At 41.5% G+C, this 144,179-nt stretch overlaps 2 protein-coding genes and 1 long non-coding RNA gene across 3 annotated transcripts; 1 reads left to right on the forward strand and 2 right to left on the reverse strand.

Moving 5' to 3' along the window:
* Positions 1 to 23: 23 nt before the first annotated feature.
* On the reverse strand, positions 24 to 1,926 carry LOC114221539 (F-box/WD repeat-containing protein 11-like). Its single transcript, XM_088017571.1, is given in 4 exon segments — positions 24 to 773; positions 776 to 1,155; positions 1,157 to 1,736; positions 1,800 to 1,926. Coding segments are annotated over 4 exon segments (1,674 nt in total). The 3' UTR covers positions 24 to 186.
* Positions 1,927 to 23,930: 22,004 nt separating this feature from the next.
* Positions 23,931 to 98,745, reverse strand: SESN3 (sestrin 3). Its single transcript, XM_028119603.2, has 10 exons — positions 98,401 to 98,745; positions 53,697 to 53,762; positions 50,880 to 51,077; positions 49,190 to 49,372; positions 44,381 to 44,617; positions 43,507 to 43,681; positions 37,502 to 37,620; positions 36,450 to 36,640; positions 33,621 to 33,765; positions 23,931 to 31,829 (listed from the first exon to the last, which is right to left on the reverse strand). The coding sequence occupies exons 1-10, from the start codon at positions 98,476 to 98,478 to the stop codon at positions 31,743 to 31,745; spliced, it is 1,479 nt and encodes a 492-aa protein (XP_027975404.1). The 5' UTR covers positions 98,479 to 98,745; the 3' UTR covers positions 23,931 to 31,742.
* Positions 98,746 to 99,610: 865 nt separating this feature from the next.
* On the forward strand, positions 99,611 to 118,030 carry LOC114221506 (uncharacterized). Its single transcript, XR_015766655.1, has 4 exons — positions 99,611 to 99,821; positions 112,048 to 113,015; positions 113,576 to 113,712; positions 113,816 to 118,030. It is a non-coding gene; the product is annotated as an uncharacterized LOC114221506 (long non-coding RNA).
* Positions 118,031 to 144,179: the final 26,149 nt, after the last annotated feature.

The raw sequence follows: 144,179 nt of genomic DNA on the forward strand, positions 1-144,179 counted from the left end.
TAGAGGCCGGAATTGGAGGTGAGAAATGTTGGTACTTGGAAGAGTTAGGCTGCTTTGCATCTACCCAGCGTCTAGAACCAATTCCAGCTTCATAACTCAGCTGTGAAGAACTCCCTTAGGCATTTGGTAGCCATGTAGCCAGTAGTTCAAGACTAGGAAACCCTGAAATGGGTAAAGTGCAGACTGTTACCTGGAGATGTAAGTGTATGTTCTGGAAGGAGAACAGGTCTCGTTCTGGGCACTGGGAGGCACATTTAAGAAATCCCAAATCAAAATAGTGTCATCGTGGGAGCTGCTGATGATCTGAAATTCATCAAACTGTAGCCAAAACGCACATCCAGAATGTTCCACCAAAGTGCACAAACACAAAGTGCTTGCTGGGGCTTGAGGGTCCAGAGCAGCTTGCAAGTCCCAAACTTTAATTTTCCCATCATAGGACCCACTGACAATCCTCTTGTTATCAAACCGGATGCATTGGACCAATTCTTCATGTCCCTCTAGGACTCTTAAACAGGCACCACATTCGATATCCCATAGCCTTATGGTATTATCTGATGATCCACTAACAACCAGCCAATCCCTGTACTGGAGACAGGCAATGCCTCGCTTCAGAGAACGAACAAATTCACAGGTACTCGTGCTCCAGACTTTGATGGTTCTGTCACCAGAGGCAGACACGATGTATTTATCATCAAAGTCTACTACATTGACAGCAGCGCAGTGGCCAACGAGGACACAGCGTAAAGTGATATCGGTGGCAGAAGCCATGTCCCCACAGCGATGGAGCGGTCCTTGGAACAGGTCACCATCAGTCCATTGCTGAAGCGTAAGTGCAGTACGGTCTCGTTGTGGTGGATCAATGTATTCAGAACTTCACCCGTGTTCATGTCCCAGACTCTCACTGTAGAGTCTGAAGAACTAGTCACAATGACACGTTCATCATACTGGAGACAAAGGACAGAGCCAGTGTGTCCTGTTAACACTTTCAAACATTCCAAGCTGGTTTTATCCCAAATCTTAATAGAATTATCTCGTAGGCCACTGGTAATTTTTTCATCATCATACTGTAAACAGTAGACACCTTTACTATTTTCAGAGCGGCACTGAATCTTCTGCAAGTTGTGTCGTCCACACTGCCAGTTAGATTCTATAGTCTATATCCTGGATAATCTTTGGGTATAATGACCTATAAAATGAATTGGGAGGGCCATCTGTAGGTCTGTTCTTAAACAGGTACTGATCCCACCCTCTTCTTTCTGAAAGCCCCTTCCATAGAGGGTCAGTGCACACCATTCCTTCAATCAGCTTCTTCCAAAGCATTCCTTCAGAGATCACTCGCTGCCATTCTTTACATACCAGCTCTGCTGCACACAGAGACCTGGCGTCCAGGTAAGAAAGAATGTTTTCTGCTATGTGGTCTAAGCCTTGCTCTGGTAAATCAGTAATAAAGTCCTGCTGCAACATGGGCTTCAGGTAAGAGTTACTATGTCCATGCTGATAATGACACATTCGTGAAATAAGGTGTTCCACAAATTCCACTTGATCTGATTCAGACCACTGGTCAAAATATTTAATACACAAGTCTTTTTCTTTTTGATAGTTTTCTTCTGAGGTCCTCTTTCTGGAGATGATCACAGATGATGGTCCATTACTTATCTGCCAAAGAGTATTTTTCTTGGGGGACTCATCTTCATTTTGATCCTCCATAACTGAAGTGTTCTGGACAATATTTTGTACTTCAGATCCACCAATCCAGAATGAATGGGGGTATTCCCTTTCAGACTAGTCTGAGAAAAGACAGCAGTCAAGCAGCTTCCAAGATTCTTTCCATTTACTGTATCCAGCTTTCTTCAATAAAATCCCAAACATGCACTTTGGTAACATGAGCTCTATGGTCTTGTCCTCAATCATCGAATCGGGCTCCATGGAGGCCCCGGCGGCCCTGCCTCACTCTTCCCGCGCAGCAGCAAATGGCCCGGGCGGAGGAGGCGATGGCGGAGGCAACAGAAACCGAGGTGGCTCTCCTACCCACTCCAGCTGCCAGCCTGCCCGGGCTGCTGGCAGCTCCCGTACCCCCATCTTCTATCTCCCCATATAAACCAGCTTATCCTTTTCTCCAAGTGTAGTAATCATTGACAAAGCACTTCAACTTGTCTCATCTCGCAAGAGCCCTAGGAGGTAGAGTCTGGGTTTCTACTGCTGCGTAACAAACCAGCCCATAACTTAGTGGTTTGAAACAACAGTTTATTATTACCTGTCCTGGTTTGTGGTTTGACTGAGCTCAGTGGGGCCAATCTTTTTGGGGCCTCATGGAGTCACAGTCAGACGTTGGCTGAGGCCATGGGCGTCTGAGGGCCCAGTGGGGCAGGACATCCAACATGGCTCACTCTGTTAGCTGGTAGTTGAGGCTGGCTGTTGGTTGGGGCCGTTAAGCAGATACATACACCACAACTTCCCCAAGTGCTTGGGCTTCTCACAGCATGGCGATGTTACAAGAAACCCAGACAAAATGACCTGGCCTCATGTAATCTAACCTCGAGGTCCAGAACATTGTTTCTGCAACATTCTGTGGTCATGCCAGTCACTGAGGCCAGCCTGGATGCAAGGGGGAATTAGAGGTCATCTGTTGATGGAGGAATGGCAAGGTCATTTTATTTATTTATTTTTAATTTATTTTTTAAAAGATTTTATTTATTTATTTGAGAGAGAGAGCATGAGCAGAGAGAGGGAGAAGCAGACTCCCTGCTGCACAGGGAGCCCGATACAGAGCTTGATCCTAGGACCCTGAGATCATGACCCGAGCCGAAGACAGACACTTAACGACTGAGCCAACCAGGCACTCCAAAAAGACAAGGTCATTTTAGAAGAGCAGCTGGGATGAGAAATATTACTGTAGGCAGTCAAGGAAAATACCATCTGTCATAAGTATATACTGTTAATATCCCATTCTATAGGTGAGGACATTTTGCAGTGACTTGCTAGGTCATATGGTTAGCTTGCTCATTTATGGGCAACCAAATCCACACTCCCTCTGATCTCTTAACCACTATGCTTCACTGAAGACAGTGTTCTAAAACTTTAATGAGTCACCCCTTTCAAAGATGCAGGATTATTTTCAAGAACATAAAAATATAAATTCTAGTAAAATGTATAAACTTGAAATGTAAGTTCTAGTAGGATTTGGGATGCCCTGTCTGACAAAGAGTAAATAAAGAACTAACATTTTTGAGTTGCTTCAGTGATCCAGGTACTTACACACTCTATATAAACTCATGTAATCTTTACTAAAATGTTTTCCCCCCAGATGAAAAATGAAATTTTGAGAGGTTAAATAACTCGCCCCAAATCACACAGCCACTAAGTGATAGAGCCAGGATTTAAACCCAGGTCGGTCAGTCCATCTTCCAGGCAGCTCCACGTTGAGCTTGGGCTCCCAGGAATCAGATGCTGAGATGAGGTCAGCATGAAGAAAGGTCACTGATGAGATCAGGGACATCACCTGAAAGGGGACATAAGGGCACAGGGTCAAACAAAGGAAAAGGTAGGCTGTTGCTGTCATAGCAAAGGACTTAGCAGGCCCTTGGGGAGCCCTGAAGCTGGGATAGCCCTTCAGAGTTGTCCTCAGCAAGGTGTCTGGCCTTTATTAGCGCCCTCCCCCCACTGCAGGCATCACAGTAAATGGTTGCTAAATAAACCAATGCATCAAGCAGATCCAGATTGAACTATAAAGGGAGGCAGCATCACGGGGGTGGCGGGGGGGGGGTGTTCCCTGACATGTCAGGCCAGCCAGCCCTGGCCCTGGACCAGGACAGCCTTTCCTGTAGGACACTAGAACATTTGGGCCCTAACTTCAGGCCCTAACTTCCTCAAAAGGAGAAGCCAGCTCGCTAAGCCCAAACAAAGCACTAAGGTGAACACTGTAGGTCCCTTTATCTAACCTGCCCAAGGAGTCCTCAGCACAGGCGGGTACATTTTTAATGTTGTTGAGTGTAGGCATGGCCCCAAAATGAATCAACTTACAGTATTGAGTTTATTTACTCTAGGATTCCACATTGTGGCCACACACCCAGTGAAAAGTTTCTACAAGTAAATAATTCAGGAGCTATTTACTCCTAGATGCTGGTGGTAGGAGCTTGTTAGGTGGTAAGATATGAATAGCCCATCATAGTGACTGTCATCATCCAAACAGGATGGAATGATATGAACACATTTCCCAGACCTACCCTTTGTCTCTGTGCCTGATCCAGTCTCACTTTCCATCTCCGTGGAGCATGGGAAGGGGGAGAAGTGGGGAGAAGTAGAAGTCAACAGGGAAGAGGAAAATAAGAAACCACTTCAGGGAGATAGGGCTGATTTACTGAATGTGTGTTATCCCTTAGGCCCTCTTGCGACCCCATGAATTATTCTGACTGCCAGGTTTCAGGCGAGGAAATTGAGACTCAAACGGACTAATTAAGATCCCTGGGGGTGGGGAGAAAGAGGGAAGAGAAGGAAAAAGGGGTGAAGGGAGGAAGGAAGGGGGGAGACTGGAGTTGGGCCCATTTATAGAAAAGGGGGGTGATTTTTTAAATGCCCAAACATACTCATGCCCCCAGAAAACCATGCTTCTTCCCTGTGCACCCAAACTGAGAAAACAAGAAGGAGGTAAGTCCCGGAACCCCCAGTCCTCATTCCACCTTCACTTTCTCCTTTCTAAATATCTCCAGGTCCTGCTTGAAGCGCCTCAAGACCATCTTTCCAGAGGTTTTTAGACATATGATGACTTAAATCCTTTTGGGCTTCATTTCTAATAGAATTTCCAACAACGAAACGAACACTTACTGAGCACTTATTGTACATCGGAAACTTTCAAATATGTTATTTCATTTACTCTTCACAAAAACCCTGATAAGATAAAGAATTATTAATTCTATTTTTGAGGAAGATGAATTTGAAGCTCAGAGAGGTTGGATGGTCCAAGATCACACAGGTAGTGTCAGAACCAGGATTCTAAGCCAGATTAGAGCCTGCACACTTTTCCCTTGATCCTCCTGCCTCAAGGTTACAGAGGTCCATGAGTCCCACATGGATTATCCTGGTCTTGCTTTTGGTTGATGCAAACATTCAGTGTCCATCAAGGATTGCAAATTTCACAGGGATCAGTTACTTGGAACTGGGCATTTTATTTTTATTTATTTAATTCAATTTTGGGTGGTGTGTGTGTATGTGTGTGTGTGTGTGTGTGTGACTCTTGCTACCTGTAGAGTATGCCGGCCTCCCTCAGATAAGCAAAACTTCCCACTGTACTGAGTCATTTGGCAAGAAGAAAGTGGTCCACAGCCAATGCAAACAGAGGAGGAGCGCAGGCAGGGGAAGGGAGGGGTGGGAGGAGAATTTGGTAATGTATGGAGCTGTGAGTTCAAGCACCTCATTTTTGCCTCCTGCAAAATAACCAACACCCCTATGTGAATATTTTTCCAAGGAGTCACCCGGTCTGTACTTTTGGTCTGTGGTCCCTTAGTGACCCCATACCCGGCAGCCCCTGCTTTGTGCTTTGGCAATCATCTTTGGTCTGGGACTGGCTCTAGCTTGTGTGAACACCCGTGAATGCTGCCAACAGTTGCCCAAGTGGCGGGGGTAACCATTATTCACAACACGCCTGCGGCTCTGCCCTTTTGCAGAACGGATGGGAGGGACCAGGTCCTCCCAGGTCTTGGCAGTGGACTGAGACACTGGCAGGAGTATTGAGGGAGGGCTGACAAGCCAGAGCCTGAAGGGAGAGGACCATTTGGGAGGCACACCCAAGTAGAAGTCCCTGCCTTTCAGATTTAAATGAGGAGGCAGGGGGCCAATGCCAGGGAGGTGGGGCAGGTAAAAGAGGGAGATGGGCAAAGGAGGGAGTGGGGAGGTGTTATTTCCTGGGGCACATGGAAGAACTGTCAAGCAAATGCCAGCCACAGTTCTGGAGGCTCTAGATGGAAAGAAGACAACATCAAAATGGCATTAACTCTCAACCCCGGATGCTGGAAAGAAAAAACGATGTACATGTATAAATGCATATATTAATTTATGAGCGTGTAAAAATGTATGTGTGTATAAGTTCATATATGTATACGTGTGTGTACGTATGTATACATAATTTCTCTACAACAGTGCTGGGTTTGCGACCCTCTCTACCATTTCCCAACTGTGGACCTTGCACCAGATACAGAAGGTGAGAATAGGAATTCCCCTGGACAAGACTGGCAGGGAGAGGTCAGGTGCGGGCCCACGCTCCAAGCGCAGGAAATGTTCCCTTCCCTTCCACTGTCCCCAGCGATTAGGAAGGTTGCTTTGTTTTCTTCCCAGGCAGGGGCCTGGAAGAACCGTGAAGCTCATGGCTGTCTTTGGAGTCCTCGAAGGGAGGGAGCCCCGGGCGTGGAGGGGCGGCCTCAGGCCCCGGGAGGGCGGGCCACAAAGGGGCATTGTTCCCGGGAGGGCGGGCTGGGGCGGGCTGGGGCGGGCGCCCACTCCGCCGCGGGCCTGGGGGTGGGCAGGTTTGCTCCGCCGGAGGGGAAGTCCTCCATCCCGGCCCACGGTGGCCAACCTCCCAACAATAGTTTGTTAAAAATCAGGAATGCAGGAAAATGCCAGAGACTCTCTTTTCCCCTGGGGTGTGTGGGGGAGAAAGCCACTCCTTTTCTTGGGCTGGATCCAGGCTGTTTCCCCCACCACCACCCCAACCTTTCCACTGTGTGTGGCTGCACCAACTTCCGAAGTCCTCGGGGAGGCGGCCAGGGGACAACACTGTCCCTTCCTCTGGGCGACTGTGCGTCCTTTCGAGCCCGCTCGGCCTGTTTCCTCCGGCGCTTCTAGAAAGGACAGGCCGATGCTTAGGGCAGCAGGGCCCAAACCGGGATGAAACCCCTTCCGCTGTCCCAGTCCAGCACAGGGAGCCTGAGCCGGGGCTCCGTTCCGAAAGCGGGCAGGCCGGCAGCTGCGATCGGGGGACAAATGTGTATACAGCGCTTCCTCCGACAGCCCGGGTCCCACAAGGGCGGCGGCGGGGGGGCACCCTCGCGGGGGAGGAGGGCGGCGGGGCGCTAGGGGCAGTCCACCATCTCGGGGGTCCGGGGGCGACGCGGCGAAAACCGTGCTTCTCGAGGGTCCCGGGGGTCCGGTCCGCTCTCAGCTGTCCCGCCCCGCGACGTCAGCGGGCAGAGTCCGACGGCGGCGGCCGCAAGTGGGGTCCTTTGCGCGGAGCGGGGGTCAGCGTGTCCGAGGGCGGCGACCCCACCCCGCTCCCGCCCTCCCAACCCCGCTCCCTGCATCTCTGGTGACCCTCGCCGCCGCGGGGAAGACGATCCAAGGAAATGGACTGCGACGGGCGGGACAGCCAGCGCTCCTCGCCCCCGGGACCTCGCGTCCATCCTCCCGGCGCGGGTTCTCCCCTGGCCTCGGGCTGGGAGCCTGGGAGGCCGAGGGAAGCCTTAGACTCCCAGGACCGGCCGCTCTCATCCACCCAATTCCGCATTGTCCCCGGGGCCTCCCTGGGCCCGCTGAAGACCCCGGCGGGGCCCAATCCCTCAGACCCGCGGGAGGCCAGCGCTCGGTTCCGGGTGGGGGCCCCGGCTCGCCCCCTGGTGACCCCACCCGGCCAGACCGCGGGGCGCATCCGCCAACGGCCTCACCCTGGTGAGGTGACCCGACTGGTAAGGACTGGGCGGTGGTGACCGGGGCCGAGGGTCACTTAGGTCCTTTCACCGAGCGCTGCCCGGGGCCCACACGTGCGAAGCCCCAGGCGAAGTTGCTGGAAGACGGTGAACTCAAAGCAGGGGAGGTAGATAAATCAAAAGTACAGTTGCATCCTGCTCGGACAGTCTGTTGGCCCATCTCAGTGCGACCCGTAGGGTCCGCCCTTCCCTAGACCTGTGTCCCCCTTTTTTGCGATGCGCCCCATCTGAGAGGTGTTAACACGGGCGTCGGCTTACCGCGGGGCGGGGGGCTGTGTTGGGCGCCCCTTACCCCCCCGCACTCTTCGGCGGTGCGCTGATTTCACAGGCTGGCCGGCAGAGGGCAGCCTGATTCCAGGTTCTCGCCCCAGCTCACCGGGGAGGCGGGACCTGGGTATCTTCTTCCTTAGCCAGCCATCTCGTTCACCTGCAGGAAGGCTCAGCGGGGAGGGCCCCGGCGCATCTTGTCTCCAGGGAAGCCAGCGTGAGCCCAGTTGACTGTCCTTTTACTCCTCTTGAGAGCTGTTTACATTTTCAGGAGCCACGAAGTCTCTGCACACAAAGAAAGCGGGCCAGGGAAGGCAGAGTGTGTGTGTCCATGCCTCCCTCCGACCGAGGCTGAGGGGAGCCCTTCCCTGTTTTCGGAAATCACCTCAGATTCCAGTTCGGGTAGCATACCACTGCACATTGTCTTGGTGGAAGAAGCTCTGGGTTCAGAGCTATGAAATCCAGCTGGACTTCTGGCTCCCTCCCTATGAGTTGCCTCCTATTAGGCTGCATCATCTTATAGCACTTACCACTATGGTCATTTTATCTGTTCAACACATATTCATAGAGTGCCCACCATGTGCCAGGAAACTATTATTTGCTGGGCTTGGAGTCAGACAATAAGCAATACATATAAAAATGAAATCATATCTGTTGGAAGGGGGCCTGTTATACAGGGCTTTGCAGATATTTTACGGACTGTGGTGTTCATGTGAAAGAAATGGGGAACCATTCGTGGGTTACGAGCAGCAGGTGGGCGTTTGCTTTTCACAAGCATCACCTTGGTTGCTGTGTTGAGACGAGACAGTAAGAGATCATGAAGCAACATGGAGGCCACAGCAGGGACCCAGGTGAGAAGGGTGTTGTCTCGGCCCGGTGGGGCGTGCTGGAGGTGGGGAGAAGTGGTCATGTTGTGGGTATGCATTTCAAACTAGAATAAAGAAGATTCCTGTCTGCTGTGGGGTGTGATCGAAAGGAATCGAAGATGGCTCCAAACAGCTGGAACTGGAAGGCTTGTGGGGGAAAGGCACGGAAGAGCTGAGTTTTGGTCATACTAAGTTGGAGATGTCTAACAGAAGAAGTGGTGGAGAGGTTGTCTAGAGAGGGCTGGGCTGAGATAGAGACGTGGGGCTGTGAGGATACATGGAGGCGGCACTGGAAGGCCTGCGGCTGGAGAGATCTCGAAAGAGTGAGTGGGATATGGGATTGCAAGCACGGAGCCCGGGACCGCCAGTACGCACATCACGGCTGGTCCCTTTGCTCAGCTGTGGTCCCCGTGATCCTGTCTTGTTCACAGCTCCATCCCAGTGCCTGCTCACAGAACATCTGATTCTTACGTGTAAGGCAAGCAAAACGAGATGCCTACCTTCTAAGATTGTTGTTGGGAAAAGCTAAAAGGGGCGATGAAAGTGAAAATGCCTTCCGAATAGTAGGCACTCAGTATATTCTTAAGATATATTCTTGATGATCTCATTCTTATTTATAACTCAGGTTTATGAGAACTTTACCGCCTCTATTACTCGATGGCATCTTCCCAATTAATTCCTGATGCATGCGGGCAAACACTGCTCTTCTCATCTCCTAGAGGAGGAAAGTAGGCTTGGCGAGGTAGAAGAACTTTCTGAAGGTGAACATCTAGTGGTAACACCAGCCCACTCATATAAATATGAGCATGTCTGTGTCAGGCACTGTGTTAACAATGTTGCTTGTATCTTGGCAACAATACTCGGAGCGGAGAAAGGATGGTTAATGTAGCCAAGGTCACAGGCTGAGTGGGTGGCAGAGCCTGGGGCATGGAGCAGACCCACCCCCTCCTGATACTGACCAGAATGTTCTTTTCCCAAACCTGAGGCTCCTCCTCCACGTGCTAGACTCCCCGCAGGGCTGGGCCCCACCAAGGGTCAAGTGAGTGGCTACCTCTTTGCTTTGAAGGTAGCAAAATTCTCCCTCCTTCCACTTCTCTCCTACCAATACTGCTGCAGGATCTGAAGGTTCATTCACTCCTTGGGAGTTTCTAGAGCGAGCAAGGTCAAAACATTTTGGTTCATTGCTCCCTCTCTCTGGAATGTCTTTTCCCTTGTTTTCTATCTGGTGAACAACTCCTATGTGTTCTTCCAAATTCTGGTGAATTCCTATATGTTTTCCCAAAGCCAACTCGTATGTTTCTTCCAGGGTGAGGCCTTCCCTGCTTGCACCCACTGGAGTTAGTCGCTACTCAGTTCACGGGACATTTTGGTCATACCTCTTTTGTAGCAAGTGTCACAACAAATGGACAGTTTCCTGTGGATTTGACGGATGCCACTGTAAGATGGTGATTTCCTCTAGGAAAGATTTTTGTTTCCCGTGTCTTTCTATCAACATGGTGTTTGCTTCATGGATATATAAGTGAATGAATGAACCATCAATAATCACTGTCAAAGCAATTGTGTGGGTGTCAAATACTGTTTTAGAGACGAGGAAATAGGCTCAAAGAGGTGACTTGCCCAAAGTCACTCAGCTAATTAAATATTGGAGCCCGAGCTCCAGAGAGATGCCTCATGAGGTCTCTGACCGCTGGGAAGCCCAAAGACTTCAGGCTGCTTCTGCTTTCTCTCTCCAGGGCCATGCAGGGTCGCTGAACTCTCCCCCAAATGATCCAGCAGGTGGCAACAGAGACCAAGGAAAGGTGTCGACCCGGAGGGAGCCCAGATCTGGGGGGGGGGGTGAGGGGGAGGTGAGGAAGGCAGAGCCACCGAGCGCAAAGGCAAGGTGATATGAAGAAATCCAGGCAAGGGAGAGCAACTTTTGCCTCCATCATTTGTAACTCAGAAGGAAATTGTTTAGACTCCTGCAATTGACATGAAGAAAGAAAAAAACAATTAAAGGACATCAAAAGGCGAAAATGAAACTTCACCCCTGGATGGAAAAGCCATATGATCTGTCCCAAGTCACAGAGGGAGAAAGGGGCTGAGGGGAGGGTCAGTGTCCCAACTCATCGCCTACGTCATCTGCAGAGCAGGCAGCTGCCTGGTGGCTGAGCACAGAGAAACCCGGTGCGGCTACAGGCGCATGAGATGGGCCCTAGAGGGTGTTTGGTCATGGACTGAGAGCCCCCTGGAGGGCCAGGGTTTATGGCTTGTGGGGCTCTGTCCCCAACTCTGCCCTCAGAAACATTTTTACCAACAGCTTAAAAAGCAGAGGGAAGGTCCTCAAGTTTGCCAAGGATAGGAAGCTGAGCACTTGCGAGTGCCCCTGGGGAAGAGCGGGGAACTGTACAGCTCCAAGCAGCACGGGCCCATGGGGAAATGGAACACGGGCACATGTCACCCTCGTGTTCTGAATCAGCGGCCAAGGACAGAATAGAAGAGACATGACTTTAGCAGTAGCGTATGTGGCTAAGAACAGGGCTGGGGCCTTGTTTCTGCAGCACCTGTAAGACATTCCCACCGTCTCTACCCCTCACGACACGCCAAGAGGCGCTAATGGGGAAACTGAGGCTGGAAAGTCTCGCCTCATTGAGCGGTGAAGCTACATTGTAGATAGTGTTTCTGTAAGTCTTGGGCAACTTCTGGGCCTTTGCCGCACATCTCTAACCAGGCTGTGGGTTCTGCCGTTCTTTCCTCAGAGCCTCTCCCCTCCCGTCCAGCCCCCTGCCGTGTCAGAGGACTGAGTGACCCGTCTCTCTGGCGGCATCTTGTACAACCTCCACAGTTGATCTCATCCTCTCTTTCCTCCCAATAATCTGATCCATGCCACATGGGTAGGCTTGCTGGATTTGGCCAAAGCCAAAAACCAGAGGCTCGGTTAGTTTGAGTTTTAGAAAAACAATGACAAATGTTCACTGTCTGAGACGTACTCGTATTAAAAATATTTTTGTTGTTTACCTGAAATGCGGATTTCATGGGGCATCTGTATTTATAGGCCAACGGTATCTATGAGTGTGAGTTCTGAAAGGCCACTTCCATCATTCTGGAAGTGTCCAGTTTTCCTGTTACCTATCCGTAACCACAAGCTCAAGTCCCTACCTGCCTGGGCAGGTAACATAAATGCATGAACTGGGTGATCAACAGGAGGAAGGGGGCCTGCAGCTGGATCAAAAATTGAAGAGCGAAATGTTTCCTGACCCCAGACATTCAGATTCAGATGTTGAAAATATATACTAAATCCCTGTTAAAGCAAAGAGTGAACAAATACACACACATATCCATAGCTGTCAGAGTTCGGCTTCCCATCTGGAACCCAGGCTCAGCCGAACCCCTTGGTCTGAGCAGCCTGCTCTCCTCTCCCACCCCCCCTCGTCCGTTAGTTCACGCTCGCTCACCACGGCCCACCTCACCCCCGGCGAGTCCCACGGGCCACTCGGGCCCACAGCGATCTTTCCCTTTCCACGGTCAAAGCGCTCCCCTCTGCCCACGGACACCTCTCGTGCTCACATCACTTCCCCTCTGGCAGCCCCAAAGAGCAGACAGCAAGTGACTTTGAGAGGTCCCTACCATGTGCCAAGTCCTTTATATACAGACCTTGGCTTATTTCTGGCCCCCTCTCCTCGGCAAGGTGATGAATCACTCATAGGGTGGCACCCTGGGTCAGACAACCTTCAAATTCCCCCCTGACTTTTAGTATAAAGACGCGCTCAGCACAGACCTCCCAATGGGGCCAGGAGTGTGCGAACTCACGAACTCAGTCACTGTGGGCAGGGAGCCCCGCTGTCCCCCAGTGCTTCCCCCACCCCCACATTTCCTTACCGCCTCCCAGGCCGCCTTCCCAATTCTAGTCGCAAACAGTTTTCAAATCTGAAGCTTCAGCATGAGTTTGAGCTTTGGCTTCAAAATCCACTTTTTACAGAGCTGATTAGGACCTGGATTTGAAAGATGTCTGTTCTGTTTTGGCCTCCGTCCCGCCGGGTGGTTTTGCTTTATTAGAAAATTAGCCAGAGCACCTTCAAAGGCCTCCTCTTGTGCATGGTGAACTGAGCCAGACTTGGAGTTTTGAAAGGAATGCCATTGAGTCTTGGCAAAGCTGTACCTTTTGTTTGTAAGTGTGTGTGTGTGTGTGTGTGTGTGTGTGTGTGTGTGTGTGTGTGGAGGGGGAGGGCAAGGAACACGGATGACTCAGGGCAAAGGACCAGTTGGCCCCAGACCTGATCCACTTCTGGTGGGAAAGGCAAGAATCCTGGAAACAACCCAATTAGACACCAAACTGGGGGGCTCAAGAAGGGGCAGGCACCAGCCGGGCAACCTTTCCGTCTTGCTAATTCCGAAGATTTTTCCAGTATCCTCCTCGTCTCGGGATTGCTAGCCTCCCCAGCTCCCAGCTCCATTGGGGCTGCGAGGTGTGAGCACGGGGCTGGGCTCCACTCCGGGGTGGGGGGGGGCACTGCTCGCCTTCACTGAGCCCCCCGCCCCCCCCCCACAGGCTTCCTCTGACTCAACAGCTGCCTCCTGGAGCTCCTTTTGAGTTCTGCTGTTACTCTTTTCTTTAAAAACAGAATCCCCTCCTTTCAATGGGAAAAGGTGTCATGACCAATACTACGTCTCTGTTTAGAGTTAGGCTCCAGACTTCTCCAAGGGGGGGGAAATGGCTTTAAAAAAATTGGATGAACTAGAAGGAGTTCTTTATTATACATCAACTTCAAAGAGACTGTACTTGGCCCCTTGGACAGGACTCAGAGCAGAATTTCCCAATCAGAAATCAGGGACAGAAAGAAAAGACCAGGACACATGGGCGAATTTTCCTGGATTAGTGGTTTTTCCTGTAATAATCTATTTAGTGTCTCGGGGGAAGGAGGTTGCATGTGCTTGTTTGCCAGGTACCGGGAGGGAGGTGGAGGGGGTGCGGGGTGGGGACACAGAATGAAACAGCCCTCCACCCCGCGTTCTCCCCACCTCACCCGGAGGAGGAGAGGGGCTTAGGCATCCTGAACCCAGTGTGGTGCTTATGACACCAGCTCTGCAGTCAAAATGCCCCGGGGGTTTGGGCACTGGCTCTGCTGCTTATGGGCTGTGTGGCATTGGGCAAGTTACTTAACTTCTCTGTGGCTTCATTTTAGATGCTAAAACAGAGTTAGTTACAAAACCTACACTATAGGGTTCTCGTGGAGATTTGATGAGTTTAAAAAGTTAAGAGACTTCAGCGCCACGCTTGGCACTTGTGTTTACCGCTCTCATTCAAGTGTGGAGGAAGTATGTGGGAGTGCAGAGGAGGGTGCCCGCCTGCAGCAGGGGAAGGCTTCAAAGAGCCGGGGATATTTGATTTGCACCTGAAAGGTGAGTGGGAGTTGGGTAGACCAAGGTAGTGGGAGGGAACCCAGTTGGAGAGTGCCTCGGGAGACTGGAGAGAAGGTGGGGGTTGGTAAGAAGGAGCAGGGCCAGTGTGGCTGAAGTGAAGGACTGGTATCTGGCTTGGGGAGGGAGTGAGGGCATAGGGGGGGCCGGACTAGAAAGGCCTTGAGTGCCATGTCATAGGTCATTCATTCATGTCAGCCACGTTGACCGTATCTGGGGTACTGGAAGTATTCAATCAATATTAGCATCATTATTATTACTATTAATATCAAATCCTTTCCAGGCATTATGTCCCTGAATTCTCAAAACATCCCTGGGAAGTAAGTTCTGTAAGACAAGAAGGAAGGTGGGCCTTGCATCGTTTGCCCAAGGGCACGGAACCATTGGGCCAGAGCCGGCAGGTGGTGGAGCTGGACTTTGAATCTCGGTCTGAGTCCAGAGCCTAAGTACTCTCTTCCCCGAGACTTAGTGCTGTCTCACAGTGTTTAAGGCTTCTGCCCTAAAACAGTGCTTCCCATTTGCCTTGTTAAATGGGATGGTATATGAACAATGCCATACTGTTTACAGGGCAAAGAATTAGATTAAAGGAATCCAGTAAAGCAGTCTGACGGGGACCTTCCATGAAAGAGTGTACCTTGAGTCTGGGGTGTATTTCAGGCAGCCTGGGAGGGGGATCTCCTGGGCTGTATCCCCAAGGTCATCTGACTCCCTGGTGCCCTCACCACAAAAATCACCACGACAACCCCAGTCGGCACTTCTTTGCAGACAGCCTGGCAAGGCTGAGTGGTACCTGACACCCTCTGGGCCACTTCGCTTGGAACAAGGGCTTGACTCCCTTGGGGGTCAGTGCAGGCCAGGCTGTCCCTGTCCCCAGGCTGTGACCAAGAGCCCAGACATCTTCTCATCGGCCTGGGGCATGAGGTACCCTCTCCTCCACTCATTCACCGCTGGCCGAGCATTTGGATCCTGGGTCAATTCTGCCGGTCCTCTCCCCTTCTTTTGGGAGACATTCACTGGTCAAAGACACTTAGTTCTTAAGTCCCCGTGGGTCCTCAGCACCTCCCGGCAAGTTGCTGGGGAGGGAAGAATGGGCTCCCGTGGGGAAGCAGACAGTGGGCACCAGGGAGCCCCCCTCTCCAAGCACTTCCCCGTTCACTGGGCCCTGGTATCTTCAATCCAGAGCTTGAAGAAATCAACGTGGACCTAATTGGCATTGGATCAGCTGCCTCTCCTTAGCATCCCAGTGCTGAGGAGCCGATCTGCAAACATGTCGCCTCCTCCAACAACCCTTCCCTGCCCCCCTTCCCCCCGATAGTTCAGGCATTTTGTGGACTGGAAACTCCACATGGGCAGGGCGTGTGTCTCCTCATCCCTTGTTGTGTAGCCGGCCCTGAGCGCATGTGGGGAGCGTGGCCTTTCGGCCTGCATCTCTGGGCATTGCTTTGCTACCCCCTTTCCTGGCTTAGTGCCTTCGCCACATCCTGGCCTTCACTGCTGAGTCCTGGAGGCTGGCTCTCAGGTCACCCTCATCCCACCTAGGCACAAAGTTTCAGGGCCCCTACACAACGTCTTTGTATGTCTTAAAGGCACCCCGAATTCCCAGTGAACAAGGCAAAGACCCATGGTCTCTTCCCTACAACTTGGCCCCTTCCTGGTGTTCTCTGAGTAAGTGGCTCCATCAGGCAGCCGTTTGGGTCAGGCAGGAAGCTGGGAGTCATCCTGACTCCTCTTTATTGTCTACCCCTGTCCCCCCTCCCCTGTCTGATCCCTGCTACTCCTCACATGTCCCCGAATTCCTCTCCTCCCCATCTCTGCTGCATCCGCCCCAGTCCATGCTCCCTGCTCCTCTCATGTCCCTGCCTGCCTCCTTCACCAGCCTTCACACTTCTATTCTGGTCCCTTACATTCTCCATGCTCCCGCCAGAATGTTCTTGAAATGCAAATCCGATCATGTCACTATCATTCCTCCCTCCTCCACACACACAATTTAAAACTCTGCTGTCGCTTTTGTGGCTCTTACAATAAAAGCCAACAGCCCAGACCTTGGGAGGTGGACTCAGAAGATGTATTCTGGGTGCTGTCTCTTGTGGACACCCCAGTCTGCCCTTCGTGCGGGCGGTGGGACAGGGCCCCCTCTTAGACTGTGTCCCTTCAAGATGTCCCAGCCTGGTTACCCCTCATGGTCTTCTCTTGGCCTGCAAGGGGATCAGAACTCCTGGCCATGCCAGATGCTGGAGGGGCACTTGTGTTTGCCCCTTGGCCTCCCTTCTTGACTGGCCCGCCAATGAGGGATGCTTGGGCCACAGTTTAGCTGTGTGCTTTCCTTTAGATTGGAGTTGCAGAGCAGTCTGTACGTTTCCCTAAACTCCACACGACATGTATAAATTCCTTAGAGTGGAGCGGGGACTCAAACCCAGTTCTTTCTGAAGAAATCTTCTCCTCCTGCCTCCCCTCTCTCGGCTCTTCCGTAGCCAGGAGTGGGGCTGGAGGAAGGGTCACAAAGAGGATTGGGGTCACCTCTGTTGCCAGTCCTCAATACACGGGGCATCATTTCACATTGGAATCTAGGGGCGCTTTACCTTCTCCTGAATCCTTCTGGGGGCCACAGGCAGAACTGAGTACAAAGAGTTCTAGCTACAGAATGCTGTTTAAATAGAAGGTGCTCAGTGGAAGGAGTTGGTTAGAATCTTCTATTATGAGATGAAAAGGGGCATGTTCCTTTTGGAAAAGTCGAGTGGATACAGCTCTGAACAGCTAGAGACCCCAGAAGAGCCCAGGAAGCAGAGGGGGCTGTACCCGCTAACTTGCCTCCGTCACCACCACACCTGGGGCCTGAAGTCAGGGTGCAGGGTCTTCTGAAGCCTCAACCTCTCCCTCCCAGGCTCTCAGTCAGCCCCCGGACGCCATCTGGTGTCCCAGTCATATACTGAACACAGAGAGGGTATAGACAGTCAAGGTGGATCTAAGGCCACGTAACTATGGATAATGTTGTCCAAGGGCACTTGCTCTCAAAACATACAGGGTTCTCCAAAGGAGACTTTTGAAGTATGGTGCTGAGTGCGTACAAAAAAGTGTGTGTGTGTAGCTTACCAATAGGGAAATCATGTGAGCCCTTACTTTCCAATCTAATCCAGTATGTCTGGGTGTTTCTGGGAATGTTTATTTTAAAGATCCTTCCCTATAGATCTTGATGCTCAGAGAGAAGGTCTGAGAACCACAATTTAGACTGCAATCTAGCATAGTCCATTTAATTTTTAAAGATTTCCCCCATGTCTTATTTTCATGGCTGTATTTCCTTCTTACCACAGAGTTATAGGGAGAAGAGCAATGACAGAAGACACTATGTAGCTTGTGGACCATACTTGTAAGTGCACATACAGATACATAGAAATTTAGGTACATAGGAATATGGATATAAACATGTAGAGAAATCTAGAATGACTTCAATCTGCAAAAGCATTCTGCTCACAAGCAAGAGTGGGCACTTACCTTCTTTTCCTTGGGGTCCTGGGAAATGGGTGTGTGTTTCCATGTTCACCTTCCTAGCACTGCTGAGATTCCACCTAAGGATGTGGTCTTAGAAGCAGTGGGGAGTCCCTTTTCATCTCTGCTAATCCGTCTTCACATTGTCGGCAGGTCAGTGCAATAGATCAGGGCTGCAATTTTTTTCTACTGTTAGGAAGATATCCATTCAGTGGAATGTGTTTTTAATTCTGCCCACTGGTTCTCAAAACGTGCTGGACATTGGAATCACCAGGAGAGATTTCAAGACCAAATATCCTGGGGCCCCTGGGTGGTTCAATGGGTTAAGCGTCTGCCTTTGGCTCAGGTCATGATCCGAGGGTCCTGGGATCGAGCCCCACGTTGGGCTCCTTGCTCAGCAGGGAGCCTGTTTCTCCCTCTGCCTGCTGTTCCCCCTGCTTGTGCTCTCTCCCTCTGACAAATAAATAAATAAAATCTTAAAGAACAAAACAAAACAAACAAACAAAAAACCCCAACCAAATGTCTGGGGTGTAACTCAGACTAATTCCATCAGAATCTCAGGGTGGGTGATTGGTTCTCAGGTTATTAGTATCTTTAAAGTCCCCAGTGATTCTGGGGGCATCATGTTCAAGAACAATTAATTTGACCTACACTTCACCTGAGGAAGAAATAAAACTATAGCAGGAACCTTCACTGAAAAGCCAGGAGAAAAATACTCCTTTCCCTTGTACCCTACCCCTAGTCATGATCTCATGATTACTTTCTGTACCCACTTGTCCTTCTGTGGTTTGATTTGCCTTTTTTTTTTTTTTTTTCTTTTTGCAGACTTCAAATATTATCCTGTGGTATGCACCTGTCTTGTAGTTTTGGTACATTCAGAACTGGAAAGTTCTTTTTTATGACCCAGCTATTTTCCTTCAAGGTCCGACCATGTGGCTGCCAGTTATAGGGATGCTTTTTAAAAATGGAGGTTCCTGGTCTTTGGCCCATACTCACTAAATCAGAATTGCTAGGGGTGGTTCCATGAATCTGGATTTTTAACAAGCTCCTCAGTGGTTCTTATACTTCAAAGTTTGGGTATTTCTGCCCTGAACTCACCAGTCCAGTTAAGGTGCAGTCATGTTTAGGGTCTAAAATATTGAGGTTGAAGACCCAAGAACAAGCTTAATAGGAATGTGATATATTTTAACCCCAGGAAGATGAACATTCTGGGAACAGGGATGAGCAGAGGGGCTGATTTTTAAGTTACTAACTACATTAACTCTAGAGATATAAATGAAAATCCCTAAGACGCTTCCCCAAGGCTATCCTTAATAAACTGAGATAGGAGAAAGAAATTTCCTAATCCAGGTTCTATATGGGATGTAGTATTGACCACCTCAATAGTGCACAACCAGAAATAATGAGTTTTGAGGCGCCTGAGTGGCTCGGTCTGTTAAGCATCTGGCTTTGGTTCAGGTTATGACCTTGGGGTCCTGGGATTGAGCCCCGTGGGAGGCTTCACCATCAGCAGAGAGTCTGCTTCTCCCCCTCCTTCTGTCCCTCCCCCTTCTTGTGCACGTGCACGCACTCGGTCTCTCATAAAAAACCAAAAATCTTAAAAAAAAAAAAAGAATGAGTTTTGCTCATGTGTCTGGGTTGCCTGGGAGATGCTGCTGATCTGGACTGGGCTTGGCAAGTCGGCAGGCAGTGGTACGTAGGCTAATGACTTTACTGACCTTGGGTGGGTTTCTCCACCCAAGGCCACGGCCAGAGCATCTGGAACAACTCTGCTTGCTGCCGGTGTCTCATCCTCCGGCAGCTGGCCCCAGACATGGCAGGACTCTGAGAGAGAGCAGAAGCACGCAAGGTTTCTTGGAACCTAGGTCTGCAACTCGTACAATGTCACTGCTGCTACATTGTTGGCGAAGTCAAGTCACCAGATGAACCCAGATTCAAGAGGAATAGACTCTACCCCTTGATGAGAGAAGTTGTCGAGTCATATTCCAAAGGTTGTGGCTGCTGGAAGGACATTAAGTGTTGCACTTTTGCAAACAATCTACCCCATCCATTACTTAAACTTTGCCTGTTTGGGTAACGCCTAGCTAGAAGGTTCGAGATTTTAACAGCTCTCAGATTGGTCTTGGGCATTGGAAGGGTCTTGCGTGGGAAGGGAAGGGCTTGTGTGTCCACCGTGTGCTCCCAGGATCTTAGACTTTACCGATGAGAGCCTGGCGGACATCATCAGAGGGGATGTGAAAAAGTATTCAGGAAATTAATCAAGATAGGCAGAAAACCTCCCAAAGACAGCATTGTACTTGCCTTGCACATCCTGTCTGCACGAGGCCCTGAGATTCTAGTCAGGCTCTGGTTGTCAAGGAGATGTTGTGGTTCCAAAGTGGGACACATCCATTCCTGTGCTCGAGGCCTATTGAAAATGGCTTTCATCTCCTTTTCGGATGAATAAATACAAGTGTTTTAGTCTAACCTTGACGACCCTGCACGGTCTGAGCAAATGACACTTGCCAAATGCATCTTCTAATGCAAAGCCCTACGCGCCCGGCCTGAATATTGCACTCTGGGTTTTTGCTCACTCTGTCTGTCCTCTCTGCCCAAGTGTGCGGTTCTTCAGTCTCTGTGAATCCAAGTCTTAGAAGAAACAGAGTAGCAACTGAAGTGAAACAGACCTGAGAACTGTTCTACCATCCACCTGTTTGACCTTAGACAAGTTACTTAATTTTGTTTGACCTGTTGTTTTTTTTTAACTCTTTGAATGGGGGAAACACCCATTTGTGGAGTGACTCTAATAAAAATAATGTATGTAAAGCTCCTAACATTTAGAAGGTTCTTGATAATTGATGGCTGGTTTTATGACCCCCTGCTATACAAACTATTCCCTTATTCTTTCCTCTGTTGTCTGATGTCCCTATGCTAGCCTCTTCCTACCCATACTTCCCTTTCTTAAGGACAGGGGGTATGCCCTCCTTCATACTGTTATCTACATTTTACAGATGAGGAACCCAAGAAACCACAGGATTAGGTAACTTGTTCAAGGCCAGAGAGCTAGCAATGCTTGGCGTTGAGATTTGAATTTATTCTGGGATGTGTTTTCTAAATTCCTATCTTGTACTGCTTTATCTTGGCCTGCGGTGTCCTGAAAGCAAAGCCAGAAACCATGGTTTAGGAGACCAGAGAAAGTGGAGGACAGGGGAGGGAGAAGGGAAAGGGGGAAAGGCGATAGAGTTGGACCAGTCCTTGATTCTCCGGGCTCTCCAAGTCTCCAGACCGAAAGAAGGAAGCATCCATCCTGTTAAGTCACTGGCCAGGGGTTAACTGTTAACTCCCAGCATTTCACATGCCTTGTGCAAAGGCAGTTCCCTCTGGCACCCACCTACAAGCACTCAGAGCAGCCCCGGGGGCCAGAAGCCAGAAGTCCGCAGTCCAGGGCCACAAGAGATGCTCCCCCACCGAACCTGGCCAAGGCTTACGCGGAGCTGGCCACTGCAGCGGGGCGGGAGGGAGTTAGCAAGGGGCTACCGTGATTGTGCAATAGTGTGCACTAATGCCTCTGGGCAAGTGAAGGAGAGCCAATGGATGGTGGACAGTTCTGTAACCAGGTCCATTTTCCTAAATTTCACCTTGATATGTTCGTTTTAGGAGCAGGTTCGTGCCAGAGGGAGAATGAAGTCTTGCCTAAGCTGCTTCGAAAGGGTTCTATGGAAAGGTTTGGCTCACCTGTGTTTTGAAACATGTCAAAGATGTGAGATTAGGGAGAAGAGACATTCTCTGCCACTGACTCTGTTCTCAACCCAAAGTGAGAAAGTGATGTGATGTGCATTAGCAACTATGACTTTTTTTAAAAAAAACTTTTTTAAATTAACATATAACGTGTTATTTGTTTCAGGGGTACAGGTCTGTGATTCATCAGTCTTACACAATTCACAGCGCTCACCATAGCACATACCCTCCCCAATGTCCATCACCCAGCGACCCCATCCCTCCCACCCCCTTCCACTCCAGCAACCCTCAGTTTGTTTCCTGAGATTAAGAGTCTCTTATGGTTTGTCTCCTTCTCTGGTTTCATCTTTTTCATTTTCCCCTCCCTTCCCCTATGATCCTCTGTCTTATTTCTCAAATTCCTCGTATCAGTGAGATCATATACTTGTCTTTCTCTGATTGACTTATTTCGCTCAGCATAATACTCTCTAGTTCCATCCACGTCATTGCAAATGGCAAGATTTCATTTTTTTGATGGCTGCATAATATTCCATTGTGTATATATACCACCTCTTCTTTATCCATTCATCTGTCGATGGACATCTTGGCTCTTTCCACAGTTTGGCTATTGTGGACATTGCTGCTATAAACACTGGGGTCCACGTACCCCTTCGGATCCCTACATTTCCATCTTTGGGGTAAATACCCAGTGCAACTATGACTTTGAATTGGTAACTTCCACCATATAGTGGAATGGTGCTGAAAACAGAAATGTAATATAGTTTTAAGCTTTCTTGAGTCTTCTTTAGATCAGGCTTGTTGTTCTCTTGGGAGAAATTCTTAGCCATTAAATTTACAGGTACTGATTTGATATAATTGGTCTGGGAACCTTCCCCTCGGGGACCATCTTTTAAATCAAAGTGCCCCTACATGACTGGAGGAAAAAAAAACCCGATTTTTTAAAATTAAAACAGTTGCAAGTTAGCTGGATTGGAAAGTTATCTAACCTCTTGTTTGGAGCATAGACTATCCTTAACTTTCTAAGTAAAATGTCATGTTGATAGTATTTACACTATCATGCAAGAAACTTAGGCTGAATTAAGGTAGGGAAGTTCAGTATAGGAAGTGGTATTAGAAAGACGAGTTCAAACCCTCACTGGGCAAATCTTTCTGAGACTCAACTTCCTCACCTGTAAGATGGAGGTGTGATTCTTCCCCAAGTTATCCTGAGGAGTAAATAAGATCATGTATGTGAGAGGACCAAGCTCACACATAAACCTGGACTTTTATTTCACTTTTAAAAATGGTTCAGAGTTGTTAATAAATTCCCAGGGAGCCAGTGTCAAAAAGGGGGATTCTGAATTGGGGGAGGTCCTGAGGAAGGGCTGGGCTGCTGCGTTGGCCGGATGTGTCCCCTTCTTCTCCCCCAGACGTTGCATATTATTGAAAGAGACAGACTCTCATCAGCAAGGAGCTGGTTTCTGCCGATCGTCCGTGGACGGCTGGACACGCGGCACAAAGGGAGAGCTCTCGCCTTTGACACGAATTTTTATGTAATCAGCATAAATCAAAATTAGGACTTGCCTTGGAAAACCTTGCATAAAAGTCTTTACACATGCTCTGTAGCTTTCCAAAAGCCTGTCTTCACATATCTACTTGAGACCTTACCATCACTGCCCATTACACGTGTATAACCTCTCCTTCCCGTCTGTTGTCCTTCCCACCTCTTTATTTCAATTGGCAACAACACTGTGGAAGGCTTTCTCATTTAGCCTTTGAAACCTGCCACCGTATATTTCAAATACATGATTACATTTCACCTCATTCTCAACCACGTCCAGAAGGTATTCTTCCCCTCAGATTGTGGTGTGGAAATCACGGTTCCCAGAGATCAAATCACTTCTAAGGTCACAAAGCTAGGATTAGAATGTGAAGAAAAAGTTTTTGAAGCCAGGCTCTGACCCCAGGTTCAATGCCCCTTTCCCATTCTACATTCCCGGTTTGGCTAACAAGAGACAATAGTGAAATGAACGTGCCTCTTGCTGCGATCACAATGGACATTTTATTTTTTATTTATTTATTTTTTTTTTTAAAAGATTTTATTTATTTGAGAGAGAGAGAGAATGAGAGAGAGCACGAGAGGGAAGAGGGTCAGAGGGAGAAGCGGACCCCCCGCCGAGCAGGGAGCCCGATATGGGACCCGATCCCGGGACTCCAGGATCATGACCCGAGCCGAAGGCAGTCGCTCAACCAACTGAGCCACCCAGGGGCCCTCACAATGGACATTTTAAAAGGTAGCAATAATTATAGATTTTGCACCACTTATGCTATTGCAATATTCCATTAATGCAGTATCAAGTGATTATAAGAAATGTCACCAAAAAACTGTGGGTTGGGAATAAAGGGGAAAAAAAAGACATAGTTCTGATGTCTTTCTGAAAGCATGTCTCAATCATCGAGCAGAAATGAACCTAGGCAAGAATGCTTCTCCAATGTAAATATAAATATATATAAAAGAAAACAGTCAGGGTTCAGTTTTGCCAATTTTATTGAACCAATAAAATTCCTACTAATAACAATGAAATAAATTTCTGCAAGTATAAATGTGATACAGTTTAACAAAACCCATTGTTCTGTACCTATAAATAGATTTTCAAAATGTCATAAAAAGTGCAGTTATGAATTGTTGTTAACATGTTTAATACACAGTTCCTTTATTTCAAATGTGTTTGTCTTGACCCACCAACAGTTCCTTCTGCATCTGTTCAAATAATATTACCCATCCCTCCAAAAAAAAAAAAGCCATTAAAGCACTAGAATATTACACATAAACTGATCCATTCAGGTCAGCTTTAGTCAGAATTGTAAAATCAGCAACATAAGAAAAATAAAACCTACTTATACATACAAAAAGCTTTCATGGGTTCTATAATCTCCTTAACTGCTGACTCCCGTGGAGGGCATAATAGTTGAAAAGGCTTATATGGTTAACTACCTTAGACTACTACATCTAGAGCAGGGTCTGGTTTGCCAGAATGAGTTTAAAGTGGCTGTTTATCAAGTCTGCTATTTTCAGAATTGAAACTATAAATATAGGACCGCCGTTTGACGCTGAAAACTGTGTGAAACCTAAATTGCATCAATGATCTATTTGATAAAAGCTTATTCTAATTGAAAAACCTTATATAGTAAGACTGATATATATAGCAGTCTTAAAGATCATGTCATCTGCCTCACATTAGTCCAAAGTCACGTGCTTCGTAAAAAAAAAAATTACAGTAACAAAGCACAGGACTACAAAGGCAAAACATCACAGCTTCTGATTACATTGAATAAAAAGTACCAAGGAACGCAAAAGATAAATCTGTATTAATACTGATGAATTAAAGAACTATAATAGACATTTCACAGCATGCTACATATATCGCTCACAACTGAAGGATAAAATGATGTCTAAAATTGAAAGTCAAGAAGTTGGCAATCTGATTTCATGTGCAATTCAGCTACAAAGTCTTAATATATACATTCATCATGTAGCTGCCCTGCAAAATCAGGATTTTTTTTTTTTAAAAGAGATTTCAAGTTCAAATCCTATTTCATAAGCTAGAGGATACATCCAGTTCTTCCATGACCAGGAAAGTTATTTTCAGGTTTGAAGGAGCTAATCCGAGGAGCAAGGCCATATTCCAAGTTGACCTGATGGGGTACTTTCTCACCTCGCTCAGACTGTGCATGTGATGGGACTATTCTATTGGGCATGGAGAAGATGCCAAACTGGCTTGGTTTGCTTCCTGTGTCTATCTTATTTTGAGCTGAAAAGAGTAGATGTGAAGAGAAAGAGGAAGGGAAAAATCGTTATTTTCTTTCCAGAGAAGATCTATGGATGCAAAGAAAATGTGCACTAGATAAGAGAGTTTGGCTCGCTTTCCTTGATGAACAAGGGCACCACTGAACTCTTGCCTTTCCTTTTAGAGAACTCATGAAATTCAGAAAGGAGAAAACAGCCTCTCAACATCACAAGGAAACATTTTCCTACCCAACTGAAAGGTTTCCTTTATCCTTCCTTTTGATCCTTCCTTACGAGATTTGGAAGTCGGTGGAAATCTGTAAAGACGGATTAATTTAAGAAAGAGATGTATAGCCACTTTCATTTGCTAAGTGTCATAATGCACACACTCAGCTAATCAGAAGTCATGGGCAATACTTGAGCATTAAAGACCAGAGGTTCTCTCCCCCTTTGATAATCTTTCTGTGGAAATTATACATTCATTTTTAAGAGGTTCAACCGAGGGGTACAAGAAAAATAGACTGTTTTAGCAAAATTTATATACCAAAAATTCTATCTATCATACTTAGACTTACTAATGTTTGATGTTGTCCTATCAGCTATAAGTAGAATGGTGTGTTTGTTCTAAAGGCTATTTTATAGGGTGTGTTTCATTATCTCAAAGATTTCCACAAGCATTGGGAAAAAAATAAGATATTCCTTCCCCCGCCCCCATTTTTCCTTTTTCAATTCTCTACTTCATGGTGGTGCAGTCATAATTAATTTAAAGCTAGAATGAACACTTCATGACATATGATTTAGTAAAAACCATCCCTTCAGCATCTACTATTGTCTCATTTCTTAACGAGGCATCAATTCACTCCTGGGCAGCTAAAGGCATTTTACTAGACTCTGCTGTCAGGCTGGGTTGCTCATGAACAGAATGCAAAGTGTCAAATACCACCACAGATTGTAATAATCTCTACTTCTAAACAGGGTGGTTCATCCTCAGGTCAATCATCGGTAGAGCAACACACCCCATGTTAGGAACCTGACAGAGTTTCCATCCATGAACAACAAACACAGAGCGTGCACTGGCCGGAGAGGAAGAACTTGCTTCTTCCTCCTCTGTGCACTTGTTCCTTAATGATAAAGTCTGGGTATACCTGAAATGCAGGCAGGGGAAGACAGACTACAAAGTCAATGCATTCCTTTTTCATCAAACAGTACTGCCCCCCCTGCCCCCCCCATGACAGCAGGGTAAGAAAGGGGGTGAGCTTAATCTGACCCAGGAAAGCTCGTCCAAACTCTTATGTACCCAATTTTGTGGTATTTTATCTATGTTATATATCAAATGGGCTTGTGTGATCCAATGGGACCACCTAAACACCTTTTATCATGTGTCCTTCTATTAGAACTGTGTTTCAAGGCCCAAGCAACAACAATCAAACAAGTATCTGAAACACCACCCATTTATATGCCAGAACTTTCCTGTTCCACTGAAGGGTTACGGATCAATCTGAATTGCTGGAGAATTTTAAATTTACATTCAAATTACTTGGACTGACACCACTATTTATTCCCTAATATAGATCCAGGTTAGGATGGTAACTCAATCACGTTAAAATCCTGCTAAACGCTAAGTTCTGCATGATAGAAATAGTTCCATTTCCGTATCATGTATAAATATAAAGACTTCTACTTTGATTAGAAGGCAAAAATCTTCTACGATTTATTAAAATATGGAAGTAGCATTGCTGAACAACAGAGAGTGAATCCATGAAAAGGTTGGATACTCTGAATTTATAGGCTCTTTGGGGATGAGGTAGAGGACAGCAAGCTATTTTGGCAGCCGGGAAAGGGGAGAAGAGTATGGGTTGGGCAGGATTCCACTCAGTGCTGCATAATATCTGGTAGGGTGTCCAAGGTAAAGGTTAGCTAAAATGTAGCTGGATGGTTGAGGGATTTAGGGGAGCTGGGACAAAGTCATATTCTTAATGAGTGGAGAAAAAGTAACTCAGAAAAAGTAAATGCTGGTGACTATCAGCAGGTGGCTGGTGACGTTTGGATGGTGAAAAGACCTGCAGACCAAGATGGGCTGAGGGACGCAAGCGTGTAGAAGGCTGAGGGACACAAGCGTGTAGAAGGTTGAGGCACTTGGGGGAAAGAAAGCAGGCAGGAAAGGGTGGACCGAATGTAGGTCAGAACTCCCACAGGGGAGGGTTCCTTGATGTTAGGTGTGCGATGCTGAGGACGGCCACGCTCAGAGTAATGTTCCACGTGTTCTTGGGAAACCTTTTCCTTCCTCACAGGGCTCTCTCTGCCTCTGCCTCTAGGATCCATTTCACCCCAGCTGTTTTTGTTCTAGGTCTCACCTGAGTGGACACTGCTAAGCCAAATTTAGCATGGAAATCAGCTCCACACACTGGGGCATTTAAGTTCCGGTGACTGAGAGGAATACATTCATGGTACAGTACTGTTCTGAGGAAAGACTCCGTAATTTGATTCTCAGTCTCCAGAGGGATACAGTAGGGAAACACATATGAAGAGGACGGCCACCGAGAGTGGGTTCTGATGATACAAATTAAGTAACTTCACACTCGATCTGAACCAAGGGGCCGCATGTCTCTCAGGGTGCTGTGGAATTATACCACCAAGAAACTTTCAGATACTGTTCATATAGCATTACTGTTGCATACTTTTTACTCCATATAAGACCGCCTATTTGCAGAAAAGAAGAAAAAAGTCTATTAGATAAAGACAAGAGTTTAAGGTCTTGCTTTTCAGAGGAATGATTTCAAACTGTCTTCAAAACACAACACAACACAAAAACCTCATTTTACTATCACAGTGCAAATCATTTATATCACATGCACTGAAATTTATTTTTTTTCCCTAATGAACTGTCTTTAAGAGTTTAAAAGAATCTTACGGTCATATATGCATGCACTCTGCACTAAAGTGGTGAACTATTCTTAAGTATAGATTTTTAATTTTTTTGCCGATCATTTTATTTTGCTGTGGCCTAAAAATCTAAGATTTTGGATTAAAAAACTCTATAAGGTGGAAAAGGAAAAAAAAACCTGCTCTGGAATAATGTTAGTCTTTAGAAGAATTTAAGAGTTTTGGAGACTTTACAACACAATTAAAATAGGGGCTCTGGTTCAAATATGGTCTTAATATAAAGCTTCCACTGAGTTTTCTGTTCTAAAACAGCCCTGCATCGCTCTGCCATTATCTGGGTTTAAAGCCATAATTAAAGGCCAAGGCCATGGCCCAGATTCCACATTAGCCACCTTTTATGGTAAAAGTACCCCAGATGGGACGAAGATTCTTCCTGAGACTGAGACAACATACGTGGTTCAAAAAGGTAAAGAAGGTAATGAGCGGTCTCATCTCAGAAAGCCTCTTTTCCTCTGGTTATCACAAGTCCACCTGAGGGGGCCTAATCTGAAGGATCAAGTGGGGCGGCTGCCAGGCCACTCCCACAGTCAAGCGATTGGCTTACAGAACAGAGTCACCTTCCGATGGGAGAGTATTCAGGTATTTCCTACGGTGATCTGAGAAATTATGAATTACAACCAAAGCTGGGAAGTAAATAGACTTCAATCAAGCATATACATCAGTGGGTTGTTAGACCAATTTTAACATGATAAGCGATGAAGTCAGAGAATTCACATTCGCATGTGCTTTTTTTTTTTTTCCAAGTACACTTGCACATTTAACGTTTGGCACAATGTGAGCCCCAAGGTGTAGGTTAGCATATCGTATAATCACGTCATTACACCAATTGAACCAGATATCTCTTTTAAAAATATCACATTTTAATATAAAAAGCTATACTATAAATTACTACATAGTAAATTCAATACTCTGAAAAAATCCCACCCTGGAAAACCACATCAGAATTTCAAGTTTGCGTTAGAGAACGTTCCCGGCAAACTTGCCGTAAAACGGTACTCACACCCTGGAATGCTGCACATGCTGTGGCTCAGGAGGTGCTCGAGCACCTCCGGAAGTCAATTTTTCTAGGCTGGTTCACTGAGGTTCATAAATATATTGTTTTGTCTTTGTTTATAGGTCCAAGTCGACTTATGTTCCTGATTACTGATGAGATAGATCAATGCTGAGCTAAAAAGAAACTTTGCTAGAAAAGAGATCTAGTAAAGGCACTAATATTTCCAAAACCCAAACTCCAACTACTTACATTTCTGGGGTAAAAAAATAAAAGACAAAAACTAAGTGGCCATTTTAGTTAATTACACCTTGTTTCCCCTTTTGGTCTAAAGCTCATATGGTGTTCTGTGAGAATTTCGCCTCCTTTTCCATTTACAAAGATCATTTTTAATCCTGTAACACAGGTCACCTGCACAACAATATAGGGCTATTAACTGAAAGGATTGTAGGAAAAGAAAAAAAAAAGAAAACAAAAAAACCAAACCCAGATGTCAGGAATAAAAGATATCCTCAACTTGAAAGTTCTAAGGTTAGGGAAGTCAAATGAACATTTATGCTATCATCCATGTCTTGTCATTTGCCTACTTTCCTTGCAGTTAATACACATCTGTATAATGTGATGTCGAGTAAAATCAGCATATGGTATATGCAATTAAACAGAAGAGATCTGGCATGAATTCTCTGAATAGTATCTTTAAATAAACCACCCTGTCTTAAAAAATATTAGTAATTTTTTCCTCACATGGAAGATTTCAAATGAGATCCTGGGATCTAAAAATGCAGAACCACCTCATATTAGTAGGCTTACAGTCATCTTTCTGTTTTCTTATCTGGAACAAAATCTAAAAGAAAGCAACCTAACATGTTGTACCAGAAAAGGATGATGAATGGAAGGGCAAAATGATCTAACAAAACACTTGTCCACGATTCTTTCATGAGAGAAAACTCCTGTATGACAAGTAAGGAAGTAAGTCTAAGATGAAATCTTTGTGGGAACTCTAATGGAGAATTTTGACGATATTATTTACTATGAACAAATGGAGCGGTTTTTAAAAAATTAGCATGTTTAAAATTCAAGTCACCCTTAATTAACCAAAAAGTGTTTAAGCAGTGCAGTTCGTGTCCTACTGGATAGCTGTAAGCATCTCTTTAGGCACTTCACTGGTTCATTAACACAATACAAATTAAAGCTATAAACACATAATGTTGTGCTCTGTGAAGATAGTCTAATCAAGCAACATAAACCAATGCAAAAATGTGACTTTTTGGATGCTTCTTCCTCCCCTAAGACTTGATATCTTTTTAAAACCAGTTGTCCAAAGAGATTTTTTTTTTTCCCTGGGGAAGGGGGTGCTTTGGCATTAGGAAAAGAATATCGTTCAACCCCAGTAAGGCAAAAGCCTTGCGCGATAAAGAAATCGGAACAAAATTTCTTTATGGCTCTGTTCAAAAGGACACTTCTGCAATGACATAATGGGGGGAAAGTCCAGCAGAGTATTTTTTCCCAACATATTGCACTTTTTTTGTTGTTGTTGCTGTTCAATCACATTAATGCATAGAAACACAATTTTTACCTTTGAATATTCAACTGTTCAACCTATTAGAAGAAAAATCATGGGAAAGAAGTTCTAAAGGCCTACCAGGAAAAAATACAAGTATATTAACCTTCCTCTGCTTACTGCAATATAGAAAACACTATGAGAAAAGAAAAATGTGCAAAGAAACTTTTTGGTCAATCATGTGTGGGTACAGGCTTGTATGTGCCGACTGAATGAACTGTGAGCAGCCCTGTGAGCACTGATTATTCCGGTGACTGAGGATGGCTGTCAGTGATAGAAAGGATTGTGCATAATTTCACTTTTCATATATACATCTGATAAGGAAAATGGAAACTTCTGTTTCAGAAGAGAAAGAAAACAGCTGAATTTGGCATTTCAGTAGCATGCTATAGAATTCATCATGATTAATTTCACATTAAATTATGGACAATGGCTGTATCACATTTCACGTTATCGCCAATAGCAGTAAAAAAAAACAAAAACAAAAACAAACAAAAAAAAACACAAACAGTGCCTGACAAATAATCTCCTGGGGACACAGATATGTGTCCTGTGAGCAGCTTAGTTCAACAGCGCATGCTTTTCCTCCACCAGATTTAGGACACAACATTAAAAAGTTTAGAATGGCCAGAGGAGGTCATTCTGTGCTGTATTTCCAATATCTGAAAAACAATTGCTTGAGCAGATTGTAAGCGCTTTTCCTTATTAAAAAAAAAAAAAAGGAAAGAAAAGAAAAGAATACACATACATACAAATCCAAAAGCGCTGAAGTTAAGCATTAATAAACCAGGTTCATGATTTATGATCAGTATCCAAAAAATCCAACTATAAAACAATGCAAAGTAGTGCTCCTCAGTATTATTTTTGCAATTGTTAGTAATGTTAAGCATCAAGAAAAATAAAACACATCATTGCACATTACAGCCGCCAAAAAGAACGGCTAAACTTTGACACTAGAGATTGAATAATTTTTGATGCTACATCACAAACAGCTTCTGATGTATATCTTGTGTGAAAAGGTCTTTACACACATAGGACATTTTCGCTGGGTGATGATGCTTCAGGTCAAATGTCGAGTTATGGCACGAAGCGCATAAAGTAGTTCAGCTTGCATCCGTGCTTCCATTAAAAGTAGATTTACGTGAACCTAGAAATGAAAATGTTATCTTCTTAGTGACCAGTATAAATAGTTGAAAAAAACTTACTTTTTTTTTTTTAACATATCAGACATTCACAAAGGTTTATCACATGTACAGGCGTGTAAATGACATAACATTCATTGACAAAACTGTAAAAAAGAAATGGGTCTTGTGAGCAGTAAAAATGACCTCTAAAAGCCTGGAAAATACCAATCATTATGTCAGAATATATGTTAGGTAAAGCCAATCAATCTTCTGAATTATGCAATAACTTTTTTTTTTTTAAAGATTTTATTTACTTGACACAGAGAGAGCGACAGTGAGAGAGGGAACACAAGCAGGGGGAGTGGAAGAGGGAGAAGCAAGCTTCCTGCGTAACAGGGAGCCCGACGTGGGGCTTGATCCCAGGACCCTGGGATCATGACCTGAGCTGAAGGCAGACGCTTAATGACTGAGCCACCCAGGCGCCCCTATGCAATAACTTTTTAAAAATATTTTTATAAATGACAACTTTCCTGCAAGTGATACTTTCTTCCAGTTGTCAAATCTTATAGGGCTAAAAATCAGCTCTACATTCATTAGAACCTATGTTCACTCCTTGGAAAGCTTTTAAAAACATTTCTTACTGTGTACTTGAAAGATGCTAAGGTGAAAACCTGAAGCTGAAAGCAGTTTGTAATTAGTGTCTGGTCCTTCTTAGATATGCATAGCTTCCCTGGAGTATTTCAGATACAACTGTGAACAAGCTCTAAGTTTTAGGGGAGATATATACCTCAGCTGATAGGTTAAAATTAATACCCACATATTTTCAAAACTTACTACAGAGAAATGCTTTTGATATTATATTTATTTTGATAACTTCTACAGGTTAGATGTACTGTTAAGACATAGTCTCTTGATGAGTAAAGAGAATTTCTAGATACAACCTAGTAAAGGAAGAAAATCTAATGCAAACATGTAAACAGGGCATAAAGAGCCATTAAGAAGAGATGCTGGCAGTAAAATGGGTATTTATGTGATGTGTGATTGGCTCTTAAGACTTCAAAAAATCAGTTAGGTTTGGAGGCCATAACATTCTTTGCCACGGTCATAGAATTAATTAGTGAATACTAAGACCCTAAAGAGATTTTCTTACTCTCAAAAGCTTGGAAACTGTGGTATAAATGAAGATTCTTGGACTTACAGGTCGAAAAGACCTAGGCTTTAAGGCCAGTTTTTACACTACAATGTTGGTAAAGATTCTTAACATTTACTAGGTCTTAAATAACGATTCCTATATATTTTGTCCAAAGAAATATTCTTAGATAATGGTACATACGTTTGGCTCAAAGGTCATGCATTATATCGTCAAAATACTAAATTACCAAATTGGAATGAGAAACTATTGTTCTAATAAGTTAACTCTAATGGCTAGAGTTAATCTCTCAACGGAGATACCTTCTGGGCCTGGCACAATCACCCCAAACACATCTCCTTAGGTTTGATTTTTATTAATCATGAGAATGGTAGACATTTCCCTAAAGGTACTTTAAAAATATCAATATCCAGATCCAGCCTTTCAAAGGCGGATGCTACACGTGTACAGTACACACCACGTTGGCCAAAACATGTAACCAAAATTTAGTTAATATTCAATAAACTGGAATTTAAACACGTTTTTAAGACGGCCGGATGATGCCACTTCCTTTTCTTTAATGGCACTAACTTATCAATATTTTCCTGTGTAATTTTTCCTGATCATTACTAACTACACTGAACACATGCCTAAGGTGTCTATAACGTTGAGTCACGAAACACACCTTTTCTGAGTGCTTGAACTGACGCCAGTAACTATCGTACATGCGCTTGGTGGTTCTCTCCGGATAGCAGGTCACTGTCTTAATGTAAACCTTCAGGCTTCGTTCAAGTAATTGATTAACTTCTCCGTAATCATAGTCATCATACCTATGAGCCAAAGACAAATGACAAAATCAGAATTTCTGATTTCTAAGTTGGTATCAAGAGACGGTGATTGTCTAGCAATTCAATACCAAAAACTCATTAACTAATTGTTGTCACAAATATTTACTGAGTGCCTATTAGGTGCCGTGTCCTTTTCATGTAGCTTTCTAGGCAGTGGTGATACACGGATGAACAGAGTAAACAAAAATCCCCGGTCGCGGGGATTTTCAGCCCTTCTGGAGAAGGAAGGAAAAAAAATAGACAAGCATGTGATATGTTGGGGGTGTTCACTGCTGTGGAGGGAAAGGGAAACCAGCTGTGAGAAGAGAAGCTGTGGTTTTAGGGAGGGAGCGAGGCTGCCATCTGAGGAGAAGGCACCAGCGGAGAGCCCTGCGGCGTGAGTCATGGGTGGGGGGGCGTGCAGAGGGAGCAGGCTGCTGACGTATCACGTACGACAGGAACTGACCCCAGAGCCCCGGAAGCAGTCGTGCGGGGGTCACAGGCAACCTCGCCGAGACTGCTTTTGTTGGTGTGGTGCCATAGTGCGTCCAAGAGGGAATGGGGGATAAAATGGTGACAGCAAATAGACAACACTTCATCGAAGAGATGGGCTGTGCGTGGGAGGGCGGGAGGATGAGGCAACGGCCAGAAGGAAAAGAAGGATGAAGAGAGGATTTTTTTCTAAAGATGAGAGAAGTCACAGCATTGTGTATATACTAATGGGAAAGATCCAGTGAAGAGGGTAAAGTTGATTTTGCAGGAGAGACAAAGGAAGAATTTATTTTTTTTTAAGTAGAGGCTTGAACTCACGACCCTGAGGTGGAGACCAGAGCTGAGATCAAGAGTTGGACGCTTAACCAACTGAGCCACCCAGGCGCCCCCAGAAGGAGGAACTTTTATTTTTAATTATAGTTGGCATAGAATATGATATTAGTTATAGGTGCAGGACACAGTGATTCAACATTAATATCCTTCACAAAATGCTCCCCACAAATGTAGTTACCATCTGTCACCATACAAAGTTACTACAGTCTTACTGACTAGAGTCCCTGGGCTGAAACATTGTATCATCATGACTTACTTATTTTATAAATGGAACTTTTACCTCTTGATCTCCACCTATTTTGCCCTCTCTTTCCCCTCCCCCGACAGCCACCAGTTTGTTCTCTGTATCAGTCTGTTTCTGTTTCTTGGTTTTGCTTTTTAGATTCTACCCATAGGTGAAGTTATACCGTTTTTGTCGTTCTCTGGCTTACTTCACTTAGCATTATACCCTCTAGGTTTGTCCATCTTGTCACAAATAGCAAGATCTCATTCTTCTTTGTGGCTGAGTAATATTCCACCGTGTGTGTGTATATACACATACATACATACATATACATATATACAGTATGTACATACACATATATACAGTATACTATCTATCTACCACATCTTCTTTACCTAGAATAGGGATCTTTAAATGAGAGGAAATGGGAGTTTGTGCCCAGAGGGCTATAAACAGTTCATCCATCACAAGAGAGAAGAGAGAGCAGAGTCAATGGGCACAGAGACAGACAGGAGGGTAAATGCAGTAGTGGGAGCTTGTGGGATTTCTCTTCTATATTTTCAGTTAATTTTTAACTCAAACATATACTTAGTTAAAAATAAGTATTCAAAGATCTTATATGAGCTTTATTTGGTAGCATCCAACAGATACACACCATAACATTTGTCATGTATTGTCTTGAACATAATTTATCACAATTGAATTAAATTGCTAGTATTTATTTTTCTTAAATTAGGTAGTTACGGCTTACGTGTCTTAAAATGTGATGATTCTGTGTTAACTTATTATCTGGAATGGTAAATGAGCAAATAGCATAGCTAACTATTTACCATCATAACAGTGTCTTCTAGGTAGAATGCTGGACTATTAGTTTCAGGAAAATTTTTTTACATTAAAATTATAGAAAATACTTTGCTTAGCAAATTGAATTCTAATTCCATTCCACAAAGGCTTTCTGATACATTAGAAACGATATAGTAGAGTCAAATTGAACGTATTCATAACTGGGAATTTTTTCTTTCTGCAAATTTATCTCCATAAACGCCTTCAAAACCCAGCTCAAAAAGGCATATTCTCCCAAAAAAGCTTTCCTGATTAGACCATTCAATCTCATTCACTCATTTACTCACTGTCCTCTCAATGCCAATTTTCTAAATTTAGAGGCCATTAATTTATATTGACTGATAGTTTCATTTTAGTGTTCTTATGTGAGCTTTATGAGGACACAATCTATCCTAGTTTTATTTATACCCTAATTACCATTCCTTTAAAAATAAACAAACAAACCAGCATTTATCACAGTGAGCTAAAGGGGCACAATAAACATTTTTTAACTGCCTAATTCTTCCAGGAAGGATTCTTAAATTGAGTCTGATTCTATTGTACCCCCCAATGATTACTGATTTTCCCCCCTCCTTAGTAAATTCTCATTACTGTATTTATAGGTGCATGCTAAGATTCCCAACAGTTAAACAAGGAAAAATGTTTTTCTATAAAATGGAAGTCATTTTTTCAAAATCAGAAGTCCACATGTAACACTTTCTCCCCAGTACTATATAGCACTAAACAGGACAGGAGCAAGACTCATGCCAGAATTTTCATTTAGAAACATTTAAAACTGTCTTGACAATGAACATACCTGATTCCAAACATACAGTGAACATAGTTAAATAAAGCTCTGCGCAGCGTAGTTGTGTCAACATCCTCATGGGTGGCCATAGTGTTATAGGTGAGATTGTAGACCATGCGGAACTTCTCATCAAGAAGATGTCCAATGTCAGAATAAAGTCTGTTCACCAGGGAGAACCCATGATTTTCCCAGGTATAGTCCTAAAAAGAAGAAATTGTATCCAGTTACAAAATGGGCAGTCTCCCATTTAAATTCCATGTTTGTAGTAAATATAACTACTGAAGCAAGTAAGTGAAGATATGTCAAATATAATTCTAAGTTGACAGCTTTACTAAGAACCCTTCACATCGGTTCATGGATCAAAGTGCCATGTAGTCTCCTCAGTGGAGTCCATGGTTTGACATGTTGGTGATGAACTCTGGCCACCTCCTGTGGTCAGGTACTATGCTAGTTAGCTACACCCTTATCTGGAAGAACCCCAGAAAATCTGAGAATATTCCTATGTGACCAAACCTACTCAGTGACCAAACCTACTCAGTGACAATTAGAAGATCAGTTCTCCCAAAAGAACTGATTCTGTCTTAATTCAAAGAAGTCTGTCTTAATTCAAACTTCCACTCTCTTTAGGAGCCACATCACTACTGTGGCTCTGTTTTCTAGGGGTTGGTGGGGTAGCCCTTAAGCCCATAACTACTGGTATATGATCTTATTACAAAATGCCATTTTATTGTAAATGTAACTTTATCACTTAATTTCCTCCCTGCTCCTCTCAGAAAAAAAAATGGTATGAGCACTGTACAATTACCATGTAATAATGCAAGTAACTGAATAAGACCATTTCCTTTTGCCTTCGTAGAGGGGGAAGCATTGAAATAATAATTCATCTACTGGAAGATCAAATTAGACTAGGCCAAAAACTAGGTTACATAGAAAGATCTACAGACTCTATCAAAATGACCATTAATTTCTTTAGAAGTCAATGTATTTACATCTCAACATTTCACAGTTAAAATGACAGTATTTCTTCTCTAGTTTCTATGAATTAAAGGCATCTTGCATACCTGAGCTCGGAATGTTGGCAAATGTTCTTCTCCTCGTCTGGCAAAGTCCTCATACCCAAAACCAGGGTCTTCAATATATCGGGAGACATCAGATGTTATAATCATGTCATCTTCAAAATCTAAGGACAGTAATGAACAATCTAGAATAAAGGAAACTGTGCACAGAACAATGAAACTGCTCCATTTCCCTCCACGTTTTAGCTTTTCCATGGATTTCTGAAGTGACAATATTGACTTCCTGGCTTAAGTTTTGAATTTAATTTCAATTCAATTTCATTACTAAATACTGGCAATCTTAACATTTAACTGTACTTGTCTAGGCAAAAACATGACTACACTGAAATATCTAAGCAGTAGCAGCAAAGAATCAATACACTAGCTTTACTTAATTCAGAAGAGGAATATAGCACAGGGCTTTGAGTATAGAGCTTAAACATTTTTTGAACTCTTGCGCCATGAAGTGGGATGTGGGGAAAGAGACGAGATGAAGGTGAAAGACCACCTGAGTGGAATTTAATGTTAAGATAGATTTCGTTAAAATTCAATGGTGCTTCATCTGGATGTGTTCATGCTGAAAATCAGTGCAATCTCATCCATTTTTAGCTCACAAAGAGGCATTTAGGGAGACGGCCTGGGAAGGGAATTGGGACAGGAAGGAGAGTGGCCTTCTGGGTACCGCCATTATTCTGAGTTGACTTGGGCGCTAAACAGGAAGGGTCAGTTTGAGAAAATTAATTGAGTTTTATGCCTAATGTATGTGCGCTTTTCTATGCACATGGAAATAAAAAGGCATACAACGTACGAAGTAAAACAATGTGTTGATGAGATTGTGATCAGAATATTATAAAAGTGGCATTCAGGAAGATAGGAAGACTACAACCATCTTTTAAGACAGCTGACTTCTGCATACTTGATAATATTAAAAATTTACCACTGAAAAATTTCAAATGCCCAATGCATGTTAATGTCATTTAAAGAAAATTCTAACTCACTTTTTTTTTTTAGGGCAGTCTGTCTTTATAATTACCTTTTTCTCATTTCAACCACTGAAAGGGAATGAACAACCTTTATTTACTACCTCCTACTCTAGGAAATGAACATACTGTTTCCAAAATAATAAAAAAAAAAGCTCCTTCCATGCAAAGAACAATATTTTATTAAGTATTTTAATCAATATCAAATAAATGCCATACTTAATAATTAATAAGTACTAGTTTTTAGAACAATTTTTAACATTTTATTTATTTAGAGAGAGAGAGAAAGAGAGAGAGAAAGAGAGCATGAGTGGGGGTGAGGGGCATAGGGAGAGAAAGAAGCAGACACCTCGCTGAGCAGGGAAGCCCGACTTGGAGTTCGATCCCAGGACCCTGAGATCATGACCTGAGCCGAAGGCAGACACTTAACCCACTGAGCCACCCAGGAGCCCCACTTAAACAATTTGGTGGCATAAAAACTATAATTCTTAACTGGACAGTCTTGAGAGGCTTAAAAGAACAGGTACAATTCTAGTAATTCATCCAAAAGATGTAGTAAATTAGTAGTGTCTGCATTATCCTTAATCTTTGCTATTTCATGAAAATCCTAGCAATAATTATTCTTTCTCACAAGGTTTAACCTTTCCTTAGGTCACTGCCATGGCCTAACAGGGTGCTCGATAATGGCAGGAAAGATCAAGTACCCAGGCTACCCAACTTTGGAAATATTAAAATTCTTACCTAACTTCTTTACTACCCATAATGCGAAGAGACTGACATTTGTTGAGTACTTTTTTTTTTTTGTCAGAGAGGGAGAGAGCACACAAGCAGGGGGAGCAGCACACAAGAGAGGGAGAAACAGCCTCCCCGCTGAGCAAAGCACCTGATGCAGGGCTCCATCCCAGGACCCTGGCTGGGATCATGACCTGAGCCAAAGGCAGACGCTTAACCGAATGAGCCACCCTGGTGTCCCTGTTGAGTACTTAATATATACCAGGTACTATGCTATGTGCTTAATATCTATTTTTTGTTTGATTAATGCAAAATAAATACCTTCTTAAGAAATTAGTAAACTGTAAACTACTAAAAGCACTGTCAGTAAGAACTACAATGCGAATTAGTTTAGGATGGTGTGGGAAACTTGTAAACACTGAACTACTTAATTTGATCTGAAGCTTGTAAGTGACTTCCAGTTTTCTAAATCGAAATCTTGGGCTTATCCCTAGCCCAACCCATGACCCCTGCGTTGTCTCATCAGGCTGCAGAACTCTGTTTGGGTAAATGGAAACACTTTGAAAACGGTGTTTTCAATGCTTTGTCTCTCCATATTTATCAACGAGGTTATGCTTTCCTTAATTCAGTCCATCACATACTCATCAATAGAAATGAAGCAAAAAAATTGAAAATGTAATTAGCGATCGCTGAGGCTGCTAGGAAAACTAGGAGTTTTGTGGGCTGCGAAGTAAAATCAAACCAAGAACAGTGAATGAGAACTAAAGTCTGCACAACAGTTTCTCCCCTGATGTGATCTCTCCACCCACACTGCACAAGCAGTTGGTTTCACTGGGCAAATACTGATTCTGAAGTTGACTATTACACAGCTGGTTCATTTGATGTTGATGTTAGTTTCTGATTTGTCCACAAAACATTTTCTAGTTGTCATACGACTTTGAAACATTTTAAAATAAACAATGATAACTGGAATCAAACAAGATAAAATTTATCCTACAGATAATATCCATTTATTCATTTTAAAATTAGGAGTCAATCAAGACCTGTTTTCTAGACCATTTTGTCCACAGAAAGAAATGTACAAAGGTCTCTCAAACTACAAATACTTTTTTTTTTCAAATTTATTTTAAGAAGTTAAAACCAGTACTCTGATCAACAAATCTAAAACTCCAATTTTAATTCTATCTAAACAAATATTTCAAAGTCTGGGCTCAAAGGAAATAGTAGTTTGCATACTGGCTGCATTCTCTGCCCCAAACGTAATACAGAAAACACTCTACTACAGTAATGGAACAGCTTTCTAACTTGAAAAACAAAAAGAATAAGAGTTGGTTAACTCTGTTACCAAGCTATAGAATACTACCTCTGTAGAACATTTTAAACGTTTATTTTCTTCAAAAGGTTTGAAAAGCTATTCTTAGAGTCTCCACATGCAATCTGGAATGCTTTATCACACGGGTCAAACCAAGAAATTCACTATAGAAAAAAATACATTTCTATTTCCATTTTAAAACATGGTAAGATTATAAAAAGGACTCAGCCACTCTACCGAGTCATTTTTCTGTTACCTTTGTGTGACCAGCAAATGTAGTACTGGGAATGGTTAAGAGTAAACAACGAAATGATTTATTTCCTTGACTGATTTACAAATGATACAGCCTCTTCTGTCAAAATTAGAACATAATTTTTGGCGAGGATCTAAGACTTGCTAGTCAAAATTCACTACTGTATAAGGCAGGAGTCCCTGCTCAAGGATCCAAGAAAGTAGAGGCTGGGATCCAAAATATATTTTCAAGGGGTGCCTGGGTGGCTCAGTCAGTTAAGAGTCCAACTCTTGATCTCAGCTCAGGTCTTGATCTTGGGGTCGTGAGTTTAAGCCCCACGTTGGGCTCCACGCTAGGTGTGGAGTCTACTTAATAAAAAAAGCAAAACAAAACAAAACAAAAGAAGCTCTTAGAAGAGATTTGATTAAAAAAAATAAATTTTCAACATTAAAAAACAACTAAGAGAAATAAAACATATCCTTCAAGCTCTAGTAATGTTCGAGAAGTTCTTAAAAATGAATGTCTGAAAGCAAATAGATATTACTAACCTTAATAAAAATGTTTACATTTTACAATCTTGGTTGACCTTGAAGGCTCACCCTAGGCTTGTGATTTTCCTTTGTCCCATGGGTTCCCTCTGGATGGTCTTTATAAACAACTCTTCCCATTTTAACTCCCAATCATATGGCGATAATTTCCAAAATTTCATCTGGAGTTTAAAAGCCTCTCCTGACCTTCAGACCATCTGCCAAGGCCCTCACTACTGCAGGGTGGGGTTTGCAGACTGGTGGCCCTGCCATCACTTGGAAGAATGATAGCCATGTGGCCTCTCAGGTCCTAGACCAGATGACTGAATCAGAATCCGCATTTCGGCAAGATTCCCCAGTGACTCACACGCAATCAAAGTTTAAGAAGCAGTGTACTAGACATCTCCAGACTGGAGGTTTAACAGACCTCTTAGTTCAAAATGTCCAAAATATGGCAGGTTGCATGCTCCTTAAAGCTAGAAAGGTCATCATGATAAGGCCTCTGTTTACCTAACCAGCTTATGTGATGACATTACCTGCCTCATGATTTATGCCCACTTGTTCCTGTGCCCAGCATCCTGTTTCCTTAGCAGGGTGCCCTGGCTCTGCTGATTGTTTACCACCAACTCCCCTGTCCTCCAGCCACTGCCTGACTCCCTTGCACTCGAGTCTTGAAGACTTAGAGCCCAGTGGCTGGAGGAAGTCTTCCTCGGGGACCCCTTTTGTGCACACTCTTCCCCCCCACCGAGCCTGGATTCAGGGCCCTCTTCTAGGCTCATATACTGTTCATACTCTGCTATGTACTGAAATTCTTTCTCTCCCTCCAGCAAGGGGAGCTTCCAGAGGGCAGGAATCGTGCCTTATTTAGCCTGAAAACCTCAGTACCTACTACAGTGCTGAGACTATAGAGGGTACTCAATAAATGTTTGTAGAATGGATATTAAGCCAATAACTAAAACACCGAGTTTCTTTATGTGGGATTTCCTGCTGCTTAGAAGCTCCGAGAAACTAGAACTTAATATAGTCAATGTGGTGGATAAAATCTTTCATAAAGAGACCACAGGGGAGATGATAAAAGGGGTTTTTCTTCTTCCTGGCGAAACGTCTGAGAACTACTGGTCAATGCTATGTTTAACATTAACAAACAAGTTATGGCCCAATCAGTTACCCTCAGAAGTTATGAGATTGACTGGCCTTAAGATGAGACATTTCTTAAACCAATGGAACTCTATTTTTAAAATGTTATGTAGATTGGTGACTTTGGAGGGTTTCAGCTTTCTACTGAGTCAATGCTATTTTTTTAAAAAGATTTATTTTATTTTAGAGAGAGAGAAGAGAGAAAGAGAGTGGAGGGAGGGACACAGGGAGAGGGAGGCAGAGAATCTCAAGCAGACTCCCCATTGAGCTCAGAGCCCGACTTGGGGCTCGATCTTATGACCCTGAGATCGTGAGCTGAGCCGAAACCAAGAGTCAGGCACTCAACCGACTGCACCACCCAGGCGCCCCAAGGCTATTTTAATAACATTTACTATGTGGTGTTCAATATCTTTTTTAGTCATAACTAAAAAGTTGCCTAATTCAAAGTCTCTTTGAGTACCGGGCGGGGGGGGGGGGAGGGGGGGAGGAAGTGTATTTTTAAGACCAGAGCAAAGATGTCTAGCTTTTAATACAGAATGAATTCCTCCAAATCCGATATAAGAAAATGACCTAAATAATGCATTTTTATAAAATTCCAAAGATGTCTCCAAAGAAATGCAAATGCAAGTACAATGTAATTTTAGAACTAATCTGGAAAAGTAGCAGTTCGAGAACAATCCTCCCACATACTCCCCACACACAAGAAAGGCAGAGATGTTTTTTTTTTTTTTTTTAATCTATTGAAACAGGATTTCACTGATCGCTTTAAAACATCACAAAAGTAGAACGAATTAGGTATCTCTATCTAACTTTGTAGGCAACTGCTCTGGCTTCGAATCTCATTTTATCCCAGATAAGTGTGGACTACAAGGCGGGAAGTCCCTCTCAACTGGACCTGGAGTGTATTCAAAGATGCACCAACAGAAGGGGGGTGGCAACAGCATCAGGGGAAGCTGGAGGAGGAGGAAATAAAAGGAACTTGATAGTAGAGTCGGTTTTACAGATCCGTGTGGAAAATACGGAACGTGGTCTATCAGGGATGCAACAACTCAAAGGCAAAGACAGTACGGGGTGGGTTGGGGGGAGCTCACCTGAATGAGGAAATGAATGAAAAGTGTCTCCAGAGACCACGAAAAGACTTTCTTTCTTCTCCTTCTCAAAACGAGTGGTCATTTCTTCCTGAGATGCCTCTTCATCTTCCCTCTCTTCTCGAAGCCTCTTCATTCTGTCCATTAAGGCCTCCAGCTCACTTAGAGAATCGACAATCTGAAGCCAGGTAAGATAATGTTGGGTGTTAGTAATATTAAGAATTATTCTAGTAAATGTCCCCGTCTCCCAATGCCACCTTATTATGTACAGTGGCGTGGGCACAGTTCTTAAGTTCCTAAGTGGGTTTTCCATTAACTCCAAAGAAAATCAAATGACACATTCAAACTTTTCAGGAGTACAATGTTTTTGCGGCAGTTATAAATCTAGAAAATTCAGAAGTGTAGATATATTTAATCTAGAATTCTAGCATTATGTATATATTAAATTAGTTTATTTTTTAAAATGAGGCAGCTTTATGCTTTGTAATAATATCTATTTGCTTTATTATTTTTTTCAAAGATTTTATTTACTTATTTATTTGAAAAAGACAGAGAGAGAGCATGAGCAGGGGCAGAGGGAGAAGCAGACTCCCTGCTGAGCAGGGAGCCTGACACGGGGCTCCATCCCAGGACCCTGGGATCATGACCTGAGCCGAAGGCAGATGCTTAACTGACTAAGCCACCCAGGTGCCCTTATCTATTTGCTTTGAAAGCCTCTTTAAGACAATTCAGAACTGCATGTACAAGTTAAGTTTTTACAGTAGGAAAAGTTGTGTAGAAATATTTCAAGTATACAATGTCCTGTTTAGTCAGACAAATTCTTTCTAGATATTTTTCAGGCAAAATAGTAAAGAAAAACAAAGTTCAGAACACTAACCCCGAAGTTGTTGCCTGTAAGGGATGCATTCTCTATGCTGTTATCATTAGCGAGATCACACACACAGAAATTGTTGACTGATATTAGCCTGAACCCATTGGAGATTTCTGGATCTCTCTCTGGATTGATGCCACTACCAAAAACAAAGCTTGCCAAAGCATGATAATGTGCCAGTAGGACCACAGCATGTACCAGTTCAGGCAGAGACCAATTATTTTCTCCAGTTTTGACAAGTTTCTGAAATGAGAAAGTGAATCAGAGTAAGAATGAAAATCACAGAATGCTACAAAGCAATTTTAGAAAGCATGGAAAATCCACCAAACTTTTAGGTCCATTTATAGGAATCAAACTTAAAACTCCCTTTTAAAAATGTTTCATATAATAAAGATATGGCCTTGGTCAAACAATATTACATTCAACCGGCAAACCTAACAATATAATTATGTTGTAGATCCTTCTAAATCCCTTATATGTACCATGGATCTTCTGCTTCCAAAGCGCTTTTACATATTATGTTGTTTTAATAAGATATTTCAGAGACTCCAAGAACACTAAAGCTAGAAGGGACTTTAAAGATCCTCTAGCAAAGCCATTCACTTTAAGGTTTTTAGGTAAAGACTTTACCTTCAAAGTCACATAAAAATCCAAGTCAGTAAGTCAACTTTTAGGTGCCTTCCCTGATGGAGAAAGAGCCGATAGCAGATGGTACGAATTCCAGAATACTACCTTGCTTTTGAATAGGAACTTCAAAAGTTTCAAAGCACTTTTTCATATGCTATTTCACTTGATCCTCCAGCTGAAGGATGGAACCACAAGTGAAGTCATTGAAAACTGTGATGTCTCCATCCTCACTTTCTCCAAGAGCCAATCCCATCTATCAGTCCATCAGAGAGTCTTTCCCATCAGTGTTCTACCTTGCTTGGTGTACACGTGCGTGTATGTCCTGCTGTTCCCCACAAATCCACGCTTTTAATTCTGCTCACATCACAGCCAAACCCCCACCAGACACCTGTTTTGCTTTCCTCTCCATTAACCACACAGACACACACACACACACACACACACGCATGCACGCACACACACAGGAAATTTAATATATTACCAAAAGCTCAGGAAAAAGGAAAGGAAAAATTAATCATATTCTACCACCCTCATATAACTTTCACATATTTTATTTTTATAAGCATAATTATATAATCAGAGTAATACATCTAATTTTCTCTGCCTTTCAAATCTGACATTTTGACATATTCATTTCTCATGAGGCTCACGCTGTCTTAAATTGAGCATGGGCTGTATACTGCATAGCAATGGATGTACAGAGCTACTTCTCTGTTCCTTTACTGTTAGATATTCAAATTGCTTCTAAAGTTTGTTGGGTTTTTTTTGTTGTTGTTATTTGCTATTATAAATAGCATCATCAAGCTATAGCTCTGAATAATTCCTAACAGCATTTTTAGGGCAATCATATTTTAAATACTTTTGATAATACTGCCAAAGAGCCTTCCAAAACAACGGGTAGAATTTACAATGCCTTTGTCAGTCTTTCCAAGAGTATTAAACCTGAAAGGATAGACATCCAGCACTCATCATCTCAAATTTCTCATCTCACACTCATTTCTGTTTTTTTTTTTAATTCATTATAATTTGTTTTCTTTTTTAAGCAAGCTCCTGAAAGCAACTTTCACTAAGGTCACATATGACCTCCAAAAGACCAAATCTAACTATTTCTTTTTAGTACTTATCCTATTTGATCTCTGTAGGATTTATGTTTTCCTTACTTCCTCCCTTCTTGAAATTAACCTCCCTTGACTTCAGCAATTCCACTCATTTTTTTTGCATCCTTTCTCCCCTGAGATGCGCGTTTCCCCATCTTCCTCATAGCCCCCTTTTTCTGCTTGCCTTTAAAATGTTGTCTTGCTCTATTCGACCCATGATCTTCTTTCCTTGTGCAATACCTCCCTGGATGGAGCATTCATTCCTCCAACTTGACCTCTGCTTACTGTCAATAGCTATCTGATTTTATTTCTTTTTTTTTTTAAGATTTTATTTATTTATTTATTTATTTATTTAAGATTTTAATTTATTTGACAGAGAGAGACACAGTGAGAGAGGGAACACAAGCAGAGGGAGTGGGAGAGGGAGAAGCAGGCTTCCTGCTGAGCAGGGAGCCCGACACGGGGCTCAATCCCAGGACCCTGGGATCATGACCTGAGCTGAAGGCAGACGCTTAACGACTGAGCCACCCAGGCGCCCCCTACTTTTATTTCTAATCTATCCTTTATCTTGAATTACAGACCTGTATTTCCTTCAGTAATTGAACATCACTATCTAGATGTCACAGTCGTCTGTTTGCAGGCCAGTGTATGCTGTCCTGCTCATGGCATTGCCTTTTGCCAGTCAGGAAGGTAGAAACCTTACTTACTCTCCTGTCCCTACCCTCTCTTCCAACCTCACATTCTACTAGTCACCAAGTCCTGCCTCTTCCCGTGCAGAATGCGTACATACAGTCTGATCTCTCCTCTGGCTTTAAAAAAAAAAAAAAAATCACCTCTCAAATGGACTACTGCAATTGCTTTATGACTGGCTCTCCTGTTTCTAGACTACCATTTGTGATTTATCTTCTGCATCACCACACACATTCATATTTACAACTCAGCTCAAAAACCTTTGATGATTCTTAATTCTTTATCATAGTGATCTCTGAAATCTTTTGATCAGATATACTACTTCTTTCTTTTTTTAAGATTTTATTTGGGGGGGGCACAAGCAGGGGGAGAGACAGAGGGAGAGAGAGAATCCCAAGCAGACTCTGCACTAAGTGCGTAGCCCAACGCAGGGCTTGATCCCAGGACCCTGAGATCATGACCTGAGACAAAAATCAAGAGTCGGATGCTTAACTGATTGAGCCACCCAGGCGCCCCATGATCACATATACTTCTGACAATAACAGCTGGGGGCTCCAACCCTTGATAGTATGTACATTTATTTATAAATTAATAAATACTTATAAAATACATCTTATATAGATAAGCCGTACACATGTACTGTAATACTAATACTGTAAAATATACAAATAGAGAAACTTATTAAGGTAAAAATACATGTGCATGTGTATGCACACACACATACGTGCGCACACACACACACACACACACACACATAATTTTCTAACATTTTGAAGGATTGCCTTCTGCGTCCCCTGAAGTAATGTAACATAAATCTGAAGAACATAGCTTTCTGAGGATAAAACATAAATTTTTTTTTAAAGATTTTATTTATTTATTTGAGAGAGAGAGAATGAGAGATAGAGAGCACGAGAGGGAAGAGGGTCAGAGGGAGAAGCAGACTCACCGCCGAGCAGGGAGCCCGATGTGGGACTCGATCCCGGGACTCCAGGATCATGACCTGAGCTGAAGGCAGTTGCTTAACCAACTGAGCCACCCAGGCGCCCAAACATAAATTCTTTAATACAGTATCCAGCTCCCCATTCCTCCCATCTCCTACCCCCACCTCACATAACCTTCCCTACTGTCAGTAACCTGAGGCCGTTAGCTACTTTTCCAACACGTTTCACACTCTATTATTTGTCTGGAGTACCCTCCTCTTCTTGAAAATTCCCACTTACTCTTCAAGACCTATCTCAAATGTTACCTCTTTCAAGCAACTTCCTGATCCCCTTCTTTCTATTCATATCTTCATACATCACTGTGCTGTGTTTATTGTCATTACCTCTCCTCCTTTCTTCCCCTAGATTCCAAGCATGTTCAAGGGCAGGGTTTACCTTTTTAGATGCACCAAAGTATATGGCACGGAGTAATTAACATATGACATAAAAATAATGATCAATTCTTCTATCTAAGTAACATTCAAGTCAGAACATAAACCTCGGGGCAGTATTACGTTTCATATATTCCCAGACAGATACTCAATTTCTAAGAGTTATAGAGACTGACAAAAGCTCAGTTTGGTTTAACTGGGCAAATAACTAACAAATATGTAGTCTAATAGAGAGGATCAACAAAACCAAGGACATGTCTACGCATTAGAAGCAGGGAATTTAAATACCTAAGGCTTCTCCGATAACAATTTAGATGACAGCTGCTATGTATTGAACAGTGACCAAGTGCCAGGCACAGAGCCAAGGATACGGTACAAGGGCCTCACCCTGTGTGCCTTTGATGGAAGCTCCTTTCCACCTGCAAGTGTTCTAGTCAATTGCAACTCTGTTTCTCATCTGAGCTCTAGCTTCCAGAGGCCTTCAAGTGTTCACACCAATTGGCACATGGCTTTTTATTTGCAAAACTGTAATTTGCAAATCTTAAAATTATGAAATGTTAGAACTAGAAAGGAGCTTGGAACTCATTTAATGTAGGCCCCTCATTTTATAGAGGGGGAACTACTGAGACCCACAGAAGTTAATTTACTCAAGGTCACGGGCATGAGAACCCAGGTGGCCCATCGTGCAGTTTATTTTCTTTGTCTGCTTCCTGCTTGAAAACAGAAATCAACTTTTCTCAGAGCCACTCACTAAAGCACCCGGGTAGCTCATTACCGATTACCTAAAGAGGAATATTCATTTGTACCTAAATTAAACCCACAGACTTTTTACATTTTTCTCTTCTATATACCGATAGCCTATGTTTTAAGTTTCTAATACGCAAGTAGTAAAAATTAAGTCTTAAGCAAAAATTAAAAAAAAAGAAAAAGAAAGAAAGCAAAAGAAAAAAGAAAGAAAGAAAAGAAAAATGAACTCTTGGCTAGAATCATGAGTAAACTTCTTTTTCATTTCCAAACAGCACTCGGTACCTGAATGTGCTCTTTCGTGATCAGCCAGGGTCGGTGTGCTAGCAGCTTGTTTATTTCATTAAGATTTTTCAGTCTTTGCGGTACATATTCCAAACCATTCAACCACTCAGCAATACCGCCTGTCTTTAAAAATTCATCCACATGCATGTTTATTAGGTAGGAACACTGATGTCTAGCTGCAGCCTAAAACACAAGAAGAGTCAGTTGAGACAACAATCGTGGTAGAGGTCGGATTCTACTAGTTCTAAACCAATAATAATTTATTTGGAGTTTAATAATTTCAATAACCAATACTTCTTTTCTTCCAGATTCCTCCTCTTCCTCCAACTTCTATCATACAATATGCCATAGATTCTTGAATCAATACATGTAGCTGATATTTGTATAAGCAAATAACTGTCACCTGCAGGCAATTACCTCCTCAGCCAGAAGTGGGTACGGATTAACCTAGAATCCACTTTCTGGTTATGTCAAGAACATACATGTCCATTTCATGATGGTAAATGATATGAACTATGTTCTATTTAAAATACAATAAAATCTCACTAACTTGTACTCTACCCATTCAGAACGCATGCTAATTTGGGTGCTCCTCCTACCCCTTCTAAGATAACTGTGATTTCAGTCTTATCTGGGCACATCACCCTACTGAGATGAGACTGAAGCTCGCTGACCCCTTCCTTCCTGCACAGTCAAAACCAGCTTTGACACTGACAGTTTGGGAAATCTGTGCAAAACAGACTTTTCACCGCTCCTTTCCCTGGGACTGCTTCTCAGGAAAATAGTATTGTTTACTCATTCTATTTTCCGTATCTTGCTTATCTCTTAGTGTGTGATCATTCTAAGGCTGCCTTGGGCCTCACTGTCATCAATAATGTAAGCTGGAATTACAGTCTTGATCGTGTTCGTCAGTCGAGAAAACAGAGCGCTGCCCTTGTTGTTGTTTAAAACTTCGGTGAGCGCATAAACAAGATAATCAAATTAAACTTAGGAAAAACGAACCTGCTCACTGTCGGCTAGCTCTGCGAGCCCAGCTGTTCTCCTAAACTGTCCCAGCACAGGGCACTTGGAGCAGGTCCTTCGTCTGTTTCTTCAGTAATAGTCCAACTGTAACACTGTTCCCCTCCACCTTTCTCATCCCGATTTATAATTCTCTCCCCACCCCCACCAAAACATTAACTAGTTCACCCAGTTTGCATCAAGTACTATACTTAGCGGCGTTATGATTCATTTAAGAATTTTTCTCCATTGGTGCTGATTGATAACTTTCCTCTCATCGGGCCAAATTAGCGATATTCTTCATGGAGAAAATGACTAAATTGGATGTCACAACCAACCTGTTTTATATAAGTAATAAAGAGAAGGAATCAAGAGCAAAATAAAACTTGTAGGATGTTAGGGATATTCCTTTGGACCCTACAAGCGTCATTAACTGTAAGAGAATAAACTGAAAATTCAAGGAGAAACAGTGAGTCCTTTAAGATGTGTAAAGTATTCAAAACGTATCCAAGACACGGGGTATCTGAAAGTCCACGGGCTTCTTCAAGTCTTATTTCTAGAAAATTACACCTAGCTCGACACACACACACACACACACACACACACACACACACACACACACACACTCGGAGGCAGGAGGAGTGAGTGAGGGCGAGGTCAGGGAACTGAGGCAGCCGGCAAGCAGGCGCACCATTATTGCGATGTAGTGCCTGTGTGGTAGAGGAAGGGGGCCGTCCATGCGCAGCATATAGAACTGGCTCCGCAGGAAAGACTCCAGGTACTGAGCGTGCAAACTCATGACCTGCGTGATGTTGTCCAGCCGACCGGATGTAGAGTATTCTTCCACAAGAAAGTTAGTACGCTCATCCACCGTGTTTGCTTGGACAACCTTGCAATTGAGAAACACACAATGATTATTGAGAAGCAGTGGTTCTTTTGCTTACATACATGATGCCACTCTTGAAGCAAACGAATGTTCTTTTGATATGAGCAGACCTTGAAATTGTGCCGTTGCTCATACCAGAAACGGAAATAAAAAGAAGGCGCCGCTCATTCTTGGCTCTGGGACGACAATTTATTAAACAACAAATGTCAAATCGTCAAACACACAGCTCTGAAACGAGAGAAAAGCAGCTTCCATCTGCTGTGCCAGGCACATAAGGCACAATTTTCAGGACCCACTTGCCTGGTCATTATTACGCCAATTCGTGGAGCGGCAAAGCGGTGGCATTTGATTTCCAGAGTTACAATTTTATCTCAACAGCCTATGAAGATACTTAATCACGTTATCTTAAGACAAGTATTTTCAGTCCGATCTTTTGCTTTGTTTTCGTTCAACATAAAATGAAGAGCTTTCTGAAAGTCTTTTTAGGGACAAAGGAAAATACGATAATTTGTAGGAAAGTGTTAATTGAAAAATTAATAAGGACACTCGAATACTGTCACTCCTATTTTCAGCCTATTGTATTAATTACTAAAACCAACGTTAGTTATTAAAATGGACATCCTCCATCCCAGGGAATCAAAATAGTTTTCTCAAAAATAGATTATTATCCATAGCTTTATACACAATGACAGTTTAGGCACCACACCAAGAATTGGCTCTGAAGGTGTTAAGAGCTTTATTAGCACCTCGTAGAAGGACCCAGCTCTGTGGGAATTAATGGACAGGAGATGAATATTTCTAGGCTCAGTTCATTATTTATTGATATTTTCGAATTAGAATTCTAGACTTAAGAATACATTTCTTATTCCAGATTCAAAATTAAATTTGAGCTCATGCACCTAGTTAACCACAGAAGCCTCATCTAGAATCCAGATTTTTCTAAAGTCCAGACTAATGGTCTTCCCAAAGATCCATACTGCCATTAGAAACTCTATTTACTCTTTAAGGCTGCTTTCACAGTCTCTTCTGAAAAATAAGCAAAAATTACACAAAGGCACTACTGACCAAGGAAAATGTAATCCCAAAGGAAACAGAATGTTTGGAAAGTGTGAACTGTGAGGAAATGTTAATTACAATGGCATAAAAAAGCAATTTCATTTCAGCTAGTTATAAAGCCAAGTACAGTTTCATTTGCCCATTTCCCCCCATTTTGTCAACTACAGGGACCAAGTGATGTTAAAAACAGTAAGATCCGGATCAACCACATGTAATTAAACACAGAGTATTTGTTGGTCTTGTTTTGTTTTCTCCAGAGCAGTTTCTTTTGTTTAACGGACTGGCGCCAAAGACGTTAACAGATGCAAGACGTCCTGAAAACAGTAGTGGTTTCTGCAAACCAGCTTACCTTCAAATATATACTGTGAAAAAGACTGTGTTTCAGGAAGTCTTTATGTATACGAGGTAATCACTCGGCCAAGAGTGGTCCCTGTGCTGCAGGGGAAAATGGGCACAAACACGGCCATTTCTCTAATGACTGGTCACCACCTAGATCAGCTAGAGCCGTTACGGTTAACAATCCTTCAACCTTTCCGTTCAGATGGTAAGGTCACTCAAAAAGCGAAATGAAGATGAAGGACTACTGACTCTGGCAAGGACCTCGAACGTATCCTTCAAATTCTATTCACCCTTTCTTTTAAGACAATGCCTCGCACATAGCAGGTGCTCTGTACACCTTTGTCGACTACTTTCAGAACAACAGAGGAATAATGCTGGTGCTTTAAGATAAATGTCTTTGCAGTAAATAGTGAATCAGGATACACAATCGTATTCAATAAGGGAAAAACTCCTTCCAGCAGAGAAAAACTCCTCAGTTTAGTGGTTCTTAAACTTTTCTTAGCCCAAATGTCTGAGAGGCATCTAGAAATCTAGGAAGTCCCGCACATTTGCTGTGATCTTTCATAAAGATGTATACCCACAAAAGGGGCACAAATCTTCTATTGATTATCATTTCTTTTGCATTACATTTTATGACCTTTTTCTTGCAGTTACCATATTGCCTTGCCACCCTCACCAAAGGTATAGACTATATAGATTCTATTGACATTCTGTTCAAGAGACTTAGAACCAAAACAAGCAAGCAAACAAAAGAGTAACAACTAATGATGTAATGGCATGTTTTGCTTAATAGGTTTAGTTGGGAAACTCATTTTTTCATTTCAAAATATATTTTCTTAACATTTATGAAACGTATAATCACCATGAGGCCATTTAAAAACCTAAAACCTTTAGGTTAATACTACACTTGGTTTAAAAAAACATTTATTACTGTTAGCAGCTTTGTTCAGAAAAGTTATATTTGAAATCAAATATGGTAAAATTTACTTTTTTCTAACCTTGCAGTATAACTAATAACTAACTCTAAAACAAGAAGGCAGATTACTAAGTACACAAACTTTTAAGTGAAGTTCAAAAGGAAATATCTCTGTGGTTCTCTGACATATAAATAAGGAACAAAAGCAAAACACAGGCTTACTTCCATATTAAAAATGGAGATACTCTTTGATAACAATTCAGTTATTTTTTTGTATCACACTTAATGTATTTTAAGACAGATAAACTTACTTCCTTCTCTGGAATAAAGGCACTTGGTCCTCTTGTCAAGGGTTGAGATACTCTGATTCTTTTATCCTGTTTTCAAAAGAAAAGTTTTATGTGTTAATGATGATGTTCTAAGAAAAGTTAAATTGGTGCAAGTTTATTGCTGAGGTACTAAAACAAACAGCATAAATAGAATTATGTAAAATCAAAATAAGGGACAGGTCTCAGATCACAGAAAATCCATAAGGGCTAATTTGTGAATAAGATAATGGGGCAAGTTCCTCAAAAAGTTAAAAACAGAACTACCTTATGATCCAGCAATCACACAACTAGGCATTTACCCAAAGAATACAAGAGCATTAATTCAAAGGGATACATGCACCCCTATGTTTACAGCATCATTATTTACTATAGCCAAGATATAGAAGTTGCCCAAGTGTCCATCGATTTGTAAATGGATAAAAAAAAGATGTGGTATATATATAATGATGGGATATTACTCTGCCATAAAAAAGAATGAAATTTTGCCATTCACGACAACATGGATGGAGTTAGAGAGTATAATGCTAAGCTAAATAAGTCACTCAAAGGAAGACAAACACCGTATGATTTCACTCACGTGAAATTTAAGAAACAAAACAAACAAGCAAAGGGAAAAAGATGAGAGAGAGAGACAAATCAAGAAACAGACTCTTAACTGTAGAGAACAAACTGATGGTTACCAGGGGGGAGGTGGGTGGAGGGATGGGTAAAATAGGGGATGGAGATGAAGGAGGGCACTTGTGATGAGCACCAGGTGATGTACAGAATTGTTGAATCACTATATTGTAGGCCTGAAACTAATATAACACTGTATGTTAACTAACTGGAATTAAACTAAAAACTAAAAAAAAAAAAAAAAGATAATGGGGCAAGTGCCTACTCTAGTTCTGGATACACAGTAGGCTTCCAAAATTTCATTTCCCTCAGTCATCTTCTACAGCCCCAGAGATTCTTAGCCCATAGATGACATGACTGAAACTGTCGATCTCTGTAATAAAATCATATCTAATAGTATACTAGTGCACTGTCAGACCTCAATCTGAAAGCTCCAGGAAAGGCTGAATTCAGAGGATTCCATGCAACTCCCCAAAGCAATGACCTGACCTGTGGGTTTTTTTCCGGAATAAAATAGGAATAAACATATCTAATATAAACTTTTGAAGCTTTGAGTAAGAAAAATGTAAAACTTGGAGAAGTAGAGATTAACTTAATGTAAGAAATGGAGAATGCAGCAATGCATCTTGTTCCACTTGCTACTCTATTTAATATTAACTGGGAGATTGCCAATGGTATGTTTGAGTGTTAGAGTTTTTTGAAGTTTTTAATTTTTTTGTTAAATTTTTTAATTAAAAAATATCTTGGTAACCCCCTTTAAGTGTGATATCTATAAAGCTGCAAACATTCCAATCAGGTAAAAACTTCCTTCTCTGCAGGCATGTTGAAAAGCGGGAATAATCAGAGGGAGGCTCTCAAGGCTCTGAAGTCCTCCTTAGGCAGGAGCAGAGAGAGGAGAAATGGCCACTTAATGTTCTATATTAAAAGTAATATTCTAAAGTTCTAAAAAAGAAGCCCTCTAAAACTGTAACTTAAAAACAGGGACTATGCTTACACCATACACAAAAATTGGCTCAAAATGGATTAAAGACTTGGATGTAAGACCAGAAACCATATAACTCCTAAAAGAAAACATAGGCGGTAAGCTCCTTGACATCACTCTCAGCGATATTTTTTTTGGATCTGACTCCAAAGGCAAAGGCAACAAAAGCAAAAATAAACAAGTGGGGCTAGTCAAACTAAAAAGCTTCTGCACAGTGAAGGAAACCATCAACAAAATAATAAGGCAACCTACTGAATGGGAGAAGATATTTGCAAATCATATACCTGATAAGGAGTTAATATCCAAAATACATAAAGAACTCATAAAACTTCAAAAGCAAAACAAAAATTCAATTTAAAAAATGGGCAGAGGATCTGAATAGACATTTTTCCAGAGAAGACATTCAGATGCCCAACAGACACATGACAAGATGCTCAACACCACTCATCATCAGGGAAATGCAAATCAAAACCACAATGAGATACCACCTCACACCTGTCAGAATGGCTAAACTCAAAAACACGAGAAACAACAAGTGCTGACGAGGATGTGGAGAACAAGGAACCCTCATGTGTCAGAGAGGATGCAAACTGGTGGAAGACAGGATAGAGGGTCCTCAAAAAATTAAAAATAGAACTATCATATGATCCAACCATTCTACTTTTGGATATTTATCTGAAGAAAATGAAAACACTAATTAGAAAACATATATACACCTCTATATTTATTGCAGCATTATTTACAATAATCAAGATATGGAAATAACCTATTCATGAATGGATGAATGGATAAAGAAGACATGGTATACTGTATATATACAATGGATTACTCCTCAGCCATCAAAGAGAAAGAACTCTTTCCATTTGCAACAACACAGACAGACCTTGAGGGTATGATGCTAAGTGACATAAATACTGTATGATTTCACTTACATGTGGAATCCAAGTGATAAAACAAATGAACACACAAAACCAAACCAAACTCCTAGAGAGAGAAAATAGATTGGTGGTTGCCAGAGGGGAGAAGCATGGAAAGGTGGGCAAATTGAAGGGGATAAAAAGGTACTAACTTCCAGTTATAAAATAAGTTAAGTCACAGGGATGTGATGTACAGCATGGTCAATAATATTGTATAGCAAATTTGAAAGTTGCTAAGAAAGTAAATCTTAAAAGTTCTCATCACAAGACCAAAAAACGTGTAACTGTGCAGGTGACAGACGGTAACTAGGCTTATGGTGGTGATCATTTTGCAATGTACACAAATGTCGAATCATTATTTGGTGCACCTGAAACTAATGTAATGTATGTCAATTATACTTCAATAAAAACACAATAGGGACTAGGCTGTGGTTTACAGAGATTATAAAGACTGCATGGGAAACTGAAGAACATAACATGAGAACAGAGGTCTACTGGAAAAGAGTGTACTAAGCTTCAGGTGCCACCAAGCCCTCCTCAGGAAACTTCTAAACAGAGGAAGTGACTCTAAATGGTTCCTTATCCAATGTTGGCAATATCTATTTCATGTGACTTTGTCTCCCGGCCATAGCCGACTAGACCAACCAACATAGAAACTGATCTGCAGCCTACAGGTGCCTTGACGCAAAAGTTATACCCAAACACAACTGAGGGTAATTCGTTGGACCAGTTAAGATTCTAGAGTTACTAGAAGTATATGCAAGTAATGCACTCTGACAAAGAGCAACAACATAGCACTCAGAAGCAGAGGCAGAGAGCACAATAAAGAAGCATTAGAGTAGGCAACAACAGATATCTGTTTTTTTTAATATATATGTATTTTTTATTATTATGTTATGTTAATCACCATACATCATTAGTTTTTGATGTAGTGTTCCATGATTCATTGTTTGTGTATAACACACAGTGCTCCATGCAGAACGTGCCCTCTTCAATACCCATCACCAGGCTAACCCATCCCCCACCCCTCTCCCCTCTAGAACCCTGTTTGTTTCTCAGAGTCCATAGTCTCTCATGGTTCGTCTCTCCCTCTGATTACCCCCCTTCAATTTTCCCTTCCTAATATCTTCTATTTTATTTAAACATATAATGTATTATTTGTTTCAGAGATACAGGTCTGTGATTCAACAGTCTTGCACAATTCACAGCTCTCACCATAGCACATGCCCTCCCCAATGTCTATCTGCCTCTAAGGGGAAAAGCAATAGCATTTCTACGGAGTCTCTAGAAGAAGTCCAGCCTAATCATGGGCTCTCCTGTGTCTTTTCCTCCCTTCCATCCTTCCCTCTTTCTCCCTCCATAAGGTAACCGGAGTCTTTTTTGTTCCTTAAAATCAAAGAGCCTACCAAACACAAAAATAGTTATTCCAATCTCTTACTTCAGTGAGCAGCAGTTACAAAACAAATGAACAAAAGTAGGCAGCCAGGCATTCAATGATTTTTTTGAGAACCTGATCAGATACTGTGATAGACTCAGAGGATACAGAGCAAGCAAAACAGGGGGGGGGTCCCCGCCCTTGTGAGCGTGGCACACAATCTCCATCAATTTTCAGAATTCTATCGGAATAAATACAGTGAATAATGATAATCTAAACCTGTTCAAGTTTCAGAAAGGACCAGGCATTTAGGTTGTATTTATAAAGTGATGACAAATATATCTTAACCTATCGGTAAAATATACTAGCAGACTCCATGTAAAAAGAAGTAATTTAGAATTTCTAATATTGGCATTTCCTGTCTACATCAACCACAATCTTGTTTTACCCAGAAAAATAATTTAAAGGAAAATAACAGATTTCTTCCCTCTACTAGTCTCTGTGAGTTATAGGAAACATTTCAGATACTCTCTATACAATATAGCCTAATACAGTCATATGTTAAAAGCAATTTCTTTGATGACGAATCATTTCAAATGAATAAAGCAGTTAAGAGAAACTGATTGTGAGGACCTACCACAGGTTTGAAGAGAAAAAAATGCCAATGGGAAGGTAAGTGGAGGTTTTTGTTTATATTTATAAAAAAATACTTCAAGTTCAGAGAAAAGATAGGGAGAGAGAAACTAAAAGCATACGAAGGGTTTCAGGAGACAAAGAATGATTTATTATGAATATGATTTGTTTACAAAAATCACTCTTTGATACATTTATCAACTGAATTTACCTTTACATGCTTGAACTTGTTATTCTGCCTACGAAAATATTTTTCTGGAACAGAAGATGTTTAAATCTGAAATACGTCTTCATTACAAATGGAACTGCAGGCCGTTGCACTGCAAAGAATGTAACATCTCTTCGTTTTCACCAATTGATAAGAAGCAACAGAAACTCAATTTCATTTGTGTCAACATTCATTTGCTCATTTAGTCAGCAAACATTCATTGAGTATCTACAACGTGCCAGACACAAATAAGGATTAGCCTGGCAGAAATGCATACAACCAACCACCCTGCATATGACATATCCCAGCGCAGATACATACACAAGGTGATGTGGGAAGACATCATTGTAACAGTTACCACTTGCTCAGTCATTCCCCTTTTGTTGAACATTAAAGTTATGTCCAGTTTCCATTATTATAAAATAATGCTATGAGGAGTATCTTTGTAAAAAGAGATTTGAGGGCAGACCGTGGTATTCCGGATAGGTTCTTTAGGAAGAATCCCAGGTGTGGATTTCCTGGGTTTTAGGTCATACATATCTTTAAAGTTCTTGTTGCAAACTGCAAAGGTGCTAACAAAAATGTTATACCAATTTTATTTTCATCAGCTGAGAAAATGCCCACTTAACTCATTCACTTCCAACGTGAAAAACAGCAACCAAAAATGTGATTGAAACTTTTCATGATATACATATCTGAGGTAAAATTTCTTACATAGAGATATGTAATACAATTAATATACAATTAATAATACTACAATATTTTAAATAATATAAATTTTTTAATAATACAGTTCTGGGGGTGATGTAGCCCCTGGGCCTGGGACTAACACAAACCAACAAGCCAACAGAAACACCCCAGTTGGGCAGTTACTGCAATAGTCCCAGGGAGAAATGATGTGGCCTGACCTAAGAGAGCTGCTTAAACACTGAAGGGAAGGGAAAACTAACATCATTTTTTAAAAAGATTTTTATTTATTTTAGAGAGAGAGAGCACGAGTGTGTGGAGGGGCAGAGAGAGAGGGACAAGCGAACCCTGCACTGAGCGTGGAGCCCGAGGTGAGGTTTGATCTCACAACCCTGAGATGGTGACCTGAGCCGAAACCAAGAGTCAGACGCTTAATCAATGGAGCCACTGTGGCACCCCTGAAAACTAACATCATTTTTAAGTTTTGCCATCATGTATCCTTCCTCAGTTATGTTTTTAAAATGGCACCATTACTGAAATGGTCAGCCTAGTTCCTGCTTCTGTATAAGGAGCACCTTTTCTGGTGAGGATTCTACTATTGTCTCAGTTAGCTGCTTTGTATATTTATAAGAAGGTGAAAAACAAAATTTCAAAAATGATCAAGGCAGCTCATAAATTCTACTGTGAACTCATTTTTCTAAGTCCCCCCCCCCACCTACTTTCTGTCTCTGTACGTTTTTAAAGTTGATAAGGTCAAACCCAAAAGAAAGAGGATGGCACCATATCCCAAAGATTCATTTTCAAACCCTAAGCTGAAGTTCTGGTCTCCTGTCATACCCTGTAACACCTTTCCTCAGCTTTTATTTCAAATTCAAAATGCCCAGGACTGAGTTGCTACCTCACATTCATACCCTGATTAACTTTTCTGAGGTCTCCAGACCTCTGTTGCCTTGTAGAGTAGCCATCAGTCACATGTGACGACATTTAAATTAATTAAAATTAAATAAAGCTAAAAGTACAGTTCCTCAACCATGCTAGTCCCATTTCATGTGCTCAACCACCACATGCACCCATTGCTACTGTAAAGGACAGTGCAGACATTCCCCTGCCCCAATGCAGAAGGTTCTAGCAAATAGCACTGCTCTAGACTCATTTTTTTTAAATCACATCTTTAGCATTTTAATGCCTTTTTGAAATGATAAATGATTTCTCTGCAGAGTTATCAGTTTGATGATCACACCTACTCAATCCCATAACCAAGCATTTTAATGTAATTGCAGAAATGCTCTCAACCAAATTAAGAGTGAATCCAGATAAGGGCAATTCAGGAAAAACAAACAAACACAAAATCAGCCAGTTCTAAGAATCCCTGTCTCAATTTCTGCTCTTATGACAGTCTCCAGGAAAAGAAAACCTTTTTCTCCCTTTTAAAAAAAATTATGGTAAAAAGCACATAACATGAGACCTACTGTCTTAACAAATCAAGAGTACAGTACAGAATTGCTCACTCTAAGTACAGTGTTGTACAACAGATGTCTAGGACTTTTTTATCTTGCATAACTGAAACCTTATACCCATTGAACAACAACTCCACATTTCCCTCACCCCCAGCCCTTGGCAACCACTACTTTGTGCTTTTTATGTAAGCATACTCTTCAGATCCCAGCTGAGATGCTCCTTACATAATCACCAGCCTTCCGGCCTCCTCGCACTATTCAGTTCTGTCTCCTGTGTAACTCCACCCTTGGTTGCCTCTGTAACACTGGACCACCCATCCTACTGAGTCTTTGACCACTTGTACACTTTTCCTGAACATCCCCTGCATTTCTTTCATTAATATTCATTCGCTCAAGTGAGCATTCTCTTCCAGGGCTTGCATCTTCTTTCCATAAAACCAAATTTACTGAATTGTGTGATAGTCCCTGTTGCAGGGGTGGGGGTGGGGGTGGGGGTAGGGGGAGGGCATGTGAACTGAAAATGAGCAAGCCACGCAACTGACTCCTGAATCTTGTTATCTAGTTCAGAGCTAGCTCTTCTTGGCCCTGCACGCTGGCTGTGGGGCATTCTGAACTGCCTGTGACGTCATCTGTTTGTAATATTTGCACCTTAAAATCAACATGTTTAAAACCAGTCTTCTGGGGCATCTGATTTCAGCTCTGGTCATGATCTCAGGGTCCTGGGATCGAGCCCCACATGGGGCTCCCGGCTCAGCGGCCTGGAAGGGGGTAGGGCCTGCTTCTCCCTCTCCCTCTGCCCCTCCCCCCGCTTGTACTCTCTCTCTCTCTCTCTCTCTCTCTCAAATAAATGAAATCTTAAAAAAAAAAAATCTTCCACATCAAACTCACTGTCCATTCTTGCTTTCCTGTCTGAGTCAGTCGTAAAATCGCTGCACGCCCCAGTAGCCTTGGTTCCAATGGAGAGTTATCTTTGTCTCTTCATCCTAGGAGCCTGCATTCAAACAACTGCCAGATCCTGTTAACTGCCTTTTCCCATCCTCTCCACAGACCCTCCTCAGCCATAAGAGTTGAGAAATAGTTTCCTCTCACAACTGAAATTAATGTCCATTCAATGTCTTAGCTTTCCCTCTTGTGGGGGAAGATAACACATAAAAAATGCAAAGCATAATACAAAATGAGGTCTTAGTTTTATTTTTCTTTTGCCAAATTTCCCTTATGTAAAACAAAACCAAACACCCCAAACTAGAATAGTTATATTTTCTCAACAGATGCTGCTCTAATAGAATTCAAGGTTTGTTCTAGAAGTGAAAGTCACCTGCAGCCCCACTAATTTTAAGGAGTAATACTGTCATATTTTCCTCTTTTTAAGTATAAACTGGTATCTTATTCTGCAGAAACAAATGGCTTTGCTCATACTAGCAATTCTTGTACAATGGCCTTGTTTTGTTTCTATGAAAATCTAAAATCCCAGGGCACCTGGCTGGCTCAGTTGGTGGAGCATGTGCCTCTTGATCCCAGGGTTGTGAGAGCCCCAAGCTAGGTGCAGAGATTACTTAGAAAAATGAAAAATTTTTAAAAAATGAAAGAAAATCTAAATTCCCAAAGCTAGCCCTTGAGTTTTTTTAGCTGCATTGTCCATTACAATAGTCACATGTGGTTATTTCAATTTAAGTTAACCTTAAATGAAGTTAAAAATGTACTGCCCAAATTGCATTTGTCACATTTGAGGGTGTACAACAGTCACAGGTGGCTAGTGAGTGTCATGCTGCACAATGGAAATCTAGGATTTTTCTAATCATCGCCAAAGTGTCTACGGTACAGTATTGCTCCATAGCATCACTTAGTCCTGATTTTAGCAATTGGGATGATGCAAAGATATAAAATGGTTAAAATTTCAGGAATGAACAAAAGTGTAATAAACATGTAACTTTAGGGGTACCTCGGTGGCTCAGTTGGTTAAGCAGTCAACTCTTGATTTTGGCTCAGGCCATGATCTCAGGGTCCTGGGATTGAGTCCCGCATCGGGCTCCCTGCTCCTTGGTGAGCCTGTTTCTCCCTCTGCTTCTCTCTCTCTCTCTCTCTCTCTCCCCCTCTCTTTCCTCCTCTGTCTCTCATGAATAAATAAATAAAATCTTTAAAAAAAATTGTTTTAAAAGGATTGTAAGGTCAAGAAGGCTACCATGAGGAAAGTTTCTTTTTTCAGATATGTTATTATAGCTGAAAGAAGTTATGCTTGAAATTCATCAATGGAGATTATGCCTATTAAGTCATTAACTGCTAGAAAACAAAACACTGAAAGGATGAAGATTAATTATATTTAGAAAACTGCTTCTTCTTTTGACCTGTAACAGCTAAGCAATTTATATAAATTAATCCCAATAGAAAATTCAGATACTTGGAAGTCAGGAGTTCTTAAAATTATGAATTTTTAGGTGTAATCAACAAATTACTTGGCCCTAAAAAGCTGACTACCCCGGAGAATTAAAGTGCTGCACCTCCTGCTCCTAAATACTTTTAAAATTATTAAATTTCATTTTCATGTATCTCACCCGTTTATCATGGGAAAGCAAAACACATGTACCTTCTATTTATTAAAATGTAAAAACTACTTGTGAATTTCTCTCTCTAGGAGAGAAATACCGAGTAATACCCAGAGACACTTAGAGGTTTTTAAAATTTTCAACATATAAAATTTACAGCAAAACATAAATTTGACTCCACGGTGCACACTGATCCCATAGCTTTTATTTTATTTATTTATTTATTTTTAAAGATTTTATTTATTTGACAAAGAGAGACACAGCGAGAGAGGGAACACAAGCAGGGGAGTGGGAGAGGGAGAAGCAGGCTTCCTGTGGAGCAGGGAGCCCGATGTGGGGCTCGATCCCAGGACCCTGGGATCATGACCTTAGCCGAAGGCAGACGCTTCATGACTGAGCCACCCAGGCGCCCCTGATCCCATAGCTTTTAAAGATAGCCTGAGGGGGCGCCCAGCTGGCTTAGTTGTACACCATGTGACTCTTAATCTCAGGGTCATGAGTTCAAGCCCCACGTTGGGTGTGGAGCCTATTTAAAACAAAATAATAAATAAATAAATAAATCCTGAGAGGGCAATTTAATACCTTCAACATTTGTTTTTGTAATACAACAGTGACAAAACAGCTTCCATACGAAACACGTGCCCCAAACAAAATTTTTAAGTGTGACTGTAATAAGAAAGTCAACTGCAATGATCAACACAAATAGTACATTTCAGTTGCTGAGTCACCTTCTATTCTTTACAGGTGTTTCACTTTGGCACAAACCACTGCAGGAAGGGCAGAGATGGATAGGAGGCTCCATGCTATGAGATAATGCTGATGACATCTTTTTGTTCCTTGGCAGACACTTTCAGGGATAATGACTGGGTTTAGAGAAATCGATGACATTACATATTTCAGAGGAAAAGGGCAAATGGAAAGGAACACAGAGATTAAAAACTATCACTACCTAAATGAGGAAAGAACAGGCTTGAAGATTAATTGTAACAGACTGGTAATTTTACAGTAAACTCAAATTTAAATTTCTGTAATGATCTGGAATATACATTATGTTCCCACCACCCAAATGGCCTAAAAGACAATTTAACAAAGTTGTGACTTCTCCCACACTAGATTAAAATATGTATTGACCTGCATGATACTATAATAACTGCAATCTATGGTCATTTTGTGAGAAAAGATCTGGTAGCAGAAAATGGCAATAGCACCAAGGATGGGAATCTTTCCAATCCCACCCAAATCTCTCCTATTACTTGGAGCTAGGGTGTGCAAAGAACTGCTGGGTATCAGGAGCCCAACCAGGCATCGCAGCGAGTGGCAGAAATGCACTGATAGTCCAAACAGCACTCAAAATTCCCCTTCAGAGGTGGGAGATCCTGCCTCATTTTCAGGGCCTGAGACCAGGAGTGGACTCCCTTTTAACAGACTTAGAAAAACGAAGCCTATCAAGTCCCTCTGTCAACAATAGCTCCAACCCTGGGTAGAGTCACTTGAAGAACAAGGCAAAGACCTTGTTAACTGTAAATTTCAGTGATTCTTTACTAACACATACTGGCTAAAATTTTAACTTGAAATCTCAAAACACTTTCAACAAAAGCAATGCATTTATCCAGTGTATTTTTTGTAAAGATTTTATTTATTTATTTGGGGGTGGGGAGGAGCAGAGGGAGAGGGAGAAGCAGACTCCCCACTGAGCAGGGAGCCCAACATGGAGCTTGACCCTGAGACCATGACCTGAGCCGAAGACAGATGCTTAACCAGTGACTGAGCCACCCAGGCGCCCCCATCCAGTGTATTTTAGTGATTTCTTTACCTTCTCATTCCCTTGCTAAGCTGTCAGCTCCAGGTGGGCCTGGATAGTGCCTTGTTCATCCTTGAGTATTCCAACTTAATACAATCTACAGTGTGAGGCAAACATCTGGTCCATTTTTGAAAGTTTTATGTAATGATCATTTGAATAACAGTATTTTTTTTCTATTTCATTTTTCAAAAAATCAGTTCCAAGAAATGAGACATCATGATTAAAAAAACAAAAAACCTTGGTGTGCCATTTGGTAGGGACCATTTGGTAAATTTGTTTTACCAATAGTGGGCCTAAAGATAGACAAACTCACCTACTGAGTAGGACTATTATCTAGCAGAAATCAGTAATAATAGTTGCTGTAGTAGATGCAGTCAAGTACACAAAGATGAATGGGCCTCATCCCATCAGTAAAATAATTAAACACATATATCTATATAGCAAAGGGTAGCTAATGATTTAAATTTGCACTGCAGTATAGCTGAATTTCTAAATGAGCTTTCCCTTGGCTAGTAACAAAAATCTCTTAAATTTTATTCATTAGAACATTAGAACATATTCATGGTGAACTCCGTGCAAAGTGCAGGCAAGTTTTTCTATTTTTATACAGACTATGAAATAGCAAACTTGTAAAAACAAAGCACCCTGTACAACCACAGACTGACACCGACTTATAAAGGTAGAAATATTAAAAACAAATATGGGAGGGATGCCTGGGTGGCTCAGCCGGTTAAGCATCCGATTCTTGATTTCTGCTCAGGTCATGATCTCAGGGTTGTGAGACTGAGCCCCACGTCAGGCTCCGTGCTGGGTGTGGAGCCTACTTAGGATTCCCTCTCTCTTTCTCTCTCAAAATAAAATAAAATAAAATATGGGGCTGGGATAATCTTTAAACTACATGAGTAGCACCATACTACTAACTAATCCTTTAAACTGGAAGTAGATCTAAAATCATGTTCATGGGTGCCTGGGTGGCTCAGTCGTTAAGCATCTGCCTTTGGCTCGGGTCGTGATCCCTGGGATCGAGCCCTGCATCGAGCTCCCAGCTCCGTGGGAAGCCTGCCTCTCCCTCTCCCACTCCCCCTGCTTGTGTTCCCTCCTCACTGTGTCTCTCTCTGCCAAATAAATAAATAAATAAAATCTTTAAAAAAAATAAAATAAAATCATGTTCATATCCAAGGCCATCCAGAGTCAAGCAGCAAAGAACACACATCCTTTTCCACTTTCCATGCAATGTCACAAAGTAGCATAAATCTATCAAGTTAGTTTCACCTATAATTAAAAATCAGTAGTTTTCTTTTAAAGATTTTATTTATTTGAGAGAGGGAGAGCAAGAGAGCTGGGGGGTGTGGAGGGGCAGAGGGAGAGGGAGAAGCAGACCGCCCCCCCACCCCTGCCGCCGGCTGAGCACGGATCCCGACATGGGGCTCCATCACATGACCTGAGCCGAAGGCAGACGCTTAGCCGACTGAGCCACCCAGGTGCCCCTAAAAATTGATAGTTCTAATATGACAGGTCTTTTCCATATTCTGTGGACTTTAGATATATTTGAACCAGCGCTTCCTGAGACTCTGCCTTCCCTGTTTTATGTCTGTTGAAATTCTACCCATTCCTCCTTTAAGACCCAGCTCAAATATCATCTCCTTTGGTCTCCCCTCCACTCCTACCAATTCCCAAGACCTGCTCTGAATTTAAACTTATTCTTCTTAAGATTCACAATTGTGTTTCTCTCTCTTATAACTATTAACATATACCATTATCTTATGACTCCTTTCAAATAATAAATAAGCTCCTTAAAGAGCAGGATCAATTTCTGATACAGTATCTATGTATTACAGCACAGCAACATGAAAATAATAGGGTACTTGTATATTTGTTGAACTGAACTAAGGAGACAGGAGTCTGGTACAGATTTTTCTCTTCCTTCAACAGGGCAAGAGCATCCTGTGGGCTTGAGGCCATTCTCTGTATTCTTATTGAGAAACAATAGTAAGTTAAACTAATAAACACAGTCCTGGACATCAATCCATTACCTTCCTTGTGCCCCCTGGGTTTCCTATGTGACACTTTTTCCTGTTTATTTTCTTATATTGATAAAACAAATAATATCTTACATTTCCCATAATTTGTAATATTTTCTAGAAGTCAGTAATAATATTATTACATGCTGTGACACTAATTTGAACAATAAACGCTCCTATATAAGCTTTTCAGTGTACTTGCTGAACATGCTATCAAAATTTTGGGCTCAAGCCCAAGACAATGAGGAGAGAACTATTACTTTTTGTATCTGAAATAATGCGAGTCCATAATAACTACCACAGACAATATACTTTTCTCCTACCAATTACAGGATCTCTCCCCAAGTCCCACAAAAGTATTAAGAAGGGCTTTACTTCTCTACAATTTTTATAAAGTTTTGTATTGTGTAATAATAAAAACTCTTCTTGATTTTAGAACGTTTTACTATTAAAATTAGGTCCTAATTAGATTAAAAGAAATTAAAAATGGGAGTTTTAGAAAGTAAGACTCCCATCAGAGACCATTACAGTTACATAATATTCTGATAAAAGTACATGGTCAATAGGACTAGTCTTTTGAAGAAACAAGAACATATGCTATGAATGTAGTTCCCTTGGTATATGAGGGAAACCTAGTTTTGTTTTTTAAAGATTTACTTATTTGAGAGAGAGAGAGAACACACAAGGGAAAGGGGCAGAGGGAGAGGGAGAGTCTGAAGTCTAAGAGAGGGAGAGGGAGAAAGCAGGAGAGAGTCTGAGCATGGAGCCCTGAGATCAAGACCTGAGCCGAAACCAAGGGTCAGACGCTTAACCAACTGGGACACCCAGGCACCCAAGGGAAACATAGTTTTAAATCAAACTTCTAAACTCAGCATCTACCGCCTAGGTTGTAACAAAATCAAAAGGCCTTTAGGTTATTCTAATGGAACACAGGATGCCAGGACAATTTCCAGATCTTTCAAAACACAATGATTAACAAAATACAGATCACTTGCTTAGCTTAGAGGAATCAGGAGGAAAGCATTAAATACAATTGATTTCTAGAGATGTATAAAACGTAAGCATTTTAACCACTTGAAAACCAATACTTCTTTACACACTTAGTAAAAAATAACAAGAAACTTATGTTCTAATTTAAACTGAGAAAGTACCTTTCACACAGCCTCCCAGGAACACAACAGCTGAGCAAATTAAAGTGTGTTTGATTTTATATTGAATTATATTCAACTTCAGTTGTAGTGAAATTTAAAAGAAAAACATAAGTTTTTGTTTAACTTTGAAAAGAACAGTTGTATTTTAATTTTTGCCTGGAATAGAAAATCTGATCTGAATAATAAAATAATCAGAATCTGATAGTTCATTCCCTCAACCGATGGAGCCACGCAGGCGCCGGTTATGCTCATTTAAATGGATGGTTCACAAACTTTTTTGATATCAGGACCTCTTTATACTAAAAATTATCGACCCCAAAAGCTTTTATGTAAGTACCATCTATCCATAATTACCATTTAAGAAATGAAACCAAAGAACATTTTGAATTACTTATTCATTTAAAAGTAAAAACAGGGATACGTGGGTGGCTCAGTCAGTTAAGCGTCTGCCTTTGGCTCGGGTCATGATCCTGAAGTCCCAGCATCCAGTCCCGCATCGGGCTCCCTGCTCAGTGGGGAGCCTGCTTCTCCCTCTGCCCCTGACCCTGCTCTCATGCTCTCTCTCTCTCTTTTACTCTCTCTCTGAAATAAATAAATAAAATTTTTAAAAAAAGAAAAGTAAAAAAAGAATAAACCCATTACATGTTAACACAAATGAAGTTTTTGGAAACTATAGACAATAGCAAAAAATCACTGAGAAAAGGAGCATTATTTTACATTTGTGCAAATATCTGGCTTAATTAAAAAGAACTGGAGTCTTGTATTTGCGTCTGCAATTCAAAATGTTGCTATCTGTTGTAGTGATTGCACAACATGAATAAAATCTGGCCTCACAGCCTTTTCACATAATTTTGCACATTCTTTGGTACTACACTAAACTGGACAAATCGTAGCTTTTATAAGTTTGTTGCAATGTGGAATCTGAAGCCCTATCAATAAACTTCTTACTCTGCTGCATTAAAACCCATTGGCTTATCTTGTACTTGTATTAAATCGATCATTTACCCACATATGATTTTGTAATGTTAACCACTGGTCCCTTAGAAAGTATTGGCTCCCTGAGCTTTGCAGGTTTTTAGAAAATAGTGATACATATAATATAATATTAAAAATAAAATTTGTTAAATACCACCACTCATCACATCAGAGGCATCTGTAAGTACTGAGAAGTGGTCAAACTCATGGTAGAGCATACCAGTTTTCAAAAATTCTATTCTCATGAAAGCTCAATTTTTATCATTGGCAATAAGTCCTGTCAGTTGTTTTCCTTAAAATGGCAGGCTCACTTGGTTAGTTTTTGCGAAAATGTCTGCCAGATACCCAAGTCTGAGTAACCATCAGTCATTCTTTCCCGTACAAATGGTGATCAATAAAATAATTAGCTTGGCTCACAACTGTCACACGTCTGTTCTGTCCGGAGACAGCCACTGTATTGTGGCGTGCAGAAGAGCTTTGTGCATATTCTCTACTTTGAAACAGAGACTTAAAAGATAAGTAAGTATTCAACGGTCGAGATTTAATAAAATGTATAATCTCTACCGTCTCATCAAGAATATTCTTGAGTGGGTGGCGCCTGGGTGGCTCAGTCGTTAAGCGGCTGCCTTCGGCTCAGGTCATGGTCCCAGGATCCTGGGATTGAGCCCCGCATCGGGCTCCCTGCTCCATAGGAAGCCTGCTTCTCCCTCTCCCACTCCCCCTGCTTGCGTTCCCTCTCTCGCTGTGTCTCTGTCAAATAAATAAGTAAAATCTTAAAAAAAAAAAAAAAAAGAATATTCTTGAGTGAAACTGACTTTTTTACTGTGAATACAGGGTGGTGAGGAAAACAGTGGTCACCATTACAGTGTGATGCCCCTGCTTTGATTTGTGCCAAGGCCTAAAGGTCCACAGACCACACTTTGGGAACCACTGATTGAAATAAATGTTTCCAATGCACTGGGCTCTCTCTTTCAATTATGTATCCTTATAAGTGGTTTCAGTCATTTGCAAAAAGATTGCCACATTTTACCTTCATATTAAGACAAAGTATTAAGAAGCTCTTAGAACAAGTATGATGTTTTGTTTTTCTCAATACTACAAGATCATAGAGTTTCTATGGAAGTGTTCATTTTCTTATTTGTGAAATAAACTTTCAATCAATAAAGTATATACAAATGATCAAGAACACCCTGTAGAAAAAGCACAATTTAGGAGGGGTGCTACCCTACCATATAGTAAAATATATTACTATAATACCCCTACCATATAGTAAAATATATTTCTATAATTAAGAGTTGTGTTGGCATATGAACAGATTCACAAACCAATGGAACATTCGTAATTATGACTCAATATCCGGAAACAATAAAAAAATTGGTAATTCAACCACACACACACACACACACACACACACACACACCCCTTCACACATTACAAAAACACCATAAGCAAAATCAGATGACAAATACTTGAAATTTAACACCGACAATAGTTAGTTCTCTAATTGTTTAAGGAGCTCCCAAAAGTCAAGAGGGAAAAAACAAAACCAAATTAAAAAAAGGACAAAGAACAGGCATTAACAGAAGGAATTATGCATTAAAAGACAAAAGCAAACATTATATTTCATATATCAGACTGGCAAATAACCAAGTTAGGCAACATATTATTTATTGACAAGACTATAAGGCAACAGACACTCTCAAAAATTGTGGGAATGCAAGAATCCAGCAACTCTCAGGGACAGGAATTTGACAATGTCTGGAAAAATTACATATGCATTCATCCTTTGACCCAGCAACCTCACTTCTGAGAATCTAACCCATCGTTACAGCCATAAAAAATGGCGAGGAAAATGTCTATGTACCAAAAATAACCTGAACCTGAATCTAATCAAGCTTTTAGTCCAGACTTCAAATTAGCAGGAAATAGAGGGTGAGAGGCACAAGTTAAAAGACAGCATGAGAAAACAGAGAAAAATATCCAAATTATCAAATATTCTATAGGACAACTGACCCAACTGGTTATAGGCATGAAAAAAAACAGCAGGAGCAACAAAAGAGGAGAGACTACTCTGAAGAGAGACTTCAAAAACACAGCTTCAGTGGATGTAAGTCAGAAAAAGTCAACTCTAAAAAGACATGGAACAATGAGAGGAAACTGAATAAGATGAAATATTACATGATATCAAGCAATTATTGCCAATTTTGTTAGGTGTGATATTCCCCCTGTAGTTATATAAGAATGCATTTATATATTTTAGATGCTAATGTAGCAGGGGTAAAAGAGAATGACTTTTGAGACTTAATTAACTTAAATTACCTCAGCAACAATAACACCACTGGATTGATGAAGTGACAAAATCTTGCAATATTGAATTTGGTGATGGCTCTCAGAGGTTTGGTGTACTATTTTTTCTGCTTTTGTATAGCTTGATGTTTTTTATGATAATTTTATTTTATTTTATTTTATTTATTTGAGAGAGAGAGAGAGCACAAGCCGGGGGAGCGGCAGAGGGAGAAGCAAACTCCCCACTGAGCAGGGAGCCCGATGTGGGACTTGATCCTAGGACCCCAGGATCATGACCTGAGCCAAAGGCAGACGCTCAACCAACTGAGCCACCCCAGGCACCCCCCAGATATTTTCTTTTTTTTTTTTTTAAGATTTATTTATTTATTTGAGAGAGAGAGAGAGTACATGAGAGGGGGGAGGGTCAGAGGGAGAAGCAGGCTCCTCGCTGAGCAGGGAGCCCGATGCGGGACTCGATCCCAGGACTCCGGGATCATGACCTGAGCTGAAGGCAGTCGCTTAACCAACTGAGCCACCCAGGCGCCCTATATTTTCTTTTTAAAAGGTTGTTATTTGGAAGGTCTTGGGCTAAGTACTGGGAGTACGAAGATAAAGCGTTAAGTGCTGACCTCAAGGAAACCTCAGGTAAATAAATATGGATGTACAATTACAATAGACGTTAGGAGCTATAATGGAGATGACCAAAATAGAAATACCTAACTCTGCCTGCAAGGGGGTGGATCAAAAAAGCCTTCCCGATGGGATAGATCTCTAGGAAGGAATGGAAATGTGTCAGGCCATCTAGAAAACAGATGGGTGTATGTGGGTACAACATCCTAGGTAAAAGGAACAGAAAATGCAAAGGCATGACACATTTAGAGAACTATATGCTGTTCTACCAATCCCTGAATCTCAGGGAATAAGCCTAGAGACACAGGCAAGAGTCATATCATGAATGCCAGACCAGAGCCAGGTGTTTTTTATGATAATTTTCTTTTAATTTTATTTATTTATTTGAGAGAGAGAGAGAGAGTGAGAGGGAGAAGCAGACTCCCCAATAAGCAAGAAGCCCGATGTGGGGCTCACTCCCAGACCCTGAGATCATGAGCTGAGCTGAAGGCAGCTGCTTAACTGACTGAACCACTCAGGCACCCCTAAGAAAATATTTCTGACATCAATGAGAAAAAGGACCGGTGTGGGGGAGGCTGGAGAACATAATACCTGTTAGAGGGCTCCTATAATTTCTAGAAGAGAGAAGACCTGGGTTCACTAAGCAGTATGGATTAAGAAAAAGCATTGTGTTGAGAGCTACTTAGGAGACAGAACAAACAGAACGGAGGGGCTGACTGGATAGGAGGGGGTAGGAGTGAGTGAAGTCTAGGTTGCCTCTGACGTAGATGCCTGGATGGATGAAGAATGGTGGCACCAACTGATATAAAAGAAATCCACCCCCTTGCAGGCAGAGTTAGGTATTTCTATTTTGGTCAACTACCCTGATCTGCTGACCCCCAAACCGTCCTTTGCATATTTCTGTACCTCTGTTCCTTTGTCCTTGAACCTCCACATGGAATGCCACATCCCTTCTTCATATTTATTACAGTGTTTCTAACTCATCGCCTCAGGCCCAACTCAGTTCCTACGTGCTCTATATTGAGTCATTCAACAGTGAGTTTGTACCCTCTTCTGGGTTCTCACTTAAATGACACCTGATCATACCTTTACATGGCTTTATCTTTTATTACACTAACTTAATTCTAAGAGTAATTCCATCTTACTTGATAATAAATTCAAATCTGGTGCTAACAAATGTTGACTGATCACATAACATCTCTATATATTACTAAGACTACTACACATTTAATAATATCAGTAGCTGTTTTGGGGCAATAATCGCCTTAAAACATTTTAAAGATTTTATTCATTTACCTGAGAGAAAGAGCGAGCATGAGCAGGGGGAGAGGCAGAGGGAGAAGCAGACTCCCCACCGAGCAGGGAGCCAGGTGCAGGGCTCTACGTGGGGTTCAATTCCAGGACCCCGGGATCATGGCCCAAGCTGAAGGCAGACGCCCAACCGACTGAGCCACCGAGGCACAGTGGGGAGCCTGCTTTTCTCTCCCTCTGCCTCTCCCCCAGCTTGTGCTCTCTCAAATAAATAAATAAAATCTTAGAAAAAAATAAAGATGAGCATTCATATGATGTAAGCTTCACTAATTTTTAAGCATTAAAAAGACATTGAAGAAGAAGAAGATAGCAGGAGGGGAAGAATGAAGGGGGGGGAAATCGGAGGGGGAGATGAACCATGAGAGACGATGGACTCTGAAAAACAAACTGAGGGTTCTAGAGGGGAGGAGGGTGGGGGGATGGGTTAGCCTGGTGATGGGTATTAAAGAGGGCACGTTCTGCATGGAGCACTGGGTGTTATACGTAAATAATGAATCATGGAACACTACATCAAAAACTAATGATGTATGGTGATTAACATAACATAATAAAAAAATAAATAAATAAAAGGACATTGAATGGGAACCAGAGCATTGTACTGGGTATCCTAAGTTAAAAACAGCCATTCCAATCAACCAACCAACCAATCAGTATGCACTAAGTGGATTGTTCATTTTTTAAAAAATTATTTATTTATTTGAGAGAAAGAGAGAGAGCGAGTGGGAGGGAGGGGCAGAGGGAGAGGGAGAAGCAGGCTCCCTGATGAGCAGGGAGCCGGACGTGGGGCTGGATCCCAGGACCCCGAGATCATGACCTGAGCCGAAGGCAGATGCTCAACTGACTGAGCCACCCAGGCGCCCCTGAATTCTTCATTGTTGAACAGCTTATGTAATAGTTCTTTTAAGACTATAAAAAGTAGAAAAGCTACCTAAAGGAGTTTACAAACTGTTGGTGAAATTAGACGTAAGTACCTCAAACAATAATAAACGGAACAATATGTAACTAAATGCTACAGGCAAGGTGATATAATGAAAAACGTACCAAAAAACCTGCGTTCTTAAGCACTGAGAGAACTTGCTCAGTTTCTGGAGCATCAATTTTCTCACTTGAAAAATGAAAGAGATGATCTCTAAGGGCCTTTTTGTGTTCACATTGTCTGGTTATACAGAATGCTGTGAGCAACTCTAAAAAACAGTTTTCAGAAACAAATAACCAAAATGCCTTAAAATTACCTTTTCATTATTTTTACTAGTTTAAAACAGATATTTTTAAAATAACCATTCTACTTAATAAGCTGACAAACTCAGATTTTGAATTTTTGGTAGAACGTTATGAAACCAAAATTAGAAAATAAACCATATTACAGATATACTATATAATTTACATATTTTTATAACAGAATGACTTTCACTTTAAATTTATCTAAAAACCTTTTCAATGTTCTACACTCTATGTTCTGTATAAATGATCCAGTTGAGAAGACATACCTACTCTTAAGAAAATTTTAAATAAAAAAAATCAATTTCTTGTAAGGATTCATGTTGTTTTATAAAATTAAAAATCTTTATAATCTATTATTGTAAATGATTTTTCAATGTCCTCACAAAATGATGTATGGGCTTGATGTTTTCAGATATTTCTACTAAGAAATGTATTGTAGAATTTTAGCTTCACCATTAAGGATTACGAGGCCTCTATATATTCATGAGTCTTAATTTTCCATAACTATTTTTTAGGGAGTTCATATAATCTTAATACGTCTTCAAATACAGCTATTTCTTCACCAGAATGCAATCTTCAAAAAATACATTTTTCTCTTCTAAAAGAAGAGTCATCTGATCATCAGTATGCCAAACATGTATACAACTATCAGAGTTGATGGGTTGGCTACTTGGAAAGGAGGCCTCACTCAATGGCTGGTTGATGCTGGCTAATGGCAGGGGTACCATGCTTCTCCTCCACGTGATTCAAAGACTAGTCAAATGGTGATTTTATATCATGATCAAGAACAGAAGTGAACTTAGTGAAGTTAAGTCACTCTTACCCATCATGTAAATGAAGTTATTGTCAATAAGTCTGAATAGATATGGGATTATTTAAGCAGAATTTAGTTGGCAAATATTTGTCAATACTTTTAACATACCAAACAGACTTCTGAATTTCAAATACCCAATAATTTCTTTTCCATTTTGTTAATGCTAGTATTTGGTTTCTTAGGGAAACAAATGAAAGTTTCAAATAAGGATGCTCTATGAAACAGAAGCCATAATTTAATTTCACTGATAAGCACTGAAATAATTTATTTCTATAGTGGCAAAACACAAAATCCAGATTTCTAAGTCTTGAATGGCAATATTCTGCAGTCTTAGAAAGCTATGGTGCCCATCTCCACAAAAGCTAACAAACTTTTTCCCCCAGAAAACGTGTTTTTTTTTTTTCTAATTTAGAAACAAGATGATCGTGTTTTTATTACAAAAAGATAAACACGTGTTTCAAAAATACACAATTCCCCAGAGAAAAAGAAAAAAGTAATACATTATAACAGTAATACTGTCGCATCCAAGCAGCAGGTAAATACTGAATCTCTTCAAGACTCAATTTATTCTTTCATAAAGTGGGGATGGTATCTCAACTTCAAAAGACTGTTACGAGGATTGAACGATATAAGGTATGAAGAAAAAGCCTACTACTGAGTCAGAGATATAGTGGGCCCCAAATGAAAAGCAGCCCTATATTCAAATTTTAGATAGAATTTCTGACAAGATTTACTAATTTCCTTACATTCTGGATTATGTTTCCCTGAGACCTTCAGTGAGAAATGAATTAACTTACTGTTATTACTACACCCCCGCCCCCCACAGCCACTTCTGAATTACAAAGCAGTGGAAAGAGGATGATGTGCAACAGGATGGAAGGCCCCACACCGGATGAGGAAGGATGGAGCTCGTAACACTGGCACGCTACGGTAGAGGGCAGATGTTTGAGGTACGTGTGTATGAGGTATTCCTAGGTAGATCAGGTCAGATGAGTGCACTTTTCTGAACGTACCCCGTGTTTCTCACAGATGAAATTGCGTGAAGCAAATACAGAATTCACCATTATGATCAAATCATTCCCTTACACATCAACTGGAACAAAACTGCCTAAGCGCTACACTAGAACAGAAAGCAGGCTGCATTCTAACACAACATCACTTAAACGCAGCTCTTACTAAGACAGAAAGGAAGACTAAACACGTTTATTATTATTATCCCACTATACCAGACTCAAGACTCTTGAATACATACAAGTTAAATTGTTTCATAGGAAAAAAAGTTAACTTGACAAAGTTCACAGGCAAGATGGAGAGAAACTGAAACATGGAAAATCTGCTTTCAATCATGTCATGTAGTTTATTATAAATAATACCCTATAAATAAATACTTGCCTTCTTTATATCAAAGATCTGGTCTTATTTAAAAAAAAACAATAAAAACAGAGAGTTAATTTATGTAATTTATAGTTAGATTTGCAAAATTTGAAATTTGAAAACCAGATTCACAGAAAAAGATAACCAATTTTATCAAGAAAACTGAGATGCCCTGTTATCATTAGAGTAAAAAAATAGGATATATGTCTCAGATAATAATCAATTACTTCCTGGTGTGTAGATAAAGTATGTTTGTTAAACAGTAGTGACAAATCAAGTCTGCAAATTCTAAAGTTGTAATCAAGCAAACCAGGAAAATTTCTATCAACCAGAAGACATTCTATATATTTATTAAAAATGTAAATTACTCACAGAAACACTGGCCTTTAGAAGTGAAGACCAGTAGACCATTGCCTCTATACTAGGTGGAATAAAATCCAAATTACCTATTATTCTGTTTCAAAGGCTCTTAGAAGAGGAAAACCAAAGCAATTGCTTCTCTTGGTTAAGAACTATGTCTTGCAACTCTCAGGCAAGAAATGCAAATATATCTCACTATATTAGACTTTACAGACTTATAAAAGGAAAGGAAATAAAATCATCAGGGCACTTAGATGAAAACTTGGCAATTAGTAATAAAAACACTGAGTCAGTTCATTTCCATACACTTTTCTGTTCTTTTTGGATACTGAGAATTTCTATCTAGGTTGAGGGAAAGCAAACACATAAGAAAATCATTGAGGGTATGGTGGTCATAGTTTTAAAAGTTACCTTGTGTACCTGATAGCCTCATCCATGAAATGGGGATAATAATAGCACCTACCTCGAAGGGTAGTATGGCACAAAGCCTAAAATTAAGGCTGAACATTATGAGCTGCCTTGACATCTGATAAAATAAGGAGGATCTTAAATAGCCTAACTACAAATTCCCATCCTCACGCTGTTCACGTAGATAAGGTCCCCAGACCAAACAACCCTCCTTACCACATGCACCAGGTACAATTCCTGCTTTTCCTCAAGTAGCAAGTTTCAATTCCCCACCAGTCCATGGAATTATTCAAACAAGCCAATCACAGATTTCCACAGGAACCAAGGGGTATCTCAACCTCTTGATATGACAAAGCCTCCCACCCACAGCCCTTGGTTGTTCACTCCTGAGTGCAACCTCCATGTGGCCCTGTGTGGTGTGCAGTGTTTTCTTTCCCTGGGGTGTGAGTATATAGAACAAACTGCTGATCTCCTCTGTCCAGTGTTGGGTGTTGTGTGTCTGGCCATCCCCATGACCCAAAGTTGGGGATCTCTCCCTCATCAATGGGGTAAATAGGAAGCTATTAAAACAAGTAGTGAGAATAATTATACGAGTGAATACCTGTAAACTTCTTAAAACAGTGTCACATTATCAGATACATAGCTGCTACTATTAGAATTAGTCAACACTGAGTTCACAAAGCACGATGTAACTAGTCAAAATGTTTAAACGTTATCTAACAAGTTAAAGGAAAGATTTATAGAATAGACTGGATTTATGAAACTATTAAAATTGGCTCACAGTAGTCCCTTAATTCAAAATTTTGCTCATCAAATGTCCCAGACAATTAAAAATGGAAAACAGAATTGGAAAATATAGCCACTTAAGTGAGAAACACTCATTAACACAATAACTGGTTATGGATACTCTTTAATGAGTAGATGATGATTTTTAAGAATTAAAATTTAGACTGAAAAAATTATTAAATATACAGTCACCAAGACCACATCACTCTACCTTGAAAATTAAAAAGGTATTTAATATTTAACTAGTCTTTTCCACACACTGTATTTAGATGATCGACATTTTATTCATGCTTTCACAACTGTTAAAGTAACAATCGATGAATATCTATTAAAAGCCAAAATAATATGTTTTCCATTTGTACCTCCTTTCATAGTTACTTAGAAAATATATTTTACTCCAACCACATAGTAAGCTCTCTAAAACCTAGGTCATATTCTGTATGCCCCTTTATTCTTCAAAAATGCTGGAATGAAAATATTAATTAACTGTAAATTAAATTATTTCAGGGGCACCTGGGTAGCTCAGTCAGTTAAGCCTCTGGCTCTTGACTTCGGTTCATGATCTCAGGGTCCTGAGATGGAGGCCCAAGTCTGGCACAGCGGGGAGTCTGCATGAGATTCTCTCTCTCTCCCTCTGCCCTCCCCCTGCTGGTGCACGCTGTCTTGTTCTCGCTCTCTCTCTCAAATAAATAAATAAACAAATCTTAAAAAAAATAAATTATTTCATAAAGTAACCATCTTTCCCTACCCTTAGGTCCTAATAAGTAACACCTCTAGATTAATATACAATGTTCAAATTAAATATTTGATAAATTCCTGGAATTTATACAAGAAGTCTTATCTATCATATAGTATAAAAAGAAGAGTAATATAACAGCAGCTATCTTTTGAATTCAAAATTAAAGAGGAAAAACTAAATTTCTGTTTAAATATTAGTAAGTACAACAAGTTCCTAAAGAGAAATCCTAGAATGACGTATATGATAACAGAAAGGAAACTGCTATCCAGATAGCTACAATACCTTCATTCATTTCCAGATTGTATACATCGATGTCTACACATTTGAGTCCTCATTAACCACCTACACACACATTATTATTCCCTTGGCAATTTACCCACAGCTACTATGGATATCTATTAAATCTATGAGCTTTTGTTTTTGTCTCAATGCACCTTTAATTTACCATCTCATTTGGATTTGCTCTCTGCACTGAAATTATTTGTTCTACTTATTTCAAAACAGTAATAGCTCTTAAAATTTTTATGAAATACACATTTGTTATGGAAACAAACAAAAGACAATAACAGGAAGTAAATGATAAAAATAATTTCCAGCAATCCCATCATCTGGGTGTTGATATTACTAATTTTGGAGTCCACCCTTTTTTTAAAAAATTAATTAATTTATTTTAGAGAGAGAGAGCAGGTATGAGTGGGTGGGGTGGGGGACAGAAAGAGAGGGAGGGAATCTCAAGCAGACTCCCCGCTGAGCATGGAGCCCAACGCGAGACCCGATCCCAGGACCACGAGACCAGGACCCGAACTGAAATCAAGAGTCAGATGCCCAACTGACTGAGCCAACCAGGTGCCCCTGGAGTCCGCCCTTCTGTCTCTTTACCTTTTTAAAAATGAAAATGGATATGAAGTCATATCCTTTAAAAAAGAAACCCAGCCTTTTCCACTCAATAACCTATTACGGACAATACATTCACTATTCACTTCAATACATAGATCTAATCCCAACAGTAGTTCAGTATACCACTGTATTTATGTCACATATTTGTTTAATTGATTTCCTTATTATTAAGAGTAACCTCAGACTATTAAGCATTTACTGATAATACTTTAAGGGTAAGAGATGATTCAACTAGAAAGGAACCCTTACTGGATAAGGCTTAGTCAAGAAGGAAATAAATATAGACAAGACAAAAGATTACAAATGATAATGTGGTTTTATTCTTTAGCCTGTACTAAACAGCACTCTCACAGACCTTGATGGAAGGCGAGGTGGCCCAACAGTGAGAACCAAAGTTTTGCCTTTTTGGTGGGTGTGGATGCAAGAAGGAACAAGGAAAGCGGGCAGGTTGCCAGTGGAGTCTCTTAAACAGAAGTGATCTGTAGACTCAAAATTATAGGAAGCAGTTAGGGGGAAAAAATAGGCATGAAGTGTTGCTTTTATTTTTAATCTTGTCATTGCTTCCAGTGTTCCCCAGAGAATTCTATTTAAATATAATCAAGAATGACCCATAATTTAGTATTTTTATTCTTTATGAGAATAAAATTACAACTAGAGCTAGGCAACCCTTTTTTTATCAGGCAGGGGCCCCAATCCTAAACTTACATCGGAGCTGCTCAAGTTTTCCATTAAGCTGAAGATAGTAATTATCACTCGTTAATTAAGGGAGGGATTGTTGTATAGCATTTTGAAATGCTCAGATGAAAAATGCTATGTAAAAAAAATATGTTATGCTAGCTTCATCAGACATGCAGTAACTGACAGGAAATATTCTCATACCTTACTTTTGCTGCACTGCTATTTTAGACCATGAAAATGCCTTTCTAAATTTCCTTTTTTATGAGTCTCAAAGTCAAAAGCTGACTGCCCATTGCCATGGAGACAGTTCTATTTAAGGTACTATATTAGTCCTTTCCTCACAGAGGGATAGAAAAGTGGTCAATAGAAAAGCATCACTCTCCATGGGTTAGAATTAAGTAATTACATATGCTTCTGGGGCAGCAAACACATAAATGGGAATTTAGGAATGGGGGGCAATTTAATACAGTTTGTTATTTTTCCTGAGAAAGATCAACACAGGTTAGATTTTACCACTAAGCTGGAGACAATAAGAGAAAAAAATCCCATTACCTCAAAATTATATGCAACCAAATAAGAAAATAAAATTATTTCTATTTACTATCCTAGAGGGAACTGCAACTAGCTGAAACAATCTTTCCTTTCAAAGAGCAATCTTTTATCCTTTGGATTTATAGAAAGCCCACATATAACAGACATTCCTTAAGTTTCCTTTGTGTTAATTTTCAGACTTCCTGATTTGGCTTTCTGACATCCCATTTGTAACTGAAGAGTAAGCTACTAGTTTACAGGAAAAAAGGAATATCCATAATTGACATGTATGTTTAAATTTGTCTGAGACTCGAAACAAAACAAAACAAACAAACAAAAACACAATCTTTCAATCCTAAACCTGTCTTTAGGACAAATACTATCACGTCCTCTGTTTAGGAAAATAAAAATGTCCAAGATAATCTTTTCCATGAAAGCTTAAAACATCAATCTTCTGTGAAATAAAAATAATTTAAGATGGTGAGACCCATCAAAGTTTATCAATGTTGGTGCTAAAACACTATTTTTATGTAAACAAGCAATTCCAAAAGATATTTTCGTTCGATTTCAGTCATAAAATAGCTTCTAAAACCCAACTCTTTTCTCCCTTAAGCTAAAGTTCAGAATCCAGCAACAATAAAATAAGACATTATATTTCTTAAGGTGAGAGCATGTCGGACCAGATGGTCTCAAATCTATATATTTTTTTAAATAGGCAGAGAAATCTTTCTGATTCTGGAGCTGATACTACCTTTATTATCTATGAAGAGTAGGGATTTCATATTGACTTAATTTGAAACAATTTCCTCTTTTTACCATATTTCTCCAACAGTTGATAATGCATACTGGAAATAAAATAGACACACACAATTTTGATTCATAGAAGTATTTGCTTAATAACTGTAGACCAGTGGTTCTCAATCCTTAAGAGTGTATCAGGAACACCTGGAGGGGTTGTTGAAATACAGATGGGCGGGCCTCACCTCCAAAATTTCTGATTCAGCAGAGCTGGGTCAGGGCCCCAAATAGTGCATTTCTAACAAACTCCCAGGTGATGCTGATGTTCCTGGTTCCAGGACCACACTTCAAGAACCATTGTCCTAGACATTAAACAAGCTTATTAACTTACAGAATTGTTATTCCGTTAATATATCACTTCAATCTTTCCCCAAAGGAAAATAAAACAATAACTTTAATCTCAGGGGTGGGGGTGGGGGAGGACAGTCAATCCTAGCAATCTGGAAAGGATATTAATTCAATCAAAACCAAGTTAAATTCCTAAAACTTGCTATCCAGTGGTTAGGCAGCTGCTGGGGTTACAATGACATTCAGGAAAACAAACCCTTGACCAACAGAAAATGGCTGTGTCTCTGGTGGATTCAACTGGCCTTGAAAAGCAACTATCTACTATAAACTTGTGCAGAGAAACTTAGTAATTGAATGTAAATTTTTCTTAGAAATAACTGTAAACCAATTATGCATTTATGTATGTGCCAGAAAAGGTATGTATCAAGTTTCTAGGAGTCCAATCTAGCTTTCCTGCCGACTTACACTTTCATTTTAGAAATCCTTTATCTTGAATTGATTGATCTACAACTGACAGCATATTGCATTTTAGTTTTCAAGTGCTCTATAACTCTGTCAAATAATTATCCATAAATACTAAAATGCATTAAAATGACTATAAAGATAGAATAAAAGGAAACAGCCTTTTGTAATAACAATATACTCCTCTACTATTTTATGGGCATGAAATGCATACCTGTCACTGGCAAAGTGATGGGCAAGTTAGAAGTACCAGTGGACAAATTACTTAGTTCTCATGACATCAAAGTACCTTTCATAAATGGTAACATTGTGGTTTATTAAAAGCTAAAACTGTTAAATGCATAGTCATGATGGGTTCAAACTTTAGTGGCATTCTAATACAAAAGATGTAACACCTGGTAGCACATTGACAGTAGGATTCTGAGTGAGTTTCTTACTCAGGTTTTAAAAAAAAAAATTCAACTGTTTCTATAAATATCTGAAGTTAAATGGAGTTATCACCAAGGTGCTTCGCAATTCTTTCCATTTGCCACTGTGACAAACATGTTCTCTGCAATAGTTTTAATAAAGACCATTAGGAAAGGAAACAAAAGAAAAACACATAGATGTACTTACTTTTAAAAGCTTACCATCAATTAAAAGTAAAGTATTTTCCATGACTAGCTACTTTTACATCATAGGATTTGTTTTTTAAAACCAAGTGCACTGGGACGCCTGGGTGGCTCAGTCGGTTAAGCCTCTGCCTTCGGTTCAGGTCGTGATCCCAGGGTCCTGGGATCAAGTCCCGCATCGGGCTCCCTGCTCGGCGGGAAGCCTGCTTCTCCCTCTCCCTCTGACTGCAGCCCCCCCTGCTTGTGCTTGCTCTCTCTCTCTCCTCTCTCTCTGACAAATAAATAAAGTCTTAAAAAAAATTAAAAAAAAAAAACAACCAAGTGCATCAATCCTAAAATTTATGTGGAACCACAAAAGATCCTGAACAGCCAAAGCCATCTTGAGGAAAAGAGCAAAGATCACACTCTCTGATTTCATATATTACAAAGCTACAGTAATCGAAATAGTATAGTATTGGCATAAAAACAGATATATAGATCAATGGAACAGAATAGAGAGCCCAGAAATAAACCCAAGCATATGTGGTCAATTAATTTATGACAAAGGAGGCAAGAACATACAATGGGGAAGGACAATCTCTTCAGTAATTGGTGCTGGGAAAACTGGACAGCCACATACAAAAGAATGAAATTGGACCACTATCCTAGCACACACACAAAAACTGACTCAAAATGGATTAAATACTTGAATGTAAAACCAGAAGCCATGTAACTCCTAGAAGAAAACAATGGCAGCAAGCTCCCTGGCATCATTCTTGGTAGTATTTTCTTCTTTTTTAAAATCTGACTCCAAAGGCAAAGGCAACAAGAGCAAAAATAAACAAGTGGGACTACATCAAACTAAAAAGCTTCTGCATAGCAAAGGAAACCAAAATAAAAAGGCAACATACTGAATGGGAGAAAATGTTTGCAAATCATATATCTGAGAAGGGGTTAATATTGAAAGTATATAAAGAACCGTTACAATACAAAAACCCCCAAACAATCAATCTTAAAAATGAACAGAGGATCTAAATAGACTTCTTCCCCAAAGACATCTAGATGGCCAATAGGCACATGAAAAGATACTCAACATCACTCATTATCAGGAAAATGCAAATCAGAACCGCAATGAGATAGTACCTCACACCTGTCAGAATAGCTATCATCAAAAGGTCAAGAAATAACAAGTATTGGTGAGGATGTGAAGAAAAGGGTTCCCTTTTGTATATTGCTGGCAGGAATGTAAATTGATACAGCTACTAGAGATGACAGAATGGAGGCGCCTCAAAAAATTAAAAGTAGAACTATCATATGATCCAGCAATTCCAATTCTGGATATTTATCATAAGAGAACAAGACTAATCTAAAAAGATATATGCACCTCTATGTTTACTGCAGCATTATTTATAATAGCCAGGACAAGGACATGACCTAAATGCCCATCAATGGACGAATGGACAAAAAAGATGTGGTGTATATATACACACAATGGAATACCACTCAACCATGAAAAGGACTGAAAATTTGTCATTTGCAACAAGGATAGACCTTGAGGGTATTATACTATGTGAAATAAGTCAGAGAAAGAGAAATACTGTATGGTTTCAGTTACCTGTGGAAATCTAAAAAAATAAATAAACACACAACACAAAATCAAGCTCATAGATACAGAGAATAGATTGGTGGACAGGGGAGGTACAGAGAAGAAGGTCGAGGGGTGGGCAAAATTGGTGAAGGGGACCAAGAGGCACAAATATCCAGCTATAGAATAAGTAAGTAGTGGGGGTGTAATATACAGCATGGTGACTACAGTCAATGACATAGCAAAATCGCAAGTTGCTAAGAAAGTAAATCTTAAACGTGCTCATCACAAGGAAAAAAATGTCATAACTTTGTATGGTGACAGGTGGTAACTAGACTTATTGTGGTGATCATTTTGCAATGTATATACATGTCTAATCATTATGCTGTACACCTGAAACTAATATAATGTATACCAATTACACTTAAAAACCAAAACAAAACCAAGAGCATCCGATTAGTGATTACTTCATAATATAAAAGAGAACAAGATAAGCATAATCATCCATATCAATACTTGGGTTATGTACGTTTAATTCTCCCACATATAATCATAACAATATGCAATCATAACAAGAGTTGGTCAAAAGAACTCCCTACCAGATCTAGTATGAAGCACACAATATTAAAATGCGTAGCCGTGGGGCACCTGGGTGGCTCAGTTGTTAAGCGGCTGCCTTCGGCTCAGGTCGTGATCCCAGGGTCCTGGGATCGAGCCCCACATCAGGCTCCCTGCTCCGTGGGAAGACTGCTTCTCCCTCTCCCACTCCCCCTGCTTATGTTCCTTCTCTCGCTTTGTCTCTATCAAATAAATAAATAAAATCTTTAAAATAAATAAATAAAATAAAATGCGTAGCCATTTGTTAATCTTCACTTCAGTGAAAATTCTGATTGACTGAATAGGGTCTGAATCTTGCACTTTGTACTGGCTGTGTCATTGCTCCAGACATCATTAGATCTCAACCATGGAAGACATCATATACTGATACTTTTACAAAGGTGCAACCCTGGTAAATGTGCCATCCTATATTCACTGACTAAATACTTGGTGTGCAATTTTTAAAGCTCTTCGTCTTAAAAAGTATCCTGAATAATTAATGATTTTCCATTTTTGAATTATTGACAGCCATCGCTTCTGCTCACCAGAGGGGTTGGTTTCCCCTGAATTACCCTCCCCTCACATACACTGCCCTACCAAGACTCAGATACTTCTGCCTTCGGGTACCACCCTTGTCAGCTCTGGAGTACGTGTTTGTTTCACTTACAGTATGACACAGTTCTTGAGGGCCACTACGTTAATGTCGGTGGAGGAAAGTAGTTAGGGAATTAGGACGTTAGTGGAATAAGACAATGAGTTCAACGCTTTAAAATTCACTACAGAGAAAGCACTACACGTGTTGCATGGCCTATTTGTAGTCATAAGAAATGTCTACAGACCTATCCTATATTCTCCTCACTCAAGAACTCAAAGACAATATAAATGACAAGAGCTCTGAAATCCTAACATGGGGACTCTGACCAGCACACAGAACACATTCAGAAGCTTAAGTATCTAGTTTTGCACTATGGCCTATCAATCCAAACCATTCACATAAGTTAGGTTTTGCAGAACTCTCAAAATGTAACTGTAATTAAAATGTAAGGCTGTGTAATATATAATGGTTCTTCTATTAAAAATCAAAAAAGGTGTGATAAGGTGTTACTTCAAAAGAAGTAAAAAAACACACTGTGTTCATAAGTGCTTAATGGCCTGACAAATGTGCTTTCAAGGATATTTAGTATCAACATGTTTTTAAAAGTTTTACTTTGAATATATCCAAATTATGTTATCTATCCAGTCCTAAATAGGTCATTCTATTTTTTTTTTAATTTTTAGATTATTTATTTATTTATCAGACAGAGAGAGAGAGAGAGAGAGAGAGAGCACAAGCAGGGGGAGCAGCAGGCAGAGGGAGAAGCAGACTCCCCGCTGAGCAAGGAGCCTGATGTGGGGCTCGATCCCAGGACCCTGGGATCATGACCTGAGCCAAAGGCAGACGTTTAACCAACTGAGCCACCCAGATGTCCCTAGACAGGTCATTCTAATTAGGTGTTTTTACAAATGTGGTGTTTATTAATAGTTGGCTTTGGATTAATTTTTTTACACCAATGAAAGTACAGTTAGAATGATATAGCAATGTTTTTTTTAAGTAGGTACTATACTATGTTATCTGTATGTTATTACCGAGCAGGCATAATTCAGAAAGATCACCTAACCTAGGCCTCTGATGCCAAATTCCTTACACTGTCCTCTCTACCAGGAGGTCAGCTAACTAGACTGCTGGCTACATCCAGCCTGCTGTCTCCTTTTTTACTGCCCGGGTTTTATATTTTTAAATAATTGAAAAAAAACCCAAAAGCATATTCATGACATGTGAAAATAATATACAATTAGAACTACAGTGTCCATAAACCAAGTTTTATCAGAACAAAGCCACATCTATTCCTAAGTGTTCTTTTATGCAAGAGACCTACTTAGTATTTGGTGCCCTTAAAAATGAGGGAAAATATATGTTTAGGGAAGTAAGAATGGAAAAACAATTCTCTTTTCTGATAAAAATATATACATTGCCATTTTATGCTTATTCTATGTGAGGTGTCTTACCGCTGGTTTCGCCATCCAAGGACAGAGTTGAGTGGTTGTCACGCTGATAACTACTTAGGCCTCACCTTAGGCTTGCAAACCTAAATTATTCACTATCTAGCCCTTTGCAGAAAAAATTTGCCAAACACTATTCTATACCATTTGTCAAATGAGTGGCATAATCTTGAAGTTCTCTTTATGAGATCCAGATGTAGGCTGTAACTCATCACCCGGCTTAGGCCAAGAACCCTGACGTCCTCAGTGCCTGTGTTTTGACTACCCAACAGGTAGGAGCATTTGAGGTCTGCTGAAAGAATATATAAAAGAATGACAGATATTCGTAAAGTACGTGAGTAGTTTATAATAATGTTAACAGCCTCTACATTTCTTGCCTGTTTAAGAGTATGAAGGCCATGAAGGAGCAGTAATACTCGGATATAGAATAAGCACAAGATGGCAACGTATATATTTTTACCAAAAAAGGGCATTGTTTCTACATTCTTATTTGCCTAAACATGCATTTCCCCCCCATTTTTAAGGGCACTAAATACTAAGTAGGTCTCTTGCATAAAAGAACACTTACGAGTTCATGCTATTCTTGGCTATTCAACAATGCACTTTGCCTAAAGAATATTAAAACCTAGACCTTGTGGTTATCTTAATAGCTACCCGATACAAAACAAGAGCTTACAAGATTATTAACTATACAGGCCATACTCTATTAAAAAAATAAAACCAGAACACAAATAGATATTCTGCACCCCATCTGAGAATTCACCAATTTCAGCAAATATATTATACAAAAAGGTTAATATAAAAGAATTCAAATATTACTTGGGGCTTAGTGCTGAGGTACCTTTAGCTTAGGTGATTTTTGTTTTAAGCCCTTTTTGGTGGAGTAAATTTGCTGGATGTGTTTTCCTTTATTAATTTATACCAAAAAAATTAAGATACACAAGTTAAATCCCTAATTTCATATAAAAAGGAAACTTTCTGAGGAATTAAAATTGCTTTTTTTTCATTTATATTACCTTAAAGACAAAATGAAAAGTAAAAAATATCCCACCCAGCTTAAAATGCACCATGCTGGGCCAGAGCCTCAGTAACTACAAAGCACACAAGGATAAGCCAGCTTGATGATGCTGGACCCTTGGTTATCCCAACACCTCACTATCACCCAATTTTTAACCCGTTCTTCATTTCCACTGTTTATTTGAATACTGGATAGAACTGCAGTCACGGAATTTTCCTATTAGAGACAATAACCAAACATAGTCTCAGAGTGAACATATTACAAAATATTTTTTGTCAAAATTATTTACCCTTTTTAGTGTCAAGTATGCAAGTTAGGAAAGCCCTCCAGTGAAGCAGTTATGTAGATTTCAGGATGTAAATTCCCCTGGAGACAATGTTATTATACCTACTGGTTAGGTTTCCAAGTTATTTTTTTTTTATTTTATTTTTTTTAAGTAGCCCCATGCCCAGCATAGAGCCCAACATGGGGCTTGAAGTCACAACCTTGAGATCAAAACCTGGGTTGAGATCAAGAGTCGGACACTCAACTGATTGAGACACCCAGGGGCTCTCCAAGTTAATCAGTAAATGCCTATTGAATATAACTGTAATATTAATAGTACTCAACTAGATATCTTACTGTGTTTCTATGGAAAGACTCTCAAGAGCCCTAATTTACAAATAGCAGAACCACATCTTCCCTCAAACTCCTCTCAACATAAACCCTTTGTGACACCAGTAACTCCTCTGTTAAGTCTTCTGTAGATGTCACATACAAAATGTAGGTAGGGGGAGGCCAGTGGCTGGACACCATCCCAGGATCTGGGCTTCCTTTTAGCATCATTTTTGCCTTACCACAGAAAGCCAAGATGAATGGTGGAAATGAGCATTCATGTTATATCTTATCTTCATAAATCTTTTTTTACTGTAAAATATTACTAAAAATTGAGAACATTTCTTAGAGGTCCTATTCAAGAAACAAAACACTTGAACTCAATGTTTCGAGACAATGTCTTCTGTCAAGATATGTCAGCAGTATTGAACGAATCAACATTACTGAACTAATAAATGACTGATTGGCAAAAGAAATAAGTCAAAGTTTGCTGGAAAATTAGGAAAAATATATCCTGGGATTAGGAACCATGATCACATAACAACAGACGTAGATAAAAGAGCTAACTAGATAGGTCAAAACTGTCAATGAGAACCTCAATTTGGTTTTCAATTGATTTAATCTTTTAAAGAAATTTGCATTTCTAATACAAAAATAAAGTAGAAAATATCTGAATTTGAAATCCCTCTTATTAATCTCTTGAGTAATCAAGTCCTATTGTTTCATTAATTTCGTATTTTGTAAAAGTTGTTCCATGAAGAAAACATGGAATGTAAGGAAATTCAGTGTTTATATCTGTATAAAGAGCCAGGCTTTGGAGTTAGACCCTGTTTCAAATCCTGAGTCTGCCACCTATTGGTACTATGACCTTAAACAAGTAAGTAAAGCTCTCTGAACCCTAATCTCTTCATCCACAAAATGTAGTAATTCTTTTTTTTTTTAAAGATTTAATTTATTTATTTGAGAGAGAGAGAGAGAATGAGAGATAGCACGAGAGGGAAGAGGGTCAGAGGGAGAAGCAGACTCCCTGCTGATCAGGGAGCCCGATGCGGGACTCGATCCCGGGACTCCAGGATCATGACCTGAGCCGAAGGCAGTCGCTTAACCAACTGAGCCACCCAGGCGCCCAAATGTAATAATTCTTTAGAGTTTCATTGTGATGATTAAATGTGATACATATGCAGGGCTTAAATATTTAGCAGTCTATGGCACATAGGTGGTATTCACAAGAAGCTAGTATCGTTACTGGTATTATAAAATGCACTTCAAAACTAAGAGTTACAATCTCAGATAATTACAATCATCTTCCACAAAATCCAGCTTTAGGTAGCCATGAGGTTAATTTCAGCCTTCTCAATATTCAGCCTATATCTATAACTGGAAAGAGAGATTTCATTTCTTCCAGCGACTAGTTTCACCTTTGCAATAGAGATGTAAAAATATGTACCTAGAAATGAGAACATGTACCTCCATTACAAGTAGTTGTTTATTAGTAGAAAAAGTAAGTCTCACTCAAATGTGTATTTTATACTTTTAAGAAATCTCTGGTGCAAGAAATAATATGGCCCTAAATCAGCCATTTTTACACTTGGTCGTACTTATTCATATATGATATGTTCAACACATTCTTCATGAAACGTAAGGTATTCTATTACTCCTTAGTGGAAGCGTTCAGCAACAAAATGCAAGGTATTCCAACCCACCATTAAATATCCCATGATATTCATGTGTCCCTCAGGGGGCAGTCAATATCCTGGCCCATGGACCAAAAAGTGACTCACTTCTGGGTGGATCTTAAAAAGTAAAGGCTAACTAAGGGGCAGTCTGGGCCCGGGAACGGTTCTCTGGTTCAGTTACCAAGGGAGTGCCTGCTGGCCAAGGGGATCGCAGCTGGCTTGGGAGATTTCCAAAATAAAGGACTTGGGGGAAGTGGAAGAGAGAAAGGCTTAGCCAGAATATGTGAAAAGAACCTTAGGAGGGGGCCTACGGAGAATCTTGGAAGTTTGAAGGTACGTCTTTAGTACTCCAAAACTACCACCCCTTACAGAACACTAGCACCTTCCATGAGGTAGAGCATATGTCCTATCAAAGCAATGGCCATTTTACATTTCTGAGAAGGACCAATAGCTAGCTAAGGCCAGTGTCCTGACCCTCTTAGTGAAATGACATTCTTGCTCCCTATCAGAACTCCCTCCAAAACGGAGCATATTTCACTGAAACATGCCCATGGCCAAAAAGATGGTAGTCATCTTTGTCACTGAACTTCTCAAAGTGTTCCTTATATATACAAAATATGACTGTAAAGAACAGACATATCAAATATCAAACCTATTTTGGAAAATGAGAGAAGTTTTAATTTTATCAGATTATATTGTATCCGATATAAGTATACTGCCAATATTTATAAGAGCAATAGATTTTTAAATCAGAATTCTAATTTTGCTAAAAATAAACTTTCTATTAACCAGATCCCAAATAAGAGGAAACCTAGTAGGGGAAAAATATATGCAAATAATTGTTAATTATAATTTAATGTGCTAAGTGTGATAAATGCAGTATATTTGGGCAGAACAGCAGTCCTGAGGAGATAGGGAGAAGGAAAATGGTTTAAAGATTAGGAAACACTTGAGATATCACAAGTTTTGAAGATTTTTGAAAGACAAATAGGAGTTCTACATGTTAACTGTAGATTTAGATGGCTATAGGATATAGATTTTTGAATAGTTTATACTGCATCTACTTAGAAGTTTAAGGTAACTGTTGTAGACACATCACTAATCATCACTAATCATTTTGGCTTTGCCATGTATTTACTGTATATGGTGAAACCCACCCCCTCCCCCATCCTTGCCCCCCCACCACAGTGGTATCCTAGGGATAGTCTAGATACTGGTAGTCATTTATAGGTCTCACCAGATCTATTCAAATAAACAGATCCTTATGGCCATGCCTTCAAGACCACATTGAACTGCAGGTAGTTGTCGTAGTTTGTGTGGACAGAGCAACCGCACCCCCTACACACAAAATAGAAAATGCCCTCTGTCTTTGAAGATTGCAGTATTTAGGGACTCCTTCATTCATAGGACATTCAGAGCTGTCCTATCTCCCCGTCAACAGTGGTGTTTTCTTTATTCTAACAATGCTTGTTATCAGCAGTCTACAGTGATAACTTCTGATTCTTTCTTGTCTCTTCTTCTTCTGTTGCTTCTCCCACGTCTCCGCTTTCAAGAAAAAAGGCTAATCTGGCTACTCAGAGCCTTTCCTTTTCAGCCAAGAACCAACCAATTTGAGCACAACAGACATAATCTTTGGATCTGACCATTCTTCATTGCATAGTACTTAGGACAATATTCCCTCAGAGCCAGAAAGATGTGTTTTTCCCCCTCCTTGGTTTCTACCAGGTAAGGGGATGCTCACAAAAAGTAAAGATCATTTCTAGTTAGTCTAACTCTTAATGTGATAGTAGAGAAGCTTCTAGGATGTCACTGAAAAGGTGCTAGACAGCATCTGCAAGTGATCCTCATACAGAATAGAGGTGACTGGTTTGGTCTTATCTACATTTTCTGTGAGGTGGTGCTTGCCTTTTGTTTTCCCCATAGACTCCTGAGAATTACATTTACATGTACCATACATTTATATGAACTCTGGCTCAAAAGGTCTTAAATGTTCTGGTTCTGGAACTCCTTCCCACCCTTAAAAATTATGGAGGAACCCGAAGAGCTTTTGTTTGTGTATGGGTTATACCTGTCAATATTTACTGTATTAGAAATTAAAACTGAGAAAATGTTAAATGTTAATTCACTTAAAATAATAAATCCATTACATGTTAACATAAGGCACATATTTTGAAAATAACTTTTCCAAAACAAAAAGTGAGCAGAGTGACATTTACGTTTTGCAAATATCTTTAGTGTCTGTTTAATAGAAGACAACTGAATTTCATATCTGATTCTGTATTCAATCTGTTGCAATGTTTTGATTGAAGTATTTGAGGAAAATCTGGCCTCACACACATAAGTTGGGAAATGAAAGAGTTAATTGTGAATATTCTTTGATAGCACACCAAAACTCCACAAGCAGAGCTTCCTAATGGTTCCTTATAATGTGGAATCTGAAACACTATCAGGAAACTGAACTTTCTATACCCTACTATATTAAAATCTATTTGCCCAGTTTGCACTTTTAATGGATCTTTTACCTACGCAGGATTTTGATAAACACTTGCTCAAAAATGAGACAAGCAATCCTGAAAATTGAAGGATCACTGACAACATTCATTGCCAGTAAGAGAAAGAATGGTCAGATGGAGAGTTTTGCAGACCCACAGCCGTTCATAGTTGCTGAAGCTGGAAATGAGGATATTTTCCCTGGCAGCTTCAATACTTCAGGGGACCATAAGAATATAGTTTTACTATAGAGGCAGTCCTAAGAATTAAATGGACTTTTTACTAGTTGTATGATGGAGGTCATGGCACTTAAATTTTCTGTGAGAACCAACTCAGATAACGTGAAAGCACTCTAAAAATTGTGAAAGTCTAGACAAACTTAAGTTATAACCCAATATTTTCAAAAGGGAAGAAAGGGACAGAGGTGGGGAGAAAGGATTAAGACACCTTTACTCCCATAACTCTTCTCCTAAATTAGCAGTATTAATTTTTTGCTTTGCCCTAGATTTCCCCAACTTCTATTAAATACAGTCATCTTTGACTCTTAGACTTTTCAAACTAAATACTAATTTCCCTCATCTGCTGAAGTGTTGAAAAGGCAAATTCATTTTATTTAATTTTTGGGAAAAATGAAAGCAATGCACTGGATTACCCCATAAGAGGTGGAGGAGTAGGTATAAATAGAAACATGCAAATCAAAAATCAGTATGTTGATCATTCTAACCAAAGCATAGTTATCTTATCTTTACCTCTCATTTACAGACAATAACTAAAAAGGACAGAAAAGTGAAGACTAATCAAATTACTCAGTATGTACTGAAATATATTGCTACAACTCACAAAGAATTACAGTAACCTGGGAAAATAAATAGGCTCATGTTTTTCTTGTATTTATAAGTTATACTTTATGGTTTACAAAGCACTTTAACACACATTACCTCTCCTGAGCTATGCAGCAACCTCTAAGTCAAACAGAAATTATCTACATTTTACAGAGAAAACTATGCTTCAAGGAAATTAACTAATTTGCCTCAAATTAAAAGACCTACCCGAGACCTACCAAATTAAAAGGCCTATCAGAGACCTTGATTACATCTAGTGGCTTCCAGCATCACTACATTAGCAGTTATGTTTTGGCAGTTTACTTATTTGGTCGTGGGAAGGTGGGAGAAGCAACAGAATCCATTTTACAAATGAAATTTTAATCGGACCCGAACTATGCAACATATAAAAATACAAAACAATAATTTTAATGTGTTTTAGCTATAAAGTAACAATTACTGTTAACAATAAGTTTGTTAACAAGTAATAATATAACAGTAGAAATATAACATGAGTACATACGTGTGGGATTTTTTTTTTGAAGGCCAAAACCTTCATAATCAATGACCATCTTTCTTATCAATATCATATTAACAAAAAAGTTCAAATACATGGACAAAGGTAGCAAAACAAGTTTTAATTCGCGGCCTGCACAAGAATAATCTTGTAACAAAAGATAACTTTTAAAATAATTTGTTAAAATTTGATAAAAACTTTAAGTAGCTGTGCTTTTGTTATAACTTAATAATTTTAACTGTACTTAAAAACGTAATCCAACTCATGCATTTAACACTGAAGCATCTTAGGGCTCCCTAAAAAGCAGTTTGAAAACCTTTGTATAATTGTTTGCCATCATAAATTCATTGCTTGATCTCTGCCTAGTTCACTTAAGATAAAATAAGTAAAAAACTGGTTTTGACAATCAAAAAAATACATATAAGAAAACTAATTAAGAGTTATCGCTATGGAAATCAGTCAAGGCAATTACATCCTATTGGTTGAACCTTATAAAATTGCTCTTAATTGACAATTTTAATTATAAAAGTGAGGTTCATATGGTTCGATTTAATATTTCCTATTTTATTTTTGCAGTCTTTTCACTTAAAAACCCACCAAAAAGTTGCCAAAATAAGTGATTATATAAACAAAGTGGAAAAATAAAATACCAACAAAGATCTATTACTACTAGAACTACCTAAACACATTAAGAATTTTTAAATGTTAAATATTCTAACTTACAGTGCAGTTTTATTCACTTCAGTAGTGCTGGCTGCTCCACACTCAAAGAATATTGCAATATGCCCCTTTTCATTCATCAGAAGATAAGTGGACTAATAGTTACCTACCTTTCTTAATGCAGTTTGGTACTCCACTTTGAAATTTATCTAGTTCTCATGGGAATTTCTTCAAGTAACATGCATTTTACTTCAAAACTCATTAACTTTTCCAAAGTAAGTGGAAGCATTTCCTCTTTTATTAAAAACTTTATTGAATTATTTCATTGATAACAGAACAAGTTAGACTTAGTAGGAGTTATAGATGTGAGGATAGTTTTTGTTTATTCATTTGTTTCCCTGTATGGGAAATATATTCTTTTTACTAACCTAGGATACCAAATTAGGTATATTCAATATTTTAAGAAGTCCTTCTATTTTAAAAGACACTGAATCAAAATTGTAAAGGCACTTCTAATAATGAATGTGACTCTCATACAATATATAACTCAATTTTCAGACATTGGGTTAAACCGAGTTATTTCATTTGAAGGTGAATCCAGTTCCTTTTGAAGATTCTCCCCCCCAAATTTAACACATTGCAACAAATTAAGCTACTTAAAGAAAAAGGCTTCATGCCACATAAAAGGTGACTCTTTCCCCATCATTAATGAGGACTGTAACAGCAAAGAGTAATTCACACTGGGTGTGCATGAGTTTCATTCTTCATTATGAACTGAACTAAAATTCAAATTGCTATGACTCACTTGGTTATTACTGAACACTTTATTAAGTGGAAAACACAAGATAAATCCAAAGAATCACATTTTGAGTTACAGATGAATTTTAAAGTTATATACTTTCTATCAAAAAGAAAATCATTTTTATTAGAAATAAACTCTTACATGCTATTTTTAGAATGATGAATTTAAAATGCTAAACACTTGGTATCTTTTAAAAGCACTTAAGAATAGCACTCTTTAAAAGCTACAAATGTTGCCAAGTCATGTCATAACTGGCTCAAACAAGCCCATTTCCATCTAAAGTTATTTCATGCTACTGCATGAATCAATATTAAATACCTTGGAGTTACTAAAAACTGGAATATTAGCAGAGGTATATAGCAATTACAAAATATGAAAATGGTGAACTTCCATTTTCCATATACCTCTTTCTTTTAAGAATGACTAGAAAAGAAGATGTTCTTTCTAGGTAAATAGAAATAGTTTCTTAAAAGCTAAGAGAAATATATAAAGAATGCCAGCAAACAGTGATGGATCCATAGCCAGGGTTCTCTTAAAAGAAAAACTAGATTTTGAAGCCTAGTATCACCTCCAAACATCTTATTAGCCTACCAAATTCCCAGAGCCATTAAAAAAAAAAGTCAAAGTCAATATAGTTCTTTTGTTCCTTATTCAATTAAAAAAACAACAACAAACAACTAGCTGTTATTTTAACCAGGCTTGAGTTTAATCAGATGTGTCTCAAGCAACAATTTTTTCATGTTAAAGACATAACTTACCACTTTTGAAGTCAGGAAATAATAATAATAATTTTTTTTAAAAGCTAGGTTCAGGTGACATCTGACCCTGAAGTGAAAGAGTTAACATTCAACTAAGCTGATCTGCACTTCTGATCCATTACATTTCTCACAAGCTGCCCTACAATGAACTGAGCAAGTATCAACTGTAATTTGATCCCAGAGTTTATGGAAAAAAATAACTGCACATACTCAACATGCACATTTAATAAAAATCTGTTTCAAGAGAAACATATCCACTAAACACAATTTAAGGCACATTTAACTGTTCGATTAACTTCAAATCTGCAATCCCTTTGCTTTCTTCATGCTCTCAAATAAAATAGTGGGGGGAAAAAAGCAGCAGCCCTACTGCAGGGAAAAGAGGCTTGAAAAACAACTTTGATTGGCACTTGGCCTGACCCACAGAGGAAGAAAAACAGTTTTTGGACAAAGAGCGCAAATATTTGAGCTTGCTGACTTACATGCTTTCTTTCTATTTTTAATATATAAATAACAATCCCAATTGCACTGTAGTTAGAGAAATTGACTAAAAACGGTGCCGTATTCATCTTAGTCTTCCAGTCCCGATGCATTTGCACAGCTCAGCAATTTTAATTCATTTGTACTGGACAAACAGAAGCACCTCAACTACTGTTTCCACTTAATGAAATGTAAAAATGCAGTTTGAAGGAAAATAAACTGATTATAATATTACCCAGTGGAGGCTGCTGAAGTCTGATTAAAAGCTTTTCTCGGTCTAAAGCGACATCTTTTCATTCCCCTCCCCCACCCCCTTAACGGAGTGATTAAGCCAAGTAAGCTAAACAATTCTGGAGTAAACTTTCTATCAGTCACTTGGGGAAGCAATAAGCTGATTGTACGTCTGATTTTTCTGGACCTACACGGGGCGGGGGGGTGCTGAGGAGTGATAACCCATGTCCACCTCCGTCTCCACCCCCGTCTCCTCCTCCCCCAACCCCAAAGGAACTGTAAGGTCGAATAGCATTTCCCATGGGCATAAAGTTCAAGCTGCTTTCCCAGTTCCTTTCAAGACTGAACTATAGACACAAGACTGCCGTCAAAAGAATGTAAAAAGGGGTGTTAAGAGAGAGCGCGCAAAGAAGGCAGAAGCGACCGAATAAACAAAAACAACCCCCGCCAAGAGTTGGCCACACAGCAAAGAGGGAGCCAGGTTCCTGAAGACCAGACCAGGCTGTTCAGATTTCGCACCGACCTCCATCCACGGCACCGGGAGGAGGATCGAGCCGGTCGCTCCCTCCTTCCGCCCGCGGAGCAGGCCGGAGGTGGCAAGGCAGGGAGGTGATCCGAAAAACAGACTACTGGCAGCAAAAAGAAAATCGGAAAAAAAAAAATCCCCAACCCCTCGGGACTAGCATCTGTCCCGGCGGAGATAAAAAGCAGCAGTGCAAACCTCCACCCTCAACCCACGCCCCCTTCCTTCGGTCTCGGCGTGGGGAAGGTGCCCCGGGATCCCTTTAAGCCTCGCCCCAACAGTGCGCCCCGGGGCCGAGCAGCCCGAGCCCCGCCAGCAGGAAGCGCCCTCTCGGGCTGGACCCCAGGCCGAGCCCGTACCTTCCGCAGCACTTTCCGGCAGTTGGTACAGAGCAGGTAGTTGGCGGCGGCCGACGGGCTGCTGCCGCCCCGGTTCATCGTGGCTGCGGACGCCGAGGGCGAAGACGGACGGTGGGGCCGAGGCCGGGTATCACTGCGGCCACCCGCGCCGCTGCGGGGTCGGGCCGTCCCCCTGCCGCCGGCCGCGCTTCAGCCTCAGCCTCCCCCGGGCGGGATGTAGGGATGGGAGGCGATGGCCCGGAGAGCGAGCGGCGGTGCCCCAGGCGACCACCGCGGCGGCTGCCGAAGCGCCGGCGGAGACGGCGGCGGCTGCTCCTCACCGGCCCGTTGTTCCTCCCGCCCCCATCCTCCAGACCCCCGCCCCCGCCAGGCTAGGACGAGCAGCCGCCACCGCTGCCGCCGCCTCCGCCGCCGCCGCAGCGCCTCAGTGCGGCCCCGCCCCCGCCTCCCCGCCACCTTCACCACCTCCACGCTCCGGTACCGCCCCCTCCCGCCATTCGGACAGCCCCGGCCACGCCCCTGGGCCGCTAGCCCGCAGCCAATGAGCAACCAGAGCCCTGTTGGGAGCTGCGCCGGCCAATCACAGAGGCCGAGGACGCCTTGAATCTCCGGGCAAGTTAAGTTTATCTCCGAGGCTCGGAACTGAAGAGAGATGGCGGGTTAATTAGGTAGTGTGGGGTGGAAGGGAATACAGTTTGTGCTGCTCCACCAATAGGAGGGAGAGGGTGTGTCGTATGCAAATTATCCCTGGAAGCCCAGCCCCTCCTCGAAGACAAGCCACGCCCCCCTCTCTAGGTCCCTGCAAAAATGGTTAAGAGAGTGAGATAAAAAAACTGGGAGCTAGAGCCTCGCTAGAGGGTCTAAAACTGAGCTAAATATTTCCTGCTTTCTTGAGAAAGGTTGGGGACGGGAGAGGGGCGGTAGCTAAAACGTTCACACACTCAGGGCAGTGATTAGGCTTTCTCTCAGCCAGAATCTTAGCTTAGCTGTAAAGAAGACTGCAGTCACGTAGTACTTGGCAACCAGGGATCTCAAAGAACTTTATGCATCGTTTATCTTGAGCCTTGTTTTGCAAAAGACCAATTACCTGAGGTTTGGGCGGGGGTGGGGAGGGTAGGCGTTTGAGATATATTTACACCCTTAATCGAGTTGGCGGGGGGGGGGGTACACAAAACCTCTGGTTTAGCGGTTTCCTCCTCCATCTGAAGCACCTTCTCGCAGTCCTTTCAGCAATGAAAGTTCCTTTATTTGTCCAGCACGAAAGGGCCAAAGAGACAGGTTTATCCTCCCACCCAACGGTCCTTTTCTGAGACAGTTCATCAGAAACATGGAGAACAGAGCTTTGCTCGGGAAGGAAGGTTCAGAAAACAAATCGTCTGTAAACTATTGGGCAGGACTTGCCTCTTCCAAAGCTAAAAATGGTGAGTCAGGATTTTGGCGTCCACGCTCTAGGGAGAGAGGGCACATGTAACTGGGGAAAGCTCTGGCTGGCAGAGTGTGGGGGGACAGGCGAAAGGGGGAGCCAGGTCTCTCGAGGAGGCCAGCAACGCGCGTGCGGGTCCAATGCGGGTTCCCGACGCGAGACGCCCGGAAACCTGGTCCCCAGTGAGAACAAAGGCAGGCGCCGAGCGAGAACCTGATTGGTGCCGGGTCCCCACCGGTGTCCTCCTGGCCCCGGAGACAACTTGCTTCGCCCACTGGCGCGGAGCTGCGTGCTCACTGGAGCCCCAGCTCCCCACCCGGCCTTGGCTGTGACCACACAGGACTGTGCGTTATGACATCACCTGTTTTCGCTCTTTAGAACACGATCTGTATTCTCAGCTTCTCCTTTTTTTAAAGGTCTCTAGTGGACCGGGATTTGTGCAGGCCTGCAGTTCGCAGAATCAATCTGGAGATGATGTAAAAGAACGGTTTCACTGGTTTGCATTTCTTTCTTTTCTTTTTAATTAAAACACACACACGCACGCACACACACACACACACACACACACACAAACAAAAAACCCTCGTTTCCTTAGGGATTCAGTGTGGTGTTGTAATGCAAAATCAGAAAGGTACACTTGGAGGTGCTAGCAAGTTTAGCATATCAAAGCTGTTAGACCAAATTGTGTGGTTAAAACTGTCAATCTCATTTTTCAACAACTGCCTCCTCTGTCCCTTTTAGAGACCAACACACATACACCAAGTCTACACAAGGAACAAAGGAAGTGGAAATCTGCCAGTGTCAGGTTTAAATAGATTAAAATTGACTGGAAAACCCCTGAAGGGTCTGAGTTACGTGGTTGGGTAAACGTGTTGATCCATTTAACTAGTGATAGCTAAAGGTCACTTGATGCTGTTGTAGACATATGTAACCTAGAATAGCAGTGGTATGGGGAAGGTGCTTAACAATCAGTTGGAAACTGTAAAAGCAAGAAAATTAGGTAAGGAGAGAAATCACCACCTGCTTTTCAATGCAGAGAACCAAGAAATCCAGGGAGAAAGTTAGCAAGGCACAGTTTTCCTAAGAACTGAAACACATATGTGTCCCCATTTAGTGGTAAATTTCTTGGGCTATGTTCCTGGCTGGTTCTCTCTTGTAAAGCAGATTTTTTGTGAATACATTTTAAAGGATATGAGATATTGAAGGATGAAGTGAATTTTTGTGCAGAGATTGAATTTTCTCAAATAGTATTTTAGATTCAAATTGTTTTCTATCATATTCTTCGTATAACCTTTCCTCTTACTTCGTAGTTAAAATCCTTTCACAGTGACGTTCTTTAAGCTCTTCAGTAACTAAATTCCCTAGAAGGGATGGCCAAGAGAGTGTAATCTACACCACTACCTGCTCTTACAAAGATTGCTAAAGGGAGGTTTTAGAGGAATAGCTTCATTGATATGTGTACGTGACCGAAGGATGGATCTCTCCACCAAACTCCTCCAAACTTTTGTAACATTAATTATCCAGAGGGCCATTTATTTGACATTTAACATTGTGCTGCACTGTGACATTTCTTATGTTGAACACTTTTATATGTGTCTATGTTCACCCCTAAAATCTTCAGTCTGGTAACTCATTCTCAGCACACAACCTCCACCTTTTCTTCAGGTCCTCACAACCCCCACTCCCATCATCCTTCTTCTCTGTGCTCATGTCAGTGTTCAACTTCTGGATTCTTCCTTTCTCTTCCATTCCTTACCTAGTCTCCCTTCCTTTTCTAAACAGCCTGGATGTCATAAAGAGAATGTGACTTAAGAGAGTGACTTGTGAATCCTGGATCACATTCTTAAGAGGGAAGAAAACAAAATGCAGTTCTTTTGATTTCACACAGGACAAGGAGAAACTCCCTCCCTTTTGTTGTCGGGTATATATAAAATAAGAAAGACTTTCAGAAAAGTAAGATATGGGTGAAAATTACAACCAACATTGAGAAGTACTTTTTAACTTTCTTATTACAAATTAGGATGATACTTTATTAACTGTTTGACATTGTTTTCAGAAATAATTTTTGCTTGTTTTGAAATATTCTCTTAAAATGTGATTTTTTTTTTTTGTCCCACATAATGTCTAAAATCATATGGCTTGGATGTTCCATAACTTCTTTAGCCATTACCCCATTATTGAACATGGAGGCTGTTTCCAGTTCTTCATGGTTATAAATAACCATGATAAGCTTCCTCATACATAAGTTTCTGGCAGCCCCTCTGATTCCTAGATAAGGAATTTCAAACTGAAAGGATGTGAATATGTTTTAAGGCTCTTGTTACAATTTGCTAAAATATTTTGTGGAAAGTTTTAACCAATTTGTACTCATCCCACAGTGAATGAGAACACAGGGGAGAGAATCATTTGGAAAGCACACATCTGAACTGTCATTCTCCTGCTTCAGGCCCATAAATAGTCCATTTACCTCCACTTCTAATGCTTTCCTCGCCCTTCCGCCTGGTGATTTTCATCTCCTGTTGAAAGATCTCCTGGTGGAGTCAAGCACTTGTCCAAGTGTCTATAGTGTCACCCTCTTATCTCTTCTTTAGCACAATCTCAGTCTTGAAATGATTGGCTTAAATCCTGTTTTCTCCATTAGATTGTGAACACCTTGAGGGCAGAGATGAAGTTACATTTACTTTGTATCCTTTTTTTAAAAAAAGATTTTATTTATTTATTTGAGGGTGAGGGGAGCAGCAGAGCAGGGAACCAGCTGGGGCTGATCCCAGGACCCCAAGATCATGACCTGAGCTGAAGACAGACGCTTAACCGACTAAGCCACCCAGGCACCCCTACTTTGTATTCTCAATTCCTAGCTCAACAGGAAGTTGAGTATGCTTTAAAAGTCTTGGAAAAAAAATAATGAGTTTTCACTCCTTACTTGCCTAAATACACCATACATTCTTCCAGGGTGTCTTTTGAATCTTGAATAACAGTGATAGCATCTTATAAAAGGGCCCCAATAAATATTTATGAATTGAGCAGTTCACAAAACCATTGCTTTGGAGCAGATTGGCTGGATTCATGTCCTTATCTGTCACCGATTCCTTCTCCGACATTGAACATAATGATTATTATGCCTGGGCCTTGCTATTGCCTTTATAAAATGGAAGTTTTTGCCAGAAACTCAGGGTGTAGGGAAGGTTGGGGGCAACGTTTCCTGTTTAGTAATTTTGAAAGAAGCTACCCTGTTAATAGCATGCTGTGACTTTTGGACTTGAAATTGTTTACTTCTTTAGATATTCTCGTACTGACCTAAGAACTGGGCCCCTTTATAGCTCCTAAATAAGGATTCAATTGAAAAAAATCAATTACTAAAGATATTTTTTAAATTCCATTTCTTGAGACAATAGGTCATTTTCTAACATTTTGCCTTCTCAGACTTCTTTTTCCTTCTCCCCGGGGGCACCCAAAGCATTTGGATCGTAGAAAGTGCTGCATTATTTACAAATTTGCAAATACTGTAATTTGTTTTGTGCGCAAAGGAATTTGCACTTCAGACAATTGTAAATTGATTGCTCCCTTTGAGCTGTTAATTAGATTCCTGGTATTTTTTTTTCCCCCAAGGCCCAAGACCAATGCCACTCCAAAGGAGAAATTAAGAGGATCTGATCCAAAAGGGCTATGGTTTTAGTGCCCATTTCCATCCCACACCCTGAATCACCCACCCCCACCAAGAAAATTCTTACCAAAGCTCATTTGTCAAAGAACAAATATTCCACCAAGATCCAAATTTCTGTAGGTTGTTTCTTGTAATTTCCCATTTCAGAGTTCCCTGCATTTAACTCCATACAAAGCAGACTTCCAGGGAGAGGCCTACAGATGTGGGGTTTGTTGTCGTTTGGCCTGCACAATGTGAGCCAGCACAGTGCTCTTAAAAAAAAAAAAAAAATTGAATTACTTTAAAATTTTTGCAAGTTAGGAGATTTTACACCCCAAATCTAGATTTCCAGTTTCTCTTGAAAAATTGTCAGATCTGGTCACACCAAGCAAGCTCCTATTGCCACATGGCAACCTTTTGCTGGAGCCCAGTACCTGCTATTCGGGTTTGGACAAGTACTCTCTACTCTACCCAGGTCTCTGTCACTCCCTGGCGGTTACATTTTGCCATTATATTTATGTTATCTTCTTGCCGTTTGTAGGGATTTGCCACCTCTATAAACTTTCTTCAGCTTCTCAATCACTGATCTGCTGATTGCCATTCTTAACTTTATCACAGAATATGAATCAAAAATAAATTTGCCATCTCTAAGGGACAGCAAAAGTTGAGGACAGGAAGCAGATGCAAGGTATATCATGATATATAGGTACATGCCCTCACACATCCACCCACCCACCCACCCACATCTCCACCAAGAAAATTCTTACCAAAGCTCATTTTCCAAAGAACAATTATTCCACTAAGATCCAAATGTGTGTGTGTGTACAATGGGATTATGTGTATATATGCGTGTATATATGTGTGTGTGCGTGTGTGCATCCCACAAGGTGGAGGACGGATTATCTAAGGGGGCTACTATGTCCTTTATGCTGCTAACCCCAGTCTTTGTTTTTTTTAAGATTTTATTTATTTACTTGACAGAGAGAGAGAGAGAGAGTTCACAAGCAGGGCGAGAGGCAGAGGAAGAGGAAGAAGCAGGCTCCCTGCCAAGCAGAGAGGCTGATGCAGGGCTCGATCCCAGGACCCTGGGACCATGACCTGAGCCGAAGACAGACACTTAACAACTGAGTCACCCAGGCGCCCCTAACCCCAGTCTTTAATCTAATTCTGCCCAATTACCCATTCTAATTGTAATTTTAGGAGAAAGGGAGCCCAGGGAGTGTGGCAATAGTAGAAGGACACTGAGGGTGTTTTCTTTTTTTTTTTTTTTTAATTTTTTTATTGTTATGTTAATCACCATATATTACATCATTAGTTTTTGGTGCAGTGTTCCATGATTCATTGTTCATAACACCCAGTGCTCCATGCAGAACGTGCCCTCCTCAATACCCATCACCAGGCTAACCCATCCCCCTACCCCCCTCCCCTTAGAACCCTCAGTTTGTTTTTCAGAGTCCATCATCTCTCATGGTTCGTCTCCCCTGAGGGTGTTTTCTTTGATGGGCATGATCATGGAGAGACTAAAAGCCCTGGCCCTAGAGTCAGGCTTGGATTTGAGTACTGACTTTGCCCTTATGAGACACATGACCTTGGGCAAGTCGTTTAATTTCTCTACACTTCTATTTCTCGTCTCTAAGATGGAGTCATAATGCTGTGTATCTTACAAGGTGATCGTAAAGATTGAATGAGATAATGCACTAGAGTGTTCAACGAAGTGCCTAGGACATTTGTAAGAACAACAAAGTGCCACAGAAAATGTTTGCTGCTAGCTTCACAATACAGGGGATGTTATGCTCTCTGCATAACACACTGTGACCTTGCTCTACTTACTTAACCAATCAATGGACGAATTTTTGTTCTGAAAATGAGGATATTAATATTAGCTTAGTCACAGAGTTGTTTTGAGGATTAAATGAGCTATATGTAAAACACTTTCAAACAATGCCTAACATATAAGAAATGCTATATAAATGTTTATTATTATTATTACATATTGTGGTCAGGGGATTTTTTTTTTATTTGCTCTTTATTTTTTAAAGATTTTATTTATTTATTTGAGAGAGAGAGAATGAGAGACAGAGAGCACGAGAGGGAGGAGGGTCAGAGGGAGAAGCAGACTCCCTGCTGAGCAGGGAGCCCGATGCGGGACTTGATCCCGGGACTCCAGGATCATGACCTGAGCTGCAAGCAGTCACTTAACCAACTGAGCCACCCAGGCGCCCTCCTTTTTTTTTTTTTTTAAAGTGGAGATCTTTGATCGTTGGGGTACTTCTCAAAAGTAAGATAACGTGGGTTAAAATAGCAATGGACAGAAAGTCGGAAGACCTAGGGTTTAGTTCAGTATGGCTATGAACTATGTGATATGGCTGGGCCTCACCTGTTAAATGTGGAGAGGTGATTAAGTAGGGCCAGGGCCAAATCCAGGTTTTAGGGAGACTAAAGCTTATATAATTTTTTTAAAGAAAAGAATGTAAAATTATAGATTCAAGATTAGTTATGAAAGTGAATACTTAAAATAAGTAACGAAATCACAACAAATTTTAAAAGGGTGAAAATACCATAAACATCACAAAATTCAAATAAATGTTTATTAATTAACTATCTGATACAACCCTTTATTACGTTTTTCCTACATTTGGGGGGCTGATTCCCTCTTCATATGACAATGATTTTTGCAATATTATCTTTTTTTAAAAAAAAGATTTTATTTATTTATTTGACACAGAGATAGAGACAGCAAGAGAGGGAACACAAGCAGGAGGAGTGGGGGAGGGAGAAGCAGGCTTCCCGCTGAGCAGGGAGCTCGATGCTGGGCTCGATCCCGGGTCTCCGGGATCTGATCTGAGCTGAATGCAGATGCTTAACCGACTGAGCCACCCAGGTGCCCCTGCAATATTATCTTCTCCAAAGAGAATAGAAAGATAATTTTTTCTTTTCCTTACCATACATTTCCAGTGCTGAGTGCCCTAAGATATATATGCATCGTGAAACAGCCTGTAACCCTACATCTTTGTGACAAGATGCCAGTAAATTGGCCCAATGGACAGTGGACTATTTAGACTTCATCCTCACAATGGAACAACTCAAAGGAACAACCACATACTGAAATGGCTGTGATCCACATATATGTGTATATAACCAGTAAACTCCTGCCAGTAGCGTCTCCATCTCAGCTGCTCCTTAGCCAGAGCAACAAAAATACCCACAGCTTTCCCAGTTCCTCCAGCACAAGGGGGAGTTTGAAGGTGGTATGTTGGGCTGCAAGAACTGTGGTCTTTACCAATAATGGTTAAAATAGCTTACTTTTGATATTTAATTAAAAATATGACCATGTGAACACATTGCTTGGCCCTCTCCCAGGGCCTTGGAAGGGGCCAATGCTAGCAATGGACCCTAAGGTTTAAAATTCATTATATTTGTGGATAATCCACGTTGGAGTAGAGAATTGTGAAGACCTTTTCAAGCTCTAAAATTCTGTGGATCTGTTTTGTCTTAGTATTTCCATGAGAATCTAGTATAAGCAGGATATAGGAGAAGTAGGAGCATTTCTTCAAATAGTCAGGGAGAAAGTAAAATCAGTTCTCTTCTCAAAATTGTCAGAGTTGTGTTGGTTTTCCTTTGTTCGCTCAGGGATTATTTCTCCTTGTTAGCCTGTTCGTCTCCTTGGTATTCCAAATTCATTGTCCCAAATTCTCAATATCCTTCTTTTAGAGGTGAGGAAACTCAGACAGAGAGATATTTTATATATTTTAAAGAAAGATTGTTGTGAAATATGCTGTCTAGGCGTTAAAAAGGAAAGTGGATGGATAAAATAGAAAAAATCCACATGACAGTAAGGAGGTTTGAGAGCAGGATCTAATTAATGGGAGTACAGAAGAATTATAATTTGCAGACTCAGAAGCCTTCAATACAGTAGTAGTCTATTGTGAAGGATTTGCAGGAGTCAACATGCAGGACAGAGGTGAGACTGAAGGGGCCCTTGGAAAGGAACAGTCTACACTTCAACTTTCAGACCCTCTGAATGTGACTGTGGTACATGAAGACTTTGACCTTCTTCAGGGACGAGTCTTTTGCATCTGAGTAATTCAAGTGCTTGGAACCTAAGAGGTGCTCAAAAAAGCTTATTGGATGAAATGATCGGATGTATTAGGGTTTGTTAACTAGAGAGCAAGTGAGCATGTTATTTTTATCAACAAAAGTTCTCAAGTTATCCTAAAATTGTAAAAATATTCTCATGCAGGGACACCTGGGTGGCTCAGTCGGTTAAGCGTCCAACTCTTGGTTTCGGCTCAGGTCATGAGCTCAGGGTCCTGGGATCAAGCCCCACATTGGGCTTTGCGCTCAGTCGGGAGTCTGCTGGAGATTCTCTCTCTCTCTCTCCCTCTGCCCCTTCCTCCCCCTTGTGCTCACGCACATGCACACACACTCTTTCTCTCTCAAATAAATAAATAAATCTTAAAAAATATTTTCATGCAAAGGTAAAATTTGCCTTGTTAGCAAGAAAAAACTTCCAACATTTGTGTGAATGGTAACAACAAAGACAGCAATTTCAAAGATAAAATGTTGGCTTGAGATGATATATTTCTACATGAACGGTAAGCTTGGAATCACAACAGCAATTTGTGAGGTTCTAGAAGGCTGCAAGGTTTGATAGTATGCTTTGGAGTATATGCTGTCCAAATATTCCCTTATTCACTCGTTTATTTATGGGGCCTTTACCAAGTTGTAAGTCCTGGTGATAAAAATAACAAAGACCTGTTTATAATCTAATAGTGAGACTGAGGTATAATCTCTGCATTGGTATAGAAAATAGAAGATAGAATATGGAGAGTAGGGGGTAAAAAGAATTATTAGTAAAGAGCTCAGAAAGGCCCTTTGAGGATTTATGCCTGTAATTGGATGTCTCGTAGTTGTAGAGACATACGATGCAGAATTCTTGCCGTGTCTCAGTGCAATTTATAATGTCAACAGGAAGTCAGGACTAACCCTTATAAATATTAGAGAACAATGCAGAACAGTATATGATGAAATCACCTCTGAACTCCGTGTTCGTTACTTGATTCATTCTTGCATTCATGCATTCGTTCACTCAGCATACGTTTGTGGTGTACCTACCATGTACCAGGAACTTGGCTAGTTGCACAAATAAAGTGATGAATAGTGCATCAGGGTCTTACAGAACTTACCACCGAGCACAGAAGATTGACTTTACAAGTAATGCCAGTATGTAGTGAGTATTTTAGTAGGGAAAACACGGGAAGAGAACATACAGCAGGGAACTCTAGCCTGGTTTAGGCTTCCCAGAGGAAGTGAAATGTACACGCAAACAGTGGGCTGTCTCCTAGTTTCTGACAGTGACTTCCATGTATTCCATCCAGTAGGTCCTTTCCATTTGCAATTCGATGCTTTCCATAGAGTTCATGTTCCAGTTATGAAAATCCTAGGCATCCTGACTTTTTACATTACAACAGATAAACTTTTACACCGGGAGCAATCCCTCCTTTCTTTTCGAAGAGGCATGATCTCCATTAAAAATTCACCAGAGTTTGAACCTCCTTTTCCTGATTAAAGACTATCACTAAACATTATTTCACACGTAACGTTTCCCACTTAGTCCACAATTACGCTGAGTTCCACTTGTGTATGTGCAAATTCTACGTATGCCTCACTTCTAATATGTACGTCTATATCATCTCTCTTAAGACTGTACAGTGTTTGAAGATAATCCTCATATCGCTCATCTTTATTCTGCAATCCCCATAACACCCATGGTAATGATATTATAATCAAAATAGTAATAGTAATGGAAACCATTACTACCACATATTGAGTGCTTACTCTGTGCCAGTCATTTTGCAATAACTTATGCCTAAATTATCTTGTCCAAATATTTATTTTTTAAAATAGTATTATAAACATTATCTTGCCTAACTATATACAAAACCCTTATGAAGTGGTTATTATTATATCTACTTTACAAATAATTTGTGGGGGCTAGCAGTTTTGCCAAAGTCCCACAGTTATTATAAGACAGCTGTGATTTGAATCCATATTTGCTTGATGCCAGGGTTTATAGTCTTTTGCAACCCTGCCTTGGCATTATACAATCAGTCATTATCGTAAATATTCTCTCTTTTTAAAAGATTTTATTTATTTGTCAGAGAGAGAGAGCACAAGCAGGGGGAGCAGCAAGCAGAGGGAGAAACAGGCTCCCCACTGAGCCAGGAGCCCTATGCAGGACTCGATTCCAGGACCCCAGGATCCTGACCCGAGCTGAAGGCAGAAGCTTAACTGACTGAACTACCCAGGCGTCCCTATTGTAAATATTCTTTGAACTAATTCTCTGTATTAGGTTAACCAAACGGTGAGAAGTCGGCTGACTTAGATCTCCCAACACTCACCAAATATAGTTTGGGTACCTGTATTAATTGGATTCCTATTAATATAAATGCCACTGGAGTAGGCAGAGTCGTATCTATTATCTCTATTCTAATATTTTATTGCCTACTGGCATATTACTCTAAAATAAAACGACTGAGTGGTCCTGGAATATGAAAAATACTGTTGCTGGCACTCTACGTTGAATTTCCTCGTGTTTTGATACAGAAGTCTGAAGATTCCTAGGCACTTGGTCAGTTGTGGAGATAGTGGTAGATGGAGTGGCGATGAAGGTGATAAAGTTGAGGGAACGGGGAGAGGAAAGAAGGTGGTGCTGTCACTCTTATGCGCCGGGTCACAAATAGTTCAGGTATGTCGTGATCAGTTGGGATGAGCTCCTCTCAGAAGGAAGATGAATACACTGGTTTCCACATAATCTGCTGGCCAACTAGGGACCTTTATCTCCACCTGCCCCATCCAAATCCTCCTCCGAGGAAATCTTTCTGCTGGGGGCCTCCTTCTAAATAGTCATGCTCCTTGCTATGTGTTTGTCCCTTGTCTCAAATGAGTGGACCAAAGGGTAGACACTTGATGTGAAGGCAGCCATTCTGTAACCCGGCCAGCCATCTGTATAGACTCGCTTAAAATGATAAGTGGGGCCAATCAGATGCCTCTCTTGGAGATTTGGCAATGGGAAGCTAAGACACTCAGCCAGTTGGCAGCCAAGTCAGATTGTGGGAGGATGCCGTGAACCATATGCAGGCTCAAACTTTAAAGATCAGAACAGATAGAGAGTGAAGGTTGAGGAAGCCGGAGTAACACACAGCAGGAAAGTGAAGGCAGTAAGACACGAGTACTTAGAGATGCCTCCAGTCCTGGTGGGTTTCCGGTCCAGTCCTTGCTGGGTATCCTTGTAACAATTCCCTTCCCCCATCTCGTGTCCTCCCACTGCCACCTCTGTGAAGTAACTTGACTGCACCTCTGTTTCTTTCAACCAAACAAGACTGACTGAAACAGTCTTCCTTCATTTTCATGTCAAGCACTTACAAATATGAAGTATTACTTTTAGTTCTCATTAGTAAATGGATGTGAAAGTCAGACATTCCCAAAGAAAGAAGTAGAACTCACTGGCCGAGAAAACCCCATTTCAGTTTTTGCACATAAAAAATTCTTACAGCCCACATTTCATTAAGAAAGTCTGCTCTGCATAAACCTCAAACTTTTTAGAAACTTTTTGCATTCTTAGTTGGAGAGTGGGGATCAGTCATCTATTACCCAAATTGGGTTTAATGCCCAAAAGATTCTAAGTCGTCTATATGAAGAGAGGCAAAAAGCGTTCTCCCTTCCCACTCTATCCTTCATTCAGACTTAATGCCTGCTCGCCCAGTTTAATGATGGTCTAGGATTTCTGAACCAAAAAGAATTTTTAAAAAGTAAGAAGAAACAGAAATCAAAGTTCAAAAGACCCCCTTCTCTCTTTCTTTCCCTTATATTGGGCTCATTTGCAGCTCAGCAACCCTTGACCCTTTATCCCCTAAGTAAATAGTTCTGAGGCTATGTTAAGCCTTTAGAAAAAGTTCAATTTCCTTAAAAGTTTCCAAGAACGAAGTAGTTAAGAAAAAAGATAAAGTGAATGAAGGTGACTTTGTGTCAATTTGCAGGTTAAAGATCACTGTGGTGGTCTTTATGGGGCATTAAGGCATATACTAGGAGGTCATTTTGTTTTGGAAATATAAACACATGTAAGTGTGTTTTTTTTTTCTCTGAAGACTTTATTTATTTATTTGAGAGAGAGAGAGAGGGAGAGAGTGAGAGCAGGAGCAGGGGGAGGGGCAAAGGGAGAGGGAGAAGCAGACTCCCTGCTGAGCAGAGAGCCTGACATGGGGCTGGATCCCAGCGCCCCAGGAGCATGACCTGAGCCAAAGGCAGCCGCTTAACCGACTGAGCCACCCAGGTGTTCCCACGTGTAAGTGTTTTAATTTGCTTCGACTTGCCAGATGTGGAAAAGTGCCTCAATGACCAAGCTGTTTCATCACTAGCCTTAATAGATCTGGGCTTTTCTTGGTTTTCATTCCTATACCTCAAATGTCTTGTCTACTGCTTTCCCTTCCTAAAATCAGCTTCTCTCCTCCCCCTTCTCTCTTTCTCTCCTTTATATTGGGCTCATTTGCCGCTCAGCAACCCTTGACCCTTTATCTCCTAGGAAAACAGTTCTAAGGCTACGTTAAGCCCTTAGAAAATGAAGGAGGTACTTCACCTTATCAATGAGGATCATCTTTGCGGGTGTACCTTGCCCCCCACCTTTGAAAATGCTGTGGATGGGGAGCCAAAGGAAAAAGTGCTTCTCCCTGGGCAATACTGGAAGGCTTTGGTTGTGTTGGACTTGCTGTGGACGAGGTAACTCTCCTGTTATTTCTGTATAGACAAGACTGGTCGCTTTGCATTTTCTGTTTCTCCGAGAAAGCATGAACATCCAGAGATGCACATGTCTGTCAGGAACTAGAATGCTGAGGAATGGAAACACATGGAAACATTCACCTATTATACAAGGATAACTTTAGCTGTGACCTGGAATATATTGTCTAAGAGCTCTGTAAAGGTGAAACTGCAAACTTTTTGTTCTATCACAGTATTGTGTAATCTAGTTACTGTTAAAAAATTCTTCAAATTTCATTGTTTAGTACTTAAACTTATAGGGTTTTTTGAGGAGTAAGTGAAAAAATATATGTAAAGTGCATAGAACAATGCATCGTCTGGTTCTGAGCACTCAACAAATGTTAGCTATCATTATTTTTAAAAAAGGTTTCATACAACAATCATGCTGTTTTCCAAGAGGAATTGAAATTTACTTGAATTTTAATGTTCTGGGTTCCCTGATACCCTTTACCATTGCTTGTTTTGATTTAAAAGGGCCTCGAGTACTTGATAACATGCAAGGTTTATCATTAAGCATCTTTATTGCACTTGTGTTTGCAAAGAACGTTTTCGTTTTCCATTAGCCTATCCAATCACATTCCAAGATAGAGGACTCTCTGTCAGAGATAACGTCGACTAATGAAGAACCTAAGTACTTGCAGAAATGAGATGACAACAATGTATTCTTCATTCTAACCTCTCTCTAGGTGAAGAAAGATGATCTTCTTTGGAACTTGGGCTTGTACGTGTTTATAGGTGAGCGTGTGCACACATGCATATATGAGTATATACACCTTTATGTATCTTGTGCTGAATAAATTCTTTTTTCTAAGCTAGAGATACCAGTCATCATTATTATTTAAGGTTTTAACTGAAGAACTGCAGTTGGCCAGCTTATATGATTTCCGTTGGAGAGCTGGAATTCTGAGATAAAGTGGCTCGAAATATTTGAAGTGTTTTGCCTACTAGCCCACAGCTGAGGATCTCCAGTTTCAGTCTGTGGGAGGCAACTACCTTTTGTGTCATGAACAAAATCATGAAAGATAATATGCCTGATATATTCTGTATGACTCAAGCAAGAGCCCAATTGTATTAATAGATCTGTTTTTTTTTTTTTTTTTTTTAAATATGGGTTTGGGCTGAGAGGGTCCTCCGGGTGGTGTAATGGGCAAGATATATAAAGCATGGATCAAGCCATCGGTTCTGTCATCTTTGCCTTTTACAATTGCCCTCTGTTTATAGAAGCCTATTTGTGAGTCTGCCTTGGTCATCAGGCAAAATGCCTTATTTCTTTCCTCGTTGTTTACAAAACCAAGGACCCAGGCTGCTGGATATTTACACTGTTGTCTGTCAAAGCGTTCACTGGGAGAGGAGATAAGCAAGTCATCTGCCAAAAATATTGTGGCTTGCAAATTATGGGCGCACATAAGAAAGGTCACTGCATTACCCAGTCGTAAGTAAATGCTTTTGTTCTCTTAAGCAAATGATGCCACTCATTTAGGTTGATTTCACCTTCTTCAGATGTCGTGAACGTAAGTTTTGCTTTTCCGCTATAGGTCTTAGCCCACTGCACGGTGACATCTCAGGTATGAAAGGGCTGGAGCAAAGTCTGAGTTGGATCCTCCTGATAACACCAAGAAGAGTGTCTCCCCTTTTCCCAAGAACTAGGGAGTATACTTAACCAGACAAGGATAAAGTTCCGGATGTGGAGGGTAACAAAAATGGGTAAGATTTTTTCTAGGTCACAAAAGCAAAGAAGGGAAGGCAGATGCATGGGTGTGTCGGCACCATAGTTTCTGTAACCCTGGCCAACCAGAGTAGCTTCAGAATGGAGCCCCGCGGTCTCTTCCCCTAGACAGGAAAGAAACTGAGGTGACTGGAGGCTCTAGCCCCAACCTGCCAGCACCACCTCAACTCCGTTGTCTTTGTCCTTTGTCCTCGGGGCTGCAGCAACATCATCCTACCCCTATTCCGAGTGAGGTCAGGTGAGTTGCTCAGAGCCTGTGGATCCCAGCAACATGTTAGTGACACTGCGTCTGTGTCGTCACTGCGAAGCAGACTGAACAAGAGCACAGGATTTTGAAGCCTTTTAATGTCTCTTGCCTTTGGCCCTGTCACTTATCCGAGCTCCTTCCAGTTTTTCATGCTCCAGTCTCCTATCCCTTGAATTAATCTGCTGCTTCTCCACATTGTCAGCCAGATTCCCTGCTCCGCTCTAACTACAGCAAACTGCTAAACCTCAGGACCTTCACTCTCTTGCTCACCTTCTCCTCAAAAGCCACCCAAAGTATCCTAGAAATAAAGTAGAAGTGCTTAAAAACATTTTGCAATGGAAAACCAAGGGATGACCTCCCGAACATGGCTGATTTAGCGCTATAGTTCTTGCTCCTGTCAGAGGGAAGTTATGGGTGGGATTTTGCCTGGACACACTTTGGCTAGTCCGTGCTTAGTGCTGTCCATGTGGCTAACTCTTGTTTAAGCAAATGAAGGCAGGTGTCCTTGAGGAATGGCAGTGGAGGCTTTGGTGATGTTCGCTTGTTTGAAAACTTGCGGGTTACCTCTGTTCCCGTCCACGAATACAATCTCAACCCCAGTCATATTCGTCCGAAAGAAAAGATCATTTTCATCCTTACATACATGTAAGCTGTATGAGGCACACGTCTCTGTCTGGGTTCTATTCATTCGTGTATCCTAGGAGGAAGGAACGGAGCCTATCCCATTATAGGGGCTTGATAACTCTGTTAATACAAATTCCTACCTGATGAAGTTATACTCTAGCAGTACAGTTCAACAAATAGCACAATATCAAATGGGTACAGCAGGGTAGGTTTTGATATGCTAATTAAAATACACAGAGAAAATGGTCATTGTATTCATCGTGGGGCTTTGAATGGACGTGAACTTCTGAGGGGAATGTATCTCAGAGCACAGGGTTAGGAACAGAGGGGAAATATGAGACATCTTAAGGAATATCTCCAAATGAAGGGTAGGTGATAAAAAGAGAACTTATCTTTTAAATTATAGAAATGTGAAATTGATCGAGTTCCCTGTTTATCTGAAACACCAGATATTTTCTTAGGATTTTAATGTTGTTATTCCAAAAAAGACGGAGGGGATTTAGACTAGCTAAAATCCCTTCCTCAGGGGCGCCTGGGTGGCTCAGTTAAGCATCTGCCTTCAACTCAGGTCATGATCTCAGGGTGCTGGGTTCGAGCCTCGCTCAGCGGGGAGCCTGCTTCTCCCTCTCCCTCTGCCTGCTGCTCCCCCTGCTCGTGCTCTCTTGCTCTCTCTGAAATAAATAAATAAAATCTTAAAAAAAATCTCTTCCTCATCTAAAAAGCTATGTAACTATGATTATAAATGATCAAAAATTATACAAAATAAATAAAACTGAGGACTTTCTTTCTCTCTTTGGAATGGACCTAGCCCTAGAACAAAGGATCTTCACCTAAAGTCTATGGTTGTACAGCCTCGTGTCTTTGAATTCCCTAAAACTGTGCACAAAAATTTTGTATATGCGCATTTCCCCCCTGAGGGACAAGGACCCATAATTTTCATCAAGTTCCCAGGGAGGTCTGAGACCCTAAAAGACTTATAAGCCACTGGATTTATATAACGTTTTAAATTGTCTACTTACAAGACTTGGCAGAACACTTTGTAGCGTCAGTCATTATACTAAATGTTTTGTATGTATTACCTAATTTAACCCTAACTTCACGATACTGTTGCTTTTCTGAGAAGCAGCGAAATTTTTCAGAGTCTTCCAGCCAAAAAGTGGTGAAGCTGGGTTACCAACCCAGGCTGAACCAGAATGCCATGCTTTTGTTTATCGCATCAAGCTACCTTCGTTTTCAGTAGACAGCACATTTGCCAAAACCCAGAGCCTTTCCAGCCTCAGCCATCATTTCTGTTTTAAATCATCTTTTATATTTATATAGTAACTGCTTTCTAAGCACCCCCAAGCTTCACCACACGCAAGCAGCATTCCTCTGTGGAAACTTCAACAGTCTCCTAAAACACAGAAGCGACCCTCTCCAGACCGATCACCTTAGTTTTTTTCCATTGTGCAACTGGGCTGCAGTAAACATAATTTCATCTTAATTGTCTACTCTAGACTCAAGTCTGGCCACATGGCACAATGGACAACCCATACAATTGGAGAGACTCCAAGAAATCCATCCCAAGCACTGAATGGTCCTGGCACTGTTCCAAAATTTTACTAACTTTCCACAAATTGTGATTCCAGACACGTTTATACCTTGGTCCCCAGGATAATGGAAGCCACAAAAGAGACAAATTAAAATGTCAGCCCAGCTGGGCCCACATTGTGGGCCAGCAATTACAATGGAACCCCTTGCCTCTTAGGTCACCTGAATGTAGCACATCTGGGCTTCCTGTAAGAGGGATAACGAAATAATCCAGAGTAGTTTCCTAGATGTTCCCTGACTCAGTGTAAGTACAGTGTGCTTCTTAATAGTGGCTAAGATTTCAATAAGCAACAGGAAAATTTTTAAAAATCAGGTGAAAGGCAGAGAATAGAAGCCTGGTAAACTTTGTAACCCAACTACCCCTGCCATTATCCGGGACCTAACTAACTTGAAATATATGATCGAGGCTGGAGAGACAAGTAACATAGAGCATTGGTGTTCTCCTCCCGAGAGGAGTCTCACCCAAACGTCCTCATGTGCAGATTCGGAAGGATGAGTAGTATGCCATGTCACTACAGATGGCGTAAAGAATGTCCACAACAAAGGGGACATCTGAGAGGTCACACCCCTTGTGGGATCATGCTAGAAGTTCAAAACATCCACCCGAGAGAAATAAGTGAAACAAGACCATAGTCGGAAGTATGGGTGACACAAGCAATTAAATGGTGTGGAAATCAAGACATTGCTTTTCTCCTCACTTTCTCCTTTTTTTATTCTTTATAGACCCAGCCACTGATAGGAGCTGCTCATTTCATCTAAAGTAATCTGTTGTTTTCTGTGCTCTGAAGGTGGTGACCTCAGTGTCCACAATGGGACGTCCGTGAGTGTTTGTTAGGTTTGCGACCGAGTGCTCCAAGCCGGTGGATAGTGTTTCTTCTTCTGGTAGGCCAGGGAAACATTGAGATTACTTCAGCAAAAAATAACTTTTCGGCCAATCTGTATCATCACTCAGAGATGCAGCCGGTCAAGTTAACAAAGAAAACAGATATTTAGTCGTGAAGAAGCTTGGTTAAACTTTTGCTTATCTTTTTATACCTTGGTACGGTCATATGGAAATAGGTTATTTCTTCACACTACTTGGCACTTGCTCTGCAATTGTTTTTGTACTTATTTGCCTGCTCTATGAGATCGTAAGCTTCATGAGGACAGTTTTTTTTTCATCATTATATCCTCAATACAATAAATTTTTTTTGAAGAAATGAATAAAGAAGGTCAATGCGCAACTGGTCTAGTGAATTCTTACCAGGTTAGTAAAATGTAGGTTGAATTGCTTGGGAGTTCTTTTTTTTTTTTTTAAGATTTTATTTATTTATTTGACAGAGAGAGAGAGAGCGTGCACAAGCAGGGGGAGCAGAGGGAGAGGAAGAAATAGACTCCCCACAGAGCAGGGGGAGCCTGATGTGGACTCAATACCAGGACCCTGGAACCATGACCTGAGCCGAAGACAGTCGCTCAACCAACTGAGCCACCCAGGCGCCCCTGCTTGGGAGTTTTTAATAACCAGTTGTTATTATGTGCAATAACCAGTTGTTATTATGTTTTTAACAACCAGTTGTTATTATGTGCAAAAAATGGAATATTGAATGCAGTGTACATGTTTTATTGTAGGAGCAAGGATTTAGGCCGTGATGGCTAACTGTGGTTTTTCTCCTCCAGCTCTTATTTTTCCTTTGGGTACCCCTTAGCCCGTCTTAGTCTGGGAAATTGCCCTCTCCTCCATTCTCAGCCCTGTCCCTGCCCCCGCTCCCTCAGGTGCACTGGGTCCAGCATTGCTATGTGATCCTCTGTTCCACCAGAGAACCACTTTCCTGGGGCCATGGGCTTCGCTCGGCCACCGTTCCAGATGGTTCCGTTAGAGGAGGGCTGAAATGGGGGAGGGAGAGGTGAGCTGGGAGCTATGGTGGGGGTGGGGAGAGGAGGGTCTTTACACTGAAGTCAGCACAGGGGAAGGCCGGGGCTGGGAGGAGAAAGAGGGGCACCTAATGACTCCATCCGAGGCAATAAATCACCCACAACTTAACTTTCTTTCTGTCATTTGCCACAAAAATAACTCTCACTGGTCCAGAGACTTAAGTCGTGTCACTTAGTTTTTATATTTGTAAAAGAAGGAGATCATTTAGGTGGCTCCTAGAAAAAGTGAAATTTGGTACATCTTGGTCTTGTTGGAAAATTCATCATTTTATCGGACTGAGATCTCTGCCTTTGATATAATGTTTGAGCTCCTGGAACTACAGATAATTCAGAATGCATGCCATCTCTCTTTTACTTGACAGTTCCATCTGAAGAGAGCTCTTATGACTCATTTGTTCATTCATTCCATAAATATTTATTGAGTACCTACTATGTGCAGACACATCTTTTTCTCCAAGCTTCATGTTTAGACCATTTTTTGAACTGTGTCTCGTGGGGATTTTGGGCCAATGCTGATGATCCTTCCTTAGAAGGACTCCACTGTGTCAAAGAACCCCCCCTTAAAATATGGCATTTAGAGCAGAGCATGGTAACACTCATTCATTCATGTTACATATGCCTTATGTACCAGCCATGTGCCAGGCATGAAGGTTACAGGGATGAGTGAGACGCCATTTTGTGCTCAGAGGACTCACTGCAGGAAGGAGAAGGCTGCTCTGTAAACAAGCTAGTTTAGCACAAGTTGCTGCAGCAGAACCCAAATGAAGGAGTGGCCAATTCTCCATGAGAGAGGAATCCTAGAAATGCTTCTCATACAGTATCAGAGTGTGGATGTCTGTTCCATCAGGCAGATGGAGCTGGAGAGGGTATTCCAAGGAAAGTCAATGGCCTAAGCAAAGGTAGGGAGGAATGGAATAGCCTTGTGAGTTCAAGGACCCACAAAGGCTTTGAGAGGGCAAGAGTGTGGGTATAAGATGGTGACACAGAAGAGGTAGGACCAGAAAAGTAGGCAGGGGTAAGCCTTGAATGCCAGACTGAGAAACTTGGTTTTCATTTTTTGTTTGTTTTTCCTACAAGGTGACAGGGAGTCTCTAATGTTTTTAAAAGAAGGGGGGAGACATGATTAGGCTTACATTGCAGAAAGACACTTTGAAGGTGTGTGGCCCAGGGGCAGAACCTCTGGGAAACAGAGGCAGGAAGATGAACTGGGGGACCCGGTCATCTGAGTGAGAGATTCGAGGGGATCCCATGAAGGCCTGGCAGGGGGAATGGAAAGAAGGGGGTGGTTTAAAGGCAGGGAGCACACATGAGCTGCAGGACTTGGCTACTCGAAGTCGATCAGAGGACCAGTAATATCAGCATCATCTGGAACAAATGCAGGGTGTCAGGCACCACCCCAGACCTACTGAATCAGAATCTGCAGCTTGCCAGGGTCCCCAGGTCATTCATGGGCACCAAAGTTTGAGAAACGCTGGCCTGGGGACTTGGGATCCAGTGGTGAAGACACAGGACGGCCAATGCCCCTGCCCTCACGGAGCTCACACTGTAGCAGGGAGGCCGATGGTAAACAACAGTGCCATGGCTGAGGCTGAATGAGGACTACAGTAAGTGCTAGAAAGGGGACACAACGTCGGGACCCGGGAGAGCGTGCAATCGAGGGCTCAGGTCTGGGCTGCGGTGGTTCAGGGGAGGGTTCCCTGAAATACTTAAAGCAACATGACAGAGTGAGACAGGAGAAGCAGGTAGAACACGTGTGTGTGAGGCGGGGTTGGAGGGAGGAGTCTTCCCTGCAGAGTCCCCAGCTCCTTCAGGGGCCTTGGAGGAACTGAAAAAGCTGGAGCTGTGTAAGCAAGCAGAGCCCCGCCAAGTGGGACTGGAGGTCAGGCAGGCATCAGGTCAGCCCTCTAAGTCATGCAGAGGATTCTGATTTTGGTTATCAGCTTAAGGAGACAGGAGGAGAAAGCCCAGAGCAGTCTCAGGAAGGCTCATGAGAGGAGAGTGGACAACCTTTCCTGGTGCTTCTGACCACGACTCCTTCATTAGTAGAGCCCTATTGCTTTACGCTTTTTCATTTTTGACCCCGTTTAAGAAAGTTCTGTAGAGCTCAAACTCTGTATTTGGCCCTATGGTAGGCAAAGGAGGGATATTAAAATATTTAAGATGCGATCCCTGCCCTGAAGGAAACTACAGTTTAATGATGACATTTGGTTTCATTAAAGAAGCTTGTAGTCAAACCAAGAAGAACTTCCAGTTAATCATTCCCCGTGTCTTCTCACATGGGTTGCTTCCCAGCCAGCTCGCTCTCCTCCTGTTTTTATATATTTGGTTTTTTAATACAAATTTTTACATTTTTCTTGGTTTCAGGCCATCCTCCCAGCCTGCTAGATCTTTCTGAATCTTGCCTTCGTCGTCAATTCGCTAGCTCTCTCCCAACTTTATGCCATATGCAGATGGGATAAACATGTCTTCTTTTTGCTAATTTAAGACCCTACTTTTAAAATTGGTGACAGGTCTCAGAGGGACTTTCAGGCCCCTAGCCTGGCAGTATTAGAGATTTCCTTCTGGGTGATTATTGATTGATCAGTTGATACATCTTGGATGCCATAGGGTATTTTTATCCTGGGAAGAGTCTCCCTATCCGGTAGCCAGAGAGAAGTGCACTGCCGGTGGGAACCCACAGCCCCTGTGAATCACAGTGCTTGCGACATTGTGTCTTACTTCTGTCAGTGGGGAATGGGGATGAGTAAAACTCATTTTCCCAACACTGAGTGCAGTGTTGTATGTGGTGGACACGCAGTACACATCTGTTCGGGAATGTAGCCTGCATCCTTTTTTTATGGACTTGCAGAGACTGTACAAAACAGCCAGGCTATCTGATACATTTCCAGGATTGAAATACAAAGTTGAGCCCTTCAGACGTTCCCCAGGTCTGCCCAAGTTAGTGACAAGGCTCCTGTTCCTTCCCCAGAGTCAGTGCCACCGCGTCGTATGCTTTGCTCTCCAGAAATGTTTTCTGCTATTTTGTGAAAGTTTTTAGTCTCTGTAGTTTATCCTAGAGATTCTGCAAGTGATGCAGTGAAATCAAGAGAAAAGGGATGTGTATTTCCTTCTATGCGTCGCTGATCCCCAATTTCATCCACCAAGGATATCAAAAGGGCTGGATTTTGCCAATAGGACTCTAATTAACCGGCTCACCAAATGTAATAAAAGCCACAGTTTTATTTGGCAAAGCTCATTAACAACAACAGCAACAAAAATCCTTCTTTTTGAAGTTAATCATCTAGATATATTTGTAGTCTTTCATACTATCCCTGCATATTTCACTTTTTTTTTCTTTAACAGAACCATGAGTGCCACAGATACTCATTCTTGAAATTTGCTTTCATTCATTCCTCATTACCTTGATTTTTTTTTCCCCTTATGGCATCTGAATTTTTGTCCGTTTGACAAAAATACACAGTAGCATATCCTGGGGGCTCTTCCACACCCCACATCCTGGTTCTGTGATCTGGACTTCAGGGGCCTTATCCTCTTTAATCCTCACCTGTAAGAAGTGCATCTATAACTACCCTTGATTTATTAAAAAAATGAAACAGATGGGGGGAGGTTAAATTATCTGCACATTTATATTGGTTTCTGTCCCTCCTCTCAGTCTGCTGGTGTGTTGCAGAGCTGAGGTGTGAATGAGGCCTGATTCCAGAGCCTGAACTCTTAACCTAGTACGCATAATTTTGCAAAGGGCCAGAAGACCTAGGAGGCCGGGCTGGAAGTGCCCTTTGAGATCATCTAGTTCAGAACATGATGGATGCTTATTGACCTGATTTTATCTGTCACTTTCCAGGCAAAATGAATCTCCCAGTGGAGATCAAAAAGCATGGAGGGGAAGTTGGGTGGATTAAGAGAAAGGGGTGATCTAGCTCCTGGGACCCCAGGAGAGAGCTTTCATGCCTGGAGCTTTGGAATGGGCTGGATATTGTACAAATGTCTTAACCTACATTAATGCGTTTCTTCATCAAAAAATATTTGTTTAAGTGAGGTTGGGATCTAATTTTAGTTTTAACCACCACCAACTAGCTATGTGGCCATAGGATTTTTTTTTTCCTCGAACATTTACTGAGAGCTAACTCTGTAGCTTTTTTTTGAAGATAAACATTTCTTGCAAAGGGACAGCAGGAGCAAAGGGGTGGTGCATTCACTCAGCAGAGTGGGGAGAACTGGATGCAGAGACTGACTAGGTTCACTCCGGAGAGTTCATGAGACCAAGATTCTAGTTTTCAATATGAGAAATTATTTGTTACCTTAAAATAACACCAAAAGACAAGCATCAGTAAGTTTGTACTTCCACAGGCAGTGAAAACATGAACATCTGAGCAGTGTAAAATGAAGCAGTTTCAGAGAGAGATTTTGCTGAAATCGAGAGTGACCCATGTATACATAAGTCACAGGAGTCAAGAAACATGAAGATTTAGAGGGACACACAGCCTCACAATGTCCCCAAAGAGGGAAAAGATAACTATTTTGAGAGGATGATGGAAACACGCAAAGTACCTGAGATCAGCTATGTAAACTGTAAAGTGTAAGTCCCAGTGCTATGTCGCAGGGCTGCCTTCACAAAGATGGAGAAAGAAAATAAACACCTACGGTTCCACGTCTGAGTCATCTGCGCCCCTCACCCCCTCCTCCCCTCCTCCGACATTTTAGTCTCCCAAGTCCTTGTGGAAGGAGTCTGTCTCCTTTAAAAATAAGGATGGCTGAGGGAGTATTGTTTTTACCTAAGCAAACCAGATGTAGTGGGCTCCAAGGAGGAACTCTTGGTCTGCTTCTGTAAAAATAACTTAAGGAGGCTGACATATTTCAAATGTGTATTAAAAGTTGAAGAGAGGGGGCGCCTGGGTGGCTCAGTCGGTTAAGCATCTGACTTCTGCTCAGGTCATGATCTCAGGGTCCCCCGGATCCAGCCCAGAGAGTCAGGATCTGCGCTCAGTGGGGAGTCTGCTTCTCCTTTCCCCTCTGCCCCTTCCCCCTCCCCCCCGCCCCCTTCCCCCCCCCCCCCCGCTCCTGCTCGCACTCTCTCTCTTTCAGATAAATCAAATCTCAAAAAAAAAAAAAAAAAGTTGAAGAGAGGAAGGGTTTGGAGCAATGAATGAGATGAAAGCAAAGCCCCAGCCAGGCAAGATGAAAGCCAAGCAAATGGTGGTTAATCATCCCAGCCGGAAATCAACAAGAGAAATCCAGTGTTTCCTCTGAGATGAGATGAGAAGGATCCCCATTTTCCACCTCAGAAATGCCTCTGCCACCTAAGTCACTGAGCTGGTATGAAGCCTGCTATTTCTGCTCTGTCAAAGTCATTCCATTAAAACTTAAAATAAGCCTGCAACTAGAGAACCTTACCCCTTATAGAAGCCTTATGTAATGCATGCAAATGTGCATCTGAATTATTAGCCTTCTATTTTTTTCCCTTAAAACTTCACTTAATAAGTAAAAACTTGTGAAAGCCTAGGGATTTTTAAAATAAATGTGTATCTAAGAACATCCTTAAAGAAAACCTGAAGAATGGTGTCTTGAGAGCTCCCAGGAGGTTTAGAAGAAAAGGTCTTGTACAGAGAATGAGGGTGGCTGGGTCAGTGCTGGCACTGGTTTAGCCAGTTTGGACTGACCCTTGCAAGTCACTTAAGCCTCCCTGGGCTGCAAGATGCAATGTCCGAGTGGGCAAAGTTCAGAAATGAGAGTCGGAAAGCCTGAATTTGAGTCCCAGCTTTGTCATTTTTGACTATGTGGCTGGCAAAGAATTTAATATTGGGGGGGCTTGTTTCCTTATCTATAAAATGGAGGAAGCAATATACTTAGTTCATAGGATTGTTGTGAGGGACCAATGAGGACCAACATAAAAAGCGCTCTGCAAACTGCAAAGAGCAATAGCCCAGTTGGTCTTTGCCATCCCTTCCCCCCTTTATCAACGCCCCACACAACACCGGGAGAATAATGAGAGCCGGGGAGGCATTTATTACAGAAAGTCCGAAGTACTACTTCACAATTCACAGTAGCAAGTAAGAACATACTTCAATTCTGTTAATAAAGGCAAACATAAACTAATCGGAAAGCCAGCCTCACCTGGGAAATGTAGACAACATTGACCATCTACACTCAAAGAAGACAGGTATTCTAGAGGGGGTTGGGTTTGGGTAGCTTGGAGGAGAGAGTGCCGCACAAAAGCTTTTGCTCCGTTATGGGGTGGGGGGCGCAGGCACCCTCTCGTTTAAGAGGTTTAAGAGGGGTAGGATGATGGAAAGGATCACACAAGAAGGAGAGCGTTCCGTTTGAGCTACAATCTGATTTCGCTCTTCAGTACAATGTCCCCTTCACCAGAATCTGAAGTCAGGGTGGACGGCGGGGCAGCCGTTTTCCACCCAGCAACAGGATGATGTCAGCGGCCAGGAGAGCAGCCAATCAGCAGGCAGAATGAATCAGAGCGTGCTGGGATTTCGCTCAACGGTTTCCTAGCAAAGCAAACTCAGCTCTTAAGTGCAGAGGCTATCTGCACTTCCTCTGCACTTGAAGCTGAGGCTGAATGGCTCCTTAGCTGAAAGGGTACCAATGGGTGTGCAAGCAGTTAAGATTATTTGCGTCCAAACAGTGGGTCCTATGGGTAATGAGTGCTATCGAGGCAAGTTTTTTTTTTTTTGCCTCAAAAATTTCAGCATCAATAAATATTTTAAATGCTTGATGCATACGTTGTGCCTTATGATTGTCTGAAACCTGTTTTGTGCATTATGTGCTGCTGTGCAGCTCTTGGCACTTTTATAAAGAGCAATACTGCAACTTAAAGGGTTTGAACTTGCTTCTGGTGTTTCAAGTCTTCTCTCTCAGGACGAGCAGTCTGGAAGCCAACAGCTGTTTCATTTCTGGGTCAAAGGCTCCAGTTCTCCAATTTCACTAAAATGTGTTTTGTGAATGCTTTAAAAATAAGTCTAAGTGGGAAGGCTCTGATGTGACTTGTAGATATTGCCTCATGCTGGGGGAGGGTAGACCTCTGTAGTAGTTCTAAAACCACGCTGTAATCTTCTGACATGTTCTCGGGTTTTCTGACCTTAGTAGACAGTGGCAGCCAGACCGGAAAAGGGCACAAAGGGTTAAACCTCCCTACCCGGCATTGGTATCCACTCCATTACCCTTCCCCAGGCGGGACCCTCGCCTATCTGACCTGCACCAGGGGGCCACAGACAGTCGGTCTCTCCTGCGTGCGAGTGCTGAAAACACATCTTCCCCAAAGAACAAAAAGATATAACAAAGAGGGAGTGATTTACCATCACGTCTTCTTGCGGAGTGGTTGGTAGAGCTCAGGAAGCACCACAGACCACGATGTATTAGCCCGGACCTGCAACCTCCCTCTCTGACAGCTTGCCTCTTGGCTGAATGCCCCCTTCTCCTTGTTCCTGAAGTGAAGACAGAGTTTACAAGAGCTAGCTAATCTGCGCTAGAGACAGGCCATTCTGAAATGCCAAGGGGACTGAATTTGGGAATATACTGTAGGAGGAAGCAGCATTAATACGTTCGAAGGCTGATAACGTGCCGGAGGAGGGCGTGCAGGCTCACCCCGGGTTTGAATCCCAGCCCCGTGACCTACCAACTCTACCCCTTGAGCCAGATCTCCGTTCCCCAGGTGCAGACCGGGGCAATGCTTAGCTCCAAGGATGCCTGTGAAGGTGAAGAGAAGCAATCTCTCATCAGGTACAGGCAAAACACAGCGTCGCCGCTCAATAATTCATAGACCCTTCACTCCCTTTAAACTGGAAATAAACAACTTGTTGGCAAATAGAAATCCCAGAGGGACCCGCTTTCACCACCACGGAAGGGTTTGTAATTAGCATGTAAAAAGATTGCTTCCAAGCCTTGAAAGCAGGTTGTCCTTTACGGTCTCTTAGGCCGACTTGAGAAGCCTTGTTTACACTCTAGCATTAATTTGTTCAGCAAAGCCTTATTGCCAGGGCAAAATTAAATTTTGTTCAGGCTCTGTTTGAATGACCCCAAGCTCCACATGAAGGTGCTTTAGTGCGATCGGTGTTTCACTTTTCTGGGAGCCTTGGGAGGAATGCAGTGGGCCTTCGAATTCTTCTAGAAAGCCCTGGTACTCTTTACAAGAAAGATGTAACTCAGAAGTATCTGGACTCATCTGTTCTCATCCTTCCCCTTCTTCATCTGAACATCCTTCCAGGGGCCATGCTTCTGGTGCCCAGAGGGGTTGAGAAAGGCTTTCTGCAGACTGGCAGACTGGGAGTCTGTGGGGATGTGAAAGCCCCAGGGCAGGTTAGAGGTCAGAGCAGCTGTGGTGCCCAGAGGAGGCGGGAGGAAGTGGGGGGAGCGCATTTCCTGGGCGAGACCAAATCAGCTATTTTAGACACTCGTTCCTCATTAGTCAGCAGTCGAGAAGACTACGGAATGGTAACATTCTATTCTTTCCACGGGACCTTTCTCCTGAAAAATGCATTTGCTATGGAAGATAAAATGTCATAAATTCTCTGTCCCTCCGAGGCTTTGCACCATGGAGAAGGAATTGAGAAGCTGCCTTCTTCCCACTTTACAGACAGATAAACTGATAGCTTGTGACCGGGCTCAGGGACCTGTGAGAGATCACTCCGCACTAGGACAGCAGGATGCAGATGCTGAGTGGAGAGACCCCGAAAGGGAGTCTGAGATCCCCTCACGCTTCCTCTGTTAATCCGGTCACTTTGAATCCAAATGGATTTACCTTGACTAGAGTCAAGACCCGCCTATTTTTGAAAGACGAGACCTCCACAAATAGGTGTATGGATCCTAATAGATCTTTACCTGTATTTAGACAAGGGAAACCAATTTATTCCAAGAGAATGCTGTTTCGTGTCAGAACAACTTGATACAGTGTTATGGGTTGAATTGAATTGTGTCCTCCCCCGCCCCCCACCTCAATCCCTACTGAAAACAAAGAAAGATTGAATGGAACCCTAAGGACCCCCAAGTACCTCAGAATGTGAACTTCTTTGAGAATAGATTTGTTGCAGGTGTAATTAGCAAGGTGAGCTCCTACTGGAGTAGTGTGTGTCCCTTACCAAATACAACTGGTAGCCTTCTAAGAAGATGACAGTGTGAGGACATGTGAAGAGGATCCACAAGCCAAGAAACGCCAAAGATTGGCAGCAAACTGCCAGAAGCTAGGAGGAGGCAAGGAAGGGTTCCCCCAGAGGTTTGAGAAGAAGCATCATCCTGCTGGTGCCTGGATGTTAGACGTGAGCCTCCAAGACTGTGAGGCAAAGCATTTCTGTTGTTTTAAGCAGCCGCCTAATTTGTGGTATTTTGTTATAGCAGCCCCAAGAAACTAGTGTGTAATGGCAATTACCAAAATCCCTGGTGTCACTTCAAAGCAGGTAAAGTTGGCAGTGATGTGATCTTGGACAGGTGACCTGACCTCCTGGTAGAAGGTTTTCTTGTATGTGAAATAGGGCTAGAGCAGGTGACTCCAGAGAATCTAAAAATCCTTCGAGACTATGCAGTTTTCTCCCGATATTTTATAGCTTTTATTCCTCCCATCCAGTTCTTGAATCCTTCCCCAGCTCTCCATCTGTACTTGCCCTTGAGGTTCAGGACCCAGCTATTTCTTGACTGGAAACTTGTAAAACTGGGCTCCATATATATATATATATATATATATATATATATATAATGAATGCCTGAGGGATCTTTGTAGACACAGATCTGAAAACATCAACCCCCTACATCCCACTTCTACAGCCCGAAGCTGCCCACAGAATACTGTGGAAAATTTTCAGCTTGGCATGAGGCTCTTCACATCGGGACCGAGCCCCCGCTTCAGGCCTGCCTCTGCCCACCCCCTGCAAGTTCCCCTCATCCCCACACTTTATGTATTCTAGCCATACTACTGTCTCCTAACCAAGCCTTGAAATTCCCTCTTTTAAAATCGTACACCCATCGATTCCCGCTACTGTTTTATTTCCCACAAGACAACATGGCTTTTTCACCACTTTTTCTCCACCACCTAGCACTTTCCTTAGCATGGAGTAAGAGCTTGATAAGTATGAATTGAAGGAAGGAATCTTTTATTCTTTGTGACCCATTTCAAAGGGTTTTTTAAGCTATGTGAATACCTGAATTAGGAGCTCCCTCAGAGCCCCCATTGTGTGCCACCAATATGTTACACTGGTCCCCGCTTATCTGCAGTTTCTCCCACGGTCTCAGTTACCCATGGTCACACAGCCCGCTAGAAGCTGATGATCCTTCCGACTGGCCACCAACAGTAGCCTAAAGCTCTGTCACAATACCGGCGTCACACACTTCCTCTCCTCATGCAGACGTCCTAGCATCTCTGCTCATCTCGAGAAGGAGGGGGAGTATAGCACAGTAGGCTATTTTAGGGCAGTCCACATTCACATGACTTTTATTACAGTACATTGTTACAGTTGTCCTATTTTTTATGAGTGTTTGCTGTTACTCTCGTACTGTGCCTACTTTATAAAGTCAACTTTCTCGCAGGTTCTGTGTGGACAGGAGAGAGTGCAGTGTACGTAGGTTTCATTAGTCTCTGCAGTTTCAGGCATCCGGTGAGGGGTCTCAGGGCGCTGCCCCTGCCACTAAGCTGGGGGGGGGACCACTGTATGTCACTTCTCTATGAATCCTCTTCCCTCCATTCGTGGCGCTTGGCGCACGAGTACTAAATAAATCCTTGCGCAGTAAAGGGACAGATAAATAATGGATTTATTTATTATTACTCTAAGTGTTTGTGTGCAGTTTTGGTTTAATTAGTGTGAAACTCTCTGAATCATCTGCAGGAAGTGGAAAAGTTTAGGCCCAATTTGATCAACTTTTCTTATTTCAGCAGATTGCGGCCATAGTGGTTTAGTTCAGTTGGCCAAAACCTGTGCCAATGATTGGCTTCCTATAGAGTCCTGCCCTTTTTTGGGGTTAGGCACAGCCAGCTCCCAAACCCCAGATGGCCCTGGGAAGTAGTACAGCTCCCCCCACCCCCCGTGACAAGGGGACAGAGTGAACAAGTGTGAGGGGTCGGCACAGACTCACCATGAGAGTCAGCAGCTGGAGCTGGATGGTGACTAGAAATGAGCCCCATGCAATGTGTGCCCCTCCTTTGGATGCGTCTCTGCTTTGGTACGCCCCCTTTCCTTCTTCTCTGTGCCTAAGTTTGGCCAAACAAGGCCCTGGGTGGGTGTGGAGGAAGCGAAGCCTCCTGGGAAGTGATGCACAGACTCCTCTCCTTTCCTGGCTGGTCTTATAGCAACGGGGTCTCAGTGCAAGGCATCACTGCGAGGCTTAGTTATACCCACGGGTTGGGAGAATCATCTTTTGGATTGTGATGCTAGACAGAGAAATAGGCAGACAGAGATGATATAAAGTGAATGTGTCTGATGTATACCTATATGTGTACACGATTAAAGTGAATTGTAACAACTCTGCAGGGTAGATATCATCCCGGTTTTCCAGATACGGACATCGAGGTCCTATGTTCAGGTCACACAGCGAGTGAGTGGCAAAGACGGGAATTTAAGTCCGGTCTGTCTGACTTCCAGACTTTGCTCCTTCCCAGTCCATTGTAAGCTATCGGGTTAATAAGTTAATTAAATAAACAACATTTATTTAACACCTACTGTATGCCAGTTCCAGTCGAGGTTCTAGGGGTGATGTGGTGAACAAGAGAGTGAAGGCTAGAGTGTAGCTGGCAGCCTCAGAGACCGCCCCTAACGACCTCCACCTCCTGGGAGCCACGTCCTCCTGTGATCACTTGAGTGGGCGCCGGACCCAGCGACTCACTTCTAACTAATAGAATATGGCAGAGAGGAAGGGATGTCATTTCTGAGAATGGGTTACAAAAATACTTTTAAAAGTACTTTGAAGTACTTTATGCATATGGGATTCAGTGAGATACCCATGTTACTTAAGTAACATTACTATGGTAATTTACATTCAGTTATGTTAACCAGCAATTAGCCCTAGAGACAAACCTGGGATTTTAAAAATATTTTGTAAAAAGAAGAACTGCAACTGTTAATACTGCATGTGTTTAGCTTCCGAGAGACCAACAGATTTTATACCTTCTGCCCCAATTTTGTTTAATGTCCCTATGCAGCTCATCCCAAGCCCATGGTTCATACAGTGGGCTCATTTTGATGCTCTCCAATAACCCAGACCTCTGAGAGCTAGATGTATTAACAGCCTGACCTTGACTTTTATGGGTACTACAAGGCAACATTAAGGCTTTCTGGGAGTATTTTTGCATTTTCTCAAGCTATAAAGAAATATGAGATGAGAAATTTCCTCAATTAGACCAAGCCTGAACAAGAGTTTAAAAATTAAACATTTATGAATAATGAATATACAAAAGAGGTATAACCTCACTAAAGGTCAAAAAATACGTATAAAGGCGACAATAAAATAGAATTTTTCACCTTTCAAATTGGAAAATATGATCCTTCATCCATATAGGATTCAGCAAAATGCAGTCTCAAGCAGCTCACATAGGAGAAATTACTGGAACAACTTTCCAAGTGAAGCGGTTGCCCACATGTGTTAAGATTCTTAACCATATTCCACCCTGTTGACCCAGTAACACCACAGGACAGGAGCCCCTCAGCCGTAGCTGGTGCATCGTGGAGATTTAGTATTGGTGGAACTAATTAATTAATTAAATCGGATCCAATTCTAACAGAGCCTAAAAAGTCATACTGTTACAAAAAATGTATAAAGATGTTTATGGAAGCATTTACCTTAACAAGGGAAATAGAGACAGCCTGAATGCCTAAAATAGAGGTTTGATTAAACAAATTATAGAATATCCATTTGGTGAAATATTTTTCTGCCCTTAAGATGAGACTTTAGGGGGCGCCTGGGTGGCTCAGTCAGTTAAGCATCTGCCTTCGGCTCAGGTCATGGTCCCAGGGTCCTGGGATCGAGCCCCACATCGGGCTCCCTGCTCCACGGGAAGCCTGCTTCTCCCTCTGCCACTCCCCCTGTTTGTGTTCCCTCTCCCGCCATCTCTCTCTCTCTGTCAAAATAAATAAATAAAAATCTTTAATAAAAATAAATAAATAAAAAGAAAAAAAGGAGAATTCACTTTTAAATGTCAAATCTGCTCCTCCTGTCCTTCCAAATCTCCTTATCTCAGTCAGTGCTATGCTTTTTGTCCAGTAATCCCTTTCTCACCCATCTGATTCCTCTCTACTCCCCTCCACTTGCTAGTAGGCTCCAAGTTTCCAATCTCCCTGGGAGTGTCTCCCACACCGGCCTCCCCCAACCTCTGTGTCTGTGTGTGTGTCAAATAAATAAATAAATACGATCTTTAAAAAAAAAAAAAAGATGAGACTTCAGAAGAAATTTTAGTCACAAAGCATAACACGGACAAAGATTGAGATACTGGGCTGGGTATACCGTGATCCTCAATCTGCCTATTTAGAAGGCAGCTTGAGGATCTAGCTATGAATACGAAAAAAAATCATTGACAAGAAATACTTCAAAATGTAAATAGTGGTTGTCTCATAAGTGACTTGTTTCCCTCTTTATTGATTCCATATTAAAGAAATTTTCTACGACGAACTTGATTTACATTTATAGTTAGGAAAATAACAGTACAAATATTTTAACAATAATTTTTCAAATCTAAGCCTACAGAACTTAGACCACTAAACTATGACTATATATCAAGCCAAAATTTCCAGTAAAACAAGCAAGTTAACAACACTTCTGGTTTTCCCCAAATATTTAGAATTGTGCTAGTTTTTCTCCTTTTATTGCTTTTAAACCAGGTAAGTCAATTTGGGTAAGCCTACCATGTGGAAGAATGGCGCTGAGCATATTCTCTAGAACCAGGCTTTGCTAGTTTACACCCAGGCTCTGACGTGTGATAACTGAGTGAGCTTTGGCAAATTGTTTAACCTTGTGGAGTTGTCTCAGTTTCTTCATCTGTAAAATGTAAATATTAATAGTATCTATCTTATAGGATGATTGCATGTATTAAGTGAGAACAATATATGGAAAGCACTTAAAACCATGCCTGGGATGTGGTGAGTGGTACTCGTGTTTGCTATTGTCATTGTGGGATTTCTAACCAAGTAGAGTTCTGTTTATTTTCAAAGGTTTGGAATCTAAACTCTCTCCCTTCTCTTCACAAACCAAGAGGAGCATCTCGACAGTAAGCTTTGGTATTATTTGGATATCTGTGTATGCGTGATTTATAGAAGAAATGACACAGATGATGAATTGAAAGAATTTAGATGAACCGAATCTTAAATGTCATGGCCTTTGAAAGCAAGCACTTGGAAATGTACTTTATTATGGGCACTTGGAGTTCTCTTGCCTTTGAATTGTCCAAAATAATCTTAAGCTCTCCATTCACAGAGGAATTCTCTCAACCTTAACGGAGGAACTGAGAAAGTTTGGGAGCTTTGGCCCCTGGGAAATAGGAGGGTCTCTTGCTTTGAACACTGAGCAGACATTTGAGGTCTAGACCTTGTTGTTCCTCCACCAGGAAGTCTCTCTGGGTCTGCTCAGCAAGACCAGTTCCTCCATCTACGAAAGTCCCTGAGCCCTTTTGCTAGAGCCCTTTGGTGACTGTTCCTGCTTCCATCTTGCCTTAATGGTTATTGCTTCTGTGTGTCAACATAGATCTTAAATTTCATGTGGATTTTTCAGCTACACCTGGCATAGTAGAACCTCATTTTTTTGGAATGAATTAAGTCATAAATCACATAGATATTTAGAGCAGGCTCAAGATCTGAAAGATGCCATTTTAAGAGCCAAAGATCCGGAGGTATGGAGAGAAGAACCATAATTTGTAAAGACCTTGGGTTTTCATCAAGCTTTAACACTCATAAGCTGTACGGTCTTGGGAACTTTCTAACCTTTCTGATAATCATTGTCCTTATTTGTAACTATGAGGATAACAAGCCCCATCTCATGGAACTGATAACTGGATACAGAGAGAGAATTAACTTGCAAGTGATTGTCACTCAATAACACGAGTGAAAAACGTTGCTCAAAGCCACAGAGCATGCTAGAGTCACTGCACTGTGGCTTGTTTCTCTTTCTTTGATCAGCTGTTGGGTTCACCCAAATACTGTGGCTGTCTATGAGGATCTCTTATAGGAGGAGAGTAAGGAGAGGAAGTAAGATTTCTTGAGAGTCAGCTATGTACCGGACAACTCCACCCAGAGATTTACCTACAGCCTTTTAAGCTACTCCTGATGGCAAAGCCCATGGAAATGGGTTGAAAAGTCAAATGAGGGGACTTCATATTCTTATCTTTCAGGCATTCTTGAGTATTTTCCTGAAACCTTGCTTACTTCATTCCCCTTAATTCAGACCCCAAGATATCTGGAGATAGCAGATCAGATCACTGGATGGAAGCTCTGGGAAGTGAGAGTAACATTCACCCATGTGGGACGACTGGGACTTCTGGTTACTTGAAACACCCTCCATTACGAAGTTTGCAGAGCTAAAAGGCTAAACTGAGTTATTCACGGTCCTACTGTGAGTCCTGCAAATGTTTCAAGCAGCATAATCACCTATAGTGCTAGATAATGTACCACAGCCAACTACCTGACAAGCACTCACCATTGGCCCATCAATGGCTTTTAACAATTACAGACAACCCCTGGGGCACCTGGGTGGCTCAGTCGGTTAAGTATCTGCCTTTGGCTCAGGTCATGATCTCGGGGTCCTGGGATCGAGCCCCACGTCGTCAGGCTCCCCACTCGGGGTGGGGGTCTGCTTCTTCCTCTGACGCTCCCTCCTCCCGTGCTCTCTCTCAAATAAATAAATAAAACATTTAAAAAAATTATAGACAAACCCTGCCTCTAAAAGACAAGAATTTTAAAGCAAGAGTAAAGACAATGCATCTCAGATATAATCTAACTCTTTTGATCCATGTTTTACAAAAAAGTGCAACCCAACAAGTGGATTTTCCTTTTTGGAGGAAAGGACTATTAGTGAGGACCTACCATGTATCAACACTGTGTTGGGTGCTCTGCCAGGTTATCCTTGTTTTCCTCCACAGAGTCAAACCAAATAACATCATTCCTGTTATAAAGCAAATGTAAAGCAAGTTTGTTTATGGGCAAGATGCCCCATGCAACACAGGTCTTAAGTAGGAAGGAATCAAACTTTTTTTTTTTTTTTTAATCTGCAGGGTCAATGTTCTTTTGGGCACACTATCCATCTCATATTCAATTATCTTCCGAGTAATTTGACAAAGTAAACAACTTATTTATTAAGTTCATTCAACAGACATTTGTTGAACAAAGAGTGTGTTCTAGACATAGAGTAGTCAGTAGAGATATACATTTGAAAGGCAGTCTTTTTTCTCGGGAGGTTCATTCTACAGTGCCTTATTTTAAGGACTGTGTAAATCTGTCTCTAAGATCAACTGATTCTCTTTCAATCTGGTTAACAAAGGGATGATATTGAATAAATCACACCAAATCTCAGTAGCGACATCTATGTTGAAGTAGTGAGAATTTTTAGAATATAATTTACATGTTAATCATTGATTCAGTGTGTGGAGGATGGAAACATTGCAGGTAGTTAGCACTGTTAGGTATGAGGGGTGTGGCAATCTTGCCAGGAGGTTGTCTCTCCATGTGACATCGTGAACCCCAAGATGGCTGCTCTCCTAGTAACATGACTTAAGGAGAATGGAACTGCTGGAATCGTGTTTTTCTAAATGTAGCAATGGAACTTGTTGAAATTCATGGAGAAATGTATATGTATATGTATATGTATATGTATATGTATATCAAAAGAGGTGTGCGAAGTTTTGGCAATTAAGTGTGGTTTCAGGGATACTGTACCTGGTTGAAGACCAACAAATGCAAACGCTGGGTTACATGGTTTACTCTGTTGGTATTGAGACTCTTGCACCAAAGTTTATGGTGGTATAACACAGTGGTTCGTAGATAGCATGTTTTTGGAGAAAGGTAGAGTGGGGTTCAAATTCCATCTTTCTCATTAACTGATGCTCTTGTGCTTGTGTAGGTTACTTAGCCTTCATGAGTCATGGTTTCTTCAACTGTAATAATGTCCCTACTTCCTAGCATTTTTGTGAGGATAAAATGAAATGTTTTCTGTTAAACACTTAGCAGAGTGTCCAACAAATAGTAAATAATAAATGGCACTCATTTAAAATAAGTATTAGCTAATGGGGAAGTTGGTATGGGAATAATGAAGAGGTGCAATACTTTCTTGTCTTGTGCTAACAATGGATGAAAACATATGTACATATCCTGTATCCTTCCTTTTAAACAAATCTGGAAATTATTCATATAGAATGTGAGCTCCACAAGGGCAGGGACTTTGTCTAATCACCTCTCTGTCCCCTGTACCTAGAACAGTATCTGGCCCATGGTGGGCAGTTGATAAATATTTGTGGAATGAATGAATTCACTCACCCTTTAGTGTCCACTGTTAAGTTCTGTAAACGTTGTGAGAGACACAAAGACAGACAGCACCGGTTTCTCTCCCGAGTATATTGTACTGAATTAGGGGAGAGAAATGTATCCACAGAAAATGGTATTGCAGGTAGTTCTCTGAACAAAGTAAGGACTCTAAGCTGAGAATTCAGAGGAGGAAGAGGGATATGGGAAGATAAGAGAAATGCTGCCAGGAGGAGTTGTATTTGAACTGAGCTTAAATCGATAGGGGGAATTTTGACAAGGAGAGATAATGGGCACTGGAGGGGAGAGTAGGGAATGGAGACAGTATTCCTGGGAGGGAAACATCACAAGCAAAGGTCCGGAGGCCAGGTATGTTTGGGGACAGGGGAAGTACAATTTTACTAACAAATAGACTTGAAGGGAACTTAAGGACAGGCATTATGTTTCTGGAACACTTTGCACGGAACTCAGAAGCCCATCCAAGGTCCAGTAAACAAGCTGTGAGTCACTGCAACGGAGGGTGGGAAATGAGCATCCAGAAGGCCCAGTGAGAAGATTTTTAGCCACAGGAAGGAGAGGACTCGGCTGTGGAATTAGCTACAGACAAGGATGAAGCATGGGATTGATTAGAGTGTTGTTTCCAAACCTACCCACCAGCAGTGTCTGGGAGGATTAGAAATTTGGAACCCTGGGTTTATTGGCTTGGGACTAGCCTGTCCCTGCACTTTGACTCTAAATAAAGGATATTGGTGTTTCCATTACATGAATCCATTTATTTGGAAGAGTGCACACTCCTGATGAACATCTGCATAACATGGAGTAGGATCTAGCAGGTGGCATTCAGCCCCATCCATACCTCCAAATTTTGGCTGTTAGAACTGATGGAAATCCTGCCTCAATTCTGCACCATCAAAGAATACACAGAACTGAGCTGTAGTGTACAAACTTTGGATCTTTTTCAAGTGTCTGAGTTTTTTTTTTTTAAGATTTATTTATTTATTTGAGAGAGAGAGCACACAGGGGGAAGGGCAGAGGGAGAGGAGAGACAGTCCTCAAGGAGACTCCCTGCCGAGTGCAGAGCCCAATGCGGGGCTTGATCCCTGGACCCTGAGATCATGACCTAGCCAAAACCAAGAGCCAGACACTTAACTAATGAGACACCCACACACCCAAAGTGTCTGAGATTTCTATAGAAGATCAACCTCCAGATAATTCCCTCCTGCCTGGATTAGTGGAGGGCAATAAGAACAGTTAATCTTTATTAAGCACACATGTGTGCCAGGCAGTGCTTTATCTGTTTTTTTTTTTCTTTTTCTTTCCTAAGATTTTATTTTTTTAAGTAATCTCTACACCCAACATGGGGCTCAAACTTACAACCCCGAAATCAAGAGTCACGTGCTCTACCGACTGAGCCAGCCAGACATCCTGCCTTATCTCACTTAACTGAATCTTCAAAACAACCCAGTGAGGTGACTTCTATTATCCCCACCATTTTATAATTGAGAAAATGAAGTTCTGTGAGGTTTAGATTACCGAAGTCGTAAAACACGGAGCTTGGGCTCAAAGCCAGGTCCGTTTGCTAAGTTAATTGCATTGTGATACAATCACAGAAAAAAGTTTTTTCAAAAGATTAAAGGAAATTTGGTTTCATAGGTACAAAGAATTGAGAGAAAATCAAAACTTCCTAGAATTTAGGGATAGTCTCAGGATGTATAAGGGGCAGAGATCAAAAGTTAGCCAGCAGAGGGGTGCCTGGGTGGCACAGTCGGTTAAGTGTCTGGCTCTTGGTTTTGGCTCAGCTCATGATCTCAGGGTCGAGGGATCAGGTGCTGCATCAAGCCCTGCGTCGGGCTCTGCGCTCAGCTGGGAGTCTGCTTGGGATTCTCTCTCTCCTTCTCCCTCTGCCCCTCCCACTTGGGCTCTCTCTCTCTCTTTCTTTTTCTCTAAAATAAATAAAGTTAACAAGTGGAGTGGAGGTAAATACAAAAGTACCAGCTTCTGCTTTTTCTCCTAAGGTGACAACAGTTTCCTCCCCCCACAGTCAATTGGAAGTGGTCGCTCCAGACTAGCTTCATGGCCTCCCTGGCAAGGGGCAGACATTTTAAATAAAATCCCCACAGTGCATCCTTCCCTTGTCTGTGGTCACAGGAGCAAGGCTGTGAGGCCTTCCTGAGTCCAGGCAGGGCTAGAATCCTGGGCAGCCACCTTGAGCAAGACTCTGTTCTCATTCTAATTAATCATTAAGCCTGAGGATTTGCAGTTACCAGACCCAAGCCCGGTACAGGACACAGGAGCTTATATTTCCCTTGCCTCACCCAGCCTGGTACACTTTCTCGGGTGTCGGTCTGCATCCCAGCTCAGCTCTGCAGGCACCCCTGGAGCCCAGGGAAGGGAAGCGGGCCGCTCCTGTGGATTCCGAGGCTCCCAGGCAACAGGAAATCCAGAAGGAAACTGAGAAGGCACAATGGAGTTAGTGCCAACATTTCCCCTCTGGAATGAAGTCCGCCTTGTGGAGTGGAGTGGAGGCAAAACCCTCCACTCTGACAAAGGGAAATGTATCCGTCCTGTTTTATGTTGTGATGCTGGAAATTTAAGCTGGCCTCTAAAACTCTTCCCGAGTGCTCTGCGGTATCTGCTCCGCACACGCCAGGCTCTTCTTGGTGATGTAAATTCCCCCTGGAGACTGTCTCCATTTGAAGTGGGTAGAAGCAGAAGGGGCCCCAGACAGCTAAAGTGAACCGTGAGGGTGGAACGGACGTGTCTCAAAAGGCAGACCCTGCTCAGCCACACTTGCATTTGGGGCAAAAGCAAAACAAATCGAAGCAGAAACCAGATCTTGGACTAATCTGCCAGCTGAGAGATGCCTCACTGGGAAAAACAATTGGATAAGGGCTCAGACTCTGAGGTGCATCCAGGAATGGCAATCTGTTCATCATTCTCCTGTCTAAAATGGCTTCCCTTTGCTCTTAGGAGAGAAATGAATATCTTTGATGTGCCTACAAGGCCCGCAATCTGGGCCTGTCCTCTCCTTCACTGGGTTGTAGCCACATTGGCTTTATCTCAGTTCCGGGAACATGCCAGCACCAAGCTCCACGTTATACCCAGCCTTAAGCTTGTGCGCGCTCTCTCTTCCTGCATGTTTGTTGTCCACCCCATCCTGACCCCACCCCACCCAAAAACAACACCACACAAAGTGAAGCAAAATAAAACACATCCCCTCTCCTCTCTAGAGGAGAGTAGAAGAGAACGGTCAGCTCCTCGAGCGTGCAGGGACCATGCCGTTCTTTTTCCACACTCCATCCCCATGCCTAGAATAGCGCCTGGCACGTAGTCAGTGCTCAATAAATATTTGAATGAATGAACGGAGCCAGACTGTTTCAAACAGTCACAGTTTCATCGCAAAGTATTGTTCTGTTGGACAAACAGTAGAAACACAGAGGCTGGTTATATAGCATACTCCCACAATATATTGCAAACTAGATGCCAATCAATAAACAATTTGCACCTACAGGGTGCCAAGTGCCATGTTTAGTGCTGTCAACTTGACAGTTGAACAATTCTCTGAGCGCAAAAGCTTCTGAGAACAGCCTTAATGGGGGTGCTGGTGGGGAGGAGAATCTAAGGAAAGGGCCCTGTATCGTTTCTGCCCACGAGACAGGAATTGAAATGGTCAGTGTGACATTTTTAACTCAGGCAGTGAACTAGCTTGGCTAAATTGAGTATTTCTGAGCCAACATTCATTCAGTAACAATTTGTTGAAAATTTACTAGATTGTCTTGTGAAAGAGGAGTAAATGAGGCAAGTCCGGTGGTGCTGAGAAGCTGATGGATAAAACCACTGCAGCTCACGCTGCGGGCCCCCAGTGCTGCTGGGCAGCCTTTTCCTTCTGTTGGCAGAGCGTTCCCTTTCATTCTCCTCGGCTTTTCCAAATCTTCACCCTTCTCCTCAAACCCTCTACCACTGGAGGGGGTAACCCTCCGCTCTGACTCCATTTTCCCCGTCTTCACCAGATGACATCAGCTCCTACTCGAAGAAAGGTGAGGCCTTAAGGCCTAAAAGGACTCAGCGTCCTCTGTATGACTATAGATTTATCCTCATTTCTTCCCAGGGTTATTTTCTTCTAATTTTGGAAGATTTAGAGATTTAGAGCTTGACGTTTTTCAGATTGAAAGCTACTTCTTTCATTCTGGTATCCTTTCAAACGTTAGGCCCTGATCAGTTAGTAGGGCATGATGGCAACTTGGTGGGTTGTGACCAGCAATTGTTAATGAAGTAAACTAGAGAAGAAAAGATAATTTCAGGGAATGTGATACGTGGTAAGGACAAATATTGTCTCCGAAACTTTGTTTCACATCTATGATTGTGTGTATGTCTTTGTGTGTGTACTGGGTCTTGGGCGAGAAGCATTTCTTATAGTGCGTCATGCTTATCAAGAGCATCATCCTATTCAAGGCCATGCTCCCCACCCTTTCACATTTCCACAAGAGTTCCCGTTCCTTCCACTATCTGTTATCTTCTCTACATATCCAACCTCTTATTTTCTAGTGATTCTTAACCTTTATCTTGTAATACCCTCTAATTTCTCCGGCTTAAAACTATATTCTTCTTTGACCTAGCGTTCCTTTATCTCGCTCCTCTTCTTAGTCAAGAAACACAATCTAAACTCACTCCTCTTCCTTTTCTTCCAAACCCCACACCATTGAAACTGCTTTTTAAGAGACTGTAAATGCTCTTTATATTGCTAACGGCATGAGTATTATTTTAGGCTGACATTAGTTGATACTTTCGACATGGTAGATTTCTTTTCCCACCATTCTTCTACCATTCCGATCATTTCTCTGCTGCCCCTTTGAGAATTCTTCCTCCTTTTCCTGCCCCTTAAGCTTGGGTGTTCCTCAGTTGCCAATTCACTTTCAGATCTTTTCCCTTCATATGTTTTTCTGGTCTCCTCTGTTCCCCATCAGTTGATGATCCCCAAATCTATATGCCTGGCCCATAACTCTCCTCTGAAATTTGTTTTTGTTTTTTGTATCAAGATGTCTCCTAGGTTCACTCCATTCTCCCACAACACATCCCAAGTTGAGCTTGTCATTGCCTTTAAGTCTGCCGGCTCCTACTTTTCTTTCAATCAGGCTGTTCCCTGTGTCTGAAATGTTGTTCCCTGCCTTATTCACCTGGCTAATTTTCATGTGTCTTGGAAAGTCAGCTCAGGTGACATCTCTTTGAGGAAGCCAAAGTGTGCTGGAAGTTTGGTGTCACCTGTAGATCTCTAACCATTGACTACCTTGTGTCAATATGGTGTTTATGTCTATCTTTCTCATTAGACTCTAAGCACTTTAAGAGCAGGGAAGTTCAAATCATTTTCACATTCCTGGTACCTAACACAAGAATCCAGCACATTATAAGTCCCCAATAACTATTTCTTAAAATTGTTGTCATAATGGAGAACCAGAAACTATCACGTGAATTCATACTACAAACAGGAACTCAGGTGATTTTCAGTGAAGCAGATCCAGAGTCTGATGTGCCCCATCCATTAACTTTCCTGTATTGGCTATATCATTTTTCTGCTTTTTAAGTTGCTTTGTGCTGTGTCAACATGGAGATAGACGCAAAGAGGAAATTTGATGTAAAAACCCAGGACGCAATTAGCTGTTAACTAAAACAAATGACTTAGAGATTTAGACATTACACATCTTATCTAACTAAGTTCTTGAATATCCCAAAGAGAAGGAAGTCAAGATGTGGTCAAGTTTGTTCAGAATCTAATTAGAGAAATTCTTTAAAATCATATCAAACCCATTATTGAATTTAAACACGTTCCTAAATTGTTACCCACACTAGTGCATACCATTTTTCACGGCAGCCTTGTAACAGAGCTGTAGCATGTCTAATCAAACCCTACGACTCAGTTGCTATCGTGTACTTGGGTTAGCCTGAAAAGCCACTCAGAGATTCTATTTGGTTGACTCCTCTTCTTCCTTTAATACATTTGATCTTTGGTGTTCAGCTGTCATTCATTGTTAAAATCTAGGGAATTGAGAAATTGGTGTTGGAGTGAGTTTGGGAACCAGGTTCAGATATATCTCTTCTCTCAGCCTCTTAGAAGTAGGGCTTGTTGGGGGGTGGGGAGAATGCAGCTAAGATTAGTCTATGTGATTATTACTATAAACTGCTTAACAAATACTTGAATTAATGAGAGCATGCTCTACTGATTTCATTCGTTCTAATAATGCACACAGTGAATAGTGATTTAATTTCTCCCACATGAGTTGATATGTGGGATCAGAGGGCCTGTGATATATTGGGAATGCCATTGTGTCATGATTCGAATTTATGGTGATTTAAATCTTTCATGTCTCCTCTGTAGCCTCATCACAATTATATGTGGACTCAGAAATAAGAGAAGGAAAGCCCCTCTGCAGTCCACTCTTTAAAAATATTAATAATTTTGCATATTAGACTCATACTGTATAGTTTACAAAGAGTTTGATACACATTATTTAATTTAATTCTCAAAATAACCCTCAGGGTTACTCTCGGTTTCTAAATGACTAAATTAAAGCTCAGAGAGGTTAGAGTGACTTGTCCAAAGGCACACTGTGTCACACTGTGTCAGAGCCGCAGTCCTGTTTGAAAGCAAGAGTTTTCAGCAAAGGACTTTGGAAATTCCCTTTTAAATCTAGTCCAATCAAATAGTGGTTTTAGGGTAAAGTATTTTGAGCACCTAAATCTACCAACAGCTATTATGCAAGAATAGTTAGTTCTTTCTTTCTGATTTCTGGTTATCATAAAATATTTAGGGAGATAGATTTCTTCTAATGCTTCAGTTATTTCTTGACTTCCTTTATAGATAGTGATAGTATATAAATGTCCTTAGTTTTACCTTTGGGGAGGTTGAAGTGAATGTTGCGTTCACTTTGTCCCAACCCAATGATAAAAAATTTCTAATCATCTGTCTCTAAGTCCCTCATAGAGTCAAAAACTGTCAGAACTAGAAGGTGCAAGAGACCATACAATTCCAGCTATGGCAAACCGTACCATCCCTGTCTTCTTACTCTAGTACATTTCTATGGCACTGTGTTCACAAGGATTGTGAGACTGTGCTGAGCTCAGTGGGAACGAGAGCTGTAACTGATTCACAATACCAGCTATGGGCTCATGGTTGTGCTGTGCTCATCCTCAGTTTTTCTTTCTTTTGTCACTTATCTCTACTCTGTCAGAAAGTCCTATCAGTCAAAACTCTGGACCATTTCCCAAATCTGATTACTTTTCACCATTTCTACTATTAGTATCTATAATGGTTAGGAAATGTTACATTATGCTGCAGTGACAAATAACCCCCAAATCTCTGTGGTTTGAAAAACAAATGTCTCCTTCTCACTTAGGCACACATCCATTGCATATCAGCAGGGAGATCTGTTTCACTTCTTCCTCACTCCAGGCCCCTCACTGAAAAGGATCCGCAATCTTAGAATGTTAGCAGCCACAGTTACAGAGGCTAAGAGAGCACAGGAAGTTCCCAGCCAGCAATCAACAGCTCCAATCTGGAAGCAATACACACCATTTCTGCCACAAATCCATTGGCCAGAACTAGTCACGTGGTACCAGCCAACTGCAAAGGGGACAAGGAAGTATAATTCTTCCATGTGTGTGGAAGGCCAGGAAAACAGATGTAGGTGAACATTAGAATTCTAAGTCAGTACTGTCCCTCACTTGGATTCCTAAAAAAGTACCCTGACTAGTTTCTCTGCTTCCATTCTTGCCCCGTGAAGTACATTCTCCACAGGGCAACTAGAAGATTTATTTAAAATATAAATGAGAACATCCCTCTCCAATCTCCAAGTAGTCAATTGGCACAGAAGAAGCATTCTCTTTTAGAAAAGGAACTTCAGTTGTGTCCACAGTGCCTTCTATGTTGCCATGCCTTCTTATAACAACTGCTCTCTTAAGCCTTTCTTTTTGAGTAAGGAATAGGTCAGGGCATTTTCACACAGAGCCAGATGGAGATGGTAAGAGAAAGTCCTTATATAAGGTGGCCTTCTGTCCACTCTGGTGGACAGTCCAAGAGGTCTGTAAAAGAAGTGAAGAATCTGCCAGCTACTGTGTGGAGTCTTCCACAAGGGGAGGGATTGTGACCTGACCTTCATGACCCAGATCATGTCCCCTGGTGCTAGCTCAACTGGTTCAGTTTTGTATGAGAGTGGAAGGGCAGTAGGGAGTGGCTTGTTTTCCTTCCATACAGGACCAGAACAAAATAAGTGTCTAAGAAAGACATATTGCTTTCTCCTTTCTTTCTTTTTTTTTTTTTTTAAGATTTTATTTATTTATTTGACAGAGAGAGAGAGAGAGAGAGGGAACACAAGCAGGGGGAGTGG

Source organism: Eumetopias jubatus, unplaced genomic scaffold, assembly GCF_037043125.1.
Source record: "Eumetopias jubatus isolate StellerSeaLion01/CBP00866 unplaced genomic scaffold, mEumJub1_p1.0 scaffold_13, whole genome shotgun sequence".
Lineage (NCBI taxonomy): Eukaryota > Metazoa > Chordata > Mammalia > Carnivora > Otariidae > Eumetopias > Eumetopias jubatus.

Excerpts from the sequence above, each read along its gene's own strand:
- SESN3 (XM_028119603.2), bottom strand. The coding sequence starts at position 98,478 with ATGAACCGGGGCGGCAGCAGCCCGTCGGCCGCCGCCAACTACCTGCTC. Across the intron at positions 49,373-50,879 it reads GGCACTACATCGCAATAATG|GCTGCAGCTAGACATCAGTG; the intron begins GTGCGCCTGCTT and ends CTTGTGTTTTAG. Across the intron at positions 31,830-33,620 it reads AGTTCAAGCACTCAGAAAAG|GTTCACGTAAATCTACTTTT; the intron begins GTGTGTTTCGTG and ends TTTCATTTCTAG.